Source organism: Ursus arctos, unplaced genomic scaffold (assembly GCF_023065955.2).
Source record: "Ursus arctos isolate Adak ecotype North America unplaced genomic scaffold, UrsArc2.0 scaffold_11, whole genome shotgun sequence".
Taxonomy (NCBI): domain Eukaryota; kingdom Metazoa; phylum Chordata; class Mammalia; order Carnivora; family Ursidae; genus Ursus; species Ursus arctos.
The window spans coordinates 20,320,458-20,431,122 of record NW_026622775.1 but is presented as its reverse complement, the minus strand read 5'-3'; the positions used below and the strand labels follow the sequence as shown (position 1 = coordinate 20,431,122).

The 110,665-nt window shown below is 37.2% G+C and overlaps 1 protein-coding gene across 1 annotated transcript; it reads right to left on the bottom strand.

Annotated features, from left to right (window-relative positions):
- Positions 1-2,301: 2,301 nt before the first annotated feature.
- On the bottom strand, positions 2,302-77,221 carry INTU (inturned planar cell polarity protein). The gene is made up of 16 exons (XM_026499301.4): positions 76,976-77,221; positions 65,452-65,990; positions 56,841-56,926; positions 47,197-47,400; positions 42,905-43,023; positions 36,725-36,814; positions 29,221-29,298; positions 25,713-25,902; positions 24,176-24,229; positions 19,013-19,075; positions 17,960-18,181; positions 16,839-17,321; positions 15,311-15,408; positions 11,613-11,802; positions 8,307-8,464; positions 2,302-5,378 (listed from the first exon to the last, which is right to left on the bottom strand). The coding sequence occupies exons 1-16, from the start codon at positions 77,119-77,121 to the stop codon at positions 5,267-5,269; spliced, it is 2,832 nt and encodes a 943-aa protein (XP_026355086.2). The 5' UTR covers positions 77,122-77,221; the 3' UTR covers positions 2,302-5,266.
- Positions 77,222-110,665: the final 33,444 nt, after the last annotated feature.

Sequence of the window (110,665 nt, the reverse complement as noted above, 5' to 3'; positions counted from 1 at the left end):
CATTTTCTCTTTACAAATCGCCTCAACCTGTGCTCCTTTAATTTGTCAGAGATTGTTTATCTAGTCACGTTTTCAGTCTGCCTTTGTGGAGAGCACCCCAGTAGCTTAATTTAACATGTTCCTCTTTCTAATGTATTTTATTTAAATTGGTAGTTTTATCTGGAGCAGTGGTTCTCAATCCAGACTGACCGAAGAAGACAGGGCTATGCGTTTTTAACTAATGCTTGGGCTTAGAGATTCTAATGTGCAAGGCTGAGAACCAATGACCTGTTCTAGAACAGTACTTCATAACCTTTTTATTTTATGACCCCTTTTCACTCTTAAAAAATTAGGACCACAAGGAAGCTTCTGTTTTTGTGTTAAACATATTGATACTGTTTCAGAAACTGAAACCGAAAATTTAAAAATATTAATTAACTTAAAATAACCCCGGATATAAATAACATTTTAAATAAAAAGTAACTTTTTCAAAACAACAACAACAAAAAAAGAGAATAGCCTTGTTTTGTGTTTTTGAAAATCTCTTTAATGCCTGACAATAGAAGACAGCTGGATTAACACGACTGCTTTTGTCCCCACTCTACTGCGATACCACACACCGTGTAGCTGTTGGAAAACTCCACTGCACACTGAGAGAATGAGAGCAAAACAAAGAGGTCTCAGTATTATTAAGAAAAGTTTTTCTCATGGTGTCTTAGAAGAGGTCTTGGTGACATCTGTACTTGACATCTACACCCATACCACACTTTGACAATTTATCTGGAAGCTTATCAGATTCAGGTCTGACTCTGGGCAAAAATACACACACAGATGTACATCTATCCTGCACATAATGTCTTGCTCTGTTTTCTTTCACCTTGCAATTTTTCACTTTGTACATCCTGGAGATCCTTCTGTAGTAGCATATAATATATTCCTGATTTCTTTTTATAGCTTGTTTGATGGTTTCTAATAAACAGAGATTCAGTTTTATCATCTCTTACTCTGTAGGACATGCAGTGTTGAAACACATCTACAAAACATGAGATGAGTTCTGTTTTTGAACTTGAGGTTCTAGTTTTTTATTAAGTGTGTTTTTACACTTTTAATACTACCTGTCACTAGGACAAAACCACATATTTAGGCCAGGATTCCAGAACGGGAATTTTGTTTAAATTTTGATGACCTCCTATAAAACCAGTTAGCAAGTCCTACTGGTACCATGTTTAGTGCTATCTTCCTTTCCATAGCAGCTTATTTGACTCTTAACTGGTTTTTCAGCTAAATCTCTCTCCATTTTACATGCTGTTGCCAGATTAATCTTTCTGAAGCAATTGCATTAATCATTATTTCTAGACTTAAAAGATTTAAAGTCTTCTCATTGCACGGACTTCAAAATCCTTTGTGAAATCCACTGCAAATTCAAGAAGTGATTGATGTTTTATCTGCAAAAATATGAATAATGAAAGGTTGCAGTCTCCTTTAAGGGAATTTGAAGTATTAACAAGCATACAGGGAGAAATTTAAGGGGACTGGGGGAATACTTGAGTCACGCTCCAGGCAAGACTCTTTTTAAGGTGCCAAAAGAGGTCAAAGGAACATCTCTGGTCACAGGGATCATGGACATCTCAGACAGAAAAAGCAAGTGTTCTGTTGCTCTCCAGGGAGATTTTCTCTTCCTTTCTTGCCTCCCTTTCCCCCCCAACCCCTTCTGACTATATAGTTGACAATGTTTATAGCATATTGCTTTATGATATCCTCAAGCTTATTTCTGACATATATTCATTCATAGAAGACAGCAAAAGTACTTAGAAATGTAGCTTTTTTTTTTTTTTTACCTTAAGAGCTATGAATCAGCTCTTTTCAATACACTGAGCTGAAAATGTTTAGCCACATTGCATTTTATTTACTGATTTAGGGAACAAAAAGAGTTCTGGTGATTTACATGTTGATATTAGAAGTACAGAGTCTCAGGGCCTTTGGGTTGTTCACTCTGCTTTCCTTAGAAATCAGCATGGTTAGTTTTCTTAGTTCAGGTCTAGAGTCATTTCAGCAACCCTTTTCCTGGCCACCTTATTTCTCACACTTCATATCCCATTTTCTTCCTTCACTTTTTTTTCCCTCTTAGCTTTTATCAATATATTTTACTTGTCTTATTTGTGGCCTGCCTCTCCCACGGGAACATCAGGTCCATGAAGGCAGGAATTTTTAGCTGTTTTGTTCACTGCTCTATCCCCGGCTTCCAGAACAGTGCTTGGCACAGAGTAGAAAGTCAATTATTTGTTGGATGAAAGCATGAAAAGACAACACAACTACAAATTAACCTCCAAACCATCTTTATTAAAGACTATCAATATAAAAATAGCTTCAATTATATAGAATATAGAAACACAACTCTACAAAATTAAATTATTTTCACACAGTTTAGTGTATAAAGTTTTAGTAACATTTAATAATATATTTTAAAATATCCAAAGTATACATCCTTGTTCTCAAAAGTGTTTAGTGCTGAATATTTTTTCTCAGCTTCTTTCCAACATTTTGTACAGTAGCAGGTATGATTTAGCTGACACCTTGGTTTTTAGCCAATGGACATTTAATAATAATAAATGGTAGTAGTAGGAGTAGCTAACACTTTCAGAACACATAATATGTGCCAGGCACTATTTAGAGGGAACTTATAGGGACAACAATTATTCACAATATTATTTTCAAGAATGTTCAAAGCAGACAAACCTAGTAAACTGGTTTCACGACTTTTCCCATTTGTGTCAGAAATATTAAAAAAGCAGCCACTGCAAATTTACTATCTCGACAGTACGCATCATCATCAACAGTTCCTTGGCACAAATAAGAAACTCTCCCTTGCTAAGTACAGTTCTCAAACCTGACAAAAAGAAACAAGAGAACACTAAAGAAAGGGGAGGGAGGGAAAAGGGAGGAAGGTGTAGAATCTATAATGTAATTTTGGGGGACTAAAAGATATATGATGGTGATAAAACAGTACTTGGTATTTCCAAAAATGATAGTTCTATAATCTTTTGCATTAATAGTCCGGTAAAAGGGAATATGTGTAGAATGCTAATAAAATTCAACTTAAGAATGTTATCAGCCAAAGCACACCTCTGGGGTATCTGCACTGTCATGTTGTCCCCTTTTATTTAATAAAGTGACAGGTAGGCACTCATTGGCCAATAATTAAATTGATCTTTCAGATGTGAATCTGAACATATTTGGAAAAATGGGCAGCGAGGTTTAATTACAATGCTTACTTCAATATCCATTTAGAGATGACAACCATGATGTTTGGTTTTATTTCTTAAAAATGCAATGTCTCAAAAAAATGCCATTTCTCTGCAACATGGACATTATAGTATACATCTACAATACAGCAAATGATTTTCCTCTAAGATAAGTAGTCTATTTTGTCTTTTTATTTTTGTTATTGAATGGTGGTCTGAAGATGCTTTGACACCAGGAAAGTAGTTCAAAAGACCAAAATTTCAGTAAATGAAACAAAAAAGTCCCCTATAATAAAACCCCAGGTTTCAGTTCAGTCTGTTTGAAAATCTGAGGTGACTAATAGCTACATTTATTAATAAATCTCAGTACGGAAATAGCTCATGGTGTTTTGGGGGACATATTAAGAAATTTAAGACATTTAATAAATACTTTCAAACAAAGTACCTTATTACCCATATAGGTACACAAGCAGAGCTAAGGCAGTGGTTAAAAGTCTACCATTCTGACCAATATTAAGGGGAGGAGGATATTTCAAGACATTTTGTACATTTCAAGAACCAAAGTTTCTTGCTCTGATTTAAATGTTAAATTTAAGGCCCACAAATTACTAACAGGACAAATACAGTGGTTCGCATTTTAAATACCTGGGTGAAAATCTCTTGAACTGATTATATAGAGGTAACACTGCTTCTTCTAAGACCAAATGTTTCAAACGGTGCACCCACTGTGTTTTACAGTTAGTTCTAACCTGGAGGGCTCATGTTGCAGGTGCTGGGGGAGGGGGGGGGGCGGGCAATAGAGACTGGCTTTAGATGTGCTGGCATAATTCGCCTTCCAAAGCTTAAGTCCTGAAGGAGAAAAAACCCAGTATTGTAGTCTCGGGGGCATCTGAGACTTCAGGAGGATCCACTCGGCAAATGTTAATTAAAAATGCAGTATTTGTTACGTTTTTCCTTCCTTCTCAATCCACCAAATTCTCACAGCCAGAGAAAATTCTAACCCCATTAGTTCACTCTCTACTAAAGGTCAAGTAAACTATTGTTCATTAAGATACCTTCCTTTGGGAAAACCCAATACATAATAAACCATATTTATAAGGCAAAAGTTAGTATTTTAACAGAAGAAGTCACCACAGGATTTCTTTAACCCAACTTTTTCAGTGTTTTTAACACGATTAGGTTTTTAGAAAAGATTTACGGATAGTTGTCCTTAAATTCATGAACTGTATAAAATATGTGTGCAGACCTGAATATATTTCACTAGAAGAAAAATAATAAAAGTTTATGCATAAATAGTTTAAAAACTATATCCTAGTCAAAATAGAGCTGACCTGAAAGAGTAAAGAAAATCAAATAAATAGAAAAATAAGTTTAATCTTCATTCCTCAGTTCTTCTACCCCATGGTGAGGTATTTATTAAAACAGTTAAACTAAAGAAAAGTATTTGATCTAATAAGGAATCAGTACTTGGACATTATAAATTTAGGTACCGAGCAGTAGGCAAGAAGAAAAAAAACCTGTACGTACATTTTACTTAAGAGGGACTTTAGAAGTCTCAATACAGTCATCTCACTTGTAATGAAAATTCTGAACTCAGAGAGGTACAAAAACTTGCTCATGGTCCCAGCACTAATTAGTTACAGGACCTGGTCACACCCTCCTGATTTTGTGATTCTTTTACCAGATATCATCTTGAGAACAATACACAGTTTATGAATTATGAATTTCAAGATAAATATGTCCTCTATTAATTTTATATAAAACATTTCACATTATTTCAAACTAGTCAATAAATTAACATTATATACCAAAATGGAAATAAATTAAAAATCCCTTCTTCATATTTTGATTATCTTTTCAAAAGTCTCACTGCATAAGATTTAGTGCATCAAATCCAAGAGCGTATCATCTCAATATTTAACAATATTATGTTCAAAATTGAACAGTTAAAAGAAGCTAACCCTTATCTTCTTGTGTGTGGGTTTCAGCAGTTCCAACACCGCGCAATGTTCCGTGCACAGCTGCTGTGCATCAAGAAAGCACAGCTACAAGGTTAATCCAAAGAACAATTTAAAAGCCATTTCTATGGCAATTTCTGTGACTGAATCATGAAAACAGACATAAAGTTCTTGAAGTTTGGGATGAAGAAAGAGTCTCCTGTAGAGGAAAAGAACACACTCATTTCAGAAATTCAAAAAACAAAAATCAAAGGGAAAAAACTCCAACCTTTCAATTCATTTTATTTTAGTTTCTGACAGGATTCACAGTGAATTAAAAACCACCAATCTAAATCTATAGTAGAGGGAAATACAGCTAGATTTATTTTTAAGTAAATAATATATGCCTTAGGTAAATTATTTTTATTTTTCCAGAGTCTAAAAAGCCTATTTTATCAATATATATTACCATATACCTCAGTTTCAAAATAATAAATTTAGTCATTATTATTTCAATAAAGCTAACTGTGTTACCATCATTAAGTACAATAGCTATTAAACATTACCATTTACTTTCTAAATGTCAATTATTATTAAAACATTATATGTGAGGGTGCCTGGGTGGCTCAGTTGGGTAAGTGTCTGCTTTCTGCTCAGGTCATGATCCTAGGGTCCCGGGATTGAGTCCTGCATTGGGCTCCCTGCTTATGGGGGAGCCTGCTTCTCCCTCTCCTCCCTGCTCATGCTCTCTGTCGCTATCTCTATCTCTCTCAAACAAATAAGTAAAATCTTAAAAAAAAAAAAAAACCAACAACAATACAACATTTTATGATTGCTCTTTTTGCAGACAGTATTGAATTGGAAATACCACTGAAACTTTGATTTTTTAAAGAGTTAAAATTTTTATATATTTAGTCAACACTAGTATACATAAATCAGACAATTTAAATCAGGGATATTTTGTCTGACTTCCTTAAATTTCTCTATCTGATATAGATCTGCATCATCATAATTCAATACCTCGATTCTTTCTAGTCCAATTGTCATGAATGCGGTTCAGGCTCCACTATACACCTGCATGTATCCCTAACTGTTTTTATCTTTATTTCCTCTGTGTCCACACCACAGACCCTTCGCTGCTCCTAGCTTAATCTTGTAATAGCACATCTCTGATCACACTACACTGAGTTGAGCTTATGCTGATGACCCTCCCAAGCTTGGTTGGTTACACATCACAATCACAAGGCGCTTACTAAAAACACAGAGTCCCACTACCCTAGATTCTGTTAGTAGGTCTGGGGTGGGCCATAGGCATTTCTGATTTTAACAAGTGACTCAGGTGATTCTAAATCTATTGGACTAACACACAAGATTACTGCTTTGGATAATGCTTGTCCTATAGTTCAGTACTGCATGGTAGGCGTCTAGCAACACTGGTCTCACTTAACTCTGTGTCCCTTCCTCCACCAATTCTTTACCCCAATTCAAAGAACCTTCTGTGCCTCAACATTTCACTCAAAATTAAATTCCTCAGTCAGAAATTGAAGGCTCTCTGCAGTGGTCCTAACTTAGCTTTCCAGCCTGATCTTTCATTTTATCTTCACATATATCACTCCCTTATCATCCTGGCAAATCAGTCTACTCAACTGCTATGCCTTATGATTTCCTTTTTTTCAGTTTTGTTCATCCCATTCTTTTCCTAGAATGTTCTATCCAAATCTAATTCATTTTCGAACTAGATCGAAGGGAATCTATACGCTTTTTTTTTGTAATCCCAATGTAGATTTCTGCCCCTTCCTCAGAAGTCCCGTGGCATTTGGTTGTATCAACTAATTTATTCTCTCTAAAAAAAACTCTCTATCATATATATTTGAGCATATTTCATATTTCTTCTGGGGGGTTTAAGACTGTTGATGCAATGACTATGACTTCATCTTTGTGTTTGCCATACTACCCTCCCACCACAACTCCATTTACTAAATTGTTACATATTTATCAAGTGACTATGTGCCAGCTGCTGTTGCAGTTGCCAGTGGTGGATAAGCCAGATACATTCCTGACCTCATACAGCTAACTTTCAAGTGAAGGGGAGAAAGACCATAAACAAACAAGAAAATAAATAACAACTGAGATCCTGGATTCTCTTTTTGAGGGTAGCACTGATCTGAATATCAAGGAGCCAGACATACAAAGGTTAAGAGGCAGAACATTTCACACAGAAGGAATTGCAGGAAGAAGATTCAATGGATGCCAATGTGGCTGTGCACAGTGGATGGAGAAGGAATGATAAAAGATGGAAAGAAGTGGGCAAGGGCTAGGTCAGGCAGGATCTTGTAGTTGGTGGGTGGGAGTGGAGGGAAGAAGGAAGGGGTAAAGAGAAAGGGAAGAAAAGAAGGAAGGAGAGATGGAAGGAAGGCAATAGCAGTAAATTTGTGTAATCGTTGTCTTTTAGTGTATTACTACCATAATTTTATAAGGTAACTGAATCAGCTTTGTATTTTAATAGAAAAAGCCTTGCCAGTCAGAGAAAGCCAAATACCATATGATTTCACTCACATGTAGACATTAAGAAGCAAAACAAACAAAGAAAAAGAGACAAACCAAAAACTAGACTCTTAAATACAGAGAACAAACTGGTGGTTACCAGAGGGGAAGTGGGTGGGGGGATGGGCGAAATATGTGATGGGGATTAAGGCGTGCACTTATCATGATGAGCACTGAGTAATATATAGAATTGCGGAATCATTATATTGTATAACTGAGACTATTATAACACTGTATGTTAATTATACGTGACTTTAAAAATAAATAAAAAAAAGAAAAAGTAAGAAGAGAAAGACTTGAGAAGAATTTAAAGGAGATACTTAGTAAATAAGACAAAATTCTAAAATGTATTAAAATATTGTAGTAGTTAGAGGGGCTCCTGGCTGGCTCAGTTGGACGAGCATGCAACTCTTGATCTCGGGGTCATAAGTTCAAGCTCCACATTGGGGGTAGAGATTACTTAAATAAATAAATAAAAGCCTTAAAATATACATTGTAGTTAGATTAATAATTCCATGCCTAATTAAAATGCTTATCTCGTTTACTTTTCTTTCACTTTTCTAACATTTTACTTCACTTTCAAATACTTTTTTTTCCCACTTACCCCACTACCCAGTAAGCCATAACTGGTGGTGCTTTTCTCTGATCCGTCCACTTTTCAGGTGAGCATTCAAACAGCACACCATGTTCTTTCACAGGGTTAAGAGAAGATACACAATTTGTAGAACCTGAATGATCCCCACGATTTAGTGCTTTCTTTTTCTGTAAATTAATATGTATTATTAGTTTTAATTGGTATTAATACTGTTACTTTAAAGTGTTTTCACATACAGATTTGAATTGGCTGATCCTAATACCTAAGTGCCTGGAATGACACTCTTCTTAACTGGGAAAATTTCTATTCTTCCCATACTTAGTTTAAATATCACCTCCTAAAAGAGACTTCATGGATAAAGCGTCCTTGAAATCTCCCAGAAAACATTTTGTTCATAGCCCTATATTATTAGTATTTACGTTAATTATATTAGCAGTTTTATAGGTCTGTCTTCTCCAATAGATTATATTCATCTTTGTATGTTTTGAAGCAGCAGGGCCTGGTACATAGGAGGTGCTTAACAAATAATTACTAATGAGTAGGTTACTAAATTCATAGATGATTTTGTAATAAAATTAAAACACATATACTTAAAACAGTATTGACTCTTCCTTTCATGCATACTCTCTAAATTACCCATTGATTAAACTACTAGCAAAACAATGACTCATTTGGAATAAAAAGACTTTTTGTAGGCTCAGGCTAAAACTTGGTGGAGTGATCCTTGATTCTTTTCTCTCTCTCAAAATCCTTATCTAATCCGTCAACAAATCCTTTTTGCTCACCCTCCAAAATATATCTAGAACCCAGAAGCCACTATCATTTTTTGCTCTGAGAATTTCCACAGCCTCCTAACTGGTCCCTGCCTCCACCCTCGCTACCCTACAGAGGTTGTTCTTCACACAGTCGTAGCCTGAGTGATCCTTTCAAAAATGTAGGATCCTGTCCTTCCTCTGCTCAGAACCGTCCCAAGAGCTTCCCATCTACTTCAGAACAAACCCCCAATCTTTAAATCTATCAGGCCACGTGGTATCTGGCCCTGCCAACTTTCGCCACCTCAACTCCTAGCACTCTCCTCCCGCTGGCTGCGGCATTCTCAGTCACACTTCTGTGCTTTGCAGTTGAATTTGCTTTCCTGTCTGGAAGCCCTGCCTCCAGACTGCCACTTAATGTGCTTCCTTGCTTCATTCAGGTCCCTGTTCCAATATTATCCTATCTTATTATTCCTCTTGAAACTTACCTACCAGACATATTATAGTACTAGCCAGTTCATTAGTCTTCCCCGATAGAACATAGGCTTGATAGAGTACCCAGGTAGTTAGACATTGGCTGGAGGCAAAGGTGGTGATAAATAGGTGATACATTAGAAGCCTGAGGGCACAACATCCCGACTTGGTGATTTTTAACATCCTGGCCTACATTAAGGCTTCCAACAGCTCCGGGCTGACAGACCACGAGCCACAGGTGGAGAAGTGTGCTTTCCTCTTCAACCACTGCCCCAGGGTAACCAATAGCTTCATTATAATATATTTACATTGTGGTTTCAACCCTCTCCCCTCCATGGGGGAAAATGACCATGACAGGTCTGTCAAGAACCATGTAGGGCCAGTAGTTGGGAGTAGGACCTACTCCTAACTAGGAGTTCCTTAGATGACTGGAAACCACGGCAGTGGGAGACTGTCCCAGCTGTGACCCATAACCTATGCAAATATAAAAAGAAAAGATACCCTTAACCCTGGTGCAGTTGCCATCTCTGGGCCTGCCCGCTCTCTTACTTTGAGAGTGTACCGTCCTTAAAAAACTGCTTTATGCCTGCTACCTTCCTTCTGGCTTTTTTATTTAAGCACGGATCCTCACGTAAGTCTTTCATGGGGGAATCCAAGAACCCAGACCTCCATTCACACAATGCAGACTCTCCCACTGGTAGTAGCTTCATGAAGAAAGGGACTCTGTTCACTGCTATATTCCCAGCATCACAGTAGTGTCTGGTCCTTAGTGGATACCTCAATAGTTCAATAATATGGGAAAGGCTAATTTACGTTACTATTACTGAATAATTACATTACTACTATTAAACTATTAATGAAAGATTCCCTTATAGAATCTATCAGTTATTTTAAAAGGAAAGGAGGAGCATAAGACCACAAAGCACATAGAGATATATGGTTAGACATAACATTTTGCTGAATACCAATTTCTGAGAGCTCAAAGAAGAAATCCTGTAAGGGGAGCCTGGGTGGCTCTGTCAGTTAAGTGCCTGACTCTTGATTTTGGCTCAGGTCATGATCTAAGGGTGGTGAGATCTACCCCTGCGTCAGGTTCCACACTGAGCATGGAGCCTGCTTGGGATCCTCTCTCCCTCTCCCAATGCCCCTCCACCTGCTTGCGAGCACACTCTCTCAAAAAATAAAAAGAAAAGAAAAAAAAATAATCCTACAAGACACAGATTTTTATTGCTGAATGAGTTCTAAGATATTATTCAGCCCACTTACTTTATAGCTGAGGAAATAGGAAGAGTCGAGGTTCAGTCCAGGATTCCTTATTCCCAGCCCAATGTTCTTCTACCTTTAAACCCAAGTTCTTCACAATTTTAGCATTCTTAACACACATATTGCTATAAACATTACAGTCATCTTCAGAGAGGGGTTTTGTTTTTTTTGGTTTTGGCTGTCTGATGTTTGACCACTGACAAGTAAACGTCTGCATGTTTATGCTTTTCAAGAAATCAACACATACTTTTCCCTGCCATTAAGATAATCTAATTGATTTTTAAATTATATACAACATTACTGCTAACCAGAGGTACAATATTAAATGCAACTTCATCCTGGATTAAAAAGCAAGCAAGCAAGAAATGAACTAAGTGGCTAAAAACATTTGCAACAGTATTGTGTCTATTTACCCTATTATTTACAAAATACCTTATCTTACTGACAGAACACTTAAAGAATTATCAGACTTAACAACTGGTAGATACTACTGTCCAAGTAATGGCTGACTCATAGATATCAAACATGGAGGCTAATTTACACCATAAACTGCCCATATTCTACTTTGCTATAGAAAAACACAGATCCATCATTTTCTGGAATAGCATTCCAGGAAATCAAAATCAGTATTATGAAACAAAGCTTTTAAGTTAAATATTGTGAGTATAATCCTTTTGGCACTCAAGTTAGATTGTATGCTCTAGCTGGATTGAACTGCTAAAAAAAATTTAAAGAAAAACTGTCATTGTTGGACATACTGATTAAAGAGCTTTTAGAGACAATATTTAGAAATCTGGAAACAAAACTGACAAAACTGTATTTATACCTCTTCTACCAATGTCTGTTGGAAAATTGCACGAATGGAGAGACAACACTGATGGAAATTTTTTATTAGTTGAGGGTGGATAGAGCCACTTAGCTGTGCCACCTCTTCATGGGTAGGAGTAATAAAGATCCCTTGCACAGTTTCTAAGGCAACATAGTGGAAAAGTGTGTTCTCAGGACCAGATGTCAACCTTGAAAAGAAGAAAAAAAGAAAAGATATTTAAGTAAACTTAAACATACTGCTTCACTTTGAATGGTGTAGACAAGCTTTTATCTCTAATATGATATCAGGAGTGTAATGAGGGCAGGGAAACTAGGTCAAACATTTAAGTCCCATTTCCTCCTTAACTAGAGTACAGGTTAGAGTTATCAATTTCTTAATACAGGCAATTATCACATGGTATGTAAGGATAAATATACACCAACTGCAGATAACTTTGCTAAACAACCCAAATTGGCTAAATCCTGCTTTTTCCATGGTTGGTAATAAATAACTCAGTTCCTAGCTGGCCCAGATACCTACAAGTCATAAATAAGGTATCAGCGTAGAGTTGACCACATACAAGAACATCTTCCAACAAAATAAGCACATTTAAATTAGTAGCCTAACAGTCAAACTGATGATCCTGAAGAAAAATAAGATTATTATTACTAACTGCAAAGCAGGTCAACATTCTGGAATATTATGGCAATTCTTTGTATTCTACTATTCATCATTACAGTCTTCCTTCCCTTCCATGTTCTCTTACTATTTTCATTTCTCTATTCTTCTTCTCCATCTTTTCTTCCCTTATTTAGGTCTCAGACAGGCCAGCACAATCTATAAATACTGCTTATTTCTACCAGTGATAAGAAGAACTAAAGAACAACAATAACAGCAACAACAAAATAATAATAGTTATCATATACGGACTGCCCTCTATGTGCTAGGGTAATGCTTTAACATACCTTGATCTTAATTCTCAATAATGACCCTGTGAGATGTTCAATAGTATTACTACCCTCATTTTAACCATGAGGGAATCAATCGTCAGAGATCTCAGATTAACTTGCTTGACTGAGGTCACACAGCTAAGCGGCAGAGTTTAGCTAACTCTGAAGCTTCTTCCACTAAACCTTGCTTTTTCCTCTCCATTGATGACTTCTGATTGGCAATCGTTAAACATATGACAACAATCCATTTGCATCTCAAACACTCAAGCTGCCCCCATTCTAATTCTAATATCTATTTAAAAGAAATCCCTCTGATTTTTTCCGCCGCAGCCTTAAGCACAGGGGCAAAGAAAATGCGTATTTCAGCTCTTACCCTAGAGACTGCCTCCATCATCCATGCTAGTTAAACTCCTGTTAAACTGTTAATTAGGCTGTATGATCAGAATAATTTCTCCTTATTAGTGACTTAAGGCCTGGTTCTCCTTTGAGACCAGGGTTAGACAGGGAAGGAGATCATCTACAAATTTTTCTCATACTTTTCCAGAAGGTAACTGGCTCATTAACAACTGGTGGCTGATATTTTTCAATTAATAAAAACTCAAATATTTATCAAGATAAAAGGAATTACTATTATTCAAAAAGGAAAATAATTTAAAACACATTTTAATCCAGAGGACTTCAAATTCAAGAAAACGTACAGAACAGAAATGATTCTTTAAAAAGAGCTATTAATAAGATTTCTTTTTAGGGAGGTTTAGAATGAACATTTTTGTTTTCTTTTTTTAACTTTCTCTCAAAAACAAAAAACCAAAAAAACAAAAAATGAAAAAAACCCACAACACAATGAGCAAAACCAGCTCCTGAAAATCATAAACTCAGAGTATATTATCTCAGTGTATACACCGGAAGTTTACAAATCATCAAATAAGCAATTACTCATTGGAAAGACACAATATATGTAAAAGTACAGATTAAGACAGATTTATTCTTTGGAAAGGTCATTCCTGCAGCAGAAAATGGATTCAGGGTAGGTTGGGAGTTGGGAGACTACTGTAGTCAAACCATGTTAGAGAATGGGAGCCTGATCTACGGTAGGAACAGTAAGGGTTAAATGGATTAAAGAATTATGAGAACGTAGATTAGACAGGATTCGGTCACTAAATGAACTGTTTTGTGGGTACTATTATTTTTAACATGTTATATGTTTTTATTTTACAAAAATATGTACATACAAATTAGGATAATATATACCGGTTTATGTCTCACTTTTAAAATTAACAACATAGTATGAACATCTTTCCATGTCAATAAAGAAAATAAATATGTATCAGTAGCATCTTTTTAAATAAATAGCCTATGATTGACATCAGAAATGTATTTATGTTTAAGCCACTGAACTTGGCTTTTACTTTCCTTTTACTAGAGATAAGGCCAAAAATAACATACATATAAAAAAATAAGATGTGGGGGTAATAAAATTTCAGAGCAGTAGTTTTTGTTAAATGGGAGACTAGGGTTTTGGGTGGTGCCGCAAAGCTCCAGAAAAGGTTTGATTTAGATTTGCTTAAAAAACATTTTTAACTATTAAAAAATTAACCATGATATTTGAAGGCATTAAATAATAAATTTAACACCTTAGACAAGTTACCTTGTTTTTGCCTTAACTTCCGGAAAAAAAAGCTGTTTCTGACAACTCTGTGACATATATATTTGAACTTATTTTAAAATGTTTCAATGATTAAGGAAGTCATAGTGCCGAACTTTTTTGTGTGATTTCTATTCGTACATGTCTGCTTGTTCAAATAAGTGTGCAACTGAGTTTGTTACACACTAATTGACCCCACATGATATAATTAAACATCATGTAAAGCTCAGACAGATCTGCTTGTCACCACATAATAGCTACACAGGAAGTGAATATGTAACATTTTATATTTTAATAACTATAAACAATTTAAGTTGCTGAAAATGCTCCTCTCACTCAGTTCCTTTTACTTTAGAATTCCCTACTTAATGTAAGTTTGAGGTTTCATCTCTTTCCTCAAATGAGAGACTCTGAAAGACATGCAGTGAGCAAGTTTATTAGGGAGAAAGAACTTTGGGGAACAACACCTGTGGAGGGAGGCGTGAAGGAAGCAGGATTGAGCAAAGGAGAAGCTGAACCACACTGCAGTCAAAACAAAGGTCAGCAGATAGTCTCAGCTTGGATGGCCTTTTAGAGTTGTCAAGTCTTTGTACTCACTATCTATTAGTTACTAGATGTGGGCGATTCCCAGGGAGATACTGTAATCTTGGCTGAGTCAAGAAACTTCCAAACAAAGCAAGGCCAGGGAGAGACTTAGTTGTGAGTACTTAATACTCGTTATCCCACCACCCCCAATACTGGGAAGGAGTACTCTGGGCTATGGAGTATCTGGGCAGCAGACCACAGAATCCACCAAAGTCTAAAAATAGTAAATACTGTAATTTAAAAATTAGACATACCAAAGGGAGGTTACCTGTGGAAAAGAGATAAAGGGGGGCTTTCAAATTTTGAAACATTACTGTTTTTTTAATCTTCTGTAATAGGAGTACATGTTCCCTATACGTGTAATGAACATCATCAGTGAATTAGCATAAACACTACCTTTAATAATGTTAAGATATATCATAACTACATTTTTTAATTAAATCTCTATATGGTATGGATTTGTACTTTCTAATTGTAAAATTTTCTCAAAGGCATGACATTTAAGTGAAAAAGAATATTATAAGGAAGTTTCTTACTTCATTGTGTTATATATTTCCAGTTCTTTTTCTGAAAGGTCCTTTTTCAAGTTCCCCAAATGAAATGGATTTGGAAGAGCAGCCTTCTTTTTAGTGACCTGAAAAATACAATTAAGTAGATCAATTTGTATCTAAGAATGGAATCAAACAGCAGAAATAGTGTAAAAACCGAAAATCCTTCTTAGAGAACTACTTACTATTTTGCAATGTTTCCTTTAAATATTTTTGATGCTAATCTGTACCTCTTGGCTTATCCTTTCCAACAGTGATCTCACGGCCATGTCTTAGGACGTGATAGTTCTTGCTGAAAACCTACCAGAGCCATTATCGAGTTTTGTTACATTTTATATGTATATGTACTTGTCTCCCTCTCTAGACTTTGTACTTCCCAAAGGCATGCGCTGTGTCTTATCCATCTTTGTATCTCCTCTATGTAGCATGGCCCCTGGCACAGAGTAGGTGTTCAATCAAATTTGTTGAATGGTTCAATCACAGAAATTAATTCAATTTCTCTTAGAAGCTATTCATGGCTCTTTAAATCTATTAACTCCTAAATTATGTCTCCTACCAATTTCACTGACTGGGATAATGAATATGGTAAGAATGTACTTCCTAAATACACCCACTTAGGGCTCCAAGAGTGCTGTATTGTTTAGAATTAGAAGATGGAATCTATGGCTATTTATGCCATGATACACAGAATCTCAAATCTTATTTGTTCCCCTTCTCAGGTTCCTCCTTCTTCCTGCCTTGTCTGGCATTACCTCCCTCAACCCAAATGACAGTTTCAAAAATGTTTTGAAAGAGAAGCATCATTAGAATAAGTATAAGATCCCCCAGAGTGATTACTTTGATGACCCTTTGGATACATTATGCATGGTATTTTCATGGAGAAATTACATGGAAAAATGAAAAAAACAATCTGAAAAATGAACATTCTCTTTGCTTCATAATCACATTTTAAATTCTTGAGTATGGAGACCAGACCATCACAGATGCAGATAAAAACAAAACAAAATAAAACAAAAAACCCCTATAAAAACCTATGGAGTGACACATACACACACAAATATTTACACATACATACTTATATATACATTTTACATTTATATACTTATATGTATATACATTTTACATTTATATATTTATATATAAGTTTCTGATTTTCTTTCTGTTTCTGCTGAATATTTTATTGGTTATTTAGTCAGATCAGCCCTCTAAAATCCCCCACAACTAAGACGTTTTCGGTTAACACTGTGAATACAGAAGGAGATGAACAGGGAAAGCAGGATTAAGCAATTTCCCTACTTGTAAGTAGTGTCAAGCAGCTGATCTGGATGCTACTATTTTATTACTTGATATTTCTTTCTCTTTTTGGTTCTAAATCACTGGCTTGCCAATAGTAACCAAAAGAACCACGAGTTCAAATGAAGAATGATTTGCCATTAAAAACTTTCTTGCATTTATAAAATAAGAACTGGAAAGACAGCTTAGCTTCCAGAATGCACACACTTGAATGAACACACACCTTAAGCAAGGCCCCACTTTCTTCTGAACCATCAGAGCCCTGAGATTCTCTTTGTTTCCATAAGGCATCCGGTGTAGTGTGGGGGCTCAGGCCAACACGTTCTCCACCTTCACAGCCATTGTCAGCTCCTCCACTGCTTTGGGAAGGACTGGGCTTACGTGTCTTTAAGGAATAGTCACCAAAAAGAATTCTTCTGCATGTTGGAGAGGTTACTACCTTGGAAGTACCTGGTAGCCTACTGAGGATAGGTGAGGTTGTCAAACTATCTAATTTTTCATGTGATCCAGTAAGGAACCAGTCAGCACAAGACAAACAGGGGCTTGGAGAAGATGTTAGTTGTTCACTGATGCGACAATCTATTCCCTCCAGTTGCTGAAGGGTTGTTTTGACCTGATCCACATAGATACAGTCTGGGCCGGGATTCCCAATAGCTTTGGATGCACAGCCTCCAGCTTCTAATAGCACACACAACATATAATGCTTCTATAAGAAAAAGATAGTAAAATTGGTTTAGCTACCTGAAAATGTTTATATGTAGCGTGCATGTATAAATTTATGAGTACTAAAAACATATGACATAATCATATGATTATTAAAAACTCCTGCCTCCCTTTCTTTGTTAATTATTCTCAATGCTTCTTGATCATCCTTGAAAACAGATCTTCATTCATACTGCCTTCTCCTCGTATACCATCAACTACCACTTTCTGGCACATGGCACAAGGTAGCTTTCAAAGAGCCACAACTATTGGAAGTCTTTTCATTTACAATCACATGTTTATTCTTATTCTATATCCTTTTCATGTCTCTATTTCCCAAGACAAACCAGAGGATAAAACCACTATAGAAATGAGAACAAAAGATCTTAAGAACCTGATAAAATCTTATTCTGGGTTTCATTAATATTTCTCCATGAGTATTAAATGGATGCAAAAGGAATAAGGGACATATAACATTTTCTTGAATACCGGTATCTAACATGCTCAGAATTTTAAATTATTATGTTTGTTTATGTATATATTTAGATAGTAAATGGCCAAAAAAACCCAACCCTAAAACACAGACACACACATGGACACATAGACACACAGACACACACAGAGAAACCAAGGTAAACTTACCAAGCCAACAATTAGCAAAAAATATCTCCCTTCAGGTTCCTGAAAGACTTCAGTGTTTGAGTCTGCAGAAGGTTGGAGGTGATGTCGAGGAAACACTTCTCTCCATATAACCAACTGACCAATTCTTTGTTTGGCTGCTAAAGGCAGTAGGCAGTAGTGGCGACAGTACACAGCGATATCAATAAGATCATCCTTTGGCAAATGACTGCATATCAAATAACCCTTGGATTTAACCACAAAGAACAAAAGTCAACTAGTGATATAAAGCAATAATGCCATAATATATTTCTAAGAGTTTCATAGGTACTTCAGTTGTCTTAAAATATTCCAGTTTCAAATGGAATAAAGACATAGTAAAAATAAATGGTTTTTTTTTTTTTCCTGAGGTCAATTAGAGAGCCAAGATTTATGACAGGTTCAGTCTACAACAGGTAGACTTTAGCACAAAGCAAGATCACCTGAGTAGTATAAGCCTGAGTGTTTGGCAACATTAGAAAAGAACTGAATTCTGAGGATGAAAAGTGGAGAAAAGAAGCAAGAGGTAAGGTGAGGAAAGACTTACTTTTTACTGTGTACCACTCTGTACTGTCGGATTCTTTTTTACATATGTTTTAAATTGTGTTTAAAAATCTTCTTGAAATATGAAAACACTTAAATTCATTTGATGCTTAATTTGCTGTACATGGAAGTCAACTAAATGTTAGATTTATTAAAAAGATACATGGTTATGCCTGAAGATAAGGAAAAAAGTGCACTGCTGCAAAAATAAATCAAGAAAGTATCACTTTTCTCTCTTATGCTTTTGGTTCCTTGAGTATTGTTTCTCCTTTACATGTTAGCGAATGCTTTAGAATGTAATAAAATCAGAAATACTTATTGTATTTGTAAAATGTAGGTACCAGGTGTTTTTTTTAAGACCTTAATTTAATGGTAACTACATTCAAAGAAAAGGGATAAATGTATTTTTCATGTTTGTAGAAGTTTGAGAAAATTCACTTTAGGTCTATTCATATAGCAATTGGACATTTATAAAAATTTCAAGCTTCAACTTACCTTGTAAAATAGAGAAGACCCTAAAATTGTATACAGCCGCCTCATGTCATAGTAATCCTCAGACTGGGGAAGAAAAACCACAGTGGATTTACAGTCTTTGTTTTTTCATGATAAAAAAAAATCTTAGGCTACAATGTTAATGTTAAAACGGCAATTATATTGTTTAGTAACTGAACTTTTCATAGTGCCTTCTTTAGAAATGAATATGCTAGGGTATTAGGGTGAAAGATAATGTGCATTATTTTTGACTGAAAACAATTTTATTTTTTAATCTTATAAGATACTGTTGATTAAAGACATCTAAGAATACAACATAAGATTAGTTACTGCAAGAGGGATTAAAACATGTCTATTGAGACAAAAAGCTTCTACTATACATCATCTAAAATATCCCATATTACCAAATATTTTGAACGATTTTTTTAAATTTCCAAATAATATTTTTGAAAGTAAAATTTGATACAACCTATTTGGGAGCAACTGATTAGATATATATAAAAAATTAAATACATACACCCTTTGAGTAATTCCAGTCTAAAAATCTATAGAAATGCTCAAACCGGAAAAATCAAGATTTTTATATAAAAAGTTAATAGCAAAACTATTTGTGATATGCAAAAATTCGAGATAAAGTCAAGTGCAACAATGGAGAATGCTTATCAAAAGTAGGTATGTTCATACGATACGCTATCATAGGTCTGTTAAAAAAATAAGGTTGAGCTATATGAGCAGGCAGAAAAGGTTTTAGGGTATACTGTTGAGCAAAGAATGCAAGCTACGGAACAAAATATTCACTGTGATCTAATTTTTTAAAAAGAATAGCACCCTCAATGATATACATTTCTATGTATGACAAGTGCTGGTGTGTATGTACCTATGTACCTATGTCTATAGAAAAAAGTCTGGAAGAATAGGTTTCAAATTGTAACAAACTGTAGGAACAGTTACAATTAGGGATAGAACTGGGAGAGGGGGATGAGGTAGAAGGACATTTGTTTTTAATAATCACGCTTGCATTTTACCCAATATGCATGTATTACTTTTGTAATCTAAAAAAAAGCAACGAGGGATGCCTGGGTGGCTCAGTCGGTTAAGCGTCTGCCTTCCGCTCAGGTCATGATCCCAGGGTCCTGGGTTTGAGTCCCACATCAAGATCCTTGTTCAGCAGAGAGTCCGCTTTTCCCTCTGCTTGTGCTCACTCTCTTTCTCTCTCTGACAAATAAATAAAATCTCTAAAAAAAAAGGCAATGAAACCTAAAGAAAACTAAAAAACCAGAAATAACCTAAATATTTCTCAGTTGGGAAATGGATAAACAGTGATACATTCATACAATGGAATACTACTCAGCAATAAAAAGGACGGAACTACAGATGTATACAATGGCATGAATGAATCTCAAATGCATTATGCTAAGTGAACGAAGTCAGGCCCCCCAAAATTACTTGTTAACTAATTCAATTGATAGGACATTTTAGAAAAGGTAAAACCCATGGGGACAAAAAACAAATCAGTAGTTGCCAAGGGCTAGAGGTAGGGAGAGGGGTTGACTATAAAGGGGCACAGAAGACTTTATTACCAAATATAAATTATACCTTAATAATAATTTTTAAAACTAAAGAAAACAAAATTAGGATATAAGATTAAATCTTAAATCTAATTTCACAGGAAGTTTAGATCTTTATTTTCATTTTTTAAGGTAAAATTCACTGTGAATTGTTCTGCCAGTTTTTAAAAAAGATTTATTTGAGAGACAGAGTGGGGGAAGGGCAGAGAGAGAGAGGGAGAGAATCCTCAGGCAGACTCCATGATGAGCGTGGAGCCCAATGCAGGGATGGGCTCGTGGATCCCAGGGTCTTGGGATCAGGACCTGAGCCAAAACCCTGAGTTGGCCACTTCACCAGCTGAACCACCCAGGTGCCCCTGTTCTGTCAGTCTCGACAAATGTGTATAGCTCTGTTAAGTGTCACCAAAATCAAGATATGTAACAATTCCATCAACACCCCTGCCAAGTTTTTTGCTGGGTAGTATTTCTTTGCAAGTTCATACCACGATTTGTCTGTCTATTAACCCACTGATGGACACTTGTGGTACTTGATTTGTTTCTAGTTTTTGGCTATTACAAATGAAGCTGTTATGGATATTTGTGTACAGTTCTTGTATTGACATAGGCTTTCATTTCTCTGGGGTAATTAGAAGAAGAGAATGGCTGAATCATATGGTAGGTGTACATTTAGGTTATTAAGAAACTGCCAAACTGTTTTCCAAAGCGTACCATCTTACATTCTCAATTTATCAATTTTCTTTTTTCTTTATAGATTGTGTCCTGATACTGTATCCAAGGAATCCCAATAGCTCTGTGTTTAACCATTGAAAATATTGTTAGTTCCACTGCTCTTTAAAGTGATGTTATATAAACCAGGAATTGGGAGTTTTAATGAAATCTATCAGACATAAGTTCCTAAAACCTGGATATTTAAATACTTTAAACTGTTCCTAATGCTTAGTGTCTATCTAAACATTCTCCATCAGTGAAAAGATTTATGACCTATGAGGAGTTCACCACTTTTAAGTTTCAATTATTTTTACAAACAAAATATGCTTCCATTTGCCCAGGATCTTAGCTAAGAATAAGGCACTCTTAGGGCACCTGGGTGGCTTAGAGGGTTAAGTGTCTGCCCTTGGCTCAGGTCGTGATCCTGGGGTCCTGGGATGGAGTCTACTTCTCCCTCTCCCTCTCCCTCTGCTTCTCCCCCTTGCTTGTGCTCTCTCGCTCTCTCTGTCAAATAAAGAAATAAAATCTTAAAAAAAAAAAAAAGACTAAGCTACTCTTTGAAGCAATCAAGATTTTACCAGCAAACTTCTTATGATCCAGCCCTCACTACTTCCACATCCTAATTTCTCATTTACTTTTTTTAAGGTTTATTTATTTATTTGAGAGAGAGAGAGAGAGAGAGCGCGTGCACAAATGGAGGGTGAGGTGCAGAAGAAGAGAGAGAGTCTTCAAGGAGACTCCCTGCTGAGTGCAGACCCTGAGGCAGGACTCCATCCCAGGACCCTGAGCTCAGGACCTGAGCTGAAATTAGGTCACGTAACCAAAATAACTTTTCTTCTTTTTGTAAAGTAGGCTCCATGCCCCACGTGGAGCCTAATGTGGGGCTTGAACTCACGACCCTGAGATCAAGACCTGAGCTGAGGCCAAGGGTTGGACGCTTAACTGACTGAGCCACCCAGGCGCCCCATAAAAGAACTTTTCTTACTGAAAATTTAGGCATATACAAAAATAGAATCATGTAATTAGCTCTTATCTACCCATGATCACCCAGCTTCAACTATGACCAGTACATGGCTAATCTTGTGGCATCAATATCCCTTTCTCCTTCTTCCCTCTCCCTGCTGAATTACTTCAAAACCAGGAACGGATGTTATATGATTTCATCTGTAAATACTTCAGGGTATATCTCTAAAACAGAAGGATTAAAAATATATATTTATGTGTGTGTGTGTGTGTATGTGTAATACCATTACCACATCTAAAGAATTATTCTCTCCAAATATCCAGTCTTCAGTGTTTGTATTTCCTTGAGTATCTCATAGATGTTTTTAAAAATTGTGTTTGTTTGAATCAGGATCCAAGTAAGGTCCATATATTAAAACTGGTTGGTATGTTTCTCAAGTCTCTTGTAACTGATAGGCTCTCTCAGTTTCTCCCTGCTCCCTTTTATTTGTTGAAGAAATTGTCTTACTGTGTTTCCCAGTTTGGACTTTGATGATTATAATTCCCCTCCCCCAAGTGGGGTCATCTAACATGTCCTTTTTTCCCTAGTATTTTCTATGTAGTCGTGGTTAGATCTCGAGACCTCATCAAGTATATTTTATAGGTAATTTGTATGCTTCCATCATGAACCACATACTACCCGGCTGTCTTTCTTTTTGTGATGGTAACAACTACTGATGATCTTTGCTTAGACCCATTAGTTCACTGCAAAAATTGCAATATGCTAATATTCCAGTTCTGTCATTCTTTCTTGGTATGTTAAGTAGAATACTTCCATAAAGAGAACTACCCCTCATCTCCATTTGGTAACCTTGAGGTATGGTTCAGATAGGAAGGGCAGATATGTGTTTGTTTCTTTCTCTTTGTTGCCAGTTTTTACAATAATGAATTGGTTCCCTGGCATCCTCCAAAGTTGACCAAGAAGTTTCTTTTTTTCTTTAGTGTAATTATGAACTCAAGGACTTCAACATATCTGATGCGTTTCAATCTGCTGCAGTTATTACACTTACAGAAGCTCAAGTGGGAGCCTCTTCAAGTTGTCTCCTAATTACTCGAACCCTACATTAACCTCAGCATTTTTTAAAGTTTACTGGATTTCTGAAATAACAAGATGTTGCCAGGCTCATCTTGCATATTTTCAGCCCCAAATTTGCAATCAGTCATTTCTCTTAGGAGGTTTTGTTCCTTTTAGTGAGAAGTATTATTTATATACTATAGCCTGGGTGCTAATGGCATTCATCACTATTGGGATGGATGACCGTTATCTGTAGGCCTTTTCACTGGACACAGCTAGGAAATACATTTTTTTAAAAATAGATAAAAAACCATACTGGTATTTCCAATTGAAATCCATAACTATAGGGTTTTTACTTATTTTAGTACTACAATTCAGTTATTTACTTTATTTATTTATTTTTTTAAAGATTTTATTTATTTATTCGACAGAGATAGAGGCAGCCAGCGAGAGAGGGAACACAAGCAGGGGGAGTGGGAGAGGAAGAAGCAGGCTCATAGCGGAGGAGCCTGATGTGGGGCTCGATCCCAGAACGCCGGGATCACGCCCTGAGCCGAAGGCAGAAGCTTAACCGCTGTGCCACCCAGGCGCCCCTACTTTACTTTAATATTAATGTTCATACTTTCTCTCAAAGCCCAGTTCTTAATGATTCTAAATGCAATTAATCATTGTGTATACATTATGTAACAAATATTTTTAACTGAGTAAAAAATTTAAAGGCAAGCAAAAGAGATTCTGTTCATATCGAAATAGAGACCCAATGCTACATATTTCAAGATTACATGCCCACTTGAAAAATATTTAGAATAATGGCTGATTTATAAAATATAAAATCAACATTGAGCCTTTCCCCAAATCCATTGGTTCTCTTACCAGTTCTGCAAAATCTGCAGCCTCCAAGTCACTCAGTGCTGTGTCTAGTTCCATCTACGTGAAAAGAAAAAAAAGTAACACGAACCATTTAACTCCTATTAGTTATTGTTTAGTAATGGCCTCATAAAAGTGCTTAATAATTAGTTGAAGAATTGAGTAAGCATCTTTCTCCTTTATGATACTTAAGAAATGTCCCAAAATAGAACATGTTGCATTTAAGCTTTGGAATTACAGAAAAAAATTTATTTAACATATAGTTATTTTTCAATTAAATCTTGATTATTGCAAAATGAGCTTCACTCTGTATTCAATACAAAATAATTTATGAGGTTAAAAAAATTGCTTTCCAGTTTTGAGTCAGAAAATTTTTGAACCTATTAAAATTCTTAAGAAGAAAATAATCAATCTTAATGTACCCAATCTATTTTGAGGTTTTTTTCCTTCCCTCTATTTCCTGTGTATTTCTCAACAGATTCTTTGAAAATATCAACATTCTTCCCTGTGTCTTTCATGAAAACGTTCTATATAAAAGGACTCTTAATCTTTATTTATGGATTAAAACATGAAGGCAAGTGTTCCCCTGGAATCTGGCACAGTTTAGCTTCCCTACGGAGTTATTAGAAAAATCTTACTTAGGATTTAGCTTTCGTTTCTATGGAAATTGCCTGAACTCTTTCATGTATTTGTTCCTTCATGAAGCATTCAAAATTTTATAACAGAATAAATTTAATCTGTAGTTTAATCTGTAATGCATATATATAAATTGAAAACTATTGGCAATTAAAGCTTGTAGCATAGACGCGATTTGTGGAAAAGAACCCTTTTTTTTTCTTTTCCTTTTTCTTTTAAAGGTCAAGGCACTCTGCAGGACTGTTTCACAAACTGTGTCTTACTGAGATGACTAAAGCTTTGGAAACATTAGTCATGCCTTTCAATGCTTTTCACACAGTATGACTTATTACTCATTTGTAACCTACATTTTTCTGCATCTAGCAAATATTTCACGAACTCCTTTTGGGGGCTATGGTTTCTCTTGTGAAAAACTAAAGGACAAAAAGAAAATTACCCGCTTGTGAATTTTGATCTCACAAATGTTAATGTTTACAGGTTGCTATTCCCACTCCTGAACTCTATAGGCTAATGTACAAGTTTACTGTAATTGTTTCTTCACATTCCTTAAGACAACAGACAAAGTATCTCTTAAATTACTCCAGTGTACCTTAGGAAAAATGACATTTAAAAAAAAGAACAACTGACAAAAAAAAAGCAAGACACACCACATAAGTATGATTTCTGAAAAGTATTATAAGTTTGGAAAAGGCTTAAATGTTAAAGTAAGATGAGACAGCTAATTCCTATTTAGAAAGAAATATTTATCTTTCTAAGTTCACTGTACTGGATCTCCTACTTCATTAACCAATGGCTTCCTTTAACTCTTACCCACAATCCCGAAAATAACAGAAAGTCTACAAAAGAGAGAAGATAAAAAATTATAAGGCAACTGGTTCTGATTTTTATGTATGACACCCGAGAGTACCTTGATTTCCCGTGGAAGTGTGAGCCATCGAACTCCAGGGAGACTGTCTAAAAGCACCGCACTGGAAGCATCATACTGTTGTGTGCTCGGACTGGCACTGGAGTGTAGTTTAGCAGGCTGAAGTGCTCTTTGAAAGAACAAGTTGAAAAAATGATCCAGACGGGGAACATTCTCAACCTGGCAAAAGGCACTGAAGAAACAAGAGCTGTAAGTCAGAACAATACGTGAAAATGGTGGTTATCTTTTGTATGCTCCTAAGGACACTAGATCTTTCCCAACTACATAGGCTCTCTTCCTTCCTCCTCTCTCTTACAAAGAATTACTGCTATAATATTACTGATGGAATGTGTTAAGAAATTCATCCTGTCAATATTTTTTTACCCAAAAACCTACTTTCAAATGTACTGAGTAGATGGTATTATGGAAGAACCACAGGGCTAACACAAATGGTAGGTATATCTATGACAGAATGGGCTGAAGTAACCTTCTTGTGCTTTTACCTTATCTCTTAACCATTTAAACTCCCAATATATTTCAGGCACTATAGAATAATAAAGAGATTTTGAGTTTTATAATAGAACATATCTGGCTTTATATCTTATCACTGCTTTTACTAGGTAGATATCTCAGGAAGATCATCTAACCTTTCTCTGAACTTTTGTTTCCATCTCTAAAAACGGGGATAATACAACCTGACTCACATATGAAGTACCTAGTACATAATAAGTACTTATTATGCTTATTACTTACTGAACACAGAAAGCACATAATTAGCCTAAGTAATTTCCCCCTCTTCACTAATGAAGGCAACACTATTAACGAACTCAGAGAGAGAGAGAGAGGAAGGAGAGACAGACTAAACATTTGGTTTTAGCCATGTAAGAATAATAGAGCATTGCCTGCAACCATTCATGATAACTAGTAATATATACACCATTAATACATCAGAATAGTATTCATGGATTGGATTCATTCAAAAAATAGCTTGAGTGCCACCTATGTTCTAGGCACTATTCTCACTGTTGGAGGTACAGTAGTAAAAATATCAAGACAAAAGACAAGGTCTTTACTTCCATGGAGTTCACATTCTAATGGAGAAAGACAGCAAATGAACAAACAGTAAAAACATGAACTCGTACAAAGGGCCATACAGAGAATAGGATCATGTGAATGGGTGATATGACTGGTTGGCTGATTTAGATCAAAAATTGGCGAAGAGTTTTTGAGAATGGGCATTTAAACTCAGATCCCAATGTCAAGAAGATCAAGTAAGAGGAAAAAGCACAAAAGCCCTACGGTGGGAACAAGTGGCCAGGATACCTGCAGAACAGCACAGAGGGGTGGCTGTGGTTTGAGATCTGAAATCAGAAAGGTATGTCGGAGCCAGATTATAATGTAAAAATATCACTTTAATTGCATTTGGAAATTTATTAAAGTGTCAAGAACGGAGGCAAGGAAACCAGTTAGACTGTTTTAGTAGTGAGAGATGCTGGTGGCTGGGCAGGGTAACTGTAAAGATGGAGAGAAATGAGTGGATTTGAGATATGTTTTAGAGACAGACTTTAGAATTTGCTAATAGTCTGGCTGGGAATAGTGAAGGAAACATATCTTTGATCAGAACACTAAACTTTGTCAATATTTCTATGCTTCACAGGGAACTAACCAGCTTACAACTTTAAAAAAATTAGTCTTCTTAGTCTTATCATAATTTTTCACAATGTGCCTTCAATATCTTCCATAATTAGAAAAAACTGCTATAAAATGACTACTAATAACATCTCGGATCCCTACTGCTTCTTGGTCTTAAGAACTCAATGGATCTTCACATTTACTCTCCTAGTTTGCCTTTCAAATTCTCACTAGAACAAGAAGAAACTAAAATTTGCTGCCAATTTGGCAGTACTTCCAAGTAAATGGAAGCTAAATTTCAGAATAAAATTCACAGAAATTAAGAGTCCCTCTGTCCCTAACCTAGTCCATTGCAATTTACAGAACAACCTCAATTGACTGTCTTCAATTGCAGGTATTTAATCTTTAATTATCTCTGGTTTTATGAAAACAGAAAGCTTTAATTAAGGTAAAACAGCAAGGTTTGCTTACACAGTGTAAATTTAAGAAGATAGTTTACAACCATATCCTTATTCTTCATTGGTTAAACACTTCCTTATTTAACAGAAGGTAAAAGCACTGTTTGTGGCTGCCTGGACTTTTGTAGTTCACACGTTTGGAAAATGCTAATTAATAATTGGGTTTGAGAGGGATATGTCTCCTCAGAGGCTCTTGGAGAATTCTACAGACTAGACAATCCCGATGGCACAGTCACTGAAAATTCTTTCGAGGCTGCTTTGAGAACAGCGATAACGAAGATCCACGATAGATAAACAGAGCTGACACCACTATGGTTTGGAAAAATGTATAAACGTTTTTGGATTTTTATACTGATATACTTTTAAGGCTTTGAAAGCAAAGGTATCATTTTAGCTCTCTGAAGTACTGGGACTTAGAAAAATCCCACAAACAGAAAAATCTATTTTTCATCTGTAATTTTATGGGTTCAAGTGTTGAAGTTACCTCAAATTGCCTCCTTCAGATCAAGAAAGATTCATCATATTTTACTGTAAGGTTAAAAAAGCAAGAAGCAGGAAAATATGCATAATATGCACCCACATATATTAAAAAAAGGAGTATGTAGACTGTATTCATGCTGCATAGAAAATATATAAAATGATACCCATGAAACTAGTCAATACCTTTTTTACTGTGTCATTTATTTATTTTGATAGTGCATTTTTTTTAACTAAAATTTTTTAAGTAAGAAGAATCACATTTTAGGATATTAAATTTGACAGTCCCCTTAAAAAAATCAGAGAAAAACACAAACAACTTATTTAAAATCTTCTTACTCTCTTCCGTATCTGTTTGAAATGCTCTTACATTTGCTTCTACAGAAATATATCAAATCAGAATATAATTGTGGTTGCATCACTATTTTACATTATTTCACTAAACTAACATGAGACCAAAAAAGAAAATGCAATGGATCAAGTGAAAAGCTGCCTAGAACTGTAAAGTAAAGCCAGTAATAAAGGATGACAAGTTAGACGAAGAAGAAAAAAGCCCAAATAACTAACTTGCCAACCAAGGAAAAGGATAAAGTACAAAAGGGATTTAGAATCATATACTTAAAACCTAAGATTCATTTGTACGAGCACTGATATCAATAATGAGCATTCGTTATTTTTAATATTATTTTTAATTAACTTTAAATTCCAGTATAGTTCGCATACAGTGTTATGTTAGTTTCAGGTGTACAATATGTAGTGACTCAACACTTCCACACATCACCCGGGGCTCATCACATCAAGTGCACTCCTTGATCCCCGTCACCTATTCCCCCATCCCCTCACCTACCTCCCCTTTGGTAACCATCAATTCACTCTCTGTGACGAAAAGTTTTTTTTAAACAAACAAACAAACAACTTGAGATTCAATTCACAGAGGTACTTACCTATCTAAAGAACCATACATAAATTTTAAGGTTTGGGCAACATCTTCTATCATATTCCTTAGCTGAGGAAGAGGAACTCTAAAAAAAAAAGCAACAACGCATTTATAACATAACTAAGTGACACATATCTAAAAGAAGCAGAACATCTTTATATTTTATACGTAACGAATGTGAAAAGTCTGTGTGTCAGCTGCTAGCATGGCTGGGTAAAATGGTTGCTCGCTGCATTAGCAACTGAGACTCTGATGTCTAGATCTAGAGTTCTAGCATGGGTCTAGCAGGGACTTTTGGATCACCACATATACAGAAATTATGTCAGCCTCTTTAGGGTTTAGTTTCCTCATGTGCAAAGTGGGGCAATAATCACCAAGCCCTTCCCAGGTTCATTTTGAGGATTACATAAAATCAATGCATATAAAGTAGAACAGTAGTACTGGTCCCATAGGAAAAAAAGTCCTAAATTCTTGACACTTTTCAGTATTACCCCGATCTCAAGTGAACCTCCAACTCCTGTGACAAAAGATACCCCTAAAGCCTGATAAAAATTCTACAAAGGAGGTCTTATTATTCCTATTACACGATAGGTAACCTGAGGCCCAAGAAATTAAACAACTTGTGCAAAGACACAAAGGGAGTAGAACCTGCCTGTGGGCATCCACCTTCTCAGCTCTGAAGTTATTCTATTAGTTCACAAGGACTTCCTGTTTGGGTTCCCACTATTCACTGCAGCCATCACAGGAAGATGATCTCCCCCACCCCCACCCCGGAAAACACATGTTCCTGCATTATACACCCCACCCAATTCTCTGTGGGGTAGCACTTTTCTCATTTTGCTTATAAAAGGCATAGTGACAAACAGGGAGATGCACAGGTTGTGGCATTAAGACAAATGAGAGAAAAATCTCAGGGCTGCCACTTCAATTACAAACCACATGCACAGCACTGGAGGCACAAAGACCTATTAGTTGGCAATGAGGGGGTGCTTGTGCACGATCTCTCAATACTCTATTTCACAGTTTGAACAAATTAGAATAATAATTCCTATCTTTCACGGTTATGTGAAACAAGATGGAATGAGGAAAAGAATCTGGTACAGAGTGGAATAAAGGGGATCTTCAAATCCATTCCAATTTATCAAGCCATGTTCTCCAGGATAGGAATGACTAACATTTAGGGACACCCTCTATGCCCACCACCCAGTAATAAAGATTGGGAAATTGGCTAGAGCATCCCCTGTATAGCATAACCTGGATCCAGAGCTCAGCTGTGACAACCTGTTTTTGGCTTCAGGGTAAAACTCCTCCTGGAAACTGTCTCTATCTGCATACTTAATTTGGCTCGTAGCATGCGAATGTGGCGGAGCGGTCTCTGCTCAGTTCCTTAGCTGGGCCTTCCTTTCCCTAGTCTGTCTATACCACGTTTAGCATACCACTGCATTATCTGTTTTATTTCTTCCACCTTTTGGGCTACTATAAAAGTTGAAAGACAAATGTTTTACCCTGCCATTACATCCTAAAGTAACTTATAATGGGTTTTCTCCAATTCTTGTAAACCCATATTTTCAAAACAACTCAATTTTTATAATCCAACCCACTGGCATAAGGCAGTACCCTAGCAGGGTTCATCAGAGTCTCTTTTTAGACAGAAAAATACAAATTAGCTAGTTAAACAGAGATATCATGTAGTATACGTCACAGCACCATTATCCCTCACGTTAAACATTCTGAACCATAGAGGAAACACAGCAGACAAATGAAAATGAAAACACAATGGTCCAAAATCTTGGGGATGCAGCAAAAGCTGTTCTAAAAGGGAAGTTTATAGCAATACAGGCCTACCTCAATAAATTAAAAAGAGTATCAAATAAACAATCTAACCTTACCCTAAAGGAGCTAGAAAAAGAACAAAGCCCAAAGGCAATAGAAGGAAAAAAATAATAAAGATGAGAACAGAAACAAATAAAATTAAAAAAAATTTTGAACCACACATTCATGGTAGATCATCTCTCTTTCTGTCCAAAATTAGACACCTTTAAAACACAATTGTTTTGACATTTTTCACTGCAGCCTCCTTTGGAGTTCCTGTTAGTGGTATACAAATATGTCCACAAATTGTTCAGTACTCTCCCCCTCAAGAGGTACAGCTTAATTTCCCTACCCCTGAGTGTGGGCTGGGCTTAGTTAACTCACTTGTAACAAACAGTATATGGTGGAAATGTGTGCATTATTTCTAAGACTAAGTCAGCTTTCCCTCTTTCTCTGTTTTGAAGAAATCTATTTTTCTACTACTTGCTTTGGGGGAAGTTGGCCGACATGTTGTGAAGACACTCAAGCAGCTCTATGGAGAGATCCATGTGGCAAGGAATTAAGGCCTCCTGACAATGGCCATGTGTGTAAGTCACCTTGGAAGCAGATGCTCTGGCTCCAGTTAAGCCTTCAGATAACTGTATTCCTGGCCAACATTTTGACTGCAATGTTAAGACAGATCCTGAGCCAGGATCACCCAGCGAAGTTGCTCATGAATTCCTGACACACAAAAACACCTATGAGATAATAAATGTCTACTGTTTGAAGTCCCTAAGTTTTGGCGTAATTTGTTATCCAAGAATAGACAACTAATACACTGCTATATAATGAAAGAAATTTGGTTAACAAAATTAGCAATAGAAAATAGTCATATTTGTGTTCAGATTGGCTGTATAATGCATTTTATAATACTTTTTTCTTCCTTGGGAAGCTTAAAGCAACACCAAAAGAAAAGTTGTCTAAACAGGTATTCTCTAAAGTTGTGTCATTCACATACTCTAGTATTTATTTGGATATTTGATTATTATTTGGTAGACAATGTATGATTCTATGGACCAAAAGGTTAAAATTAAAATGCATTTATAGGTTAACAGAAGTTGCCCAATTTTTTTTAAAGCAGGGAAGAGTCTAAATGACAAGTTTTAAAAAATCATTGAACAGGGACATAAGACTAGTGTAACATTAGCTAAATCCCTCTCCTTGGGGCTGTTCTCCATATTCCTATCCCATTTCCCCACCGCTTTTAATGTCTAATGACATTAGGGAAGCAATGTAGTAGAAAGAATTCAGAAAGACTCTCCTTCAATTTGCAATTCTGCTTCTTGCCAATTATGTGACCTTTGGCAAGTTATTTAATCTTCTCTTAGTTTTACTTTCCTCATTTATAAAATGGCTCCAGAGATCATGAAGTACATCTGGAGCTGATTTTGAAGATTAAATGAGATTAATGAATGTAAAGTACCTAATGCAGTCCCTGGGTTCACAGTCTGCTCATTATAAATGTCAACCCCGCTCTTACCTCCAACCATAAAAATAAGATATATTTCAAAATACTTATGAAAAGTTGAGAAGGAGAAAATGATATTATAAGACATATCATTGGAGAAGTCACTTTAAAGTTAAATATTCATTACAGCTGACCCTTGAACAATGCAGGGGCCAGGGGTCCCAATACCCCAGGCAGTCTGAAATCCAAGTATAACTTTTTAACTCCCCAAAACTTAAATACTAATATAGCCTACTGTTGACTGAAAGCCTTACTGATAACATAAACAGTTGCTTGACATATATTTTGTATGTTATGTGTATTATATACTATATTCTTATGATACAGTAAGTTAGAGGAAAGAAAATGTTAAGAAAATCATAAGAAGAGAAATCGATACCATAAGTATGTATCATCTGTTTACAAGATGAATCCTCTATTTGTTAGTACCTATGTCAACACTGTCTTATACAATACAAAACACTATGGATGTTACACGTGTTACTAACACTAAACATTCAAAATGAAAAGATAATGTTAAAAAGAAATTCATATTTATTTACAGACAATTCATGCATTGATAATGAAGAAGCAGCAATATGATGGCTTTTGGTAGCCGAGTGTAACTGGCAGTATTGCTTCATGGTAGCCTAACTCATACACTAGAGAATGAATCATTGCAACATTTTTAGGGCATGCCATATTATATTGATAATACAGTACTGGAAACACAGCTACTTTTTTTAAAAAATCACTTACCTGTGATGGCAGACTGATATGCAGTTTTCCCTCATTATAAGAAGGAGAGGCATATTGCATGATAATATAATTTTTTGAAAGTAAAGTTATAAACAGAAAACTAACACATTATCAGTTTTATATTAAATATCAATCGCCTTATGTCTAGGTAAGGATAGACTATCTCCTTCCACAAGAGTCTTGCACATGGTGTTCTACACAATCAATACTTAAGATGATGTTGATGATGACGATGACACGGTTCTTGCTGTACAATTACCAGATTTTCACATGAAGACACACATACACACAAGACATAAGTTTATTAGTGATATGGCACGATGATTATTTACTATTCATTAAGTGGAAGTGGGTCATCATAAAGATCTTCATCCCCATCATCTTCGTGTTGACTAGGCTGAGGACGAGCAGGGGTTGGTCTTGCTGTTTCAGGGGTGGCAGAGGCAGAAGATGTGGAGGTGGAAAGAGAAGGAAGAGAGGCGGGCACACTTGGTGTAACTTTACAGAAATATATGGTAATTTCTCTGCTTTTTCGTTTCTCTAAAAACATTCTTATATGGTATCAAACCTTCTTCCACCGTTTGTTTTATTATCAGTGCCCATATCATAGAAGGGTCCACGTCGTAAAAGTCAAAAGCAGTCCTGAATAATCAGGACCCTTCTTCCAGATTATCTAGTATCAATTTGTTTTCTGGTACTGCTTCTTCCTTATCATTTAGCACCGGTTCATCTTCCGTTCATCCCTCTGGTGTGGTATCTATTTAGCTCTTGAATTTCTCCAAGATCTCTATCTTGAAACCCTTCACTTCCCCTGCCCTGCCACCTTTCCGCCATATCCATGATTTGGCATGATTTCCTTGATTGGCTCTTTCACGATTTCTTTGATCGGCTCTGTCATAAATCCTGTGAAGTCATGCACAACATCTGGACACCATTTTCTCCAGCAGGAATTTATTGTTTCAGGCTTGATGGCTTTCATGGCCTTTTCTATAACAACAATGGCATCTTTAGTGGTGTAATCCTTCCAGACTTTCATGAGGTTCTATCGGGGTTCTCTTCTATAGTGTTGATAATCTTTCCATAGAGTACCATGTATAATGAGCCTTAGAGGCTGAATTAGAGATGCTGTGTTTGGGGGCAAGTAGATTGCCATCTTTGGTGTTGAACTCATGGGGTTCTGGGTGGCCAGGTGCATTGTCCAGTATCAAAAGAATTTTCAAAGGGACAAAGCATCAATGGAACCAATCCAGAAAAAGGGTTTTCAATGTCCAAGCCTTCTTGTTGTACAATCAAAAGACTGACAGCTGGTATTTATCTTTTTCCTTCAAGGTTTGGGGTTTATGAGCTTTATAGATAAGGGCAGTCCTGATCAAAAACCCAAATGCGTTGGCACAAAACAGTAGAGTTAGCCTATTCCTTCCTGCCTTAAAACCTGGTGCTCACTTTTCTTCTTTACTAATGTCCTATGCAACATTTTCCCCCCCAGAATAGGGCACTTTTGTCTGTATTAAAAACCTTGAGGCAAATATTCTTTCTCCTCACTGATTTTCTTAACGGCATCTGGGAACTCATCTGCTGTCTCTTAGCTGAATCTGCTTCTCCTGTTATCTTGACATTTTTTAAGCTAAACCTCCTTGTAAAATTGTCAAGCCATCCTTTGCTGGCATTAAATTCTCCCGCTTTAGATCCTTCACCTTCTTTTTGCCTTAAGTTGTCATATAATGACTGCTTTTTCTCAAATCATATTAGAGTCTATGGGTATGCCTTTCTTACAGCAATCCTACACCTACCTAAAAGCTGGATTTCCAATACATGATAAAAGGATATTTCACGAAAAGTGCAGTGTTTTTGCACCTGCTGGCAGAACTGCAGTGACAACCTCATGAATTTCCTTTTCTTTTTTACAATGGCCTGTATGCTGGATTTATTTATCTTGAAATGGCGGGCAACCGCAGTTGCAGACTTCAATCTATAGTACATATCAAGCAATTCAATTTTTTCTTGTAATGTCATAACTTTTCTCTGCTTTTTGGGAACACTTCCAGCATTACCAGTGCCACTTCATATGGGTCTCCTGGTGTTATTCAAGGTTTACAGTGTTGCACTAAACACGATGAAAAATATGCAAGAACTGTAAGAAATCACTTTTTACTGCAATATACATTTTACTGGAAAGACAAACTGCTCACACAGAGATGATTAATGTCACAGGGAGTTTTAAGCAGATAATCATAACATTTGAGCTCACTGCAATGGCAATAGGAGGTGGCTATGAATTAGTACAATAGTACAGTATGCACTATAGTTAATTTTATGCAGTTATTTTAAAACTGCATCTTTACATTTGTTTACATCTCTCTCAACTATGAATTGCTCCATCCAAGTGTTTGTACGAGTTTTAATAAATTTTAACTCTTAATAAGACTTGTGTATATTTTATGGTAGTAATGATAAACCAGACTAGTATCTACATATATTTTATACATTCATGATATACCAAACTTTTTCTCATTTTTTCAATATTTCTAGGCTACACAGTTCATCTGCAAGTTTTTCATATTGTCAAAAATCTCCAAAAAATTTTCCAACATATTTATTGAAAAAAACCCACATTTATGTGGATCAATGCAATTCGAATCCATGTTGTTCAAGGGTCAACTGTATTTTGTCAAAGGTGCTCAACATCAGGGCCAAACACCTTTCTGCTTGACTTTAATTCTCTAAAATTTCCAACAGTAAAAAAACTGTGAACACAATCCAAACCATGAGCTTGTTAAAAGTTTGAGCAGAGAAGGTCAGCTCTCAGACATCTCTGTATTGGCCACATTTCAGAAGGAAGTATATTGAAAATCTTGCCCTTAACTAATTGTTCCCAGCACATTTCTGTTTTAGTTTCTCTAATTAATTAATTATTTATTTTGAGAGAGAGAGAGAGTCAGGGGAAAGGCTCAGCGCAGAGCCCAATGCAGGGATCAATTCCAGGGCCCTGAGATCATGACCTGAGCGAAATCAAGAGTTGGACGCTTAACCAACTGAGCCACCCAGGTGCCCCTTTTCTGTATTATTTTTTTTTTAAGATTTTATTTATTTATTTGACAGACAGAGAGAGACACTGAGAAAGGGAACACAAGCAGGGGGAGTGGGAGAAGGAGAAGCAGAAGCAGGCTTCCCGCTGAGCAGGGAGCCCGACGCAGGGCTCGAACCCAGGACAATGGGATCATGACTGAGCCAAGGGCAGACGGTTAACAACTGAGCCACCCAGGCGCCCCCCCTTTTCTGTATTTTTAATACCAAATTAACACGGTAACTATTACACCAGTGCAACAGATCTTTAAACTGTAAAACTGTTTGAAGGAGCTTGCTTTTGACAAAAATGTCATAATTTTTAATGAAACAGACTTTGTTAGCAGTATTTTAGAAATGATTTTAAGGTAAAAAAAAGATCTCAACTTACTCTTCAGCAGGCAGGCCAATTAGTAACAACTTATCAGATTCTTTCCAATAAGCCACATGGATTTGTTTTCCATTTAAAAGAAGGGATGAGCTAAGAAAAAGTAGAGTGAAAATAAAGTTAGAATATCTTTAAATGTCATAAAATTATAAACAGTCACTCATAAAAGATTACACATGGTATGATTTAAGAACTGCATGCTTAATAAGCAAATTTCTTGGCATATAACTTATTGCCACACAGAAAGGGCAAGTAATTATATAACAACAAAAATATATTCTGAAATATTTTTTCAAAACCTACAAAAAGCTCTAGGTCAAACAAAAGTAGACCTATTACAGCAAAAAGTATTGAAATTCTTTCACTAACGTTAAATGACTACATGCTTATTTTTTTCAAAAGAAAGCTTCCATTAGTATGCTAATTTAACAATCTTTTTCTCACTGCCTATTTATGAACATGATTTATTAAGAGAAATTACAAAAAAGGAAGACATGGTCCCAGCTCACAAGATAATAATTCAATATAGGACATAGGTACATAAGCAAGTAACCAAAATCTAAGTCAGATTTAAACATGTTCTCAAGGAAACGTTTAGAATAATGTATATATTCACTGTGGTGATGGTTTCAGGGTCTATACATCTCTGTTGAAACTGATCAGATTGTATATTTTACATATATGCAGTTACTATACTTTAATCAACTTGGAAAACAAATTAAGTGTCATCTAAAAAGAGATATAACAATGAACTATGAAAACACAGAGAGCATAATGAGTCTATCCTGTAGTGTGGGTAAGTTGTGGGAAGAAAATAAAATGAATATATATATTCAGTGGTTTTTTCCTTTAAACCAGAATACAGATATCAGTCTTTAACTGTTGAGTCCTTAGGATTTAATGTACCTTCTATACTGTAATAGATAAGTGTGTGGGATTTTAAACATGAATTGCTAAACAGATTTTTTTCAAAAAGAGTATTACTTTTGCCTTAATAAAGTTTAAAAATACATATGCTTTTTGACAAATATTAGATTCTTTTTATAGTCATACATTAATATCACTATAGTTTTAAAACAGTGTATACAGGACACACGTACTGCTAAGGAATATCTAAAATAATAATACCTTTCATATTTATTGTTTCACAAAAAAGTTTTTCTACCTACATTTACTGTTTTCCACATGTTTAACCCATATCTTATCATTAATAACAAGATCTAAATATCAAGTAAAATAATATCTATTCTTTAAAAAGAAAAAGATCAAATCCATATGGAGAAACTTAAAACAAATTTTCTTTCCAATAAGATTAAAAGGGAGGCCTGCACCTTGAAAACATTATGCTAAGAAGCATCACAAATAACCACATATTATGATTTCATTCACATGAAATGCCCAGTACAGGTGTTTGGTTTTTTTGGGGGGGGGATGTGATGAAAATCTTCCAAAATTGACTCTGGTGATGGTTGCACATATGTGCAAATATACGCTCACTGAACTGCACACTTTAAATGGGCAAACTGTATGATAAACTATATATCAATAAAGCTCTTTAAAAAAAATAAAGGAGGGGGCGCCTGGGTGGCACAGTGGTTAAGCGTCTGCCTTCGGCTCAGGGCGTGATCCCGGCATTATGGGATCGAGCCCCACATCAGGCTCCTCCGCTATGAGCCTGCTTCTTCCTCTCCCACTCCCCCTGCTTGTGTTCCCTCTCTTGCTGGCTGTCTCTATCTCTGTTAAATAAATAAATAAAATCTTTTAAAAAAATAAATAAATAAATAAAGGAGGCCCACAACATGCTTTTTCCCCCACATCATTTAAATTATTTCCTTTAATGCTTAATATGTATTATTTGTTATTGTTATTATTGTTATTTTTATTATAATCAAATGCACACTATTTGCTAGACATGATATTTTTAAAACTTTCTAACATCCTCTTCGGGCATTACCATCACTGTTTTTTAAAAATTGTTGTTAAGTTTTTACTTAAATTTCAGTTATTTAACATACAGTATAATATTAGTGTCAGGTGTACAATAGAGTGATTCAATACTTCCATACAACCCAGTGCTCATCACAAGTGTACTCCTTGATCCCCCATCACCTATTTAGCTCATGCCCCTAACCACCTTCCCCCTGGTAACCAGCAGTTTGTTCTCTATAGTTAAGAATCTGTTTCTTCATGGACGGCACTGGAGGAGATAATGCTAAATGAAATAAATCAAGCAGAGAAAGACAATTATCATATGATTTCTCTCATCTATGGAACATAAGAACTAGGAAGATTGGTAGGGGAAGAAAGGGATAAAGAAAGGGGGGGTAATCAGAAGGGGGAATGAAACATGAGAGACTATGGACTATGAGAAACAAACTGAGGGCCTCAGAGGGGAGGGGGTGGGGGAATGGGATAGACTGGTGATGGGTAGTAAGGAGGGCACATATTGCATGGTGCACTGGGTGTTATATGCAACTAATGAATCATCGAACTTTACGTCGGAAACCGGGGATGTACTGTATGGTGACTAACATAATATAATAAAAAAACATTAAAATTAAATAAAAAAAGAATCTGTTTCTTTGTTTGCCTCCCTCTATCTTCCCTTTGCTCGCTTGCTTTGTTTCTTAAATTTCACATGTGAGTGAAATCACCTAGTGTTTGGCTTTCTCTGATTTATTTTGCTTAGCATAGTACTCTCTAGCTCCATCCATGTCATTGCAAAGATAAAGACTTCACTAAAAAAAGAGACATACAGGCCATTATCCCTGATGAACATAGACGCAAACATTTTCAATAAACTACTAGCAAATCAAATCCAACAATACATTAAAAAAATCATTCACCACGATTAAGAGGGATTTATTCCTGGGTTGCAAGGGTGGTTCAATATTTGCAAATCAATCAACGTGATGCATCACATTAAGAAAAGAAAGGATAAGAGCCATATTTCAATAGAAGCAGAGAATGAATTTGACAAAGTTTAACATTCACTCATGACAAAAATCCTCAACAAAGTAGGTTTATTTTATTTATTTATTTTTAAAGACTTTATTTATTTATTTGAAGGGGGGGGATCACATCACGAATAGGGGGTAAGGGTAGAGGGAGAAGCACACTCTGTGCTGAGCAGGGAGCTTGATGCAGGATTCGATCCCAGGATCTTGGGATCATGACCTGAGCCAAAGGCAGACGCTTACCTGACTGAGCCACCCAGGCACCCAACAAAGTAGGTTTAGAGGGAACATACCTCAACATAATAAAGTCCATATATGAAAAACTCACAGCTAATATCATCATCAAAGGGGAAAAACTGAGAGCTTTTCCTGTATGGTCAGGAACAAGACAGGGATGTCCACTCTCATCACTGTTATTTAACACAGTACTGGAAGTCTTAGCCTCAGCAATCAGACAACGAAAAGAAATAAAAGGCATCCAAATTGACAAGCAAGAAGAAAACTTCCACTATTTGCAGATAACATCATACTCTGCACAGAAAATCCAAAAAACTCTACCAAAAAACTGCTACAACTGATATACAAATTCAGTAAAGTCAGAGGATACAAAATCACCTTACAAAAATCTGTTGCATTTCTCTACACCAATAATGAAGCAGAAGGAGAAATAAAGGAATCAATCCCGTTTACAACTGAACAAAAACCCATAAGATACCTAGGAATAAACCTAAACAAAAAGGTAAAAGACCTGTACTCTGAAAACTATAAAACATTGATGAAAGAAACTGAAGGGAACACAAAGAAATGGGAAGACATTCCATACTCATGGATGGAAAGAACAAATATTGTTAAAATGTCTATACTACCCAATGCAATGTACACATTTAATACAATCCCTATCAAAATACCACCAGCATTTTTCAAGAGCAATCAATCTTAAAATTTGTATGGAACCACAAAAGACCCTGCAATCTCGAAAAAGAAAGGCAAAGCTGGTGACATCACAATTCTGGACTTCAAGTTATATTACAAAGCTTTAGTGATCAAGGCAGTTTGATACTGTACAAAACAGACACATAGATCAGTGGAACAGAACAGAAAACACAGAAATGAACCCATAGCTATATGGTCAATTAATCTTCAACAAAGAGGAAAGAATATCCAAAAGGTAAAAGACAGTCTCTTCAACAAATGGTGTTGGGAAAACTGGTCAGCTACATGCAAAAGAATGAAACTGGACAACTTTCTTACACCATACACAAAAATAAACTCAAACTGGATTAAAGACCTAAATGTGAGACATGAAATCATTAAAATCCTAGAGGAGAACACAGGCAGTAACTTCTTTGACATTGCCCATAGCAACTTCCTTTCAGATATGTCTCCTGAGGCAAGGGAAACAAAACCAAAAATAAACTATTGGGACATCATCAAAATAAAAAGCTGCACAGCAAAGGAAACCATCAACAAAACTAAAAGGCAACATATGGAATGGGAGAAGATATTTGTAAATGACATATCGGATAAAGGGTTAGTCTCCAAAATCTATTAGGAACTCAAAATATTCAATGTTTAAAAACTGAATAATACAATTAAAAAATGAGCAGAAGACATGAATAGACATTTTCCCAAAGATGGCCAATAGCCACATAAAAAGATGCTTAACATCAATCACCAACAGGGAAATGCAAATCAAAACTACAAGGAGGTATCACCTCACACCTGTCAGAATGGCTAAAATCAACAATACAAGAACAATAGACACTGGTGGAGAAAGAGGAACCCTCTTACACTGTTGGTGGGAATGCAAACTGGTGCTGCCACTTTGGAAAACAGTATGGAGGTTCCTCAAAAAGTTGAAAATAGAGCTACCCTACGACCCAGGAATTGAACTACTAGGTATTTACCTGAAGAATACAAAAACACTAATTCAAAGGGGTACATACACCTTGATGTTTATAAGCTGCATTATCTATAATAGGTAAATTCTGGAAAGAGCCCAAATGTCCATTGTCTGATGAATGGATAGAAAAGATGTGGGGTGTGTGTGTGTGTGTGTGCATGCGTGTGTGTGTGTATGTATATATGTATGTACGTATGTATAAATAAGTAAATAATTACATAAATAGAATATTACTCAGCCATAAAATCTTGCCATTTGCAATGATGTAGATAGAGCTAGAGAGCATTATGCTAAGTGAAGTAAGTCAGAGAAAGACAAATACCATATGATTTCATTCAACACGTTTTTTTGAATGCAATTTTATACACAAAATGTAGCCTTAGTTACTAATGTTTTGAAAATGAGCTCCACAGTTAAATATAACTTCCGTTTAGAAAAACAAGGAAATTCTTCTTCCTATTGTCTTGCATATCTTATCTTTTAAAATCATAGAAGTGTCATTTTTACCAGAAAATGGGAAAAGTTAAAGCCTTAGAAAATCCAACTTTGTATTTTATATATTATGGGGCTCTTAAAATTTGAGATAAATGCTTTTTATAAAGTCTAAAATTGTTGAATTAAGGAAGAAAAATGGTTTGTAATCCCAAGATTTATTTTATTACAAAAAAAACCTCAAAAGTTTTGCGTATTCTTCTCCCATAAGTTAACTGTGGCATTTCGAAGTCAGGATTTAATAAATCAATGTGGAATGGGGTATGCGGCTCTATAACTGACTATATGGTGTATTTTGTTTTTAAAAAAATTATTTCACATAAGGCTTGCTTATCCATCATTGAATGAACTTGCACAGATGATACTGCATTCTGACTCCTTAAAGTGTATGTGTTTTCTATATTTTTCTGTCATAGTTGGAGAACACGAAAAATTCAGTGTTCATTCTTACCAACCACAGAAGTATTGCCTAGCAAGTTAATAATCAAAACAAAAACATGAAAAAGCCCAGACTCAACATAATGCCATGCTTAAGAGATACCACCTTCATGAATAAATAAAATTCTAAAAAGGTCATTAGTCCAACTCTGTTATTTTAAGTGCCAAAACACCCAGATCTACAGCTGTATTGAGAACCTACACCTGTACAGAGTGACTAGAAATAACTTGGGTGAGAAACAAAATACCTGCAGATATCATATCTGCTGTATTGATACGTACATTACAGAGACAAACACTTATTTAATAGATACTTGTATTAGTATTTTGTCAGAACCGAGGTACAGAACTTGAAAGAAATAGAATTAAAGCTAAATAAAAATCAATTCTTACCTAGTGACTTGTGTCCCAGTCACATTTTCCAACATGTCACAGAGTGTGAGAAATATCCCTCTCACACTTTTAAGTTTCTGAGATGCAGCAGATACTGGACAATGATACAGAATTTCCTGCTGTTAAATGAAAAGAAACAGAAATGATCAACCTCCCATATTTTCCAATCATTATTTGGTCATGGAAAGTTCAGAATTTACTTGTTAAGAAAAGAACAAAAAATGAGTCCTTTCAGCTGCAGAGGAAGTTTTACTCAAACACAAGGAGGGAAGTATGTCTGGAATTTTAATACATTACCTAGTATTTAAAGCACTGTACTTGAGAGTGAGTTACAGACTCTCAAAACTGGTCATAATACCAAAATACATAGAGTAGGACACTGAGTAGTTAGAGTAATTACGATTAATTTCACTGCTTTAAACTTTAATCCCTTTACAACAAATTCTAATAATGATATTTTATTATTTTTCATTATACAAATTTTCTTATCTCCTATAGTAGTAGTTCTACACAGATACCACATGTAACTTGGAAGGGTCTTTAAATTTAATTACTTTCATTACTGACATTTAAAAGATAACCCCCATCATCTTTGGCAAAATCATCATTAAATCTTTATTTAAACCCAAGACAATAACTGCAATTAAATTTACAAAGTAAAAATACAAAATTATAGTAGCGCAGATAGAAAGAAAGCAGTATTATGATGTTATAAAATCTTATCTGTCTTAAATTTAAAAGGGTTTGCCCACCACAAATTAATCTGAATTCAAACTTTAAAACAAAGCACATTTTAAATCATGGGGAAAAAACCTAGATCTATAAGATAATTCACAAAATGCTTAATATTTTTTTTGTTTTCAAGAAGAGCATGTTCCCAGGAAACAGTTTTACAAAATAAATAAATTTCAAAACAGGATGTGCATTGTGCTAGAACTTTTACACAAAGGGATGAACCATTCCGTATCTCACTTTTTTATTGTGACTTAAAATAATATGCTATTTTTCTCACAAGGCAAATTAAAAATTTCTAGATAGAAACCCATAGAGAATTCAGAGGAGCTCCCAGTTATGCTATTTAATATTTAACATCCCTAAATATTAATATAGCTACTACTGAAAGCCCAAATTCCTAAAATATATCTTTTCTTTGGTTCTCTCTCTCTCCCCATCTTGTTTTGGTCTCTCTTCACAAGAAATAATTATGTGACTTAGTGTCCATGTCTCGGCAACTTCTACATTAGGTCATATATAAATAATGATAAACTGGACACATCTTTTTTTATACTTATTAAGCACATTCAGTATATGCAAATTGCTATAGAATATGTTAGCCAAATACACTCTGCCTAACACTCAAATTTTCTTGCAGTATTTCTAGTGTAAAAACACTTACAAAAATTTTATCCTTAGAAATTAAGTCAAACATCAGTTAAGCTCTGTTGTGCTTACTTAATAAATTTAAACCTTGACTAGTAAATACACATTGCATTTAGCTGAATACCCAACAACACTTGAAACAAATAACCATACAGTCTTTGATTAGGTGTTCGAAATTTCCAAATCTTATAACTTGAAGAAGACAAGTTTTTATTAAATATGTAACTTTCATGAAAACAAAGTAACCCTATGACATTTTATTGTAAAATAAGTCACACCAGTAAAACAGGTCATTTGAGAAGGTCTCTTTTTTCCAAATTTTGAAGCAAGCAGCCCAGAAAGCCTCACTATTAAGGACCTGGCAAACTCTCCAGTTCCTAACCAGTTTAATTAGCTGTATTTTAGGCACTTGTTCGTAGCATGCATTTGCAGCAGCTTCCACTCTGTTCGGTAAGAATAAAAAGCTTCTCCTAATTATAATGCTGATATAGGGCCGTCAATAGACAGAAACCTGTTCACTTGAGAAACATCTACACACTTTCCCATGGAAAGAAAGGCAATGATGACAAAAGGCCTCAGCCGGGATTCTACTCCAAGATGACCTAGAAAGTTTCAGGGTGCTACCATCCCAGAATTTTGTTGTGTGTTTTATATAATAAACAGTTAATTTTCTCATTTGCTTTAAGGTATAAAAGACTAGTAATACATACAAGAAGTCAGAATAATTAACTTTATGTCTCATGTTTTCAGAACAGAGAAGATTATAAAAAATACATATAAGTAAATCCCTTCTTTCCCATTTCAATTATTGACTAAATCTTGATCTATGAAGATGCAACACAAGGAAAATGCACCCCTTGGATAAAATGGCTTTGGCAAGCAGAATATAGCCTGCAAGGATTTCAACAGCAAAGAAATGTAAATTAGGTAACAACCTTTTAGATGGCACTTCTGCTTGAAGCACTGTGGTAAACTAGATGCTGTGAGAGACCCTTCTGCTGTAAAACAAGTAGAGCTACGGCTAGAACATAACTTGTTGAACTGCTGGATACATAAGGAGTAGAGAGGTTTCTAAGGACATCTTCTCCATACCCTTTCAATCCTCTCCCCCAGAACTGCAAAGCAAGCCAGGGCCTCAGCTGGCAGTGATGAGTGGTGGGCAGAAAGACAGAGGTAGGGCTGTCTCGAGGGCTGATGCCCACAAGACTGTCAATCGGGACACTGAGTGCTGGGCTAATGGCTAGCTAGGTAAGCTGAACCCAGGACCACTGCGTTAAACCCGGACTCCTGAGAAAGCCTGGTGTACCTGAGGTCAGTGGCAGAAGCAGAAGCAAATTCTCTCTGGAGGAAGGCATTCCCACTTTCACACCACAGGACTCCCAGAGATAAAATCAAGCAGTAAGTCTAGTCAGTGACCACCAAGGACACAAGCAGGCAAACCACCACATGTCAGAGCTCCCTTAGGACTTAGAGATGGTAGAATGGGCAGATACAAAATAGAGAACACAGAATATGTATGAAATACTTAGAGAAATAAAGTATAGAATCACTAAGACAAGCAAGAGACTACCAGGAATATCATGGCAGATTTGAAATGTAGATTAAAGATTTTTCAGGAACTCCTGAAAATAAAAATATGATTGTTTAAATAGAAAACACAAGACAGAGGTTAGGAACAGTTTGGACATAGCAGAAGCAAGAAATTAAACAAAGAAGGGGCGCCTGGGTGGCGCAGTCGTTAGGCGTCTGCCTTCAGCTCAGGGCGTGATCCCAGCGTTCTGGAATCGAGCCCCACATCAGGCTCCTCTGCTATGAGCCTGCTTCTTCCTCTCCCACTCCCCCTGCTTGTGTTCCCTCTCTCTCTGGCTGTCTCTATCTCTGTCGAATAAATAAATAAAATCTTTAAAAAAAAAAAAGAAATTAAACAAAGAAAATAAAAGATTCCTTACAAAGGAATGACTGACAGTAGACTTAACAGCAATTACCGAAGTCAGAAGACAAAGGAATACTATCTTCAAACAGATTAGAGAAAATAACTTTCTACCCGAATGACATAGGCAATACCACGTGTTGACTTCATCTTCTTCCTCGCCACACAGGAAAACTGCATTTTCTTACCTCCTTGCATTGGGAGAGACCATATAACTAACTAGTTCTAGGCACTGGAACATGGGCAGTTAGGAGTCTGAACTGTCTCGTGGGATATTAGATGCCTTCTCTCATCTCTCATTGATGAACTAGATGCAAATGACCCAGCAGAGGACTCTGAAGCCTTTGGAAATCATGGAACCATTAGATGAAGGGCTCCAACCACTGAGCCACGTGAGCAGGAACATTTATATTGAAATGAGAAGTAAACTTCTATTATGTTAAGCCACTGAGACATCAGGGTTGTTACAGTGATTGGCCTATTCTGACTAATACAATGTAGAATTATAAAGCACCTTTCGAGAAAAGGTGAAAAAAACACCATCAGATAAATAACAACAAAAAGAATTTACCATCAAGAGACTTTCACTATAAAGAAATGCCTAAAATATATGTCTTAAGACAACTGTTTTGAAAAAAAGAGTTAAAGCAGTGTTATAGAATCTGCAAAGATATATACCATGATAAAATTTTAAGAGCAATCACTAAAAAAACAGAGTATACAGAAACCAATGATAGGTAAGAAAAATATTATGGAAAAAGTAGTTCAAATAGAAATCTTTAAAGAAGATGGCAGAAACAAATTCAAATATTTCAGTAATCTATACAAATGGACTCATTAGGCTTGTCAGAAGACTGCTGTGTGTAAGAGACATACCAAAACCATAAAGACACAGAATGACTGAAAAAATTGCTTATTATTCATTTGAAAGACTATAAAAGGGCCTTATTCTTTTCCTTTGCGCTTTCAAGAAGGCACTCACCTCTTCCTTGGATGTTTCCGAGTCGAGCTGCAGTGTGAGATACATAACGATGTGAGGAGTGTCTAGGATATTTTGCTGGATACCTTCAACCTCTTCTCCCCACAGGAGTTTGACTAAATCATTTGTGTTCGACTGTGCCTTTTTCTGTCTTGGTTGAGTTGTTTCCTTTTTCACAGCATATGCATTTTCAAATGTCAGTTTTACCTTTAACAAAACAATGTGTTGATTTTTCAACAAGGAAAGGTCGGCGGCAGTTTTCACAAAGAAGGGCCTGTACATGCACAGACATTTAGGTACACAGAGTATATCTAAAAATCATCCTAGAATATGAGCTCTTTGATGTCGAGGACTGTGTATTCTATTTACATTTGTATCTCCAGTTCCTAGCCTAGTTTTTGGAACATATTATTATAAATATTTATTGAGTAAGAATTTAGAATTCTCTGTACAAAAATTCATTTATTTAAACTTATTCACTGTATTCTAAGTTACTGATAACAAAGAAATACCATGGAAAAACAAAAATTCATATAATCTTATAATTTCAAAAAGAGCAACACCATAGTATGAATGCCGATAGCTCATCTGGGGAAGGGAAAAGGAGGAGACACAGGATTAAGAGGAACTGCATACAGGTTAGCTCTCCTTTCAAGTGTGGTGATATTCAAATATTTTTCTCTGAGACATTCTTTGTGGTCCTTTAAAATAAAGACCAAGGAGAGAAAAAAACTATTAACATGGTAGATCTGGGACCATGAGCCTGAGAAGATTATCTATCAGTTTTATCAAGATAGTTTTATTCTCACGGCCTGATGTCAGACAAGATTGGTAAGAATCCAGAATGTGGCCATTTTCCAGTCGTTGAAAGGTAGCCTCCATGTCTCAATTACTTTTACTTGAAAAAGGAGGTATGTGTCTAGATGCCACCTGGCCAAAGAGAACTTGTTCTTTTTTTTTTTTTTTTAAAGATTTTATTTATTTATTCGACAGAGATAGAGACAGCCAGCGAGAGAGGGAACACAAGCAGGGGGAGTGGGAGAGGAAGAAGCAGGCTCACAGCAGAGGAGCCCGATGTGGGACTCGATCCCATAACGCCGGATCACGCCCTGAGCCGAAGGCAGACGCTTAACCGCTGTGCCACCCAGGCGCCCCAACTTGCTCATTTTAAAGAAGCTCCACTGTGTATCTTGACCAAAAGAAGTTTTCACTAGCTATAGCTAATTTGGTACAGTAAGAACATCATCATAAGCTGTATAACTACAAAGTATTCCTAATGTTTAAAATCTTATCAGAAGACAGATGAATAAAACTGGATATTCTAACTGTAATAATCCATAAAGTTTCAAATTTAAACATTAAAATGTAATGACTCTTCTAAAAATTAGATTAAGTTTTAAGTCAGAAAATAAATTCATGTTTGATCAAAAGTCTGCTCAATGTATGTATATTAAATCATCACACTGTACACTTTAAAAAAGTCATGTACAACCTAAATATATACAATTTTTATTTGTCAATCATACCTCAATAAAGCTGGGGGTGGGAAATGTCTAGCCAATATTTAAAAGCAGATAAAATTATACACATTAAGTTGCATTTGGGAGGAAAATCTTTTTTAAAGGTTATTATGAAGATAGGGGCACCTGGGTGGCTCAGTTGGTCAAGCATCTGATTCTTGATTTCGGCTCAGGCTCAAATAAATGAATAAATAAATCTTTTTAAAAAAGTTATCAAGATAGTAATAAATAACCCCTAATTTTTAATAATTATAAGAGAGAGTTTTTTTTTAAGATTTTATTTATTGGACAGAGAAAGAGAGCATACATGCAGGGGGAGAGGCAGGCAGAGGGAGAAGCAGGGAGCCTGATGCAGGACTTGATCCCAGGGACCCTGGTATATGTGCTGCCGAAGCGAGCACGATCCCAGGGACCCTGGGATCATGATCTGAGCCAAAGGCAGCCGCTTAACCGACTGAACCACCCAGGTGCCCAAGAAGTACCATTTTTAAGGACAACTTTAAATGTGATAAATACTAACACATAGAGTCACTCTTTTTAAAAATGAACTTTATATATTTATATTTTTTCATGAAAAAATATTAAACATATTATTTTTTAAAAATTCATTCATGGGGGCGCCTGGGTGGCTCAGTCGTTAAGCGTCTGCCTTTGGCTCAGGGCGTGATCCCAGAGTCCTGGGATCGAGCCCCACATCAGGCTCCTTCACTGGGAGCCTGCTTCTTCCTCTCCCACTCCCCCTGCCTCTGTTCCTTTCTCTCGCTGGCTGTCTCTATCTCTGTCAAATGAATAAATAAAAATCTTAAAAAAAAAAAAAATTCATTCATGATTCTACCAGCCCATCCAACTGCTGTTAGTATTATACTATAAAATAAATTTGTCCTGATGAATAAAACCTCCTAAAAGACAAATATCTAAATATTCTCTTTTGTTCACAAGGGGTGACTATTTATGGTTGTATTCAATTTTGCTTATCTGTAACTATCTGTGGCATCTTAAGGGCACTAAATCATCTCTGTCGACCTAAAGTGCATTAAGTTAAATAAACATCTTTTCTAAAATAAGTCTCAGATTTATTTTATTAACAAGTAGAAAAGAGACATGAGGGCTAAATTCATTAATATGTATATATTTGGAGTAAAGATAAACCAGGTCTAGATCAGCAGTAATCCGTATAGAAAGGAGGGGAGAAATTCTTCATAAAATTTTCCTGAGGCCTGATGATCATGTTTCCTTACAAAACATGTAATATTCAAATGGAAAAGTCAACCTTTACCGAATTTTTTATGTTTGCTATAAACCTATTGAAAAATGGGCCCTTAATATTACATCAAAAAAGACTGAGTAGAAAATTAGTGTATTTACGGGGGGAAATAATAAGCAAACTAAACAAAAATATAAAAAAGTAGAAATCCTATATGAGAACAATCAAGCATGATCTGATGAAACTTAAAATATAAGATTAAGGTGAGAGACAGCTGAAAAGACACTGTTTTAGAAATGATCTTAGAAGGATGTGAAAAAGAATATTTTGGTGTGAGGTTTTGACCCAATCGAACAACAGGTAAGCATTAGATGGCCTGAAAGACTATGTTCTGAGAGTTGCATCTGTTTTAGTGGGCAATGTTCAAAATATGTATACATAAATAGAAATACAAACACATAAGCAAAAGCATATAAAATCCTTGTACAAGGGTCTCATGAAGTGAATGGCTTGGTGGTTGAGGGCCCTTTTATCTAAGGATGAGAATTTAAAAGTGTCTAAAAGAAAACACATGGGTGGCATTCCTTGGTGGTGTTCCTTGAAAACATGAGAAATCTAAGAATTTGGGGAAATCTTGAACTCAGAGCTTATGACAGGTTAGATGGGAGCTCTGAGACTGTCCCCAGCATTGGGCTTTGGCGAGGAGCTATATATACGAGTGGAGGGGAGGGGGAGAAACATGACTGCAGGGAGCGTGAGATGAGTGATCCTAGGGAAGCAGACGTCACAGAGCCAGGCTGGGTCTGTTGCAGCGTCAGTTGAGAGCTGTGCATACCAGTGATGAACAAGGAGAAAGGTGGTCTTTGGAGAAAGAAATGTGTCTCAGAACAGGGAGGGCACTTTTTCAGCTGAGATTCCTGTGGGTAGAGAGGTCAAAAGACCGGCTGTGACTCACCAAAAATGACAAAAGGAAATGAGGTGGTAAACTCAAAATAAAAACTCACTAATTTTACTTTAGGCAGCAACAACAACCTAAAATTTAAGACTAGTTTGTTATGCTTAGTGAAAAATGACATACTTGAAAACTAACTAATGTTACACTTGGCAAACAGCTGCACTTCTTTTCTGTGGTGTAAGGACATTTTCCCCTCACCATGTCAAAAACTCAAATACACACACCACAGAACCATCCATTAAAATTCTTTTAAGGACTATTTTAGCCACCATTCTTCTGATTTAAGTAAAGTTAGCTCCATTACGCAAAGATAACTACACTTTAGTAAGACATTTTGAAAAGCTTACATGTTAAGTAGCTATAAATTTCAGGATATCTGGTTGCCTTGATAAAATGATAACGGATGAGACAAATAACTAAATTAAGACTTATGTGCTATTTTTAAAAAGGGGTTGATATACATAAATATTAAGGATATACTTCATAGAAAAATTTTATTAAGAAACATCTAAGGGGCAGTGCCTGGGTGGTTCAGTCAGTTGAGCATCTGACTCTTTGATTTTAGCTCAGGTCATGATCTCAGGGTCATGGGGTGGAGGCCCATATCGGGCTCCATGCCTAGCACAGAGTCTGCTTGGGGTCTCTCTCTCCCTCTCCCTCTGCCCCTCCCCCAGCTTGTGCTCTCTAAATAAATAAATAAATAAACAAACAAATAAACAAATAAATACATAAAATCTGAAAAAAAACCCATCTAATACAAAATAGCTTACATGAAACTTCTTATAGAAGGGGTTTCTGTTCCCCCATGGACATTAACCTGTGACATGTTTCATCTTTTCTCATTGTCTGTCTCTCTCAAAATATTTGTGTGTGTGTGTGTGTGTGTGTGTGTATGTATGTGTGTGTGCGTGTACGTGCAATTTGCCCATCCTTTCTTCCCTTCCTTCCAGTTCAGGAGATGATGTGCCTTTCCTCAGGTCCAAAGACACACTCTCCATAACTCATCACTTCCGAAATCTTGTTTAATTACCCTCTACTTCTGTCTTCAACCCTTCCACTTAACAAGCAACATCTCTTCAGCCTCTGTCAAACAAACAAGCAAATTCTTTCTTTCCGTCTCTTCGCAGATAAGAACCAGAGAATCTGAAGCAGTTCCGAGAGCTGACCAGTCTCTCACTGCTGCCTCACGGCCCTCCTGGGGCTCTCTCACAACACCTGTACTGCTATCTGCCTGTCTGATCCTTTCTCCGTTGCCTGGCAGATGCTTTGAATATTCCTCAGTCAAAATTCTGAAGAAAATGAGCCTATCTGACTCAGCAAATTCTCTCTCCTTAATCCTCTTCTCTTTTAGGCAATCTCACTGAGTTACTCAGGATGAAGCCTGGAAGGCACCTTGGCCTTCTCTTTATCCTGCAGGAAGTACGGTCCTCTTTGCTTCACATTACCTTAAATCTAATCTATTCCTTCCTCCATATCCACAGGCCTTTATCAGCTCTCTTCTGGACTGCTGTGAAGCCAATCACCTGGTTTCCCTACCTCCAGTCCCATTCCGAGTGAAATATTCCTAAAATGCAAATCTAATCAAGTCGGTCCTCCACTTTAAAATACCCAAACAGATGGTACTTCTGGGTTCTGAAAATAGAGAAGATTTACAATTTTTTAAAATTTTGCCAGTCTATTTCCTAATTTTTCCATGGCATATATATGACTTTTGTGTAACAAGGAAATAATAAAAGTTAAAACATTCCACCCAACCATCATCACCTTTAAAAAGACTTTTCCCCTCTCTTAGACCTAAGAAATACTTGAGAGGTAAGAGTCCAGGACTACTGTTCTACAGGCTAATCTCCTATAAAAGGAGTTGGCTTCCTCCAAAACTCCAGGAAAATGAGCTATGGTCCAGTACTTCATGCAATCAAACCTGGTCAATTGCAAAATTTGGACCCAAGCTCCCCGATCAAGCCAGAAAAGGGTGGCATTTACTATAATATATATGATTATGTGCTTATTGAATAAATGAGTGCATAGAGCTCCAGCAGTAAAGGTCACAAAGTCAGTAATTAGATGGATACTTGCACCTTTGTTCTTGTCATTTTATTTTTTTATTTTTTTATTTTTTTAAAGATTTTATTTATTTATGTGACAGACAGACAGCCAGCGAGAGAGGGAACACAGCAGGGAGAGTGGGAGAGGAAGAAGCAGGCCCACAGCGGAAGAGCCCGACGTGGGACTCGATCCCGGATCGCCAGGATCACGCCCTGAGCCGAAGGCAGACGCTTTTTTTTAACGACTGCGCCACCCAGGCGCCCCTGTTCTTGTCATTTTAAATACCGAAAACCTCTTTTTCTCAAACCCACAACTTATTTTTAAAAATTTCAAACCTACAAAAAAGTTGCAATAACATAATAATCACCCATGCATTATTCCTCACCCAGTTTCACCAATTGTTAACATTTTGTCACATTTGCTTTCTCCTTCTCTTCTCTGTCTCATTCCCCTTGGCTTCCATCCTCACCCCCACTTTATGTATTCAAAAAAACATTTGGCTGAATCACTTCAGAATTATCTGCTGACATCTTAATGCTTCATTGCTAAAACCCTGAGCACGTATCTCCTAAGGATAGGGGCTTTCTCCTACACAACCAAATATAATTATCACACTTAGGAATTTGAATATTAAATAGAATACTGTTCTCCAAGTCTTTTTCCAAATTTCCCCAATTGTCCCAATACAGCTGTTCCCCCACTGCAATCCAGGATCAATTAAGGATTAGCCACTACATTTAGTTATATGTCACTTCATTCTTCCTCAGTCTAGAACAATTCTCCAGCCTTTTTTTTTCTTTCACGACAGAACATTTTTGGAGACTCTAAGACAACTATTTTTGCAGAATGTTAAAACCTGGCTTTAAAAGAAATGATCTGGGCTTTTTGTACCTCACCTAGCATATAGGCTTCAACTCTGGATTTCATTCTGAATCTATTTATAACAACTTATTTAAAAATCAAGCACAGAACTGCAGAATTGGAACTGGGCTCAGATATATTTGCTCAAATCTCCTCTGATTATAGATGAGAAAACTGAAACCCAGAACAGTCTGGCAATTTGCTCAGAGCAAGGTTTAAAATGGGAGCTCTGACCTCATTCCACCACATTACCACATCGTAGACAGCTTCCAGGCCATCTTCTGTCAGATGACAAGAAGCGTTCAGACCACTTTTACACACCGAGTAGAAGTTTAGAATATTGCCGTTAGATAGTTCCAAATTTCAATGTTCAAAAGTCTCCTATGGTATTCTTTATAAATCAGCATTCCTCTTCTCTTACTGCTTGAATAACTATTTCAGCTGCCATAGACACAAATCAGGTAAAACAACTTTTTCTGGGACAAGTCCGCCTCAGCGAGTTCTGGCCCAGCGAGAACAAAGCCCCACCCAGGTTGTGTGAGAGACGGAAGGATCATCTCTGGAGTCAGTTTCAGTTCCTTGAGTTATTAATTCTGCAGCCTTGGAGAAATCATTAAATCTCTCTTAGATTCTTTTTCGTCACGTACAAAACAGAAACACAATTATAGGTATCAGACTGTTAGGAGGAATAAACGAAATTACTAAAGGAAATGATACCAGCAAAGCACCAACATACTGCCTGGTACGTACCAACACTAGTTCCCTTCCCACTGCTACCCCGGTCCTCCCTGAGCCTCCTATGAGCCTCCTAGTTTACACGGCTGGTAGTGAGAAGCTTACACTTTACCCCCCTTTCAACACTAATGAGGTAAGAAAAATGTGGTTTACTGATAAAACATTACTTCTAGTTAAAGGAATTTTAACTATGTTCTAAACCATTATTAAAGATACATCATGCTAAACGCTGGTGCTTGCTTTTGAGTATGACACAGCTGTAATACTAAGTCTGCTAGTAAGACAAACAAATGCATACATGTTTATACTCAAGGGGTTAAACTAGAATAAAATATTCTGAAATATTAATCATGATTTTCCTCAGGTGATGGGATTTTAAAAGATTTTGTCCCTTACTTCTTCATATTTTCCAACTCTTACAATGAAACTTTATAATAAGAAGAAAGCTCATTTTCTTAAATTAAAGGTTTTAATAATATACATCTTATGATGGAGTTACATTCTCAAATTATATACTGTCAAAATCACTCTGAGCTTACGTTAGGAAGGAGAATGTGCTGGAGTATAACATACTCTCTCAATACGATAAATTCAAACAACTCAAAACAGTTTTTCTTCCATTTTCAAAACAAACTGCTGTTTCTTCATTTAGGCACAAGATGTACATATTGGCACATAAAAGCTGTGTGCTGTGTGTGTATTTAAATACAGAACCACACTTAATGTAGCAAGATGCTCGTGCCATAAAAGGCAAACTGGGCCAACAGCAGATACACGGACTCCTACTTCATACTTAACAAGGACATGTAAATGGTGGGTGGATTCGGACCAAAATATTTAAATCATTATTTCTTCCTCTTTTTTTTTTTTACTTCTGAGTGTGCATAGCTCTATTTGCAAATGTTAACTAAACGTAAATATAATGTGCCTCCACTATAAACACAATATTTTTGGAAGACAGAAGAGCCGTGGTTGAACTCTAGCTACACTGGCAGACACCTGCAACTGACAGAGGCAGGAGGGAGGAGCCCTGACCCGGGGCTGTTGTGCAGCCAGTTTGCTTGGGTGAAGCCGTTTCAGTTGTTAAAATACTGTAATTCTTCATTACTGATTGGTAAGTAGCTGCTGTCTGAGCCCCCTGAGGTGCCCTAATACCCTGGCTCACCCTACGACCTCTCTACACCTGACAACCAAAGGGGACAACAGTATACCCTATTTCAGCATTATGGCTGGTGTCTGCCCAACTGTTAATATTTCGAACACCACCCTGTCTCCATCGACATCTCCCTATCCATTCATAGGCACTGCTGGTCACTGGCTGCCATAGTTATTCTAGCACTTTCATTTTGCATTTGCACAAAGATAGCACTTTTACAGAGCATCCATGTGTGTCGTTGGGGTGTGTGTGTCCGTGTGTGTGTGTGTGTTTTAAGAGAAAGAAGTGAACATAGGAAGTGTTATTTCTTAGAAAATAAAGAATCTCATCATGGGTCCTATTATTTTGGAATCTCAAATCAGACGCAGGAAGATTCTGTTTTATCAGGGATTCTGTTCTTCATCCTGATCAATCCAGAAAGTGGTTCATCCTTTCATAGTCTGATGGACTATCTAACCTATCTAAAGCATATCATCCTCCCTACCCCTCAAAAGAGAGAAAGCTAATTCCTGATACTAACAAGAGCAGAGCATTCCTAAATAGAAAGTACAGCACTTTCAAAACACATCTAATGACCTAAAAATGTCACCTATGACACAAAATGTCAATGCTTAGACTATCAAAATAACTATTATGAAAGAGATTTATTTTTACCTACAAGGAATGAAAAATAATTCACTAAGTAGCTACATAAAGGCTCAGGAATAAGGCTAAATTAGATAACAGAAAAAAAATCAAGAAAATAGTATAACTAATTTTTAATATAAATAAAACCACACTAAAAAAACTTTATAGGAATTGTGATTTGAGTAAATCACAGAAAAGAAAATTTCATGACTGTTTAAAATGACTTCTCTAGGAACTGGATCTTCATCAACATTATAGTAATCATAATGGCACGATAGTCATTATATATATTTTTTAAATTATTGTCATTATTCCTGCTTTACATAGGAGGAGTTTTATTTATAGATATTTCTCTCTCTTTTTAGAATAATCTCCAAAAGCTAAAAATGTTAGCAGGAGCTAAAATTTTTTAAATAGTCAAGTATGTAAGTGTAACTCACCTTATACATGATGATTTTCAGAATCTTAAAAAAGAGAACAGTACATGTAGGATGTCTTTATTTTCTGTAGTTCATCATAAAATACAAAGAACACTGTTCATACCTGCATAGGTCCAGGAATGCAAGACAGAACTCTCTCTATGTTCTCAGAGGTCACATCAACATCATTCACAGCAACAAGCACATCACCTGAAAACAAAATAACAAAGGTCGTTTTATGAATATCCAAAAACAAAAAGACCTAGAATTAGAACATTAAAAAGCATCTATTCCAACCTCTTCAAAGTACTATGGAACTCATTATGTGTTATTATACAGCCCATAGCAGCAGAGCTAAGCTCCCACTCCACTCCTTTCTTATACTATAATACAGCCCAACGTTACGCCAGAACTAAGAGATGAATATTCTCATTTTGGATACAATTGGTAGAATTATGTAAACTCAAAGGACAAATAAAAAATTTGTAGCATAAACCAAGAACGGCACTTAGCAAAATTAAATCTAATCAGTTAAACCCACAGTAAAAAAAATTTGGCTGAAATTTTAATTAAATCCATGTGGTACATCATAACTCAATATGCTGTGGCATTCACCGCTATTATTGATCTGTGCCTACACACAGCTCTTTGTTTCAAAGGCCCCAACCATAACAAAACCCACATGTTTTGGTAAAAGCTCCATTTCCATGGCTTTTCTTTAAATGTGTATGTTTATCAAATTTGGTGGCTTTCATAAAATAAAGATCAGTGTTAAAATGGAAATTTACTTTTATAACATAGAGGTAATATCAAAATACTGTGAGTTTTACTAATAGAAATATATACATACCAAGGTTATTTTTTGTCATTCCTAAATATATCATTAGGAAATGGACCAAATAATGAATATTCATCTAACAGATATTCACTGAGCACCTACTGTGTGCCATGCACTGTTCTAGGCACTATAGATAGAGAATTGAACAAAACAGACAAAAATCTCTACCGTCACGGAGCTTCATACTCTGGGGAAGACAGATTATAAACATGTATATAGATATCAGTGTTGGTAGACGATTCTCCATCAGTCTCTCGTGTTTTCGTACATCTTGCAAGGCAAAGTACTAAAAGTCCTTGTTCTGGATTACTTTTTCAAGGATGTTTGTGAACAGCCTTGGACAACAGAGGTAGTAACCATCTGTAGTACTACTGTAGGAAGTAACCATCTAAAAACATGTCTAACAAAGCTCTAAAAGTAAGAGACATACATGTATTGTCATAACAGATAAGAAAATGGATTTTAGAGCGAGTGTAGTATACATATTTTAAAATGTTTAGTGGAAAATTTTCTCTTTCTATAACAGAAGTGTTATATTTACTTCTCATTCTCCCACATATTTGTTTTCCTCAAGTTCTTGTCAGCAACTCTGTGACTCAGAAATGGCAGGCTTCCTGGACATCCTATCACTGCAGTGGGCAGAGTTCCTTCTCAGCAAGCACACAGGGGTCATTAGGATGCCCTGTCAAAGGCTGAAAGGAAATGAACTGCATGAAATTGTTTGAACTGTTAGGTAAGAAATGTGAATTACTGATGGAAAATTTTATCAAGGTACATTCAGGGTGGCCTGGATGGCTCAGTCATTAAGCGTCTGCCTTCGGCCCAGGGCGTGATCCCAGGGTCCCGGGATCGAGCCCCGCATCAGGCTCCCTGCTCCGCTGGGAGCCTGCTTCTTCCTCTCCCACTCCCCCTGCCTGTGTTCCTTCTCTCGCTGGCTGTCTCTCTCTGACAAATAAATAAATAAATAATCTTAAAAAAAAAAAAAGATACATTCAAAAGTCAAATGAAATAGAAAAAGGTGAAATCAGTTTATTACAGTACTCAATTCCTCAATGTAAAATTAATCATTTGAGAAAATCCATCAATGCATTCCTCAGCATCTGCTTAATATCAAATGTGTAACTGCAGGGCACCGAGGGCTATGAAAATATATGCCAAAGTTTGTTTACTACTCTATTAATACTATATACAAAATGAATATACAGTCCAAGAAATTATTTTTAAAACAAAACTATTACATATAAATGTAGAAAAAAGAAAAGACATCTATATCTGTATCTACGTAAAATGTTGCCTCTGGGTGTATGGGCTTTTTCTTTTTTTGCTTTATTTTCTAAACTGTCTACATTAAACAAATACTACTATTATAAAAACAAATTAAAACTCATTATTTTACAAAAAAAAAAAAAAAACCCACTGTGGTAGGCAGATTAATGGTCCCCTAAAGTTGTCCACATCCTAATCACTGAAATCTGTGAATGTTACCTTACATGGCAAAAGGGACTTGGCAGAAGTAATTAAGTTAAGGATGTTGAGATCGGGAGATTATCTAAGTGGCCCAATATAATCACAGGGTATTTATAAGGAAGGAGGCAGGAGGTTCAGAGTCAGAGAAAAACTTAAAAATGCTACGCTGTTGGCTTTGAAGATACAGGAAGGGACCACAAGACAAGGAATTCAGGTGGCCTCCGAAAAGCTGGCCGAGGAAAGGGATTTCTACCCTAGAGAATCCATAAGGAATGCAGCCCTGTGGATACTTCGATTTTAGTGCAAGAGGGCACATTTTAGACTTCTAACTTCCAGAACTGCAAGATGATAAATTTCTGTCATTCTAAACCACTAAGTTTGGGGTAATTTGTCACAGCGGCTATAGAAAACGAATACACCTGCCTAACAATACAAAACGGTTTTGGCTAAGCGCCAAATGAGAATCAGGGACCATGAATGAAAAAGAACAGATCTGGATGTACAAGGTACAGAGAAGAAGTCACTGGAGAAAAAAAAAAGTCCATCTTGTTAGAAGAAGGGATTTATGCACAGAAGGACTAGGAAATATGTACGCGCCAGTGGGGTGGGAGCGGACTGTGAGTTTAAACTGGTCTTTTAAATTAAGCTGAATTTGACTTCAGGGGGAAGAAAATCTGGCTTTGAAACATAGTTACCATATTGCCATTTTATACCTTCAAGTTAATGCATTTACTGTCAAGGCATTTACTGAAAAATTCTTAAATTTTGAGAGAATTAACTTTATTATATATTTTTTGAATTCCAATTATCAATCCCTCACTTATAATATGCAGGCATAAGCAGAAAATTAAGGTCTCTCCTAACCTATCATTCTAGAAATCCTTGAATAATGGTGGCTCATATATTATAACTATCATTCAAAACATTTCATTAAGTAAAAGATCACATTCCCTGGTGATGCCGGATAAGAAACTGGTGCAAGGTTTTTATTTCTCATTAAAATAGAAAATAATACTACAGAAATGTTTGAAAAATTACTGATGACCCCGGCACTTATAGCCATAATTATTTTCGCAAATTATTTTTAGTCTTTACTTACATTGACACAAGTGAGGTATAAAGGAATTTCATCCTTTTAAACTTCTCAAGCAATAAGAATTTTTATGTTGGTACATAGTGTTTAGATGACAATTTTAATAGTCAAATAACAAATACATTTATCAAATTATAATTCAAATAACCATACTTCAGTTTGACATTGTCATGCTTTTTATTTTTTATCCTTACTTAAAAAATGCTTAAATAAATGTTTTCATGCACATAGTTTTCTTTCTTTTACATCTGGGGTCAGCAAGCTTTCTGTAAAGGGCCAGATAAGTAAATATTTCAGGCTCTGCAGGCCATATGGTTTTTGTTGCAGCAACTACTCAACTCTGCAACTGCAGCTCGAAAGCAGCCATAGACAATAAACACATGAATGTGGCTGTGCTCCAGTCCAGGTTTATTTCTGAACACTAACATGTGAATCTCACATAACTTTCATATGTAATAAAATATTAGTGTTTTGATTTTTTTTTTTTTAAATCACTGAAAAGGTAAAAATCATTCTCCGTTTTCAGACTACAAAAAACGAGTGGTAGGCCTGATCTGACATACAGGTCATGGTTTACAGATCTGTTTTAGATGATTTCTTTTGGATAAGTGTCTCAAAATGGATTAAATGGGTGAAGTGGTACATTGTTGTATCCTAATCCTTATTTCCAAATTACATTTTGAAAGGATTAAATAATTTCTTTTCTTTTTGGCTTCAAAGAGAAATCCTTTGGCACTTTCCCCGCCCATTCAAGTGAGCACCACAGCAAGTGAAAGAGTTTTGTGAATAGAAATGAGAACTTGTAGGTCCCAGCTTTATCACCGACTGCCCTCTGTTCTTCAGTAAATCACATAATCCTTCTGGTACTCATCTGTAGAAGGAAGTAACTGCACCAGAAGCTCTCTAGGAAGGCCTAAAAACTCTAATTCTATCTTTCCAATGAAGTCACTGCTGGTTTCTTTCCTTTACTACTGGGTCAAGTACCACAGGTTAAATGTGGGAAAGAAATGATGTGAGGGAGGAGAGACAGACAAATACAGTAGAGTTACTTTCGTTAACAAAACTGAAATGTTGGGGCGCCTGGGTGGCTCAGTTGGGTAAGTGTGTGACTCTTGGTTTCAACTCAGGTCATGATCCTGGGTTGTGAGATCGAGCCCCACATCAGGTTCCATGCTCAGCTTGGAGTCTGCTTGAGATTCTCTCTGTCCCTCTCCCTCAGACCCTCCCCCAACTTGCTCTCACTCTCTCGCTCTAAAACTCTAGGAGAAGAAAACTGAAATGTTTTAAGTATTACAGAAAGTGAAAATAAAAATGTGTATCAAATAGCAACATGCAAAATTTTAGAGAATAAAACCATTCATTAGGTGCTCACAAAAAACCAAACCTATCTTTCTAAAAAAGTACTTCAAATGTTTTAACTGGAAACAACCAGAATGTCCATCAACAGTGAAATGGAGAAATGAATATACAGTGGAATACTACATAGAAACAGCCTGGATATTTTTCACAGATTATAAAATAAAGAAAATAAACGCAAGAGAATTCACACTATATACTTCTATTAAAGGAAGTTTAAGAAGAGGTGAAATTAAAAAAAAAAAGAAGAGGAGGAGGAAAAGTCACTCTGTTGATAGAAAACTTGACTTTCAGAGGGGAGAGGGTATTAACCGGGAGGAGGCACAATGGAGCCTTCTGGGTATTGGAAATGTTCTTTATCTTGATCTGGGTGGTAGTTACACAGGTATATACATACGTCAAAATTCGTTGAATGTACACTTAAGATTTGTTCATGCTTTGAATGTATGTTATACCTCAAAAAGATTTTTTAAAGGATTAAAAAAAACTTCAAAAAACTTAAAAAGAGAAATAGCACAAGTGTGTCATATAAAACAAAGTTATTCAGTTATCACAGGTGAGAACATTAGAAGTTACACAAAAAGCACTCAAAATAAAAACTTCGTTTTATTGTTGAGAAGAAACATTCTGCAGGGGTACGTTGTCTAGAACGTTGTGTGATTTCTTTAACCCTATCCTTTCCAATCCTTAAAAAACACCTAGTTAAAATGAGGAAAAATGGGTCATTGTGATGAAAAAAAAAAAATCACCAAGGCGATAGGCAGTTTCTAGGATGCAGGTCAAAAGAGGATTTGCTTTGGTCTAGGGATGGAGGCTGGCTATGGGTAGTCAGGGAGCAAATAGCTGACACTTTTTTTTTTTTTTAAGATTTATTTATTTGAGAGAGAGAGAGCACATGTGCTCACGTGCATGGGGGTGGGCAGGGGCAGGCAGGGGCATAGGGAGAGGGAAAGAGAGAATCTTAAGCAGACTCCAGGCCCAGTAAGGAGCCCAACACGGGGCTGAACTCCCGACCCTAAGATCATGACCTGAGCCGAAATCAAGAGTCAGCCACTTAACTGACTGAGCCACCCTGGCGCCCCTAACGGTCAAACTTTAAGAAAAACTCAGAAATAAAAAATAAAGATGCAAGTCAGCAGCAAGAACAGCAAAAATGGCACCAGAAAATGCAGCAAAACCCCCCAAATCCCAGCAAAGAAGAATCAGAATAGAATGGAGTTCTACCGCCGTGAAAGGAAAGAATGGGAAGAGTCCCCAGTCTCACTGTGTTGGCCAACGCACTTTAGTCAAAGGACGGCCATTCTCCAGCGAGAGGATGGCAGAAGTCACCCCAGCAAAGTGCATTACCAGGACAAAGTTTTCAAGATCCTCCTGCCTATGGGGTTACCTCACGGTTCAACTACAGACTTCAGTGTAAAATGGAACTATGAAAGAAACAAATGAGAAAATTCCATGCTGTGGGATTAGCAAAGTCACCATGACATTAAAATTGTCCATTATTTATTCCCAAAGTATGTAACTTTAAAAATATACATCACCATAAAATTAAAAATACGAAAAAAGATAAAACAAACCACCTATAATGTCTCTACACAAACCCAGCACTATTAGCATTTTGCTGTATTTGTGTTTACTTCCAATTGTTTTCCCTGTACATATTTTTCTACAGTTTGTGCATTTATTCAATAAATGCTTCTGAGGGCTTATTTATCAACCAAGCATTTTGCTATGCACCAAAGATGAAATAATCATTTTATTCTGACAAATCTTTTTTTTTTTTTTTACTTACTGGTAAATCATAAACTCTTCCATTATGAAACTGAAATCATGCACTTCATTTTTCTGCCTTTTCACTGCTATTCATACACATGCAGAAAAGTGCACAAACTGTAGTAGTACAACAATAGATTATCAAAAAGTGAACATTCCCATGTAACCACACTCAGGTCAAAAAGTATACTACCAGCATCCTGTGTATCTTTAAATCATTTTAAAGATAAACAGGACTACATAGCAGTTTCTTCTTCTCTGTAGTTCATTCTCTTTCCTCCTATACAGATGGTGCAGAAAGAAGAGGTCTAGAGGTAAGTGGCGTTCCTAGAAGGCTCAGCAGACTGGAGTGAGGATCAGGGGAAAGGAAGCATGGAATAGGACACTCCTGATCATAACCACCTCTCCATTAGGTTTCAAGAGAAATGGGTAAAAAGAATTTAGAGATTTGTCTACAAATTAGTCCAATTACGTTCTGAGCAGAGGCCCCAGATAAATACAGGAGTCTCCCATCATGTTGTATCCTAAAATTATGGTGGGTGGCAACAACCAGGCAAGATTTCATAAGCATGAATTCTGGCATCTTCCGACAGAACGAAAAGAATAAGCCTGAGACATTTTACAAAAAAGGAAGTTGAGCGCCTGAGAAAACGTAAGCATGCATTAGCTTCTGTTCCAGCTATCCATTGCTGCATAACGAATGACCCCAAAACTTCAAAACAACAACCACCATTTTTTATCTTTCCTGGTTTTGGGGTTGACTGGGCTTAGCTGAGGTTCTCACTCGGGGTTTCCCACATGGTTGCAGCCAGATGTGGTTGGGGCTGGAATTTTCTGGAAGGCTTCTTCACTCATGTGTGGTAGCTGATGCTGCAGGGTGGCTGAAGCCTCAGCTGGGGTGATCAGCCAGAATAATACTCACAGCCTCTTCATGTGGACCGGCCTCGCTCACACAATGGCAACTGGGTTCCAAGAACACCAGGCAGAAGCTGTATCACCTTTTATGATCCCACCTCTGAAATCACATAGCACTACTTAAACTGTAGCCCAGGCCCACAGGGGGAGGGAAGGGAGGACACAAAAACTAAACTCTCCATAGGAGGAGTATCAACATTACATTGTAAGAAGGGAGTGCGGAGATCTTGCCGCAACCATTTGGAACACACACTGCATAGATGCTCTTCCTACGTGATGCGTTCTTGTAAACCCGATCACGGCACTTACCACACTATGTGAAACTGTCTGCCTATTTCTGACCCACCTCTCGCACCACAGTAGGAGCTTCTGAAGAGGAGTGAGTGCATCCTTAAGAGTAATCTTTGTATTCCTGACACTTAGCAGATGCTCCACAATTTTGTGGAATCGATGAATAAACAACTGCAATTCAGACTTAAAGAAGTGTTTTTAAATATTTCTAAGCAGTTATAAAAGTTCCTGTATCTAAATCTTGTAGGCTGAGTCAACTTAAAGGATTGTCAGCTTTTAGATTTGCTAATAACTTTTACATTTCACGAATAATATATTCTCACATTTGACTGATACAGCTTTTACCTAAGTAATAAAGTTGCTACTAACTCAAGCATTATACCAAACAGCTGAAAAAGTATCAGCAATACAAAATGCTCGCCTTAATATATATTCAGAATAACTTTTGGATTTATTTTTTTCCCTTCAAATTGATGAGATATTTTGTGACAAGCGCCCTTACAAGGAAATTTATGTATAACATCACCATTGCTAAATATGCCAAACGAAACAGTTTAAAACCACTCCAAGAACTTAGTGTCCTCAAGTGCAAACATACAATTTAAAAGTATTTTTATTCATAAATTACATATTTTTATATCATGCTAGTGGATATAGGTCATTCAAATCTAAATTATCACTGTAAAATTAACTTATTTTCTTTTCTTGTCAGCAAATATAACCAAGATGAAATAAAATGATATAACTCAAAACTCAAAAATTAGTTAAGCTACTCCTTGGCCCAAATGAGGCAAACACATATTCCACTCCCCAAAGTACTTATTTTAAGAACATCATGCCTTGTAGTACACCACGCTTACCAATTTCACTACTGCCCCAAATACCATCAAGCAGTCCTTAATCTGTTGAGACTTTGGATATAATTCTGTTTTGATCATGTCTCACAAGGCATCACTAATCATGAATCTCTGCAAACAAGAACTGATGTTCACCAGCAACACTTACCAATTAATATCTGACCACTCTTCATAGCAGAGCCTCCTGGCAGCAGGCCATGGACCACAAGTCTCTCTCCACTGCCCTGTTTTCCACTTCTTTTCCAGCTCCACTTGGTCTGATGGATAATCCCAACCAGGACTTCCAGAAGCTTGAGCTGCTCTTTGGCTTTGATCACAGTTAACTTTTTGGGGTTTACATAAACATTCACATCCTTGTACCGCTGTTGGACAACAACTCCTGTTTTCTGGTTGGACTGATGCTTTAGAATGGACACTGGCTCATTGTCATTACTGTTTTTTTTATTGTAGCGCTTGGGTAGAAGACTTTTACTTTTTAAAATTTTGGTAAACCGCTTGAGTTTAGGTTCATACTTTTTTCCTTCTTTGTAATCATCCTCTTCAATTATAATCTCATTTTCACTGAACCTGACATGGTTCACAGTAGGAGTCTCAGGAAGGAGGCTTTCTTCTTCATCCTCACTCAATTCCAAATAAAATAATTCTCCATTTTTCTGCACACTGTCCAGCCATTCAGGTTCAACATCACTGCGAAAAATAGAAAAGATACTCTGAATAGCAGCCAAACATAAGAAAAATAGTTATGTCTTTTGGCACCAGGGGTGCAGGGAGGTGGGAGGAGGTGAAAGTTCGTTGATTCTTTCAAAGTCTCCTTACTATTTCTGATTTATTATAAGCATCGACATTATTTTCTACGACACTTTTTAGGAGTCTTGAAGAAATGGGGTTGGAGGACAGGGTATGAAAAAACCATAGTGACAGAAAACAAATAAAAAAAGGAGATGGCCTCCTTCTAGAATCTAAGTTTTGTTGGTTTTTTTTTTTTTTCATTTTAATTCAGTCCTTGTAAGGTTATTGCTCACTTTAGAAAATTTCATTGGACAATAATTTACATTAATAGTTGATTGTGCAATTATATCCAGACATAAGCTATTTGGAAACTGAACATAAAAACATCCTCTTTGCATAGAAACTATTCAGCATAGCTATCATGTTAAAATGAAAGCTAAAGCCTACCATTATTAATAAGATTTGTTTATATAATAAATTTTCAAAAAAGAAATACTCACTTCACCATAAACTAAAATCTTCGCTGAAAGCAACTAGTTTATAATCACAGTTAATAATGATTGCTTCTATAGCTTATAATTTCCATAAAACTCCTTTATATGAATAATTGTAGTAAGAAAAGTAAACCACATATTACATAATTCATCGTGTGATTGTTAAAAAAAACTTTTAACTGGGAAGTAGGCTACTGAAAAAAAACAATATTGTTATTAAAATGACTGAAACAGCATTAAAAAACAAAATGCTCATCTTAGGTAACAAACCTAATCACAAACTCCACCCTGCCTGTTCAATGTTGTGAACACTTTACCTTTCAAACCACTATTTTCTAAAGCAAAACTGGTTACAGTGGAAAATATAATATGTTAAAAGAGTCTTTCAGAAACACCAGCTGTAATATTCTGACGTAAAAGGGTATAATTTGTGTTCTAATCATTCCATCAAATAGAAGACATTTCTGTTTTCTGCAGTGTTTATTAGCAACTCTGGTTCTTCTAACTTAAAAGTCAACTGTGTCTCTAGGGGTGCATGGGTGGCTCAGTCAGTTAAGTGTCTGATGCTTGAAGTCAGCTCAGGTCGTGAGATCCAGCCCCATGTTGGGCTCTGCACTAGGCTTGGAGCCTGCTTAAGATTCTCCCCCTCCCTCCATCCCATCTCTCCACCACATGTGCACATGTGCTCTCTCTCTCTCTCTCCCTCAAAAAAAAAAAAAAAAAAAAATCAACTGTCTCTCTAAAAACTGTGAGAATTTTTAAAAATGCACTATTCTATTACTCAACTCTGAAATTAACCACTGATCTCATCTGTGGTTGGCAATTAATACAGAATTTTCAACTACATATTAATGGTTAAAAAGGCATACCTAGCCCCAAATATCAAAACTATTATTTCTTGGGCACTTGTTGGTTCCCAATATGTGGTATCATTTTAGCACCTCTTAGCACCAGGTATTACCATTTATCAGATGTTTCAACCACACTCATCTGTACCCACAGAAATTAGCACTTAATAACTCTGTAATCCTACTCTGAAGAATCTAAATAGCTGTCTCCAGTCATAAGAAATCTAGGTAACTATGTACCATAATTTAAAATGGCACAATGTACATATCATGATTATACACGATTACTTATGAAGATATCCATCAATTTAAACAATGAATGAAATTATTTGCTTTATAATCTGTCTTTTAATCTAGTATGTTATTTGTATTAGATACGTGACCCCAAAGAAATACTTTTCCCCCTATGCTAAACATAAAGATGTTTCATCTTAATCTCTAAAATTTGAATGAGAAGCCACTTTTTTTTTTTTAAAGATTTTATTTATTCATGTGACAGAGAGACAGCCAGCGAGAGAGGGAACACAGCAGGGGAGTGGGAGAGGAAGAAGCAGGCTCCCAGTGGAGGAGCCCGATGTGGGACTCGATCCCGGAACGTCGGGATCACGCCCTGAGCCGAAGGCAGACGCTTAACGACTGCGCCACCCAGGCGCCCCGAGAAGCCACTTTTTGGCTATGACTTAAAGAACTTTGAAGGTGGGGGGGGGGGCACAGGATATTCAATCATGGAGGAAATGAACAGTCCCAGGTGCTTGGAAGGTACCAGAATTGTAATGATAAAAACATCAGTCCTTCCCTTGTCTAGGGGGGAAGAGAAAGTGAGAAAGAATTCACAATAATACACATGGTAAATGCAGGATAGAGGTCACCTAGTTTAGCCTGGGATTGAGGGTGAGGGCAGGGAGAATTTCTAGTAGAGGATACACAGAAGTAAGTTTTTAAAGAGTAAGTGGTTGGTGATGGGGATACGGAAGTGGAAGAGGAAAAGACAATTCCAAGCAGAAATAACCGCATAAGCAGAGGCCTTGAGGGAAGGTCTCTATGCCTATGTGGACAACTAAAACCAGTCTGGCCTACGTAGACAACTAAGGAAGGAACATACCTCAACATCATAAAGGCCATATATAAAAACCCACAGCTGATATCATCCTCAAAAGGGAAAAACAGAGTTTTTCCTCTAAGGTCAGGCACAAGACAGGGGTATCCACTCTCACCACTGTTATTTAACATAGTACTAGAAGTCCTAGCCTCAGCAATCAGACAACGAAAAGAAATAAAAGGCAATTGGCAAAGAAGTAAAACTTTCACCATGTGCAGACAACATGTATGTAGAAAACCCGAAAGACTCCACCAAAAAATTGCTACAACTGATAGACAAATTCAGTAAAGTCGCAGGACACAAAATCAACATACAATAATCTGTTGCATTCCTCTACACCAATAATGAAGCAGCAGAAAGAGAAATTAAGGAGTCGATCCCATTTACAATTACACCAAAAGCCATGAGATACTTAGGAATAAACCTAACCACAGAGGTGAAAGATCTGTACTCTGAAAACTATAAAACGCTGATGAAAGAAATTGAAGATGACACAAAGAAACGGAAAAACATTCCATACTCATAGATGGGAAGAAGAGATATTGTTAAAATGTCTGTACTACCCAAAGCAATCTACACATTTAATGTAATCCCTATCAAAATACCACCAGCAGTTTTCACAGAGCTAAACAATCAATCCTAAAATGTGTATGGAACCATAAAAGACCCCAAATAGTCAAAGCAATCTTGAAAAAGAAAGGCAAGGCTAGTGACATCACAATTCCAGACTTCAAACTATATTACAGAGCGGTAGTGATCAAGACAGTATGGTATCGACGGAAAAACAGACACATAGATCAACGGAACATTTTTATCCAAAGACTATACCAATTCACATTTCCATCAGCAATGAATTAGACCCATTTTCCTCACCTCTAAATTTAAAAAATACTTCATCTTAAGAGGAAGAAGAAATTAAAAGAAGGGAGATAAGGGGAACAGGAATAAAGACAGAGAAATGAATGTACGAGACTCACGAAAGAAGGAAACATGTATGGTAAAGAAAAAAAAAAAAGAAGAAGAAGAAGAAATGAGAAGTCACAAAGACCTGGGTTTGAATTCTGTTCTATTGACATTTTTACTTTTCTAAGCTTTAGTTTTTCTCTTCTAGAAAACAGATTATAGGGGCGCCTGGGTGACACAGCGGTTAAGCGTCTGCCTTCGGCTCAGGGCGTGATCCTGGCGTTGTGGGATCGAGCCCCACATCAGGCTCTTCCGCTATGAGCCTGCTTCTTCCTCTCCCACTCCCCCTACTTGTGTTCCCTCTCTCGCTGGCTGTCTCTATCTCTGTCGAATAAATAAATAAAATCTTTAAAAAAAAAAAAAAAAGAAAGAAAACATTATAGCTACCTCACATGGCTTTTAGCAACAGTAAATTAAAAAATGCGCTCGGTATGGTAAGTGTCAAATGTCAGTTCCTTTCCTCTTGCCCAAGAGTCAAAAATGTAGAGAAACTTAAAACTTTTTTAGATATAGCACTCAAATTTTTATATTCTTCCAATCCCTGGCAATCAATGAAGATGTCTCCAATTACCTCTACTTGCTAGGTTCCAGTGCTATTAACATAAGCAGCAAACTAGATGCGGCCTCTAAGGCTCCCACAGTATCCCTGGAAGGTTCCTTATTCCTACTCCAGATGATTAATTCCTATTTAGATAAGCATCAACAGCATAACTGATTAAGGTGTTAGAAAGTTTAACAGAGTTGTAAAGACTGTGGTCTCAAACTAGTTCTACTAGAAGGCGGCGTATTAAAGACAGCTACGAAAAAACCAACCTTTCAGTGCAACTATTATTAATAACAAAATTAAATAAATTAATATTATATGTGGATACTACCTATTCCAGGAGATGGAGCTTAATCCTTCCTCCCCTTTAATGTGAACTGGACTTAGTGATGTGCTCCCAAAGAACAGAGTATGGAAAATGAGAAACAGTAACTTCACAGTGAAGAAACCGTGCAGACATTACCTTAACCAAGCGACCCAGGTTATGAAAAACAAGAAACAACTAAGAAACTATCACAGACCACAGGAAACTAGGGATACTTAATGACTAAATGCAATATGATATCCTGGATTAGATCCTAGAATAGAAAAAGGACATAAGTAGATAAATGGTAAAATTCAAATAAAGTCTGGAGTTTATTTAATAGTACTGTACTAATGTTAATTTCTCAGTTCTGGCAAACATACCATAGTTGTGTAAGATGTTAACATCAGGGGAAACTGGGTGAAGGATATACGGGAATTCTCTGTACTATGTTTGCAACTTTTCTGTAAATCTAAACTTATTCCAAAAGAAAATGTTTATTTTTAAAAAGGAATTAACTCTAGCAGCTTTAATTCGGATTTTTATAATACAGATTTTTGTAAGTGTTCTTTAATCTCTTTCCTGAGATCCTATGGTACAAACTGCAAAGTTGTCATCGTGTAAATGTCTTTCAATGAGATTATTTTGTTTATTCCACTTTTCTCTGAACAGAAATAATGGTATATTCATTGTCTACTTGCAAAGTTTGAGGACACTTTAATTGGTTTTCAAGGCTCTAACTGATGTAGTAAACATGAGCAGAGTTCTTCCCAAAGAAAGATTTGCTAATTTGCAAATAACCAAGTTCACTTACATAAACAGTAACATAACTATATTAAGGAAAATGAACTTCACATAATGCTAATAAGTTTCTTAATTCATATTCAAGAATTCTATGCTGAGGGGTGCCTGGGTGGCTCAGTAGGTTAAGCATCTGCCTTAGGCTGAGGTCATGATCCCCGGGTCCTGGGACTGACCCTTTATCAGTCTGCCTGCTCAGTGGGGAGCCTGCTTTTCTCTCACCCTCTCCCTCTGCCACTCCCCCCTGCTTGTTCTCTCTCGCTCTGCCAAATAAATAAATAAAATCTTTAAAAAAAAAGAATTCTACACTGATACTAATTTTTTTCTTCTAAATTATTGAATCTCTCAGGTCTTAGTTGACATTGTCAACATGTTTTATCAATTTAAATGGTATTAGGATCTTCTTGGCTACCACAAGAAAAGTTATGAATAGCCAGACCTACTGGTTCATTTCCTTAAGGAAAACATAATTTTGCTACTACTCCAAACCTGTTACAGTATACTTTGCTTTCCTTTTTAGTGGGCAAAAGCACCAAAGTGGCCAACACACATAGTTACATGGGGCGAATATGTACAACAGAACAATTCTAGGGACAGAGAAAAACCACACAATAAAAACATCATAACAAATAAATGTCTGGTGTTTGTTCAGTACTGGTCTGTCCAATGCTTTTCTGTGTTTGCTTTTCTGTGTTCTGTATACCAGCAATATCTAATTTTCATTCTTGAAATCTTTGGATTGTTTTCTAGAAGAAAGCCAGAGTTTTAATGGTTAAAAAATCTATGCTAGATGTTATGGCAGCTTGAGGGGTCGGGAACCTGGGATGGGCTGGTGTTCTTTCTAGCCTAGCCACAGTCACCACCGGAACAAATGTGAAGCATGTTAGAGAAAAGGAAGGGATCAGCCAGTAAACTACTGTGTACTCACTGCATGAAATAAAATTTTACATCAGGAACATGTTTCCATTAGAACTATGCTAATAATGACCCCAACCCCAGGACCACATTCCCTACCTCCACCCCCTTCAGTTAAATGGACCATGCTTAGATATAACTAAGTTCGGGATAAGATCTGACCCTAGCAAAACTGAAATCAGAGACCAGCAAAATATTTTGTGATAGGACATTTTTGTACTTCTAAAAATGTCAGATGGACAGAGGGCTCATCACCTAGCTAAAATGCAAGTTCTGAAAGTGAAGAACAAAAACTGCTATAGGAGAGCCAAGTTTGGAGAAAGTAAGTCTAAGAAGTGTCAAAAAAGGCTGTAGGAGAAGGTGCAGGAGAAGCACATAAGTGGGACATTGAATAATTTTGACAAGATAGGAAGAAAGGGTGTTTCAGAGAGAACAAAGTACATCCGAGTGTACGTGTGAAACTACATGAGAGGTATGAGAATGGGTGTATATTTCAGTGTCATAATGTTAAGCACTAAATGTTTATGTCTCCCCAAAATGTGTATGTTGAAACCCTACCACTCAATCATGATGATATTAGGAGATGGGACCTTTGGGAAGCAATTAGGATTAGATGCGGCCACGAGGATGCTGCCCTGGTGAATGGGATTAGTGCCCTCATGAGAAAGCTTGCTTGTTCTCTCCACTCTCTGCCATGTAAGGATACAAAGAGAAGTCAGTAATCTACAACTTGGAGGAGGGTCTTCACCAGAGCCTGACCATGCTGGTACAGTGATCTTGAACTACCAGCCTTCAGAATTGTGAGAAATAAATTTCTGTTGTCTATAAGCTACTCAGTCTATGCTATTTTTTTATTTTATTTTATTTTATTTATTGTTTTGAGAGAGAAAGTGTGTGTGAGCAAGCAGGAGTGAGGGCGCATAGGGAGAAGGCGGGTGAGAGAGAGAGAAAATCTTAACCAGGCTTCATGCCCAGTGCAGAGCCCGATGTGGGGCTCGATCCCAGGACCCTGCAATCATTACCCGAGCTGAAATCAAGAGTCAGATGCTTAATCAACTGAGCCACCCAGGCATCCTATACAATTTTAAATAGCACCCCGAGGTAGGACAAGTGGGAATAAAGAAGGCTTTAAAGAAGCAAGATCATCAAAGATGAGATCAGAGAGACTAGGGACAGATCTGAAACAGATTTAATATCATCCTAAGGAATCTGGAATTTATTTGGGAGTACTTTTGAGTACCAAGCTTTTGAGTACTATAGAAAAATGATTTACTACACCTTTTCTTTTTTTAGAACAATTTTAGGTTCAAAGCAAAATTGAGCTGAAGGTACAGAGATTTCCAATATACTCCCTTCCTCCCACATGCAAATACACGTTACCTCTACCGTCACCTCCTTTTTGTCCTCTTGTCAATCCCTCACCATCAACTGTTCACAATTTTCCTGTTCCTGGGATTTAACAAACCTTCTCACAGTCAACAAAATTCAGAGTTAAGTAAATATTCTCATTCCCATTTTAACACGTGAAAACAGCCTTATAGAAGTCATGTGACTCATGTAAGGCCATATCGTTTGTGGCTGGGATAAAGAGAACACAGGTTGTCTGACCCCTACTCTTAATCCAATACTCATTACTCTGCACCAGGATGATTATTTCAGGCAACATTATAAAGAAATTCCATTGTAACTGAAGTGGCTGAATTCTTTCCAATACAACCATCAGCGATCAAGCCTGACATATTAGCTGTTTTTTAAATCTTAGCTTTCTCTTCCAGATCACAGGGATGACCTAGTTAAGTCCACAGATATTTGCTTCATTTTATTTAGCTTCACTGGTAATATTCCTTTTCGTAGTAGGTTCTCTAAGAGAAAAATGATTCAGAACTGTGCTCTAGAAAGCAAATTCTGGCAGCTGTATGGAAAAAAGGCTGGAGATAAAGAAGAGGCATCCAGATCAGTTAGAAGGCTACTCTACTCTTACATGGGAGAGGCCAATGCTTTAAGTCAGGCAGTGCCTCTGAAAGAAAAAAAAAAAGAAGGAGGGGTGGATATCAGAACAGGAAGTCAACAAGACTGGAGACTTATTAGATCTGAAGACATGAGCAAGGAGAGAGTGATGTCAGTAAGTAAGATGAGCAATGCTAGAGGAGAAACAAAGAAGATAATGAATTATCTTCAAATATGCTGATTTGGAAGTAGAGAGAAAGGTCAGCAAAGAATTGCCATTTCTCATCATAAACTACTTAGAGATACACAGTTTGAATTTTTAATCTATGTAATTTGATAAAAGAGAAATCAAATTAAAAGAAAAAAGTAGTCAGGGTTCAGAGCAGGAAAAGAAAAAGGGAATTATCCTAAATTGGATGTTAATACCGTATATGGCATCATGACTTTGAAATACTTTGATTCTTCAAGTATAACATTCTTACGTTAAAACCCAAGAAAAGGATAAATTTTGGTATATTCATACAATGGAATCATATTCAGAAGTTTTTTTTTAAAGATTATTTATTTATTTGACAGAGAGAGAGAGAGCCAGCGAGAGAGGGAACACAAGCAGGGGGAGTGGGGGAGGAAGAAGCAGGCTCCCTGCGGAGAAGCCCGATGTGGGGCTTGATCCCGGGACTCTGGGATCACGCCCTGAGCCGAAGGCAGACGCTTAACAACTGAGGACCCAGGCACCCCCATATTCAGAAGTTAAAAAAGAATGAACTATTTAGGCAACAACATGGGCAATTCCTATCTCTTAGCTTTGATAAGAAAGATTAGGTTCACATGTTCATATGTCCCTGTGCCCTTAATTAAGAAATGATCTTGTCCAGAGGTGCCTGGGTGGCTCAGTCGGTTGTGTCCCACAGTTAGTTTTGGATCAGGTCATGATCTCGGGTTCCACACTCAGTGCAGAGTCTGCTTGAGATTCTCCCTCTGCCCCTCCACTACCCTTCTCACATGCTCTCTCTCTCTCTCTAAATAAATAAAGTCTTTAAAAAAAAAAAAAAAAAGTACTTTTGTCCAAACTGGGAAGACCACTTCTGCGGTGGTGACTCGCAGGTTAGAGAGGTAAACAGGAACAGACCAGAACCTACCTGGTCAGATCAGCAAATCAATTCTCATGTCCTACACATGAAGAAGGGACAAACATAAAATCTGAATCTTGACAGGACTTGAAAATACAGACCAGCAGAACATTTTACAATAGAGATTTACTGTACTTTTACTATTAGGAGGATAAAGACACTGGGATATCTGGAGTAATGACTGAACGACTAATGTGGAAAGCTTAATGCCCTTTAAAAAATATATATATATATATACATATAAAATATATAGAAATGTTGGTATATATGTATATATAAAATCCATATTTACATGTATTTTGAATCACAAAATGTTTTGAGGTAACAAGTTTTCCTAACACAAGATTGCTCATTTCCTAGGAAACTGGGCCAGTTCATTTACTTTCATTCCATTAAAATCAGGACACTCCATTTGCAGTCTGGCCTCCTAAATTCCTACACGGAAACACTCAGCTGTGTGACCATTGGTAAATTACAGATTCTCTCTGAGCTAAAAGTGTGTGTTTCTAAGATGCAGAGAAACCAAGTGCTTGAGTCTCACAAAGTCCATGACTCCCACAGCAAGACCAAATCAGGTTTCCTGTAACCCATACTCCATCCAGTGCCTCACTTGATAACCATAATTTTGTAATTATTTTTTAAATGACCACAGCAGCAGATTACACAAAATACTTGATAGTCTCTTCAAGAACGTAATCTGTCCTTATTGAGCCTCTAGAGTATATTAAGCTGTCATTAGTTTTCCCTTACCCTTTTAAAGATAATGGTAAAATTTTTTTACATACCCAAAGGTGAAAAGAATTGCCAAGTAATTTTTACTCCTAAACACATCAAATACTTGTAATCATTATTCCTAAATAATACACTTAAAATGTCATCCTAAAACTGACTATGCATAGCAGTCTATTATGGGATTGGTTGACCTTTCAGCACCTAAATCTTTTCACTGTTAGTCATTCATTTCAAACTAGGACTAATATATTTTTCAAAAAGGGTCTTAATTCATAGCAGTAAGAAATAGATTCCTTCAAAGTTGAAATAGCATTGGGTCCTATGAATCAAAATAACTATTTCAATATTATTAAGGATTAAAAAGTGAAAAATAACACTTAGATATTTTGTATTTTAAAAATTACATTATTGGGACACCTGGGTGGCTCAGTCAGTTAAGCATCTGCCCTCAGCTCCTGGTCATGATCCCAGGGTCCTGGAATCGAGTCCCACATCGGGCTCCTTGCTCAGCACAAGTCTACTTCTCCCTCTGCCTGTTCTGCCTGCTGCTCCCCCCTGCTTGTGCTCTCTCTCTCTGACAAATAAATAAAAATCTTTTAAAAAAATAAAAATTACATATAACACTAAGTAGAAAATAAGAAAACCATGAGAACGTATAGGAAAATACAGTAGAAATACCCCCAAATGTTGAGAAGTTGTTCTTGAAGGTGAAGACTATGGGTGGATTTTCTTTTATATATCCATTTTTATAACAGGAAAAAAATATCTGTATAATTTAAATAGTTCATTTATAAAACGTTTAGGCTATCCTTCCACTAAAATCACAAAGATCGTAACAGCAGAGAAGACACTGCGATAGGATCAAAGAGTTTTGTGAACATCCTAACAGACATACCCATAAATATTACGGAACCCGCCACAAAGAGGAGAACCTCCTCATCTGACAATCATAAAAAGCCCACAATAGCTAAGAATGGCACGTCATTGCGGCTCACAATACCGCACAACTGGAACGTGGCTCAAATAAAACCCACTGATTATAGAACCTCAAACACTCAATCCCAGCTACGCCAACACTCTAGCAAGACACCCCCTCCCCCCCAGCCCACGTGTACACTCTCTGGCTTGAACGGATGGATTTAATTGTCCCTCTTCAAGACTCTTACTCATCATCGCTACTCGCTGAGGAGTATGAACCCGAGTAGCTGACCCGATCTTCATAATCGCAATCCTCATCTTCTTGTGAAGAGAGGTCCCCAGGGAGCTCATCTGGGCTATGACGCGAGCCGCACGAAACTAGAGACGCCATCATCAGGAATGCAATAGCTACAGGTCGTGTAATTCAAATCTCGAAACTACGGCTCGCCGTAACCGCCATGTTGTCTCCGCTAGGGAAGGGGCAAAGGCCACGTGACCGCCAATCCTTGGCTGCAATTGGTGGCGGTTTGGGTTGCCAGGGAGACGAGGAAGCTTTCCCGAGAGCGCTAGAACTACTGAAAGAAGCCAATGAGGTGAAATTTGCAGTGGGGCGTCTCAGTTGGAGGAATTTAAGTAGCTCAAGCTTCACCGGTTAGACTCTCCTAAACGCACTCTTTTGGAGCAGCACAATTTATTAACAGCGGAGACCCTCTGTTTTTCCCCCGTCCCCCTTTCTTCCAGTTTGCACTTTGCCCTGTGTTTCTACGCGGAACAGCTGCCCGAAACCTTAGAGGCACTCAGTCTGGGGTTCCCTTTTGAGATTAAGGAAACTCCTCTCTACTTTTCCTCAGGGCCTCTGCCTCTGGGGCTGGGAAAGGACGCTTTTAAGCAACGCCCTCTAGGTGCCAATGTAAATACGCTCCATTGTTTCTTTGGTTTTCATAATTGTTTTCGCAATTGCAAACATTTTATAGTTTTCCCAAGCAGATATTGTAGAATGCTTCAAATGGGTGGCAGTGTTGTGAAATGAACTGCATGTTCATTTTGTAACGCAAACTTATAATTTGTTCTCATCACTGAGTTGAAAGTGTAAACTGATAAATTTTATCAGTAATTTACGAATACCTCCATCAAGTATTTTTTCTAAGTATAAATTAATAGCACTAATTGAGAATCAGCCATTTCTCAAATTGCTTGTTCTATTAGTATACTATGCTAAGTATTCACATACTATGAAGTAACTATCCTTATACTAAAATAAAGAAACTGAAGCTTAGGTTATTCATCTTAATGGTCAATTGGTTAGAAGGCAACAAAGTCAAACAAAAATTGAACCTAAGTCATTAACTACTAGATTATAGTTCTTCCTCAGGACTCAGTAATTCATTATTACGATCTATTCTAAGAAAATAAAGGATGCAAAAATGTATAAAATTTGTGAAAGTAGAAAGCTGAAAGCAATCTAAATGTTCAACAATAGGGGAAAAGTTAATAACATGTGAAATACGAATATTATGAGAATAGAAATGTTTTCAAAGAGTAATGCATGGGGGAATATTCATGTTATAGCAAGTAAAAAAAGGATATAAAATTTTATGATCTCAGTGGATGGGTGCTGGAGATTCAACTTAAACTACATGGGCAGATGGTGGAGACTGAAAGACAAATAGGCAATTTACAATATACAGTGATAAGTATCTTGATAAATGCGGAGTTCTAAGGAATACCCAATGGAAAACAGACTGGGGGTGTGGAGGGCCACAGCAAATTTCTTCGAGGAAGTCTAAACTTCTCTTATTATAATGGAGTATTACAATCCAAAAAGAGAAGAGTAGTGGGAAATGAATCCTCCCATGGCCCAAGGTGGTTATATGCATGGAGAATTTTTAAAAATCTGAGCAGGGGGCACCTGGGTGGCTTAGTTGGTTAAGCTTCTGTCTTTGGCTCAGGAAGCTATCCCAGGGTCCTGGGATCCAGAACCCCCCCCCCCGCTCAGCAGGGAGCCTGCTTGCTTCTCTTTCTCCCTCTGCCCCCCTTACACCCCTTGCTCTCTCTCTCTCAGATAAATAAATAAAAGAAAAAAAAAAAAACCCTAAGCAGTAGCAGGCTAGCAGTATTTAAACTTTAAAGATGCAATTTAGTTTCATTTGTCACATTAAACTATGTACATTTGAATATCCCAAGTTTTTTTGTTGTATAATTAATTTTTTTTAAGAATTTTTATTTATTTGACACAGAGAGAAAGAGCTCAAGCAGGCAGAGTAGCAGGTAGAGGGAGAAGCAGGTTCCCTGCCAAACTCGATCCTAGGACCCTAGGATCATGACCTGAGCCGAAGGCAGTTGCTTAACCAATTGAGCCACTCAGGCACCCCTTGTTGTGTAATTTCTGAATGTGCTTTTTCAGAGTTGTATACCAGCTATTGAATATTGTTTTGCAGTTTACTTTGAATTAATTTATAAAATTGTTTTTATCTTATATAAGAGCTATAGAGCACAGAGCTTATACTTGTTTATTTAAAATTATAATTTGAAAAAGTTTAAGTCATCCCTGGAAGTCCACAACAGTTTTTCCTTAAAAAAGATCTATATATTACTCAGATTAGAAAACAGGGGACTAGGGGCGCCTGGGTGGCACAGCGGTTAAGCGTCTGCCTTCGGCTCAGGGCGTGATCCCAGCGTTGTGGGATCGAGCCACACGTCAGGCTCCTCCGCTATGAGCCTGCTTCTTCCTCTCCCACTCCCCCTGCATGTGTTCCCTCTCTCACTGGCTGTCTCTATCTCTGTCGAATAAATAAATAAATAAATAAATAAAATCTTTGAAAAAAAAAAAAAAGAAAGAAAACAGGGGACTAGTTCCTAAAAGGATAATGGGGCAAAGAAGTTTCTTGAAGTAGCAGGAGAAGACGGCATCTTACACACAGATGGAGGGATGTGACCTTGCTGACATGTCTTCCTTAAAACTGGTTCCTAGGGGTGCCTGGGTGGCTTAGTCGGTTAAGCAGCTGCCTTTGGCTCAGGTCATGATCCCAGGGTCCTAGGATGGAGCCCCATATTGGGCTCCTTACTCAGCGGGGAGTCTGCTTCTTCCTCTGCCTGCCGCTCCCCCTGCTTGTGCACGCACTTTCTCTCTCTGACCAAAAAAAAAAAAAAAAAAAAAAAAAACCACAACAAAAAAACCTTAAAAAAAAAAACCAAAACTGGTTCCTAGAGGAAGGTGCAGGTGTGGATTCTGACTTGCCGGTTTTGGTCAGGGAGCCGAAATACTCTCCATGTGATGGTGTTTATTTTCTCAGGTAAGTAGAAGGCAAACTTGCTAGCTGAAAATGATGAAGGAAGTAATGGGGTTAGAAGTTTGAAGAGAATGAATCCAGGAAGGAAGGGAAACAAGTATTGGCATCAGCACTGAGGTCCAAAAAAATGTATTACTTTTAAAATCAGAGGAACATTATTATAAAAAAAAAAGTTGGAACCACTATAACAGTTATATTATATGGGTTAAAACACACATACTTATTCTCACCACAATCTCAAATATTAAAAATTACTTAAGATTTCATTCCAAAGTAAAAAATGCTTGGGGTGCCTGGCTGGCTCAATTGGAAGAGATGTGACTTTTGATCTCGGGGTCCTCAGTTAGAGCCCCACATTGGGGGTAGACATTACTTAAGTAAATAAACTTTTAAAAAAATGCTTTCGGCACCTCTTTAAAAAGTTACACTTTTCTTATTTTAAAAGCATCTTACTGGAAGTAAAAAAAAAAAAGTTTAAATTTTAACAAAAAACACTTTTTCTTCAGATAAATAACACTCTGGAAATTAAGAAACAAAACAAATGAACATACGGGAAGGGAAGGAAAGATAAAATAAAAGAAAAACAGAGGCAAACCATAAGAGACTCTTAACTATAGGAAACAAACTGAGGGTTGCTGGAGGGGAGGTGGGTGGGGGATTATTTGGATGATGGGCATTGAGGAGGGCAGTTGATATCATGAGTACTGGGTGTTATAATCACTAAATTCTACCTCTGAAACTAATACTACACTCCATGTTAACTAAATTGAATTTAAAGAAAAATTTTAAAAAATAAAAAAAAGAACACTATTTTTCTCTATAAACGTCTAATAATTTCATACCCTACTCATAAACCCTCAATGCCACCCCATTAGAGAATAAACTCCAACTGTGTAGTCTCTTGACTACAAAAAAAAAAAAAAAAAAATTCCAATTCTACAAACAATTGAGCACCAATTAAGAATTAGATGCCTTATTTCCTGCATTAATCAAGTTAATCAAATGTGCCCAACTTGTCAGATCAAAATATCCCCTGGGGTTCTTGTTAAACAGATTTTAAGGCCTGCCCCACTTCAACAGGATCAGAATCTCCAGAGAAGTTGTCCCGGAAATCTCTATTTTAAGAAGTGTCCCTGCCCCTCAGTGATCCCTAGGTTAAGGTAAACTTGGGAAACACTGCCCTAAGCCTCCACTCATTCTAATGCTTCATACCTGCGGGCCCACTGACCATTTCCCCAGTAGGCTAGAATCCATTTCCACCTCCTGAATTTGAGCCTGGCAGACAGACTTCGCCCTGCTCCAGAACCTACCATCTATATAATCTTGAGCAAATCAACCTCTCCAAGCTGCATTTCTTTATCTGTGAATTTAGATATTGGTACAAACCTCACAGGGCTATTTAGAGTCCAGTAAGTTAATGCATGTACAATACCTAGCACATAAAGTGTCAATAAAACTTAAGCTATTTTATAAATCATTTACTCATGTAGTTCTTTCATTGAGGAATGCTACTTATCCAAAACAATCACATTTTATTCAAAACCTAATTCTAATAGTACCCTTTTTAAGAAGCCTTCCACATCTTTTCCTGTCTCAGTGACAATTCCTCTTTCCACCTTCCCCTCATAATCTATTCAATAAAGTTCTGTTATAACAAGTATCAGTCTGTGTGTATCTAAATTATTTAGGAATGTGTCTATCTTTGTTACCAAATGACAAATTCCTGGAAGATATGATTGGGTCTTTTTTGTTGTTTTTTTAATCTTTCATCTCATACAAGGTTGAACAGGAGAGGGAAGTACCACATAAAAGTGTCTTTTAAGAAATGTTCTTTACAATAGCTATGTTTCTGAGGAATGTTAACTTCCTTGGCTAGTCTTTTTTTCTTTTTTTTTTAAGATTTTATTTATTTATTTGACAGAGAGACAGCCAGTGAGAGAGGGAACACAGCAGGGGGAGTGTGAGAGGAAGAAGCAGGCTCCTAGCAGAGGAGCCTGATGTGGGGCTCGATCCCAGAATGCCGGGATCACGCTGAGCCGAAGGCAGACGCTTAACGACTGCGCCACCCAGGTGCCCCTCGGTTAGTCTATTTCTATATGTTAGTTTAATAGACAAAATCTGCCCCACCCAAAAGGTTACCACTTTGCTTGATCTTTCGCAAAAGAAGAAATAATAGCAATTATTTTATATTCTTACATAAATTTTCAGGGTGATATTAACTAATCAGATTTCTAATTTTATATATCATATTTGTACTAACTAAATCAGTATCTAACAACTTTAGGTATACTAGAGGGGATGAAGAACAGAAAAGAATAACATGCTATTTTCAGGGCCTTTTAAAACATACTGACTGTTTTGGGGTACCTGGATGGCTTAGTCGGTTAAGCAGCTACCTTAGGCTTGGGTCATGATCGGGGGTCCTGGGACTGAGCCCTGCATTAGCCTCTCTGCTCGGCCGGGAGCCTGCTTCTTCCTCTCCCTCTGCCTGCTGCTCCCCCTGCTTGTGCTCTCTCTCTCTCTGTCAAATAAATAAATAAAATCTTAAAAAAAAATAGTTTCATAATTAGTAATTTCAGGAAGACTTAAAAGAAACTGGGGTATATTCTCAATTTCTATTTTCCACTACACAGATGGCCAGCCATCTTCCGGGACTAAATATGTTTGGTTTAATATATATGACATAGAGTCCTTACTTTTCATAGATTGCCGTCTCAATTAGGCAAACAATACAATTCTGACATAAAATACACCAGATAAGAACATAATTAAATATTTAGTGTCTTTAGCAGGTTTAAGAGCTCTCTGCTTAGTAGTAATGGAAGCTAGCAATGAGAAGTAAGTGAAAACAGGGCCACATGAGGTCACGTCCATGAAACAATTTTAATCTTCAAGGAAAAGTGCATGGAACTTGGCATTGTTAGAAACTAATTAATATTGTCTTAATTGTGAACAATGAAATAATTCATGAGCTATGTGGTAATACTGATAACCCCAGTCATTTTAAACATCATGAATAAATAACTTGGTAGACCAGCAAAACAGCATTATAAAAACTGAGGCTTCACAATGTGAGATTCCTAAAATTTGGGATAGAGTCATATAAGAATAACGTTTCAGCAATCCTATGTTTATAGAATTGCATTATGATCGAAAATTCTAATTTTTCTATATAAAAATTGAATTACCTGTAAAAATGTATGGAACTTATTCCATAGAGATCATACATTCTTCATTTCAATAATAATGAAATACAGTTAAGGATACAGAGGTAAACATAAAAGTAACTGAAGCAGACAGCACCACACTCAAGCCCCAAAACCTTCATTTACTCCTACTTGTCCTTATTTTATATTCTCATCTACAGATTATAAAAAATGTGGTGAGACATTCTACTGCCGTAGATCAGTAGCTGCCCACCAGAAGGAAGGGAGGCCTCCTTAAAACAGAAATATAGCGGCAGAAATTGTCGGTGGCTAACAATCTGCCAATGAAGAGGAAAGCAGGAAACAAAAGCAGACACAAGAATTAAAAAAAAAAAAAATCATAGCTTAAAAGTGAAATGCCAAGTGGCCTCAATAGCCCCTAAAAAAAGAAAAGAAAATTACTGCATCGTTGAACCCTACAGTCATTTGATAAGACTGTGAAAATGCTGGATCATTCCTAAGTGCCACGCATTCTCCAGTCAGAGAAGCCACATTCTCATCCTGATTCTGGCACTAATAACCGAGTGAATGTGGACAAAGTCAGTTTCATCATCTGAAGTCAGTAATAATAATCCCTCCCTACTGTACGGGGCTGCTAAGAACCAAATGAGATAACCCTTGGAATCTAAAGCCCTACACCTGAAGAAACAGATGAGTATGTGCTATGTTCAAATTTTTTTTTTATTTTCTTATCTTTTTTTAGTACTTTTCCAGTTTAAAGGATATTTTATTCATTAGGAATATTATCTAATGGGGTACACCTTCATCCCCGAGACTTCTGGATATTCGAGGTATTTTAAGTATGCACATTTTTGCATTGGCAAAAGTATGAAGTTTAGGTCATCAAACATTCTCAGAGACTCACCTCTCACTCATTTTCTTTGCTGGCTTAGATGTCAGAACACACTACCTCTCTGGCCTGGACCAGCCCCATATATTAGCCATTAGGCTTTGGGCAAAAGTCACTTAGCCGAATTTTCTGAATCTTTAGGAATAGCTATCGTTCTGTGTTTTGTTTCAATTTTTTAGGACACTTGTTAATATCATCCTTTATATTTGACAGAACTTTAATTTTATTAAGCGCTTACTTATCTGAAATTCACACCACGACCCTGTGAGATGGGTATTATCCCTTTCTATTACAGAAAGAACAGGAAAATACAGATGTTAAAAATCTTGCAAATGACACAACTAATATGCAACAGAAATAGGACTCCAAGGGAATGATTAAACTGCAATAGCCTTGTGCATAGATTTTTTTTAAAAAGTCTTGCAAAATACTATTGAGGCCTAATATAATTATTTGGGTACTTCTTATAATCAAGATGACACAAATATGTGTTAATTTACTTAAGTAAAAGTAACTGAGAAACAACATTGAAGCTTTTCCATGACTCAGACAACCATATACAACTTCTAATCAAAAAGCAGGACAGCATTTTTGCCCCAGCTACTGTTATTCTTGTCTTGACCGTATTTTGTAGCTAACACCTCATGCAGAGAAAAGTTTGCAACTTTGCTCCAATTTTGGTTTGGCTGAAGTATCTTTTTCAAAAGCACAGCAATTTAATGCTTTACAGTTTTGAAAACCATATTCACAAGAGAAAATATACAAGTAATTAAAAAAACAGAAGACTTACCCTTTAAAATAAGATGAAAAGATAAAATAGAATAGTCTGCTATTTTCTCTTATCCATTAATTTTCTATAGCTCAAGACTATTGGTCTCTTTAATGAAATTGTCAAAGTTTTGTGGATATCTGACAAAGGATGTTTTAAAAGAAAAACATAAAAATTTTGTAAAACTGATACAAAAAAATAGCCTATCCTCTGGATTAGTCAGTGAGAGCTACAGTGAGTAGATGACTATGGTTTAAAAGTAATCTGGTTTCTCTAATTTCTATTATATTATATCTAAATTTATGTATACAAGTAAAAGACATTTGATAGGGGCGCCTGGGTGGCTCAGTTGGTTAAGTGTCTGACTTCGGCTCAGGTCATGATCTTGGGGTCCTGAGATCAAGCCCCTCATCAGGCTTCCTGCTCAGCAGGGGTCTGCTTCTCCCTCTCCCTCTAATTACCCTCTCCCCAGAACTCATGCTGTCTCTCTCTCTCTCAATAAATAAATAAAATATTTTAAAAAAAAAGACATTTGATGAAATAGGAACTTGTGTGAAAATATAGCTTCATTAAATGAAAGAGAAACCTCTATAGATGTCTCAATTTTTAATAAGTATGTTTGAAAACATTAAATAATAACCGCTAATATAAATGATACCTTGCCAAAGCAAAAAGACTTTCATATAATGTTAAAACCAAAACACTGTTAGCCATGATACTGACAAACACATTTATAGTTTCAGATTCCGTTGGTTCTTATAGCATGTGGGAGCAGTTATTTGTAATTCAGATAGAGTAGTTTTTCATATACCGAACAGGTTTATTCCAGAAACACTCCACTACTTACTTCCGAAATAATCATTTCAGTCTTGATGACTATAGATTAAACATATTATTTTGCCCTGGTTCATTCATACACATTTGTGCTTTGGATACGAAACCCTGCAGTGTTGATCAGTTTGGAATTTTTTGGCACCTGACATTTAAAATATGAAATTCTGTTGTAACAGGGTCATAAGCTTAAAACCCCTCCCAACTTCATCAAATCATGCTGTGAATGGTTTTTAGTTAATGTTTTGGGGGATTATTTCTGGACTGTAATTTTATCAAATGCAGGGGGATTTGTCTTTGGAAAGTTAGAACCCCCTTTAGCTACTTGTTTGACAATATTTTATTGTATATGGCAGGGGCTCTCTTGGGGGGAGGGGAAAAGGAAACCAACTGTGGAAAATTGCAGGTTTCAGAAGACAGCTTTTAAATCAGAGACCCACGTTCTTCCTTGCACAATGTCTTTTTATTTTACTCACACTTCCAACAGAACAGGGTTTCTATAGCTCATATGGTTTTGTACAAAGACTTAAAAGGGTCACTTGAAACGTTTACAGATGAGAGAACTCACATAAACCTCCCCGGACAGATATTTACTAAGGGCCACTTACTCTTTCTCACCACAAATGTATTCAAGACATACTTTTGATATATTTCTAAAAGTTTTTCCCATATTATGTCTTAAGAAGGCTGGGCTTTCCTAGACTTAAAGCAGCATTAACTGCCTGACATTTCATCCATCCCTTCTTAACTTAAAATGGAAAGAGAATTTGCTATCCATGTGGATTCTTATTTCTTTATTTTCTATAAACTCATAGTTACCATAGAATTTAATATTCGTAGGTCTATTTTGCATAAAGTATAAGGTTGGATGAAGGTACCAGAAGTAAATTAATCACCAGCAGTTTACGGAAAGTTGGGGTTTTCAACCTTCTTAGAGGAACTCTTAAATTTCTTTTGTGTAGTTATGCGTGTAGACCCGCGTGCGTGTGTTGTAGTGGGTGTGTGTGTGGCCTAGGTGTTTGTGTGTGTGTGTGTTAGAATTTAGATTTGTTAAAAAGTGGCTCATTCTAACTCCAATCACAACCAAAGTTCGAACAAAACTCTCAGCTATTTTTTCCTGGAGAAAGTCCAGAGGTGTTTAAAGAACAGCTTTACTTAATCGTTTTTAGCCTCTTTAGAAAGTGGTGTTCTCTGGAGGAGGGTGGATAACCCGGTCCCGCTAGGGGCCAGAGTCCCAGCGGCGAGACCGGGTGGATCCCGAGCATCCAACTCTGGAAAGGGTGGGGTGCAGGTCCCAACGCCCTCCCGCGGCGAGCACTACGCGGAGAATTCCAAGTAAGACTCTTCACGCAGGACCCCCGAAGGAAAGTTGCCCCTCCCCTCCCCATCATCCCCGGGAACAGAGGGCGGTCTTTCCCGGGACCCCGGCCCAGCACTGACCTGTGTAAGAGGACGCGCTGCACAGAGTCCAGGTCCTCCAGGTTCCGGGGGGCAGGTTTGGGGATGCTGGACCTGCCCACCTGAAACATGCCCACTTGAGACTCGCTGCAAAAGCGTACAACAGGTCACAGGCGGAAGGCCGAGGGGGCGCCGAGGGCTCTGCCGCAGCACTCGCAGCGCCGCCTGCCTCGGGCACAGATGGGGCCGCGGCTGGGGAACCCAGAGCTGAAAGAAAAGGCTGCCAGCTTTGGACACTCAAAAACCTGAGACTGAGGGCGGCGGTGTGCAGCGACGGCTGTCCCTGTCCTTCGCCCGCTTGCTAACCCGCGCGGATGTTGGAACCCCGAGGCGGGCAGCACGGCCACACCGGCGCGGGAGACGCCGGGGCAGGTGGGTGCTCTGTTGGCCGCCACCTCCGCCGGGGCTGGCCAAGCCCACAGTTCCCCTCTTCCACGTCCTGGTTCCCTCACCCCTCCAACTAGTCCGAACACGCTTCGAGGTCCCTTGCCCGCGCGATGAGCCGGCCAGTGCCTCCGGCCGGGCTGTCCGAGGCTGCGCTCTTTCGCCGCCTAGTGCTCCTCACTTTCCCTTCCTGGGCAGTACGGCTGTCCCGGGCAAGGGACACCGGTGTCCAGGCACCGCCCCCAGCGAAGGAAGCTTCCACCTGCAGCTTGGAGGGCCTCGAACAAGGGAGGAGTGGTGATGGCAATGAGGAGGCTCTGCGGGCCCTAGCTGCCCCAGGAAGGATAGGAGAGTGAGTCGGGAAGAGAGGAGAGTTAGGTTTCAGTTCTTGGTGGGAATTTAAATTCTGCCTAAAGAAGCCATACACATTCATCAGTCTTATATTGATTACCTGTGATGTGCCAGGCTGAGTTCTAGTCTTCAAAGATAAAAGGATGACTAAAGGTGGTGGCTGACCAGTCTCATGTGGACATCACATTCTCTTTTGGGATCTATGTAGTTTAAAAATATACTTCACCCTAGAAGAGAACATAGGAGAAAAATCTAGATGACCTTGGGTATGGTAATTTTTAAATGCAGCACCAAAAGCCCGAGCCATGAAAAAAAGATTGATAAAGTGGACTTCATTAAAATTAAAAACTCTGCGAAAGATGCTGTCAAGATAATGAGAAGACAAGCCATGGACTGGGAGGAAGTATTTGCTTAAGACATATCAGAAACAGGACTGTTATTCACAATACACAAAGAACTCTTAAAATACAACAAGAAGAAAAGGAACAACTTGATTTAAAAAATGGCGCAAGACCTGACATACACTCACCAGACAAGATATACAGACAGCAAAGAAGCATATGAAAAGATGCTCCACATCATATGTCATTAGAAAATTGCAAATTAACACAATAGTGAGATACCACTACACACCTGTTAGAATGGCTAAAATCCGAAACACTGGCGACACCATGCTGGTGAGGCTGTGTAGAAACAGGAGCACTCATTGGTGATGGGAATATGAAATGGTACAGCCACTTTGGAAGACAGTTTTGAAGTTTCTTACAAAATGAAATATATTTTTACCATAAAATCCAGAAATTACAATCTTCAGCATTTACCCAAATGAATTAAAAACTTATGTTCACACAAAAACCTGCACATGGATGTTTGTAGCAGCTTTATTACTAATTGCCCAAACTGGGAAGTAACCAAAATGTCCTTCAGTAGATGAATGGATAAACCATGGTTTATCTAGACAATAGAATATTATTCATTGCTAAAACGAAATGAAGTATCAAGCCATGAAAAGACATGGCGGAATCTTAAATACATATTACTATGTGAAAAAAGCCAATTTGAAAAGGCAACATACTGTATGATTCCAGCTGTATGACATTCTGGAAAAGGCAAAGCTAAGGAGAAAGTAAAAAGATCAGTGATGTTTATAGCAGCTTAATTCATAATTGCCCAAACTGAGAATCAGTGATTTCGATGGGGGCTGGAGGAAGATGAATAGGCAGAGCAAAGAGGATTTTTAGGGCAGTGAAACTATTCTGTCTGATACTATAATGGTGGATAAGAGACTGGACAATGTTGTTTTAATTATAAGGTACTACTGAATATAGATTACAGATTAATTACAAGTAGTGATAGATTAATTTTAAGATGTATGGTTATTAGCTGGGACTTGGCTATTCATTGTAGGATTTCCAAATGTCATTATATGTAGAACTTTTCTCTGGTTAGTTTCTTGAATCTTGGCTGCCAGTGTTCTGGGAACCAAGTGGGTAAAGAGAATAAGCAATGGGGATCTCATCTCTTAATATATGTAGACTTCCACTTAATCCTTTTGTCTTAAATAAATCCTTCTGTCTTGCTTCACCTCTGCCCTATGCTCTGCCTGGTCTGAAAATGTTCATGTCTTTCAATTCCGAAATTAATCTCAAAGAAATGATAAAAAATGAAGCTCATAATGTTCATTATGGTATGCTATCATAACAAATATATAAAAAGTGTAAAATTAGTGTAATACTTACATAGGTTAAAGTCCACTCATACAATGAACTGTTATGTATTTACTAAAATGAAATTTAAATAGAATGCTTACTGGCATGATAAAATATTTATGATTTAAACTTTAGCAAATATTCAGAAGACAAAATGGTACATTCAGACTTTGTTATTTATGTAAAAATTAGGGAGTCTGTTGAATGGATATTCATCAAATCTTAAAAATGATTGCATCTGGAAGTGGCGTTGTGAGTGATTTTTATTTTCTCCTTTATGCTTTTCTGTATTTTTCAAAATTTTAAACAATAAATATATATTACTTTTAGAATCAGGATGTATTCACATATAAATATGTGAAAGAATGATTTGAACAAAAGTTGGCAGCTGAATTCTACAGGTGAAAATTTCCAATGATCTATTTTAGATTTCTATTCTCATATACATAAGTGATTTTGCAAAATATTATACAATTTCAGGATACATGGATAGCCTGCTTTTTTAAAAGGCCCATTACAAATTTTTTATATAGGGAATAGTTATTGTGTAACTATTTTGGATAATTACTAAGTTATCTTAAGTTTTTAGTAATTTATCTTTTGTTTGTAACTATTAGATAACTTTTCCTTCTGACTTCAAATTTTGTGAGAAATCTATGGTATTATAAATCACTGTTCAGTTATGTTTTTACAATCTGAGTTTATGAATGTCATACTATCCTAAAGTGAGATATATATATATATATATATATATATATATATATATATCCTTAAAAGCAAAGAGCTTTCTCTAGCTGATGGCAGAAGAGGAAGTTAGAGGGTTAGAGTTCTTCCACATGAGAAGAACTGTATAAGACATTGCTGGTTTAGAGATGGAGAGGACTATTTGAGAAGGTAAGTGGGGGGCCTCTAGAAGCAGGAAGTGGCCTGGCTGACTGCCAGCGAGGACATGGGGAGCTCAGTCTTAGAACTACAAAGAACTAATTTTGCCAAATAACCTGAATGAACTTGGAACAGAGTTTTTCCCCAGACCCTTCAGATAGCATCTTAATCCAGATGAAGCCCTGATTTTGCCTTTGTGAGACCACAGGCAGACAACCTACTTGAGCCCTCCTGGACTTCTGACCTAATAAATGCGTGTTGTTGAAGGATACTAAGTTTGTGGTTGTTTTTTAATGCAGGAACTGTTTGCATAATAGAAAACTAATGCAGAGCATTTTCAAGGTTGGTTATAGGAAATTGTCTATGGAACCGCTGGGTCCTGTAGGTGAAGATATTTCTAGCAGTGCTTGGCAGGTCCAATGCAGGCATGGTTTCCAAGACACTACACTCTCCCAGCTTTAGTCTTATTGTTATCAGCTGGTTCCTCTGCCTTCTCACAAACGCCAGAGGTTGGAGTGCTCCCCTCACAACACATAATAACTGTCTTCAAATATCTGAAAGGCCATCATGTGGAACAGATTGTTTTATCTAGTATAGCTTTTGAAGTTAGAATTAGGACAAGTAGACTTTTTTTTATATAAAGGCAGATTCATACTGAATGTATACTGCAAATTGGAATCCAACCCTGAGATGGAGATTTCCATGTAGGAAGTTTACCAGGAAGTGCTGCTGGAATCAACAACTGTGGGGAGAGTGTAGGGAGCAGGACTGGGCAGAGTGAAAAGCTGAACTGCAGTGTGGTCTCCAAAAGGCCATAGCCAATCCTATGGGCTCGATATGGGATTATCCTGCAGAGTTGTCCTGAGTTTACACAAGAGGGACAGGCTTTTGTATTTTCTTATCATTTCAGAAAAGAGCTATGATGTTGGACAAAGTTATTCTCTTCAGCTGAAGGCACTTTCTCTTTCCTCCTCCCCCTCTCCTTCCCCCCCCTCCTCCCCTCCCCTTCCCTCCTCCTCCTCCTCTCCTCCTTCTCCTCTCCTCCTCCTCTTCCTTCCTTCCTTCCTTCCTTCCTTCCTTCCTCCCTCCCTCCCTCCCTCCCTCCCTCCCTCCCTCCCTCCCCTCCTCCTCCTCCTCCTCCTCCTCCTCCTCCTCCTCCTCCTCCTTCTTCTTCTTCTTCTTCTCCTTCTTTAAGGGGCAGAGGAAGAGAGAGAAGGCTCCACGTAACCTAACACAGAGCTCATTCTCACCACCCGGAGATCATGACCCGAGCTGGAGTTAAGAGTCAGGTGCTCAACCGACTGAGCCACCCAGGCACCCTGGCTGAAGGCAGTTTCTGGAGAGGGACTCAGCTGAGAGCCTCACCTGTCAACATTCCTAGCAGGGTAGGGAATGGATGCCTCCCTCCTAAAAGGGGCAGAGAGGGTGCAGAGAGAGGATTGTGGTGGTGCATCACAGTGTCAAATACAATATCTAGACTCACTAGGGTGACAGGACTGTCCGTCACTGAAGGAGTTGATTAACAGAGGTTGCAGGACCCTGGCAAGGATGTGCACAGTGGAATCTGATACTGAACAGAAAAATGAAGTGGAGTATGAGTGCTTGGAGAGTTTCTGAATTCCTTTTTCTTTTCTCATTTTTCTGGTTGCTTCAGTTGTCCATGCCAACACTGCCTCACTCTTGCGGCTTTGAGGTGGTCATCATTTGCGTACTCTCTGACTTAGGAAAAAGACATAATATGGGTGAAATCATGAAATGGAGTCCTACTTCTACCTCCCAGGACAATATATACATAGGATGTCTAGATTTTTAAAATTATAGAAATATCTTGATCTTCACCTAAAGAGATTAGCTTTCTTCAGCTTTTACAATTGGCAGAACAGGTTTCTCTTCTTTCATTTACACCTCCTCATTTAGGAGGGGTATTTTAGCTTAAAGACAGATTGAAATTATTTTCAGTTATCAGGACAGTTTTATTAGTTGAGTAGGTGCTCCTTTATGAAGATCTTGATAATCTACTATTGCACTAGAAAATAGAACAAAAAATAGACAGCAGAAGACCTTGGCCACAAAATATACCAGAAGGTTGGGTCCCCTGGCAGGGAAAGGATGGAACAAGTGGGAGGTGAGGGGGAAGCTGGGTAGGAATAAAGAAGAGAAATAGGGCTTCTGGATACACATCAGCCTATGTGCTATAGATAGTAAAAAAAAGGTTTTGTACCCTTTGGACTCTATGTGTGTCTATGATTAAATTATAAGACTGTGTTCTTTCCGCTAATGATCTATACTTGTTTGTATGCCCTTCTAGACTTTGAGGGGGCAGAATGGCAAAGTTATAACAATGTAGCATTTCTTATTTATTTAACAAATACTTAATGAGTACTCTTATATAAATATTACTGTGTCGTCATTTTAGAATGCTTTATCACTTAGTTCCTCTTCCATCTTCCTAACTAGTGAAGGCGTGTTGTTCGATGCTCAGCCTCCCCGAGGGCCAGGGATCCCAGCCACTTGTTCAGGAATTGGCTCTCAGCTCTGACCTACTGTGCTGTGCCTTGTCTCGGGCTGGTCCCACCGCTCTCCTACTGGGACTTAGTAGAAGCTTTTATACCTCCATTATATGAGGTGCCGTTGATACACACTTGCCATTCCCCAGAACACTGAAGCCACATTTAGGCTTTTTTATTCTAAACATTTAATAAATGTATGGAGATAGATAGAATGATAGGCAGGTGGGTCAATTTTATTTGCCTGGATCCAAATCCTTTCAGTGTGCAAATTCTTAGAACAAAGTAGGAGGGAAGCGCTCCTTCTTTCACCTACTCCTCTCCCTGGGGGCTGGCGTATGCCTCCCTCTTCAGGAGCTGGGGAGCGATTGAGTAGTATAAAAACTGCTAGTGACACCCTTAACTTCTTAAGTTGGAAGATACAACTCAGTCTTAGGATATAGACACGCGTTTTGAACATGCTCTGGGGTCTGTGCGTTCGTGTGAGCTGCTGACAGTAACGTTATTTAATAATGGACCGAGGCTAACCTAAGTTTGTGTAAGAGCCTGTGAGGAAGGGAGAACAGACAAGGAAGTGCTGTGTGGACTACCTTTGAGTCACCCGTGGTCCAAACATAAATAAGGACAACGTAAAGTGGTAACAATAAAGATGATGTGTCCACATAATGGAGAATTAAGAAAATGAAATGAAACCTAAAGGGAAATGAGGCAATGGCTTCACAGAAAGTCAGTGGTTATCACCTCTGGCTCATGTTTATTTTGGGGACACATTTATGAATGAAGACACACGAAAACAATACATTGAGTTGAGGAGATAGAGAATTTGGGGAGGGGAGTCGGGGCAGAGTAGCCGAGAGGAGAAAGATGCATGGAGAGGAGAGGGCTGCACAGCTATTACCAGTTCAGACCCTCCTCGTCCTCTGTGTGTGGGGGCCAGCTTATAAACCAATAGGCATTCATCGATGATTCATATTTATTTTCTCATCCTCTCATTGCTTCTTCACTTATTAGCCGGCATTATTTTGTAAAGAGGAGCTCCCTCCACCACCCTTTCAAAGTATTACTATGGCCTCCTGGATATCCAAAAAAATATTTAATGTGTAATGATCTATTCCGTAATTACTCTTTCCCATGCTCAACTTGTTCTAGCCCTGTGTTCCTTTGAATGTCTTCATCAGTTTTTCAAGCTTCCCTTACTTTCTGACACAACAAGACATTCCAGACTCATCTGTGCTTTTCCTGCCCCAAAGTTATAATCAGCTATTTATCAAAGGAGGTTGTGGCTTTTTTTGTTTGTTTGTTTGTTTTTTTAGTGGGGAATGACATTTGGACAGCAAGATCCAAATGTTGAGAGACAATTTTCCATCGTTCTCTCACATTCTGGACATTTTGTGAGTGATGCACTAACTGCCCTTTGTCCTAGACTGTTTTTTTCAAGGATGTTTGTGTAGTGAACAGCCTTAGAAGATAGTCTCCCACCAGAGCAAAAGACAAGTTTGTTTATAGTCTGATATAATAAAGATAATGTCTTTCTCTGGGGTGAATCATGGAGAATGGGAAGGCTGTTCCCATTCTACAAGACAGGGTCCTCTTGTAAAAGAACCCGTGGCATGTGCAGACATCACCTCACCCTTTTCATGTTGCCCTGTGGGAATTGGGGCTGGGGAGCTGGCAGAGATACTGATACTCTGGCGATTGCTATTTCTGTAACAAAGTCCTTGGTGCTAACCCAGGAGTTCCTCGTGTTCTGCTAGCATTCATGACACTATGGCAGGCTAGCTTATCAGGTTCTAAGTAGGATAAAGTCTCAGACCCTGAACAGCTCTGGACACTGGGGAATTGGTGTATTTGCAGTCACTAGTATGTCATTACTTCTAATGCCTTTTCAAGGGGAGAACAAGGAAATACACTGGAAAAAAAAAGTTGATGTACTAATACTTTCTATTCTGAAACAATGCCACAAGTCTCTTGCTCTCCTTCCCCTGACCCGTATTTACATTTTTCTTCTTCCAGAGAGAGAACCTCAGTTCCCAAAATATCAATATATTCACTCCTTTGTTCTCTCCTATGATTAGGATATAATATGAATTCAGATTAGTATTAGTATGCCAACCAAAGCCAAATCTTCTAAGCAGCTCTTTTTGTCCTTGGCATATGTCTACTAAGGATACACTCTGATTACTATATTTTAAAGAAACTTTTATTTTATTACCATTTTTTGTTTTAGAGAGGGAGAAAGAAAGTTTCGGGGGAAGGGCAGAGGGAGCAGGAGAGAGAGAGAGAGAGAGAGAGAGGGAATCTAAAGCAGGCTCCACACCCAGCACAGAGCCTGATGTGGGGCTCCATCTCACAAGCCTGAGATCATGACCTGAGCCGAAATCAAGAGGGGGACACAACCCAAGGAGTCACCCAGGCGCCTGCATATTAAAGATACTTTAATTAATTCTGCGATTTTTTTCTGTTATTATGTTATCGATTCAATATATAGCTACATTCAGTTGTTTTTATTAAAATTCAACTTTGGAGCTACATAAATACTTAGCTGTATGGATGGTCAATAGTTTATTCAACCAGGCTGCTATGGGCGTTTAGATTGTTCCAAATATTTTGCTATTACCAGTAATGAGGGGCTGTATCTTCAGGATAATTGCTAGGAGTGAGAATGCTGGAACAGAGAATAAATGCGTATACAGTTTTGGTAGACATTGCCAATCCCCACCCAATGGATTCCGTACAATTTTGTACTACCACCTGGAAAGTTTGAGAATGCTTGCTTCTTCATAGCTTCAAGTGTGCATTGAAAAGCTCCAGAATTTTTCCCAATATGAAAGGTAAAAAGTGGTATCAGTATTTTGCATTTCTTTTATTATAGGTGAAATTATGCATTTTTAAATATATTCAAGGTATTTATCTTTTTTTATTTTGGGTTTTCTCCTCCACTTTAATTTTAAAAGCTTACTTCCCTCATAATTTATTGAGGTATAATCGATGTACAATAAAATCGCACACATTTAAAATATCGACTTTGTTGAGTTTTAGCATATGTATATGTATAGCGAATATACTAATTACCCCCAAGAGTTTCCTACTTGCAATCCACCTCTTTTTCACCCCTCACTCCCATCCCTGGGCAAGCACTGACCTCCCTTCTGTAACTTACAGATTCTTGGTCTCCAAGATTTCCCATTTATTTTTCCCACTCAGGCTAGTGGGGACATGAGCTAGTCCCAGTGCTGTGAAAGCTCTGAGGATTGTTCCATCTGCTTCTTTCCAGTGATTCTTTCTTTGGCCTCAGGAGTTTCCCTCACATGCGTGTTTTTCCCAGTACTTAGCCGAAGACTGAAGGGGAATCCTCTTCAGATCCCTGGAGTTCTCTAGCTACATAGCCCTCTCTACTCAGGGCATCTTTCTCCTCTCTGGTACCCTCCCCCACCCCCACTTCCCCAACTCTCTTCTAACTCTATCTCTGCAACTCAGTGGAGTAGCTTGCCTTTTTTGGCCTCCCCCTTCCTTTGTTGTGGCCCGGAAACTCTCTTCAGGCAGTAAGCTGGGGCCGTCAGAAGGCCGTCAGAGGCGCGACTTCATTCATTTTGCTTCCCTCAGGGATCATGCCTTCTGCTGCTTGTGGTCCAGTGTCTGAAAACCATTCTTTCCTATGTTTTGTCTGGTTTTTCAGTTGTTTCATAAGTGAGAGTAATCTAGTCTCTGCTACTCCATTATGGCCATGGTCAGAAGGTTCCCCTTATTTTTTATGAATTTTTTACATATTGGAGAGATCAGCCCTTTATATATTCTATCTGTTTGAATATTTTTACCTAGTTTGTCATTTATCCTTTGACTTCATGGTGGTTTATTTTTCATGGAAAAGCCTTTTCTTTTCATGCAGTCACATTTATTTAACATTTTCTTTTGTTGCATCTGGATTTTAGGTCACTTTTCAAAATTTTATTTTATTTAAATTCAATTAATTAACATATGGTGTATTTGTAGTTTCAGATGTAGAGGTCAGTGATTCATCAGTTGTATATAAAACCCAGTTCTCATCACCCTCCTTAATGCCCATTGCCCAGTTACCCCATCCCCCCCACCCCGCTCTCCTCTAGCAACCCTCAGTTTGTTTCCTATGATTAAGAGTCTTTCATGGTTTGTCTCTCAGGTCACTTTTAGAAAACTGTCCCCACACTTAGATTATAAAAGAATTTCCCTTATTTTTCTACTGCTTGTATGGTTTCTTTTCTTTTCCTTTTCTTTTTATACATGATTTGATCTTTTATCTATTTGGAGTTTATTCTTGTGTGTGGTGAGAAGTATGTATCTAATGTTATCTTCTTCCAAATGACTATACAAGACAGCATTTATTAAAAATTTTACCCTTCCTTATTGATTTGAGATGCTACCTTTGTGACAGTAACAAAGTAACTTTCATGTATATTGGGTCTATTTCTCTAATTTCTGTTCTGTTCCACTGGTCTACTTCTCGCTAGCACCATGCTCTTTTCATTCTAGAGCTTTTTGTTATATTTCAGTTTCTGGAGGGCAATTCTTTCCTTATTGCTGTTACTTTTCAGGGTTTCTTAGATTTTCTTCCATTTTTATTTTTACACGTGAGCTTGGCATCACATTTTCTAGCTTAAAAAACAAAAAGAAAATAAAAAATAAAAAAATCTGGCATTTTTACTGGGATCCCATTACATTCAAATATTAACTTAGGGAGAATTGATATCTTTATTACAATGAATCATCTTATTCCTCTTATTAATAGAAAGACAGGTCTTTCTATTAGTTTGGGCCTATTTTTGTGTTCTTTAGGAGGGTTTAAAGGTTTTTTAAATATATACGTTTATTCCTGGGTATTTTACTTATTTTTTAACTGAAATTTCCTCTCCCGTTATGCTAAAAAAGCCTTTGAAAAGATTTTACACTCACTCCTGGTCTCTCAACCCCCAAAATAAATAAATATATTACACACTTGAAGCCAGCACCGTACTTACTACAGGAACACCAGAACCATCCCCGCAAGGCCTGGAGCAAAGCAAAGTGCTCTTTTTTTTTCTTTTCTTTTTTTTAAAGATTTTATTTATTTATTTGACAGAGAGAGAGAGACAGCCAGCGAGACAGGGAACACAAGCAGGGGGAGTGGGAGAGGGAGAAGCAGGACTCCAGCTGAGCAGGGAGCCCGATGTGGGGCTCCACGTGGGGCTCGATCTCAGAACTCCAGGATCACGCCCTGAGCGTAAGGCAGATGCTTAACAACTGAGCCACACAGGCGCCCTGCAAAGATGCTCTCTTAACTGGTTCTCGTTTGACCGTATCAAGGCTATTGATTTTTGTATGTTAATTTTATATCTTGCTATATTATTGAGTACTTTTTTTGTTTGAGTTAACTTTATTAGTGATTCTCCCTGGCTAGCAGGTATACTGTTATATTATCTGCATACAGAAATTGTGTTACGGGGGGCCTGGGTGGCACAGTGGTTAAGCATCTGCCTTAGGCTCAGGGCGTGATCCCGGCGTTCTGGGATCGAGCCCCACATCAGGCTCTTCCGCTATGAGCCTGCTTCTTCCTCTCCCACTCCCCCTACTTGTGTTCCCTCTCTCGCTGGCTGTCTCTATCTTTGTCGAATAAATAAATAAAATCTTAAAAAAAAAAAAAAGAAATTGTGTTACTACTGCTTTCCTGAGTAGTATGTTTGCTTGTTTTTATTGCCAAATTTCAGCATAATATGATGTTAAGTAGTAGTGGAGATTGTGGGCATCCTTGCTTTGTTCTTGTTTCTTTGTGGGAATGCCTTCAGTGTTGCCTTATTAAGTAAGGTGCTGGCTTTAAGACTGGGTTGTGTAAAATCATATCGTATTTAGTTTTGGGGGGTTAGCGTAGGGTATATTAGTTTGTTAGAGCTCTTATAATAGAATACCAGAGATTGGATGGTTTAAACAACAAATTTATTTTCTCACAGTTCTGGAAGCTGGAAGCTGAGATCAGGGTGTTGCAGGTTCCATTACTTTTGAGGCCTCTCTCCTCTGCTTGCTGACGTCCACCTTCTCACCGTGTCCTCCATGGTCATCCTTCTGTCTGTGTGTCTGTGTCCTAAACCTAATAAGGGCATAGTGGATTAGGACGTACCCTACTGATCCATTTTAACTTAATTATATCTTTAAAAGCCCTATTTCCACATATACTCCTGGGGGGTTAGGCTTCAACATATGAATTTGGGGAGGGACACAGTTCAGCCCATAACAGACCATATCAGGAATGGGTATAAAATTTTGTCAGGCTTTTTAGCATTAATGAAGATAATCATCATTTTTGTCCTAACTTATATTACTATAATAAATTATAACAGTGAGTTTCCTAACACTGAATTATTTTTACATTACTAGAGTAAATCTCATTTGATCACGTGTATTATTTCCTTGATGTTTCAGATTCTGTTTGCTAATACTTTATTAAGGATTTTTGCATTAAAATTCCTAAGTAAGATTGGTAATATTTTTGTCTTATGTTTATCATGTGTACATATCAATGCTATAGTTGCTTTGCAAAAGAATTTGGGAGTTTTGTTTCTTTCCCTACACACTAGAATAATATACATGCCTTTGGGATTATCTGATTTTTGCTGTTTTCATGAGAATTTGCCTGTGAAATCATCTACACTGGGTGTTTTCATGTGTGGTGGTTCCTTAATAACTTTTACTGCTTTTTTTTAATATATATATCTTTTTTAACTTTCTCCTTTACTGGGATCAATTGGATAAATTGCATTTTCCTAGGAAATTTTTCAGTTCATCTAGTTAACATTCATTTACAAAGTAATCTCTTATGGCTTTAAAATTATCCTGTTTTCATGGTTATTTCCTGGTCATAATCTCTTATTTTGTGGAAGCCTAGTTATAGTTATTGACATGTCTTAAGCATTTGGTTTCAACTCTTTCCTTTGATGAATACCTATTCCTTGATTGGTGATATTATTCCATTCCTGAAATCCATACCATAAATTTAAAAATATTTGTGAATTTTAATGAGAAAATTATAATGTATTCCATCTCCATCAAAGATAACCAAGCCGCTTTTCATAGATTGAAAAAGTATATATCAATTAAATAATGTAAATGTAAGTAATAAATAACAACATGAAAGTAAATAGATTCAAATTGTGCATAAAATGTAACATGATGAAGATTTCTTATGTTCTCCAAAGGAGAAAGAGGTGATTTGATAGTGGGTGGTGGAGGAGGGTGCAAAGTCATTCCTGAAAGGTGCATTCTTTCCACATGCTCTATCAGTTTTACCTTAAGAAGGCTCATGATTATTTTGCACTTAAAGTTACAGCAATTGGAAATACCTTCAGGGCAAAATAAAACATTAGAGAGCTCTGAAACACATGGAACACTCTGCAACAAACTGCAGAGTACAGATCTGTTGGCATAGATAGGTCTGCTTAGCAAAATATTGGATCACTTGATCATGGAGCTCAATTCAAATGTGCTCCATTTGAAATGTTCTTACCAGAAATGTATTGTGTAAATTAATGACTATCTTTTTCTTTTCTTTTTTCTTTTCTTTTTCTTTTTGTTTCTTAAGATTTATTTGTTTATTTTAGAGAGAGAGTGAAAGAGAGTGCCTGCAAGCCGGGGAGAGGGGCAGAAGGAGAAGGAGAGAATCTCAAGCAGACTCCCCACTGAGCATGGAGGTGACTTGGGCTTGATCTCAGGATCCTAAGATCATGACCTGAGCTGAAATCAATAGTTGGTCACTTAACTGACTGAGCCACCCAGGCACCCCAGTGACTGTCTTTTTCTAAAACTGCAACATTGAAATATCTTTTTAAAAAATGATTTTATTTATTTATTTGAGAAACAGAGAGTGCATGGTATTGAGAGGAGCAGAGGGAGAGGGACAAGCAGACTCCGTGTTGAGCATGGAGCCCAACTTCAGGCTCAATCCCCCCACCTGGACATCATGACCTGAGTCAAAATCAGGAGTTGGACACTTAATTGACTCAGCCACTCAGGTGCCCCCATATATTACTTTTTTACAGTGAATTTAATTAGTATGCTATGGGAATAAATATAATTATAAAAAGAAAAAAAAGGAGTTTGAAAAGCAATATAACTTTTTAAGAGTTGTTATGATAAAAAGTCATTGAAATCAACAGTCATTATATGAATCGAGTCTGTATTTCAATGTTACTGTTCTAATGGATAAGAAAAGCTAACAATCACATCTAGGTAGTTTATTTCAGTAGGGATAATGATGGCTCATCCAACATATTGCTCCTTTAGACACTGAACATTTCTTAGTCTGGTGATCACATCCTTTCAAGTTTTAACTTAGCCCCTTGATTTATATTTCCAATTGTTCTTGGATAATGTTCCAACTTGTTAGTTCATTTAAAAGATCTCACAATCTGGTTCACAGAAATCTCTCCAAATCTTTCATTTTTCTTCCTTCTCCAAGAACCTTGCGTTTTATGCTCTGCTGACATGCTTTTACTTTTTAAAATTTGACCTACTCTATCTCATCCCCAGGCCTTTGTAAAAGCCGTTTCTTCACCTTAAATATCCTTAAAGTCTTTTGTTTTTCACCTCATTTTCTCTTGCAGAGGAGTCTCAGTTTAAATTTCACTTATTTGGGACAGTATTCTCTGTCTCCTAGATCGGGTCAGTCATGAGATTCTCTTGCTCTGGCTCCCACAGCACCCTGTCCTTTCTTCATTACAACAGCCTCTATTATAACTGCTGGCTTCACTGTAGGTCTCTGAACTCTCCAGCTCCAAGCAGCAGGCACTGTTTGTCTTATTCTTTCCTATCTCTTCAGCATATAGCAAGCTCCCTGTCAGTGTTTCTTGCATGGATGGGAGAATAAATTGATAACTCAAACTACTGCAGTAAATAGGTTCCTTTAAGAATATATCAACCCTACCATGAAAAAATAGTTTTTTGATTGCAAAAATCCCTTTATTTTCATCTGTGTCCCTCGCCCTGCAATGAGAATGAAAGAGCTCTGAAGCATAGGCACAGAGAAAGTAATGCCTCCCAGCCGGGACAAGTTACTTGTGAAAAAGCATGTCTACATTATAAGCTTTGTTAATTTAATCCTTTAGCTTCTTCTGAGAATTGGCATAGAAAAGTTGTGAAAATATTATACGTTATAACCTAAAACGTGTTTAGTATCTGTCCTATAGAGAAGGTCTTTTACATAAAAAGAGAATGATTGTGGAGCACATTGGAGATTTGGGAGAGGATTTTCCATAGTTGTTGATTTGTTTAAGGATTGACTGTGAGATTTAAATTAGGTTCTTAGCTCATTCCTTTAGAAGAATGCAGACATTTACAACTTTATTTTAGAGATTTAATGGTTATTTTTAGCCTTAGTGGTCTTATTTTATTAACACTGCAATTTGAGCTAGTTGTAAAAATTATCAGATTTAAAATGGTGACAAATATGGTGTGAAAGCACTCAAATGATTTTACAAGATGACTTAAGAGCTATGCATAATCAGCCTAAACCTGTATTAAATTAAGAAAAAAAGGGGGGGGGGTTGTCTCTTTCCTTGTTTTAAAAAGCAGAAGAGCTCCACCTGGTGTCGAACAAAACTATTGAACAATTTTTATTTGAAGATTTAGAATTTTTCGTTTTCTACAAATTTTAATTCAGAATGTTTTTCTCAGTATTCTATTTATAGTAATGCTAAATATTGTTCCCAAATCGTGCAGGATTAGCTTTTTTTCTGAAAAAAACGAATGCATTTTTGGTAAAAATAGGCCTTCCCTCTAATGTTTTAAAGAGTTTTGGGAAAGCTTCTGTCCTGTGCATGTCCTTCATACTCCCCGCGGTGGAACTGTCACAAAGCTGCTCACAGATGCTGGGGCCCCAGCGGCCGTGCTTTGAGATCTAGCCGCCCCCCCCCCCCCACCACCCCGTTTGCCCCAGGCCACACTTGCTATTGGCTGCTTCAGCCATGGACTGAATACAGTGATGTACCGAGGCCCACCTCATCTCGGCAGATGGGTGTGACTCCTTTGTTGTCCTTGGCTCCAGGACATCTTTAGGGTTTTGCCAAACCTTCCTTAGACTGCGTAGCTGTCTCAGATGCGTCCATTCAACCGTATCTCAATCTTATTCTTGCGGATTCGGCTTGCGTTCAGTTTGACAACTCTCTCAGCCTTCCCCAGCTCCCTCCTTATTCCTTCGTACACAGGCATTTCCTTCTAATAAAATCCTTATGTTTTTTTCATTTATTTATGCATTTTTAACAAAGATTGTCTGTAATTTAAGGTGTACAACATGATGAATTGATACCTATACTCATGGTGACATGAATACTAGGGTCAAGCTAATTAACATGTCACTTCCTCCTCCATTTTCTGTGGGTGTGATGAGTGCCCCTGAAATCTACCCTCTTGACATATTTCTAGTAATCTATGCAGTAACATTAAGTATGGTCATCTGTCTGTACAGTAGATCTCTGGCTTATTCATCCTACGTAACTGTGACTTTGTACTCTTTGACCAATGTCTCCCTATTCCCTTAGCCCCTGAAAACCACTCTTCTACCCTCTGCTTCTGTGAGTTCTGCTTAAGAAAAAAAAAATATTGAAGTATAATCGACACAGTTATATTAGTTTCAGGCATACCACATATTGGTCAGACAGTTCTATGCATTACTCAGTGCTCACCATGGTAAAGTACAGTCGGTCACCATCTGTCACCATACAATGCTATTACAGTATTATTGACTATGTTTCCTCTGCTATACTTATCTCTGTGACTTATCTATTTTATAACTGGAAGTTTGTACCTCTTAATCCCCTTCATCTATTTCATCTATGCTCCTACCCACCTCCCAACTAGCAAACACCAGTATTGAAGAGTCTGGGGCTTTTTGTTTTTTTGTTTGTTCATTTGTTTTGTTTGTTATATTCCACTTATAGTATTTGTCTTTCTTTGTCTTATTTCACTTAGCATAATACCCTCTAGGGCCATCCGTGTTGTCGCAAATGGCAATATATTATTCTTTTCTTATGGCTGAGTCATATTCCATTGTGTGTGTGTGTGTGTGTGTGTGTATAGCACATCTTCTTTATTCATCTATTGAAAGATACTTTGATTGCTTCCAAATAAATATCCCTGCAATAAACATAGAAGGGCATATATCTTTTTGAATTAGTTTTTTGTTTCCTTTGAGTAAATACCCAGTAGTGGAATTACTAGATCATATACTATTTCTATCTTTAATTTTTAAAAAAGATTTTATTTATTTATGTGAGAGAATGAGAGAGAGCATGGAAGCGGAGAGGGGGACAAAGAGTGAGGGAGAGGGAGAGAGAGAATCTCCAGCAGACTTTGTGCTGAGCAGGGAGGCCAACATGGGGCTTGTTCTCATGACCCCGAGATCATGCCTTGAGCTGAGACCAAGAGTCAGACACTTAACTGACTAAGCCACCCAGGTGCCCCTCTTTAAGTTTTTGAGGAACCTTCACATTGTTTCCTACAATGGTTGCACCAATTTACATTCCTACCAATAGTAAAAGAGGGTTCCCCCTTTTTTTTTTTAAAGATTTCATTTATTTATTTGACAGAGAGACAGCCAGCGAGAGCAGGAACACAAGCAGGGGAAGTGGGAGAGGAAGAAGCAGGGTCCCAGTGGAGGAGCCCGATGTGGGGCTCGCTGCGGGGCTCGATGTGGGGCTCAATGTGGGGCTCGATATGGGGCTCGATGTGGGGCTCGATGTGGGGCTCGATGTGGGGCTTGATCCCAGAATGCTGGGATCATGCCCTGAGCCGAAGGCAGATGCTTAACGACTGTGCCACCCAGGCGCCCCAAGAGGGTTCCCTTTTATCCACATCCTTGCCAACATCTGTTGTTTCTTGTTGATTTTAGCCATTCTGACAGATGTGAGGTGGTATCTCATTGTGATTTTGATTTGTATTTCCCTGATGACCAGTGATATTGAGCATCTTTCAATGTGTCTGTTGGCTTTCTGTGTGTCTTCTTCGGACTAATGTCTGTTCAGGTCTCTGCCCATTTTTAAATCAGATGATTTGTTTTTTGGTGTTGAAGTCTGTAAGTTCTTTGTATATTTTAGATGTTATCCCCTTATTGCCTGTATCATTTGCAAATATCTTTTCCCATTTGGTAGGTTGTCTTTTTGTTTCGTGACAGTTTTCCTTGCTGTGCAGAAGCTTTTTATTTTGGTGTAGTCCCAATAGTTTATTTTTGCTTTTGTTTCTCTTGCCTAAGGAGACATATCCATAAATATGTTGTTTGAGGTCGATGTCTAAGAAATTACTGCCTATGTTTTCTTTCACTATTTTATGGTTTCAAATCTCACATTTAGGTCTTTGACCCATTTTGAGTTGTTTGTGTGTGTGTGTGTGTGTGTGTGTGTGTGTGTGTGTGTATGCTGTATGGTTTAAGAAAGCAGTCAAGTTTCATTGTTTTGCATGTAGCTGTCCAGTATTCCCAGCACCACTTATTGAAAAGACTGTCTTTTTCCCAAATGTAAACTCTTGTCTCCTTTGTTGTGGATTAATTGACCATATACCTGTGGGATTATTTCTAGACTGTTCTATTGACCTGTGTGTCTATTTTTGAATCCGTATCATACTGTTTGGTTACTATCATAGCTTTATAGTATAGCTTGAGATCTGGGAATGTGATACATCCAGCTTTGCTCTTCTTTCTCAATATTGCTTTGGCTATTTGAGGTCTTTTGTGTTTCCATACAAATTTTAGGATTATTTGTTCTAGCTCTGTGAAAAGTGCTATTGGTATTTGCTAGGGATTGCGCTGAATCTGTAGATTGCTTTGGGTAGTATGGACATTTAAACAATATTGATTCTTTGAATCCGTGAACATGATATATCATTCCATTTGTTTGTGGTGTCTTCAGTTACTTTCATCAATGTCTATCCGTTCATGTTTAATCCTGTTTGGTACTTGCTTCTTAGAGATCCTGGACTAACACAATACCACTTCTGGAAGTTTTATGGAAAACATGAAAGTGGAGACATATCTTAATATCTAATATTATTTCCAATATTAATAATATTATTTAATATGTAATATTCTAGTGTCTGGGTTGTCTAAAATCTGGTTCTTATGTATTAAATTAGATTTTGACATCCGAAACTCAGTTCTGGGCCTCTCTTAGCTTGGCTAATTAGCGTGTGTGGTAAAGGGCCTGTGTCTTTTGAGACCACTTGGCTTTGACACTCTGTGCCTACATGTTGGATTTCTAAGTTAGCCAACAATCTTATTGTTTGCATCAGTCAAAAGGACACTTGGGCAAGAGTGAGTATTAATCCAGACAAATCCGACACCTCTTCTAGAAAAATACCTTTAAGGATTTTTTTTTTTTAATGTACGGAGGGAAGGACTTGAGCGTCATTTTTGTACCACACAATCAATTATATTCAATATTGCATTTTAATATTAAGGGCTGGTGATGATTCAAAAGTGGATTCAGATTTGTTTGACTTTATCATTGAAATAGGACATACATTATTGAAATATTCTAGAGGATAATCAATGGTTTAGAGTGAAAAACACTTCGCAGTTCTTGATAGAAAGACACCTGAGCACCAGTAGCTTACAACTCCTGGAAACTGCCCAGGGGTCTTGTGTCATGGCTTTGTTCTTGGTTTACTTTCGACTCGCTGATAGTAAGTAGTGCTGATAGTAAGTATAGTGATATTATCACTAAGAGGTAACACAACTCTAGGAAGATAAAACTTCACGCTACTTTGTAGTGCAGTATAACGGAAAGAACTGTAGCCTGAGAGATAGACTATCTGCATTTGAGTTGGTTTTGCTACATGATGACTCTCAAGACCTTGGGTAAGCTACTTACCTTCTTTTGGCCTCCATTTCCTTATCTGTAAGATGGTGGTACAAATCTTTGACTCACACAGTCATTAGACTTAACTGAAATAATTCACGCAGAAACATTTGGTAAACTAAAGCACCATATTAAAGTTATATTATTGTTGTTTAATTGTATTTCTTTTTAAAAACTATTTTATTTTATTTTTTTTAAAAGATTTTATCTATTTATTCATGAGAGACAGTGAGAGAGAGAGAGAGAGAAAGAGAGAGAGGCAGAGGGAGAAATAGGCTCCCTGCAGAGCAGGGAGCCCAATGTGGGGCTCAATCCCAGGACCGTGAGATCATGACCTGAGTAGACGCTTAACTGACTGAGCCACCCAGGCCCCCCCAAAAATATTTTTAAGTAATCTCTACACCCAACGTGGGGCTTGAACTCACAACCCAGAGATCAAGAGTCACATTCTCTACTGACTGAGCCAGGCAGGCATTGCTATTTCATCGTATTTTTTTTTTAAAGATTTTATTTATTTATTTATTTGACAGAGAGAGAGAGAGCCAGCGAGAGAGGGAACACAAGCAGGGGGAGTGGGAGAGGAAGAAGCAGGCTTCCCAGCAGGGAGCCTGATGTGGGGCTTGATCCCAGGGTCCTGGGATCACGCCCTGAGCCGAAGGCAGACACTTAACGCTTAACAACTGAACCACCTAGGCGCCCCTATTTCATTGTATTTTTAATGAAATTATCTGCTAAAGAAGGCAAGTAGGTATTCTGACCTTTTACAGGAGATTTGGATTTTATAGTCCATGCTAAGAGATTTCTTAAATAAAAATATTCTGAAACAACTATTTAAATAAAAATGTTTAAATTGAAGTATAATTGACAGACATAAACAAAGTTTAAATAAACAAAATTATTTTGCTTTGCTTCTTTCACAGAAAATATGAATTATTTAATAAAGAAAGATATTTATCATTTAACTACCCTGTGAAAGGTTAAAAATGGAAACAAAAAAAGTGAGTATAAATTTAAATTGCGTGAAAGATTTGAATGTGATAGAGAAATAATTCTTTCCCTTAAATTTTGGACTGTGGTGATGGAAGGAAGACATATTTATAGCTACCTGACAACTAAAGCAAAGAATGAAAGAAGGCATTTTTACTTATTTGCAAACATGAGCAATAAAAAATATTTTTGCTCTATTGCTTTGCTTTTTCTATTGTGCTCTTTTGGAGATTTTTATGAAAGTATACTGATAATGTAACTTATCTCCACAAATTCTATTTTAAACTGCAGCTGACAATGTTATTCAATTATAGTAAAAATATTGTCTGTAATTTACTCACTTATAATTACAACATAATTATACCATTTTACTTTATTTTTCATCTTTTATGTAACCTAAGTGTGGAAGTATACGTTATTATTATGAAGTGGTTCAGTTAGGATCCTTATTCCGGTTAACTTAAGCAAAAAGAGAAACTAATAAGATACTGGTATGTCACAGAGATTTCAAGGAAAAGTTGGCCATGTAGGCCTTCAGCTGTGCAGGAACAGGCAGCAACTTTGAATCTTCTCTTTGTTCTGTCCAAGATTCATATTTCTGAAATTAAAGTCTGGTCAAGGTTGCAGCCTGTGCCCACTTCTTGGTCCTGAGAAAGACCCTCCGTGCAATATCAAGTCCATGCACCAGAAGAGGGGTGATGCCCCCCCAAAAGGCAAAAAGATACTGGGTAAGAATAAAATAAGGAATACCCCCTGCTTAATGTATTCAACTCAAATGTTTTCCAATGCTTTTTTGTTTGTTTGTCATTTTCCTTAGTACAGAGACAAATATGCAGTATTCTGTGAAGTTGTGATAAACTCAGATATCCACCAGCATGCTTTTTTGATGTGCTTGATCATTCTCTCTAAGCAAATGCTGCTTTAGGTAGACCAGACACTGGCTCTTGACCGTGGAGGCATTGGCACTTTTAAATTCTTGGTAAGAGTGCCGCTGTGTAAAGTTAAAGCAAGATACACTGGAACATTGTAGCTTTGACACATGCCCAGGTAAATTGTGTTCCTTTGCTCCTTTCTAGTTTCACCATGGCCATTACCAACAGGGGGACTAGAGAAGATGCAGAAGATACTCATGGAGATTGTATTTTTTCTCCAGAGTTAGAAGCTCTGTATATGCACGCCCATGGACAGGGCACAGGTGTGGCTTCTGGGACGAATTACCTGTGTATTGCTGTTTTAAGAATGATTCCTAATGAGTTTGGTTTGGAGTTAGCTAGAAAGGCATTGCAAGGAAGGCGGGATATGTGTTTCAGGAATGTCAGCTGCCCCATATCTGAAAAACTCTGCGAACAGCTCTGATTTCTATCACCTTTGTGTATACATTATAATGGTATCTATTATTTACTCGAGACAGCATTTAACTAAATGTCTTGCTACTCCATTTTTGGTGAAATTTAAAACATTACACACATTCAGATTCTATTGTTTATGAGTTTACTTTTTAAGTAGTTATGAGAATATTATTTACATTTTCAATTTATGTTATCAAAACTGATATTCTAACAAGAAACACTAGGGGGCATTCGTTGCTCTGTTCAAAGACATTTGTATGCTTTAGTTTTATAATTTCCAATGAAATTTGTTCATATGCTTGAGAAATAAAATATGAAAATTTTCCATATTCCGAAATATGTCAGCATAGGGGAAACTGATAGTAATTACTGGCAGGACAATTTAAAGATAATATGTGTTAGAAAACGTAAAAACGTTGGTTAATGGATTTGTATTTTAACAGTTTAGATTTATTTAAAATTAATGCCAGGAGTTTACGAAAAGAAAAAAAGGCAGCATATCACTGAATACTAAACAAACAAACAAACAAACAAAAGCAAAAATGAAAAATGGATGAGTGAGCAACAGGGCACAGGAATACCCAATATATACTGAAATTATAATGGAAACAATCCCTAAATAATTTTTATTGTGACAATCTCTCTTGAAATATATCAACAAATAATACAAGTATCAAGTTATCAGAATTTCTAGCATAGAAAAACAAACCTGACATAACTTTAGACTTACCTTTATTTAAATGCACATGGACTTTGAAAATATAAAAGTAAGTTATAATGTAGAAGTAACAATGAGTTAAATAAATTTATGCAATCCTCAATTGCTATTTTATTATAAAGTATCCCTGAAGTTGCCTTACTTTATTTCCATTCTAAATTTTTCTTATTATACTTTCTTATTCTCTGGCACCTTATACCATTAACTTGTTCATTTATGAATGCAACTATTTTATCGGGCACATTCTATATTCACAAGGTATTGTGTTGGGTTTTATAACTCTCAAAATAGCGTGTGTATGCTACAGCAAAATGTGATAAAAAAATTTGAGACTAAGTACAAATCCTCACAAACTTTTGCTATGAGATAACTGAAAAAAGCAGTGATTTCAGCATCAAATTTTTTTGGACTGGTCATATGGTTAAATATTTTCTTGAAAATAACCATAATTTTTATATTTATATGTGAAAAATTTTGAATACAAGTGTCATAAACATGAATCCTTTTTTTTTTCAGTTCCAGAAGTAGAGTTTAGTGATTCATCAGTTGCCTCTAACACCCAGCGCTTATTACATCAAGTGCCCTCCTTAACACCCATCACCCAGTTACCCCATCCCCGCACCTGCCTCTCCTCCTGCTCTGAGGAAATCAGAGAGGCAGAAAAACCACAAACATGAATCTTAACATGTCTCACCCTTGCCTTTAGAAATCCACTTTTCAGATCAAGGAAGGGTCTAGTCAAAGTTAAATAAATTGAAATAATATGTAGAAAGTCCTTTTAAAAGTATAAAGTGCTGGGGCGC

Coding starts and splice junctions, on each gene's coding strand:
- INTU (XM_026499301.4), bottom strand. CDS start 77,121: ATGATGGCGTCTCTAGTTTCGTGCGGCTCGCGTCATAGCCCAGATGAG. Junction 29,299..36,724: donor ATTGGCCTGCCTGCTGAAGA/GTAAGTTGAGAT, acceptor TTTTTTTTTTAG/AGTTCCTCTTCCTCAGCTAA. Junction 15,409..16,838: donor AAAGTGGGGCCTTGCTTAAG/GTGTGTGTTCAT, acceptor TGTATTTTTCAG/GTCACTAAAAAGAAGGCTGC.